We start from the raw sequence: 144179 nt of genomic DNA, 5'->3' as shown, positions 1-144179 counted from the left end.
TTGCTCCAACCATTATTGTAAGAAAGCCCTGATTCCTTGAGCATAAGAGGAATAAGACACATTTGAAGAGAGGGAAGGAGAGGGAGAGGGTGGGGGAAAGTGACGGCAATACGAAGTTGGCTGCTGATGCATGTTTCCATGAGGTATCTTAGGAATATCTTTCTCCAAACTCCAGATTCAGGGTCATATCACCATGTCATCTGTGGTCAAGAGTTTAGAACCCACAACCTGAACTTTGACTTTGCCAGCTTGCATGTCATGGGGCCATCCTCTGCTCAGCCCTCCCAGGGGCTCAGCCCACTCTGGGAATACCCCCGGCCCCAGCTGCTCTTTTGGCCATGATAACCCTGGACAGCGAGCCCTTCCTTCTTGCATAGGGTGCCAGGCACACTGGTTGGAATCCAGGCGGAAGGTGACTGTCCCCTTCTCCATCTCTCGACATAAATATGGACTGTACCTGATCACACCTGGCTGGAAGGTGTGTGCTTTGAGGTTGTCAGCTGCCCAGTATGGAACAACAGTTGTTGTAGGAGACAAGAGACCTGTCAGGTCCGGGCAAAATGTGCACTAACAGGGAGCCTGGTCAGACAATGGCCCCACTTTCAAAGTCTGTTTCTAACTCAAAGGGACAGTTACAATCAATAGAAAAGCTGTCACCATGGCCCCTTTCTTCGATGTCACATCCTCTACAGTCCTTTGTGAAGATGGTCAAGGAGGCTGGAGGCTGGAGCTGCCTGCATTCTGGCTGTGCTTTGCTTTGTCAGCCCAAACACTCGGAGAGGTTCTCGGACTAGCACCACTTGTTTGTATAAAATCCATAGCTGGGAAATGGAGGACTGTTCTGAACTGGAGTGTCCAAGCCAAGAGGGATGGAGAGCCCACTTCAGACACCAGTCATGGTAGACATTGGGAAGCCAGGAGAATGAAGTGTTGAGAACACTGCAGGCCGTGCAGACTGCATCTTGCCTGTCTAAGATCACATAGACTGGGCAGAGCTTGGACTTGAGCCCAGCTCTTCTGAAACCTGGTTGTTGAATTTCCACCTTAGAGCCTATTTTTCTGGTGCTTCATTGCTTTCCAAGTACATTCACCCAGTCATCCCACCTAACCATCAAAGTCACAAAAACCAGCCCAGGATATGCACGGGCATTCCTGTCCTAGTTGGCAGTGTTTTCCACTCCAAGTCGGTTTCTTCCTATTCCTTGTTTTCAGAGTGACTGAGGGTGTTATAAAATGTCTCCATCTCATACTGGGAGTGACAAAGAACATGGAACAGGTCCCTAGAATGTTTGGATGATTGATGTGTTCTGTTTCCTTACTTCTTGCTTCGTGGTGGCTCAATACTATGGCACCACTAACCCTGTTGGACACCATAATGCCTGAAGCAATGTGTGTATTGGGAATAGGAGTTTAAGAAACAGGCATTCTCTCTATCCCTGGGCATCAGAATCTACACACAGTTTCCTAGCCTCTGAATCAGCTTCTCATTTGAACTAGCAGTAAGGCATCCCCTGGATAAAACACCGTCAGTGAGCCAGACAACAATTCTCAATTGACTTACTTTAACTCAGGATGGAACCCTTATTCCTAAACCTTGGGTTGAGGCTTGTGGATAAAGCAGAATGCACACGTGAAACTAACTTTTTATCAGCCTAAAACTGAAACGACCTCGGGTTTTATATTTGGAGGAAGTCAAGTGCTCTGAAGAAAAGAAGAAATGGAAATTGAGCATACTTTGTCACAAAATAGGCAAAGACATAGAAGGATGCTTTCAGGCTCTTACGAAAGCAGCTGGGCTGGATTCAGAGGACAGAGGAGTATAACAGACAAAGCGATCAAGAACCTGCCCACTCCTGAGAAAGCACCCAGCAGCTCTCCTGTGTTCCTGGTTCATCTGTCAAAGAGGCTGCCCTCTCAGCCTAGTGCAAACAGCTCAGGCCATAAGGGAAAGAAGAGGTGGGCAACTCTGTCCATTCTGAGCTGACTTGCCTGCTTGGAGGAAGGCACACCACAAGAACTCACTGGGGCCCTTGAATAATCCAAATAGTGGGTATTGATTGAGAATGCTTCAGAAGACTGCAACCCGTGACAGATCTTCCAGAACTGTGGGAGCTTTGCTGGAAACTGCAGGTTGAGGGAAAAGGTCTCTCTTTTATTGATGAAAGGTTATCATTCTTAAGAATTAGTAAGGTTAGGGCCGGGTGCAGGTTCACACCTGTAATCCCAGCACTTTGGGAGGCCAAGGAGGGGGGATCACGAGCTCAAGAGATTGAGACCATCCTGGTCATCATGGTGAAACCCCATCTCTACTAAAAATAACAAAAATTAGCTGGCTGTGGGGTGGCATGTGCCTGTAGTCCCAGATACTCAGGAGGCTGAGGCAGGAGAATCACTTGAACTCGGGAGGTGGAGGTTGCAGTGAGCCAAGATCGCACCGCTGCCCTCCAGCTTGGCGACAGAGCAAGACTCCATCTCAGAAAAGGAAAAAAAAACCCTAGTAAGAGTAGTTAGGTCAATGTCACTGCCTTACATTTCCTCACTGGTTCTTCCTAAGGTCAAAGTGCCAAGGGTCCCACGTCTCTGAGATGGATCTTTGTGTGAAGCAGCTATAATCACAGAGCTCCTGGGTTCCTCTCACTCTTTGTTCTTACACAGAGGGGCAGTCATAGAGTGGTTTTTTCTCTTCAAGCACCTGAGTGAGCTTTAGAACTAGGTGAAAGGTGTTTGGCAGCCAGGCTTTGCTCTCTGTCAGTTCTCCGTGATAGACAGGTCAAGCGGACCTTGCTCCTACGATTTTTAAAATTGTGATCCTATGACCCTCTTGTACCAGTTCTTACCTAAATGGTTAGCACATTCCTGGTGCAAGGTGTGTGTTCACTGAATGCTTGTTTTGCTGGATAAAACAGACTTAACATCAAAACATTTTAAGACATTTAAAAGTACCGAATAATTTATCTGAAAGAAGAAGGAGCTTAATATTTGCACAAGAGAAGGACAAAAAATGGTCCAGAAGTATGTTAAAGCACCATGGCAGAATCATCACTCTTTTTTAAGGCACTATCTGGTTTATGAATCTTCTATGTCTGGTGGGGTGGAGGAGTTGGGCAGACACACAGGGGCTCTTAGCTTAGAGTGGCCTCTGCCTGGTCTCCCGACCAGGCCATTCACTCTCCCAAGCTCTTGTATTTTGCTTTACCCTCCCTATTTGCACCTTCTGCACACATGATTTTGGATTTTGAGATCTGATTTTCCACATACTTTGAATTTGTGTGGTTCAAAAGTTTATGACGTTTTGACCATATTTGGAAATTGAATAGATATTCTCGCCTATCCTACCACTTTGTAAACTTATTCATTACCTTGATCCTCCATGTTAGGCATATTTAATGTATTTTTAACCACTTAGTAAAATTGTCTAAATACAGAAAAATAAAAAGAAAAAAGCAACACAAGTGAGCTATGGTCTTACTGCCCAGACAAGGCTTATTAATTACAAAAGAAAAATTGCATTACACTGACTGTAAAAAAAAATGTGCTACTTTCTTATTTTTGCTATGCTTTCTGAAATAGTTTAAATGCACTAAAATATTCTGTTACTTCAAACATTAAAAAAATTCACCTGTGACACTGGATAGTCTTGGTGATTTTGGAAAGGGATAAACAATCCTTTGACACCATAAAAGGTACCTTTTCCTGGTGTTTTTCAGTGGCATTTTGAGGGGTTATTTTACTAGGTCCTTGGGCACCTCTGTGTAACTTTGTCTCTCTAATGTCATGAGGTCAGCAAGAATATAACTCAAATTCTAAATCCTTGCTTCCAGATTTTGAAATTTCTCTAGGACAAAAATTAGCTTCAAGTGCTTGACTCAATTTGCTAGATTCCAGAACTTTTCTGGATTTCAGTCAGCTAATTTCTCACCATCTGCTTAGCTGTTTACTGCCTTTAAGCCTTTATAGAGAGATAGATATTGGTAGAGATAAATACTTATGGATATAGAAGTAGACATATGTATTTACATATAGATATGGATGGATGAGACATAGATTGGCATTTTGGGGTTCTTTCCAACAGAAGCATTGGTCTAAATTACCTAGTCTTCTGTTACCCAAAAATGAAAGAGTAAATAAGAAGGTTAACAAAATTTTTTTTACTGTCAATATAACGTGATTTTCTTTTTTTACTTGTGTATATTATCCACTATTGCTCTTAATTAACTTATTAACTCTGTAAATGGTGGCTTAAGCCTCAATTTGGTTACTTATTTCCAAATTCTCACCTGTTTTAAAAAGAAATCCCTTATGGGAAACTTCTGTTAATAACTAAATTCACATTCCTTCATTTTTTACCCTGAAGTTCAGAACGCTTGAGGAAACTTCTGTTTTCAGTTTGTGGTTTTTTTCCAGATTAGATTGTTTTGGTTTTCACAGTATATTTTTCTCTTTCTTTGCCCTTTCTTACTTTCCTCTTTCCTTTCCTGCAGAAAGCTTGAATAAATGGTGTGTTGGAGCTGCTTCTCTCCACATTGGGGATGAAAATACTATTTTTCACGACGTTGTTGATTCACAAAGTAGAAAGTTGCCTTGAACTTCACAAACCAAGCCTGGGAAGGTCTTTGGAAACCCCTGTTCTTTTTGCTCCTTTGTCCCCTGTCTCTCTATGCCTCTTTCTTCCCTTTCTGAAGTCATTTGTTGTTCATAGCTTTAGGTTAGGAGGTCGGGTTAGATTTGCGTTTGGCTTCATTTTCTTAACTCACAAGAGCAAATTACTGCTGGGATCCATTTTAGAATGTGGGGGATGGGGTGCTTGAACCACAACCTTTATTATGATACACGGGACTTCTTCTGACACAGAAACTGCTGGGTCATGCTTCTAACACACCGAAGCAGCGTTTCTGTTTTGGTAACATTCCCACCTGGGATCTGGAAAGCAGTCCTCATAAAATCAATGAGACTTGTCCTTTACTTCTCTCTCCTTTTTCGGGCTATTTAAGTCCAGTCCTGTTCAAAAAGATGCAGTCAAGACTTCCCCTGCAACCAGAAGCTTTGGGAATGTCTCAGATGCTACAGTTTCTCTGGTTCTCCTGTGTCCAGACCATTTTGGCCCTTTGTTCTCAGAATCAATCAAGTCTGCACTCAGATATGCCCAGCTCTGCTCATCTCTAGCTTCCTTCAACCAACTCCTTGGTGGTCTGCACCCAGTCCCACGCTTCTGTAACCCTATGGCAGGCAGCCTCTGGGGTGGCCCAGTCATCCTCACCTCTGGATGCTCACACTTCTGGGGTTCCCTCCCCACGAGGGTGGGCAGGACCTGTGACTTAGCACTAATAGAATATGGCAAAGTGGAAGAGATGTCACATCTGATATTAGATTATAGAAAGACTGTGACTTTACTCTGTCTCTCCCTCTCTGCACCTACCCCTCCCCCAAAGTCTTCACAGCTCTCCTGTTCTACCGAATCACACTGCCATGTTGTGCGTTGCCCACGTGGAAAGGGGCTAATGTCTTTTGCCAACAGTCGTGAGAATCTGAGCACCTGCCAGCAGCCGTGTGCGTGACCTTGGGAGCAGATCTTCCTGAGGACAAGCCTTGAGATGACCGCAGCCTGGGCCCATACCTTGACTGTGGCCCTGTGAGCCCTGTGAGCGACCCAGGGTCAGAGACACCCAGCTAAGCCACGCCCAGACTCCTGACCCACAGAAATCAGGAGATAATAAGTGGTTGCTGCTTTAAATCACTAAGACCTGGAGGCATCTTCCACACAGCAATAGGTAACTAATACAACCTCATGTGAAATTTTTCCTCCATCTCCCCTGGGTAGCATGTTAGAATTGTCCTGGGTCAGGGGATTGATTAAAATACATACATTTGACAATACCCTGGGAGGTGCCAGCTGATGAGTCCAGAGTGTGGCCCGGAAATCCGGCTTTTTAAGCAGCATTTAGGACTTCTGATGGCAGTTCAGCAGCAAGCACAGAGAAAGCCTGTCCTAGAGTGGCTGGAACCACCACACTCTGTGACAATTCGTTTTTACCAAGTGGCTAGGGTAGATACAAGCTTCATTAAGGTCATTTAATATTTATAAAGTAATTACTAAGCTAAAGTACCATGCCACTTGTCATAGATTGTATTTTCCGAAGAAGTCTGCAACAATTTGTCTTGTTTCATGTGCTCTTCTGCAAGGTGACCTTGACATTCCTCATCAGGAGGTGAAGCCTCATTCTCATCCCCTTGAATCTGGACCGGCCTCGTGACTCACTTGTGACTAACAGAATGCAGTGGAATTGGTGCTGAATGACTTTCGTGGCTCAGTCAGGAAAGCCATGCTTCTGCCTGGTTCTCTGAAGACCAAGACAAGCCACTCTGCATGTAGGAAGTGTGATTACCTTAAGATCAGCATGCCATGGGTACACACTGTAGTTGACAACCCCAGTCCAGCTGCACGCAGCAGCCTGTGCACCTGCCAGCCACGTGAGCAAGACATCGTGCAAGGCCAGCCCACCAAGCCTTTGGATGACATCTGATGGTCACCCATGAGAGGCCCTAAGCTAGAGCTTTCCAGCCAGCTCCTTTCAAATTCCTGACACACAAATGAGCAAAATAGGCTGGGCAGGGTGGCTCACGCCTGTAATCCCAGCACTTTGGTAGGCCGAGGTGGGTGGATCTTTTGAGGTCAGGAGTTCAAGACCAGTCTGGCCAAAATAGTGAAACCCCATCTCTACTAAAAATATAAAAAATTAGCCGGACTGTAGTGGTGCACACCTGTAATCCCAGCTACTCAGGAGGCTGAGGCAGGAGAATCGCTTGAAGCTGGGAGGCAGAGGTTGCAGTGAGCTGAGGTCATGCCATGCACTCCTGTCTGGGTGACAGAGTGAGACCCTGTCTCAAAAAAGACAAAACAAAAACAAAACAAACAAAAAAACAAAAACAAAAAACTAAACAGCAACAACAACAAATGAGCAAATTAAAATGGTGGTTTTAAATAACTAGTGTTGGGGTACTTTCCCACGGTATATTCCACAGCTGTAAGCAGAACACTGTTCAAGCTGAAATTGCAGATTAAAAGGCGCGTTCTTTGCTCTCAGCATCATGGCTAAAACCATGGACAGAAATCATTACAACCAGGCCTGGAAGAGAAAAGGCTTAGCATCTGAGCTGAGGGTTGGAGGAAGAGTGCAGCTTGCCATGCTCCAGGGTCTTGGGAGGCAGTCCAGGTGTAGCAACCATCCCGAAGAGCTATAGCAATTCAGCTGTGGTATAGGTTCAAAGAGTGGTTAAGGGGCTGATAAAAGTGGGGAGACCTGTCATGGACAAAGAGCTATTGCGTGGGGAACCTACTATGCCAGGCTGAAAAATGCTGATTTTGTCCTGGCCCCAGTGGGTGAGTGCTGGAGATTTTGGAACACGCTTATCTGTGTGGCGTAAACACCCATTTGTTGGTGGAAAAAAAAGTAATAACTCTTTGCCAATCAACTGAGTGGAAAAAGGGCCACATTGCAACCCAAGCAGTTTCTATTTAAGTCCTTGTGCTCCCTGTGACTCACTGTATAATTTTGAAGAGATTACTTAAGGCCCATGCCCTCCCTGTAAACACCTGTCACTCTCCCGGTTTGCAGAGACGCTGGGAGGCTAATGAGATCACATGTATGGAATGTATGGGAGCTTCTAAAAGAAATAAACCAGATACATTCACGATAGTATTATCATCACCTCAGCCATCTGGAAGTCAACTTTCTAGCAGACGTAGGGGTTCCGAGCAGGGCAGAAGCCAGAAACTCAGAAATAAAGGAAAAACAAAGAAAGGTATTTGGCCCCAGAGAAAGCAGGAAGGAGATACGGAAAGGAATGGAGAGTGAAAGATAGCATGATACAGGACATGCTGGGCTGTGAAGGAGACTCCAGATTAGATGATTGAAAGACTGTGACTTTCCTCTACCTCTCCCTCTTTGCACCCACCTCTTCCCCCAAGTCTTCACAGCTCGCCTGCTCTACTGAATCATGCTGCCATGTTGTGAGTTGCCCATGTGGAAAGAGGCTGATGTCTTTTGTCAACAGTTGTAGGAACCTGAGCACCTGCCAGCAGCCACATGCGTGACCTCGGGAGCGGATCTCCCCCAAGGCAAATCTTGAGATGACTGCAGCCCAGGCCGACACAGAAATTCAGAAATCCAGAAAAGTTAGAGATGCTGTGAGAGAAAGATGAGGGAGGAAAGAAGGAAGGGGCCAGGCTCTGAGGCATAAGGTTGGAGTGTGGGAGCTGAGGAAGCACAGCAGGCCTGGCTGTGGATAGATGGAAGCTGAAGAGTAGGGTCTTGAATTATGGGGTGCGAACCAGCCTCCCCCAAGCTCAGCAACTGGACATTTTTGTGCAACGTCCTGCAGGTTAGGAGGAGAGCTATGTCTCTTTGACAATGTGTGTGCAGCAGCAGCTTCAGAGCAGCAGAGCAAAAAATCCAGATGTTCTAGGAGGAGCCCGTAGTGACGATAGATTTCAGTGGGCATGTGTGAGAAGGGATCCAGGGGTATGACAGGAGCGGTTAGAACAGGCCAGGTGAGAATAATGGGCCACTGAGTAAGACGGCGGCTGTCTGGAGAGCCCTGAAGATATTCCTGCTATACATGGTTTCCACCACCTGCTAGACTTAAAATAGCATTTCCACATGTCTGCAACCTAAAGACCTCCTGAGTCAGGTTACCTACTCTCCTTTGCAAAGCAAACACCCTGTAAGGAATCTCAACATTGTCTTGTGTACCCCTGCACCAACTCTAATGCACTGGACCTGGATTGAGAAAAAGAAAAGGAGCACAGACCCCTTGGGTGGGACCTGCCTTTGGGACTGTGCCTCTGAGCATTCATCCTGGCTGGAAATTCTTTGCGCCCGTGTTGGTTTGAGAGCATGACTCGCACGGTCTCCTGCTGTATCCTCACACCTGCAGTCAGGGCTCCAGATGACGCCTTCGATCTTGGGGACATGATTCTCTGATCTCATCCCCCACCCTGCCCTGCCTTTGGAGGGACCTTGCACCCCTTTCCCTCCCCAAGCATTGGAGTTATTGCGGCTACTTTTTTTCAGAAGGAATAACATGTATGACTTTCTTTATTGATTAGCTTTCAAGGGCATTTGCTAGAGAAAGCAGGCTATGGGGAGAAGCAGAGGTTCCAACAGCTCTCTTGGTGACTCGGTTTCCTTTCATCATCTGGTATCCTTGACCGTGTTTTCTGCTGGCTTGGGTTGGTCAGGTCTGTTCTCTGGGTCTCATCCTCCTCTGGAGTGTTTCAGATGATCTGTTAGGTGTTTGAAATTTACAGACTCAGCAAAGGGCTTTAAAACTTTTTATTTTATGACTCCTTACCTTTATTTAATATTTGACTTGTAACACAAACTGATACTCATGTGTTACAACTCTTTTGTCACCCGGGGTCTGTTTTCCAAGCATCTAAAGGTTGAAGTATTGTAAATGTATTTTATTTATGACATTAAAAAAATCCTTGTAGGACCAAATGTTTTTTTCTATGATTTCAGTTCCTTCTACTGAATAAATCAAGTCTGTTCAGAAAGAAATAGAATTAAAGCACAGGCATTTAATCAAATCAGACAAGTCACTCAAAGCTTACCAAGTATTGGGGTAAGTAACCTCTTTAGTGAGATCTGTTCGGAAAAGGCTATGTTCGGGCTGCTTTTCTGGTTCCTGAATAGAAGACCCATGCAGACCATTGCAAGTCCATGTGTCATCTCTTTCAAGTCTATGCACCCACCTTAGGTTCTTACATCCATGCACAGCCAACTACGGGCTCTTCCTTTGTGCCAGGTCCAAGGCCCATGCCATGCCAGGAGTGGGAATACAGAAGGCTCACACTCCAGACAGCAGAGAAGCCACTATTCTACCGTGAAGCTGCAGAGGACTATGGAGGCAGCAAAGGGAGGGGTGATACCTCATCCTAGGCAGGCTGAAGAGCACCTCCCAAGAATGACAACACAGGGGAGGGGAGGAGGAAGAACATGGACAAGTGTGCAGAGGTAGGGAGCAGGGACCCCTCTGCAAAGGCCCAGGCTTTGGAGGGAGAGGAAAGGTCCAGCTGAGGCATGGGTGCCAGGCATGCCAAGTATTGCTACCCTGGGACTTTGGATTTTATCCTTCAGGCCAGGTATTTTTTTTTTTTTTTTTTTTTTTTTTTTTTTTTTTTGAGACAGTCTCACTCTTGTTACCCAGACTGGAATGCAATGGCACGATCTTGGCTCACTGCAACATCTGCCTCCTGGGCTCAAGCAATTCTCCTGCCTCAGCCTACCGAGTAGCTGGGATTATAGGCGCCCACCACCACCATGACTAATTTTTGTATTCTAAGTAGAGACAGGGTTGCACCATATTGACCAGGTTGGTCTCAAACTCCAGACCTCAGGTGATCTGCTGCCTCAACCTCCCAAAGTACTGGGATTACAGGCGTGAGCCACTGCGTCCAGTGCTTTAGACTATTTTTTTTTTAAGTCAGTGGAACTTTGTTTTAGGTGAAACATGAACACAAGCCCAATGTGTGAACCCGAGGCCAAGGGGTTCAGTTGGAAAGAAGGGTCGGGGTCCTCAGCCTTCCTCTTCCCCACTCACCTTTTCAAAGGTTTGAGGGTCTCCTCTGCTCTGCAGAGCATGGTCTGGAAATGCACAAGACCCTGCTTCCCCCAGTGGTCGGTGGCATGTCTGACTGTGGTCAGAGCCTCAGCTTCCCATGCCTTGTTACCTAGTCACCATGCCTGGTCTTGCCTCTTCTCCCCAGGCCTCTTCCAGTTCTACTACTCATGGGAATGCAGACGCTGCTAACTCACTCCCATTCTCCCCTCATCTTCACCATCAGAAGTAGAGTGGGTGATGCCTGGCTTATGACGGACCTGTGTGAATAGAGGGAGAACAATCCCACAGTAGGCCTTCACCCAGAGGTGGCTACTGTGATTACCCAGATGTGCATGCCCTGAAAGCTCATGAGTGCAACGAAGTGGAGGGATAGCCCGACATCTTCCTGAAAAACCTACCCCTGAACACAAGGAAGATAACACAAGGCCACACCAGAGACCCCTGTGGTTCAGTTGTCTTCTTTCTCTTCCTAACAAGGTGGGGCCCAGCCGCCTCCTTAAAGACTCTTCTATCTGTATCCAGTTCCATCACTTGGACATGCCGCCCTAGGACCCAGGTCCCATTTTCTACTTTTGTTTGAAAACGTAGACCAGCTCTGGGAGGTATGACATGTAGATGACATCATCTCACAAATGGAAAACCAGACCCTCAAAAGTAAATATTGCACTCGCACCCCAGGAGAGAGCTGGGAGCAGAGGCCAGTGTGAGGACTTGACATCCCAAGATGCTAACTGCGTCCTTGTTTTCTGCAAAACAAATAGAACACTAAGAGAAGTGAGGTTGTCTGCCTCAGCTGCAAAGTTGAAATGGGTCTACTTGTACAATCTTCAGGTGGACTAAAATCATCCACACAGAGGGCAGTGCAAGATTGGACGCCATAGAAAAATGCACAAAAGGAATTGATTCTAAATTGCTGCAGAATGATTAGAGTTTGGTACCAGGAGAGAAAAACAAAAAGCAAACAAACAAAATAGGACATAGGCATTGGAGAACCTGCCGAGGGTTTTCTAAGGGAGGCTGTCAGGATGTCTTTCCTGCAGGCTCATGGACAAGAAGGCCACCTGTTAGGCAGGGGTGGGCTAACAGAGGGGAGATGGAACAAGTGACCCATTGCTGCTCTGGTCCCAACCTTGTGGCAGAAGTTCCTCCATGTGGATCTTCCATCATTTTTAGGTGAATGCAAACTTACCCCAACCATACTCAGATTTTGGTTTTATTACAAGTTCTGCTGCTCAGATCTCTTTTCCATCAGATCACTGGAGAGGTGCAGCTGCAAGCAGTGGTTGCAAAGTGACGCTTACATATCTACCAGTCTGGCTCTAAAAGTCTCACCACTGAACACCCAAGGCCCTGTTCTGCCTTCATAGCTCTCTGAACACCGAGTTTTACCCAACAGTGCTTCCAACACTTGAGTAGGAAAGAGAGAAGCGTGAAAATAATTAGCTTATGAGGGCTTTCAAGGGTGAACTTTGCTAACCTGAATCATTTGGCTGCTGTATCCAGACACCTACAGTCATGTTGTCAATATGCAAGAGCAAAGAGGAACTAGGTATGCCAGAACAGAGTCACTTGTGTTCTGTGCAATCTGTTCTCTGCACAATCACAAAGCATGTTTTAATGGTATTTCGAAGCACTTTTTCAAACAAAGTTTAATGCAAAGCAGATGTCTTTGTGTAACAAAGACAGGAAAGATACTACTTGACAGTAACTCTTAAATCCAAGACTACGGAGGCTATCAAAAACAATCGGCAGCAGGCCAGGAACTCAAATTTTGACAAGAGTTGTCAGATACTGTGATTCAAGGGGCAATACAAATTTGTCAAAGGTGTTATCCTTAGATCATCAAAAATGTTTGTTGTGCTTATCTAGATTTCCCTCCAAAGACCTTGCAAAGGTTCAGGGAACAAGTGATGATGTCTGGAGGGGCTTGTGATCCCAGGCAGAGGTTGAGGTTGTAAGGAGGGCAAGTGTGAACCATGGGGATTTGGGGATTTTCACTGATAAGATTTTACCTGAAAAATCAGGTGAATCTACCTCTGTATGCAACACTCTTTTTTTTCCTTTTCTTTTCTTTTTATTATATTTTATGTTTTAGGGTACATGTGCACAACATGCAGGTTTGTTACATATGTATACATGTGGCATGTTGGTGTGCTGCACCCATTAACTCGTCATTTACATTAGGTATATCTCCAAATGCTATCCCTCCCCCCTACCCCCACCCCACAACAGGCTCCAGTGTGTGATGTTCCCCTTTCTGCGCCCAAGTGATCTCATTGTTCAACTCCCACTATGAGTGAGAACATGCGGTGTTTGGTTTTCTGTCCTTGTGATAGTTTGCTGAGGAATGAGGTTTCCAGCTGCATCCATGTCCTACAAAGGACATGAACTCATCCTTTTTTTATGGCTACATATATTCTGGTGGTGTTATATGTGCCACATTTTCTTAATCCAGTCTGTCATGATGGACATTTGGGTTGGTTGCCCAAGTCTTTGCTATTGGCAATAGTGCCCACAATAAACATTCACATGCTGCATGTGTCTTGTATAGCAGGCCATGATTTATAATCCTTTGGGGTATATACCCACGTAAAGTGGGATGGCTGATGGCTGGATCAAATGGTATTTCTAGTCCTAGATCCTTGAGGAATCGCCACACTGTCTTCCACGATGGTTGAACTAGTTTACCGTCCCACCAACAGTGTAAAAGTGTTCCTATTTCTCCACATCCTCTCCAGCACCTGTTGTTTCCTGACTTTTTAATGATTGCCATTCTAACTGGTGTGAGATAGTATCTCACTGTGGTTTTGATTTGCATTTCTCTGATGGCGAGTGATGATGAGCATTTTTTCATGTGTCTGTTGGCTGTATAAATGTCTTCTTTTGAGAAGTGTCTGTTCATTTCCTGTGCCCACTTTTTGATGGGTTTGTTTGTTTTTTCTTGTAAATTTGTTTGAGTTCTTTGTAGGTTCTGAATATTAGCCCTTTGTCAGATGAGTAGATTGCAAAAATTTTCTCCCATTCTGTAGGTTGCCTGTGCACTCTTAGGGTGACACTTGTAGGCATAAAGACCCCATTCTTGCCTTCAAAGAGTTTACATCTAGATAGCACCGCTTTCTCTCTTAGAGTGCCTACGAAGCACTGAACAATCACGGACAAAATCAAACATGAGCTGTAATAACATTAACAGGGCCTGTGCAAATCATTTAACTCATTTTGAAGTGAATAAACTAGTAAAATGTCACAAAAGTTTCAAAGGAGAACCCAATAATGATTTATGGATTAAGAATATTGAAACAAATTTGTAAATGGAAGCAAAACTGGCTTGGAGTGAAAGTCATTGTTTCTCTTTGGGATAGAATTGATTTGCAGGTCTATGGACAATTATTTGCATTACTATCAGTTTTCCACATTTTAACCAAAACCTCTACAGCAATGTTAAACAGCTCGGAGAAAAGTCTCTGATCCCTAATGGTCCAGATCATCAGAGGGACACCCTCATCCATTGAGAGGATGCCCAGTAATATTTTTGCTTATCCCAAAGTCTTGTATTTTTACAAGATAATTAATATTATTTTACATTGATATTATATTACATTATTAATATTAATAATGTAATATCACATTATGCTATTAATTACAAGGTAATTAATATTATAATTACATTGATAATTAATACTGGATTCTGGAACACTTTAAACATGTGTGAGAAAATTGCTGTGGACGTGGAAAAGGATCTAATATATGAAGAAAAGAGGTTTAACTGACTCAGTTCTGCTGGTTGTACAGGAAGCATGGTTGGTGGCGGGGGCGGCTCAGGAAACTTATAATCATGGCAGAAAGGCAAAGGGGAAGCGAGCACCTTCTTCACATGGTGGGGCAGGAGAGAGAGAGAGAGAGTGAGAGAGAACATGCAAGTGAGTGAAGAGGGAGGTGCTACATACTTTCAAACAACCAAATCTTGTGAGAACTTTATCACAAGACAGCACTAGGGGATGGTGCTAAACCATTGGAAACTACCCCCATGATCCAATCGCCTCTCACCAGGCTCCATCTCCAACGCTGGAAATTACAATTCAACATGAGATTTGGGTGGGGAGAGAGAAGCAAACTGCATCAGTCACATAATGACTAATGGTGAGGCAGACAATAATCCATGCTTCAAGGTCTGGTCTAACAAATTCTGGCTCACATTATGTTCAAGAACTTTTTTCTTTTGTTGTTAGATTGGAAGATTTTTTCAAAAGTAAAAATTACACCTCAAAGAGAGTATTCTTGCAGAAATTTGGCCTTGAATAACATTGTCACTTGAAATCAATGAGTGAATGACAGCAGAGATTTGCTAACTTCTATAATACCCAAAAGGCAACCACAAGTGCAGGACAGTCTTCTGGACATCTTCAGCTGAATACAAAATTTCTTTAGGCAAGGTAGTGTCTGTGGCCTGGGGATTCCTTGTACTGTTTGCAGAAAAGTAAATGTAGTTGCAGAAGTTTTAGATAGGTCATTGCTTCTCACTTATAGTTGCAAGTATTTAGATCAGTGCTTTCTAACTTTAATACGCACATGAATCATCTGGGAATGCTTTCAAAATGTAGTCCCTAGGCCTGGGGCAAGTCCTGAGATTCTGCATGTCTAACAACGCCATGCCACCACTGCTGGTCTGTGAACCATACATAACTCAGGAGAGCTGACCCTTCACTCCCACTCAGCATCAACTAAGCAGAACAGGTTTGAGGGAGCTGGGACTGGTTGGCTTTCGTTTCCCCTCCCCTTCTCTGCTATCAGCAGCACCCAGTGGGTGGTTGAACTTACATTCTCACTCAGAGGCAACGTGACAGTGTGAATTGGTCCCTACTTCTCAGGAAGGCATTGGTGGGGTGTGGAAATAGCTGAGTTTCCTTTCCACCTATGAACAAAGAGATCACCCAGAGGGAAGCTGCATGTACATACCTGGCCCTTACTCTGCACGTTAGCAGGGGGCTACCTGCTAACAAAAGAAGACTCAGCAAAATCCAGAGTCTGAACCCAAAGGCAGAGGTTACAATTAATTGTCACTCACCATAACAAGAACAAGGAGAACTACAACTTGAATGAGAAATGACAACCAATAGATGAATTACCGAGATGAATCAGATGCTAGAAATATCTGAGCACCCACCATAAAAACTCTTCAACAAGCAACTGCAAATTATCTTGAAACAAATTAAAAAATTGAAAATGTTAGCAAGAAATAGATAACATAAATATAATCAAATGAAAGTTATGTAACTGAAGAAATACTATCACCAACCCCTCCCCACAAAAAAAAAAAAAACAAAAAAGCAAACAAGGCCGGGCGCGGTGGCTCAAGCCTATAATCCCAGCACTTTGGGAGGCCGAGACGGGTGGATCACGAGGTCAGGAGATCGAGACCATCCTGGCTAACATGGTGAAACCTCGTCTCTACTAAAAAATACAAAAAACGAGCCGGGCAAGGTGGCGGGCGCCTGTAGTCCCAGCTACTCGGGAGGCTGAGGCCGGAGAATGGCGTGAACTCTGGGGGCGCAGCTTGCAGTGAGCTGAGATCCGGCCACTGCACTCCAGCCCAGGCGACAGAGCGAGACTCCGTCTCAAAAAAAAAAAAAGAAAAAGCAAACAAAACAAAAAGCAACTTGCTGAATGGGCTCAATAGAAGAGGAGAGACGGCAGAGACAGGGTCAGTGAATCTGACAGCAGATTAATAGGACTTACTCCATCTCAACAATGAGAAGAACATAGACTATTGGGGGAAAAGACAAAAATTATCTCAGGAATCTGTGGGGCAATAACAAAAGAACTAACACTGATATAATCAGAGCTCTGAAAGAGGAGACAAGAGAGTGAGACTGAAACAGGAATTGAAGAAAGAATAGTTGAAAACTCCCCAAATCTGGCAAATAGGATAACTCCAAAGAAGTTCATGCCAAGGTACTTCATAATTAAACATACAGTGATTCGTGCAATGATACCACATCCAGAGTGTGGCGGAGGGGCTTGGCGATGGAGCATCCAGGAGAACCCTGTGACAAAGGCCACTGTGGAGACACAGCCTCCCCAGACACTCTTAGTGAGTTCTTCCTGCTTTTTCAGATTAGATCCTGGGGCTGCAAGATGGATGGAAATGGTCCCTGCTCTAACAAGATCCTAGGTGATTTGCGGGGTGGACATATAAACCACCTATGATGGTGAGAACACGAGGATTGTTCTGCCCCTGGCTGCTCTAATGAGGTCTGTCTTAATTTTGAGAAAATTCCTCTGCTTTGCGTATCTGTAAAGTGGATGTACAGATTCATGTGTTCTCTGAGTGTGGGACACAATTAATATGTAGATGATAGTTGTATAAAATGCCCTTTTTAAAGTCACGTTTTAGAGAGTTGGAGCCAGGGTCTCCCAACATTTGTGGAGCTCTGTCACTCTGACTGTTGGCTCCCAGGAATGATCTGTATAGATTTCTGGTCCTCTCTCTTCTGGTATCAGGACTCTTTGCTCTGAATGCAAGAGATGGTTTAAGAAAATGATTCTCCATTGCAATAGTTACGTGAGTACATGGGAGACTGGATTCCTCATATGTGTTCTAGGTTTCTCAGCATGTCATTGAGAATGTCTAGGGATCTTGTGAAATTATTTGCAGAAGGTAAGTTTCTTTTTCCTACAAGGACTCTGGCATAATTCCTTGGCAAACTCAGGATTCTATGACCTGTGTAAATCGCATCCATCTCTCTGTATACCAACTGGCAACTCATCATTCTTTTTAATGAGGTTAAAGCCAGGAGAAAATTCAACTTTGGTGTTTTCTATTCCTATAAGAGGCTCACCTGTGAGAAAACTGAGGATGCAGGACCAGGAAGGTGAGGACATCAAGCTGGATGGCGAATCAAACAAACCCCACACAGAGCCCTGTGAGTCACATCTCAGAGTTGTCCCCATCAGGAACCAAGGAAGCCTGGCAGGTAGGGCACTGACACAGGGAGAAAGACCAAATTCTTCAGGCACTTCCAGCTCCCAGGAGTGGAGAGGGTGGGCTCCAGCATCCTGTAGGCAGCTCCCCAGCAAACAGACTCAGATTCTGGTGCTGGGGCTACACCAGGAGCTTGGGCATGAACCGAGTACTAGATGAAAGGGAACACTGTACCTATTAGTCTGTTACGGCAACACTTTGTGAGCCTTGCTAAATTACCTAGTAGATTTCCTGGTCCCTCATTGAATTATTTTGTGTTTTTTCCCCTCAAACTACCTCTCTGCACCCTTAGCCAGTGTCCTTTCTGATGACCTCCTCGTCATCAGATGCTCAAAGCTGAATTTATCTGCATCATCTCTCTTTCTCTTCTGGCTGCAACTAACTTTCCCTGTCTCTTACCAAAATGCTATTTCTCGGCATGCACCCCGGGTCCCTTCTTTTTATGCTTTCCCAGGAACTACAGATCTTCTCTTGCTATGGGCTCATTTTCAACCCCTTAAGTGTGCTTTAGTGCCTCCTATCCCTAAAAGACAACAATAATCCCCATTCTTCAGCTTCTCCAGCTGCTCTATCCCAACCCAAGTTGCCTCTTGCCTGGGCCACATTCATGCTGGACTCACAGTAAATTATTCCATACCTGGGCTACCAGCTGGACTTTTGCAGTCATAAATCCAGTCATGTTTAAAACCTTCCCATGGTTCTTCCTTGTGCTTCAGAAAAACAATGCGAACTCCTACAAATGACCTCCAAGGCTCAGCACAACATATTCCCTGCCACCTCTACCTCTACCCTGCACCTCTTCCTTATATCTATCACATTTCAGCTCCTGGAATTTTCAGGATGGCTTGAAGACTCCAAACTCATTCCTACATTAAGGACCTTGCATATATTTGCTCTGCAGAAATGTGATTTCTCTTGTTTCTGTAGATATAGTAACTATGACATCCTTGCAAAGGGGAAGACCACTCCAAACCCATTTCTGTTATATCCATTTATATTTATATATAATTTATATGATATATTCATAGCGTTTTCCCAAAACCATGTCAATAGAAATTTATTTGGTCTTTTGCCAGAGACTGAGCAGTGGTGGGATTGAGGGTCAGAAGCACACATCTTTCCTTCTGTGAAGATTCAATTGCTTCCTTTATTATTAACCAGTGAGGTGATTTATAGTTCCCTCACATCCTGGCTGCTGTTAAGATCATATGTAAATAAACTTTGTCTAAGAAAAGCAAAATTTGGGCAGCACTATTCTGAAGTTGACATAATTTGTCTTATTGTAATAAACTCATTTCTAAGCATTCTATAGAAAAAATACAGGGAATAAAACATAGCAAGACTAGTGATTTTAGGAGTATTAGTCAGAGTGGACTAACTGCTACAACAGATGAGTCAAAATTGCATTGCAGGGGCTTAATGAAATAAAAACATAATTCTTACTCACAACACAGTCCTATGTGGATTGGAAGAGATTCTCTGCTCCACATGGTCATTCAGGAATTTAGGCTTCTTCTATCTGTGACTTGGCCTTCCTCTTGGTTCCTGGAATTCTCTCCATTTGCCTGGCAGATGGGAAAAGAGAGCAGGGATTACACGTGAGAGATTTCATGGGCAGGTTTTGGAGGTGAGGCACACTACTGCTTACACTCCTTTGGCCAGAACTCAGGGCACATGGCCTCACTCAGCCCCAAGTGAAGCTGGTTGGTATAGTTTGGATGTTTGGCCCTGTAAATCTCATGTTGAAATTTGATCCCCAATATGGGGGGTGGTGCCTGTTGAGAGGTGTTTGGGTCCTGGGGGTGGATCCCTCATGAATGGCTTGGTGCTGTCCTGATGATGAGTAAGTTCCTCCTCTATTAGTTCCCAGGGAACTGATTGTTAAAAAGAGCCTGGCACCTCCCTCTCCTCCCTTTCTCTCTTGCCGTGAGATGCCTGCTGCCCCCTCCCTTTCTATTATGAGTGGAAGCAGCCTGAGGTCCTCCCTCACCAGAAGCAGATGCTGATGCCATGCTTCTTATACAGCCTTCAGAACCCTGAGCCAAATACACCTCTTATCTTTAGAGACTTCCCAGCCTCAGGTATTCCACTGCAACAACAGAAACAGACTAAAACACTAGTAAACACCATGCAGGTATGTGCCAGGAGAAAAGGACAACACAGGCACTGGTGACAATTGGCTGTTTCTGATTCTTCAGCCCAAGCTCCCACACCTAGAAAGCACCCACAATTTGGATGTGTCAATAAGCCTGATAAGAAAACAAAAGCAAAAGAAGCCCAAACACATAAACAGTCTAAAGGAAAAACCTTTTGGAGAAAGAAAACATGGTTTCAGTAGTGATTGCCAAAACCATCTACACCAGGCAGGGTCTGCCATGATCTGAAGCAGAGGGTCAGCAGGGCAAGAAGCCTGCAGCTGCACAGCCCTGCCAACTGGGAGTGGTGCCCACAGCACACGCATTTAGTCACACGGTGCCATTGCTGGCCTGCCTTGAACTGTGTCCATCTGCTCAGTGACACTGCTGCTTAATCGGGCCCTTCGAGCAGGGCACAGGTGCCAAGCCAAAGGGGGGCTGACTGGGAAGCCCCAGATTGGACATCTGCTCCCTCTAGAAGTCCTCTGGGTCAGACCCATGGCACGGGCAGGCCCCCCTGCCTCCTTGTTTTTCTCTAAAATAGAAGAAAGGAGGCTCCCAGATGCTTCTGGCTGCCAGTGCCCTGGCTGTCTCTCTCAGGGCCCTGGGCACCCCAGAGGCCACACTGGGAGGCAAACGTGTGTCCTGCAAAAACGCTGCTGGGACCTTCTGGGTGGAAGCCATGTTCTCCAGGGGACAAAGGGACCTGAAAAGAGGAGCTCAGATGCTGCCCAGATAAGCCTGGGCCATGCCCAGGGAAGACCAGCTCAGAGAAAGCACAGCTTCACATAAGGACAGACGCCTGGGAATGAAATGGGAAGCCTGCTGGCTGCATGCCAAGTGAGCTGCAGCCGTAGTGAAATCGGCACGGTTGGACTGTCTATATTGGACCCCACTCCACCATCATACTCCCTGGTGATGGGAGAGTGGCCTAATCTCACTCAGTCTCTGTTTCCCGTCTCAGAAAATGGAGATGATAACTCATAGGACTGTTAGGAGAACCAGGTGAGTTATTGAAAATGCTTGGAACAGACCTCAGGGTCATAGTGGGTGCCACTCCAGATGTCATCAGCTTCTCTTAGTTGCTGGGGCAAAACTGCACACCCAGGAGCCTGCAACTGCATATCTCAGCACACGGTGTGAGCAATCTTTAAACACCTGTGCTAGGAGGAAGAGCGTGCGCTCGGCATCTAGGGGTTCAATACCATGGTCACTAGTCACAGGTGGCTATTTACATTTGACAAAGTGAAATGAACATACGCATTGATACCTCCATGCTCAATAGTCACATGCAGCAGCATGTACTATGCCGGGCATGATAGATAGAGAACAATTTCGTCCATGCAGGGAGCTCTACTGGGGAGTGCTGATCCAGACAGCAGCTAACGGATAGGGAGGAGCAGGCTTACCTGCCTGCAGACCTGAGTCAGGTGGGTGTGTTTCTGGAACTTGGGAGGCCGCTATAGTAGGAGCACTGTGCTCAGCTGTCTCTACCATAAGGACACAGAGGAAGAGGGGCCCTAAAAATCCAAGGCAAAATGTAGATAGATGTTTGACTGTCAGGGAATGTCTCCTTGCCAATGTCTGAGCTGAGTGGGAACCCAGCCAGTGCCCAATAGTATTTCTTAACGGATGAATGGACTGGGCTGAGAGCAAGACCTGCCCAAGGGTGTTTGTTTACAAGAAGCACTTAGCCCTGAACCTTCTTTCCTCATTCTTGCAGTGGAGATTACAGCAATGGGGGATCAAAATATGAAGCAATCATCGAAGAACCAGCCAACTTCTCCCATCTCACACTTAACCAATGTCATACCCAACAAGAGACATGGCTCAAACTTTTCAGAAGGGCATTTTACATCTCATTGAAGATCACATTTTTGGTGCAAGAATTTAAATTCTAAATATCTGAACACACTGCTTCATGTTGGAGTAGAGGGAAAGGACAGCATAGCATTTCTTGAAGAGAAATATAGGAGCTAGGCCTGTAGGAAGAAATAACAATAATAATATAACAAAATGCAATAACAATTATGGAGCATGTGGAATATTTCAGGCACATCTCCAAATAATAGAGCTGTATTAATGCATTCTAAACTGACTCTAACTCTATGGAGGTTGCTATGGGAATTATGTCCATTTTACAGAGGGGAAAAGTGAAGCACAAAGAGGCTAAGTAACTTGCTCAAGGTCACATAGCAAGTGAGAAGCAGAACTCAAGTTTGAATCCAGGCATTTAGACTCTGTTGCTTACATGCTTGTCCACTCTGCTCTCTTGCCTGAACCTTCTGCCTCTTAAATCTTTGGTAGATATTGACTTCTTAGAAATATATATTAATATGTGTGCCCCTGTCTCTGGAAGGGGAGAAGTTAGTGTGTTTTACATGCATTAATATTTATATTGGAAGTCACAAACAGGTGGCCTGCTGGCTTCTAATGTTTTATTTTATTTTATCTTTTCATTTTTTAGAACTACAGTGTTTTTTTTTTTTTCGGGGGGGGGGGAATTAGCAATAATTTAAAAGAGGCATACATAAATTTATTTTATCTTCTAGGTTTTCTTGGAAAATAGAGCACTAACAACATTACGCCCGTTGTCTTGTATGGTAACAATTAGCTGGGACTCAGTTGCAGGGCTCCCTTTGACTAGTGTACCCCACGTATTTTCCCTGCTGGCAGTTTTTCTTTCAGGTTTATAGAGCTATAATCACATACAGATAATCGCACATATTCAAAGTATACAATGTGATGAGTTTGATAGATGTATATGATTGTGAAATTGTCACACCAACCAAGGTAATGAACATATTCATATTCTTCACCCCCCCCCCAAAATGCCCCAGGCCCCTTCCTATACCCTCCTCCACTCCCAGCCACCTGCTGGTTTACTTTCCGACACTGCAGATAAATGTGACTTTTCTGTAATTTATATAAAGAAAAATCACACCTGCTATACTTTTGTTCCGACTTCTTTCACTCTGCATAATTACTTTGAGATGTATCCATTTTTTGTGTATATTTCCAGTTTATACCTTTTTAGTACTGATGAGTTTTCCATGATTTGGAGACACCACAGTGTGTTTATTAACTCCCTGTTGGTGGACATTTGGGTTGCTGCCAGTTTGGGCTGTTCCAATAAAGTCACCGAGAACATTCCTGCACAACTCTTTCATCCTTCCAGTTCTTTGGAGTAAATATTTAGGAGAGGAACTGTTGGGTTACATGATAGGTGTATGTTTAACTTGTTAAGAAACTGCCAAATTGTTTTCCAAAGCAGGTGGATTGCATGTCCAGGGCCAGGCACCTGTTGACTTCTGACTTTGCCACCCATGGTGTTCTGACAGCTGGTGTGAGAAGTTGTAAACAGAGGCTTGAGGGAGTGGGTGATGGGGCACCAGGGATGCCCTTTCATTCCTCCATATACCACTGTAATACCATACTTATTGGGAGTGCTGCAATGGCCAAAGGACTTTCACACAGATAAGTGGCTCTAGGTGGAGTCCAATTCCACATGTAGTGAGCTCCATCCTTACAACAGGGAAAAAGTTAGACAGGTAGAAAATTTACAGCTTTCCATGAACCCATCAGAGAACTGAGATCACAGGACAAACGGCCATTGTGAAGAGTGACAGGGTTCAGCAGGGGACACAAGAGCCAGACATTTGCATACCTGGGTAGAAGCCACCCTACAAGCCAGCAGAGACATTAAACTAGAAGTTTTCATGAGTTGCTAGAGCCCAAGGGTAGGCTAGCATGAAAGTGGAAGGTTCCTGGGGGCTGCAGGCAGAGAAGGGCTCCTGCTCTTTCTGAGTGGTGTCCCAGGTGATAAGACATAACAGCAGAGCATTAGTTTCCCAGGCCAGAGTGAGGACTTCTAGTGTGAAGTTGCCTGTAGCTCCAGGGATTTGTTAGGTTCTAGTGTACAGCTTCTCCTAAAAGCTGCTTCCATGGAGGAGAAGGTGGCATTTTGTAGACACTTGGGGATGATTTCAGCTCTCACACACTATAGACCATCAATTTATCTTAAATGTGCTGACAGATGGATACATATTCATGTTGCAGATGTTTGGAGCAGGAGGTTGAAAAAGGTTGGTACATGCATTTGAGAAATACACATTGAATCTGCTTGCTGCATTGGGCCCTTTGCTAGGATTTGGGGTACAATGATGACTTAGACAAGTCTGTCTTCAGGGAACACCCACCCACTGGAGGTGACAAATACATTAACAGGCCATTATCAACCATGAGGTAACGCCTTACAACAAACCCCACTTTGGAAGCCAAGCAGCCTTCCCAGAGGAGGTGGCATCTGGTTTAACTCTTACCATTGGTAGGAATTAGCTAGAGTCACGTGAACAGGGGCTCAGCTGAAAAGCATAGAGGGTGTACCAGGCAAGGGAGCCCTGGATCAAAGGGCCAGAGTCAGAGCGAGATGCATGTGTTACTGGAAGTTTGGGATACTGGAACATTGAGTGTGTGTGTGTATGTCAGGGAAAGGGGAGCGAGTTCTGCATTTATCCCAATTCCCAATGAACTCATAGCTCTGAGGAGGTGTGGTGATGCTCAGCCTGCATCCCTGGGGAGGGCTAGGAGAGAACAGTTGTTCAAAGACATAAACGAAGAGCCCCCGGGGTCAGGTGAAGCCCTTCTGCTCCCTTGGATGTGGAAGCCTGCAGCTATTCCCACATCTGGACTGCAGGTTCACAAACCTCTTCAAGTCCTGATGCCACCATCCCTTTAAAAGTTTATTATGAAAACAGAAAGAATAGAACCAATGTGCCTATGAATACCACCTGGCTTCCCATGAGTTCATATTTTGCCATATTTGTTTTCAAATGTTTTCCTTCCAAGAAATGAATCATGGCATGCAGAACTGAACTGAAGTTTTTTTTTTTTTTTGAGACAGGGTCTCGCTGTGTCATCCAGGCTGGAGTGCACTGGCATGATCTCGGCTCACTGCAACCTCTGCCTCTTGGGTTCCAGTGATTCTCCTGCCTCAGCCTCCCAGGTAGCTGGGATTACAGGCATGTGCCACCATACCCGGCTAATTTTTGTATTTCTAGTATAAATGGGGTTTCACCATGTTGACTAGGCTGGTCTCAAACTCCTGACCTCAGGTGATCTGCCCACCTCGGCCTCCCTAAGTGCTAGGATTACAGGTGAGAGCCACCGTCCCCGGCCCGAAGTTCTTTTTAATAAACTCCTGACAGACAACCTCATTTCTTCTCCACTGGCACAACGTCCTCTTCCAATGGTTTAATATGTTTCCTACTTATAATGGAGCTATAGCATGCTAGCATGCTATTAAAGTATCACAGAAACTATAGTCCATAATAACTTAATTGTACATTTTAAAAAGTTACAGAAATGGCATTAACTGTATGTATCATTCTTCCACTTGCTTTCTCCTCTGAGCACACTGTTTTAGAGACTTATCCATGTTGGTACACAATTATTTATTTTTACTGATGGAAATATTCTATCATACAAGTATAAAAGCTGTATTCATTGATTTCTCTATTAATAGATATTTAAATGTTTCAAAAATACTTATTAGTAACAAGAATGCTTGAATGACTCTCTCTAAAATGTGGGCATGCTGGGTGTGATGGCTTATGAATATAATTTCAGCACTTTGGTAGGTTGAGGTGGGGGGATCACTTGAACCCAGGAGGTTGAGGCTGCAGTGAGCCATGGTGACACCTCATCTCAAAAAAGAAAAAAGCCCGTAATCCCAGCACTTTGGGAGGCCGAGGCGGGCGAATCACGAGGTCAGGAGATCGAGACCATCCTGGCTAACACAGTGAAACCCCGTCTCTACTAAAAATGCAAAAAATTAGCCAGGTGTGGTGGCGGGCGCCTGCAGTCCCAGCTACTCAGGAGGATGAGGCAGGAGAATGGCGTGAACCTGGGAGGCAGAGCTTGCAGTGAGCCAAGATTGCGCAACTGCACTCCAGCCTGGGCGACTTCGCAAGACTCCGTCTCAAAAAAAAAAAAGAAAGAAAAAAAAATCCATAAACATAAATAAAAAATAAAAATAAAATGTGATATGGGCGAGTGGCGATGGGTCTCACACTCTGCCAGGGAGCTTGCAGAGCACTGGCCCAGGCCTACCCCACAGCACCGGGAGCATTCTCTATGGGGGCGTGGGCAGGGGCAGGCCAGCCTGTTAAACATCTTTTCAAATATTTTATTGAACATTAAAGTTTTTTCTTTGACAAATTTCATGTTCATGTCTGTTGCCCATTTTCCTATTCACTGTTCATATCTTCAGTATGGGCTTGTAGGAATTACTGATTAATTCTCTATATGACTGCTTTGTCGGTGATCAATGTTGCAAATCTCTCCGGCCCATGGTTTGTATTTTACAAATGTATTGCATTATTTCTATTTATTTGTGTTCTGAATGTATAACACAGCCATGTGATTAGGAAATTAAAATGCTTTGGGTTCACATCTGTCAGCCTCCAGCCTATCCCTTTATTTGTATGAACTGCAGAATAAGTGTCTGAAGTGACCTCTACTGTCATCTCCATTTTATGTTATGGATGGGGACACAGACCCATACAGATGTGTCCTAGCTGTCCAGTGTGCACAGCTGAGTCAGGTCCTCTGGGTGGCCCCTGTGGCTCACTGAGGTCACACTACACACAGCCCAAGGTTCTAGGATGTCCTGGGCTCCCATGAGCTGGGCTTCACCAACTGCGCCAGGTGACAATAGAAATTTCAGATGGTTTGCATTCCTACCTGGCCTGCCTGGATTGGAACGGCATATTTTTTTAATGTGGAAAGTGAACTAAAGGGTAAAGCAAAATTGATTTGTCTCCGATTTGGAACTGGGGTGAGGAGAGGCCCAAAGAAAACTGAAGAACAGAAACACCTTCCCATCAGTGCCCCTAGCTCTCCTTTAGCCTGTCTCCCTATGCGAACACCTAGATACACTGGACTAACGGTGGCCGCATAGTTCAAATACAACCAGTTACTGGTTCTTTCTCCGCAGCCAAACCTCAGAGCTAATTTAGGTTGCTGTGTGGGAATGTACAAATTTTTCACCCTGGCATTTATCTCAGGGTTTTTAGAAATTTCTCCAGAAGGTGTATTGGTTGAAGTGCATTCTTGAAATGTTTACTTATAGGAGGAAGGTGAGATGTGAAATTTTCTCCAGTCTTTGAGCACATGAGCTGCTCCCTCAAGTGTGTCCTGACCCATCTCTTCCCTCCCTGGACCACAGACGGCCTGCAGCTCCATTCTGTAGACACAGAACCTTTGGGAAGGCAGGTCCATTGCCCCCATGGGGCTTGCACACGGAGGTCAATAACCCATCTCCCTTCTTCAGGACCAAATTGCAGTTCTCCTGGTAACAGCCTTACTGTCCGGCTAAAAAAGTCCACTGGATGCCTAGGGATGGAGTGGAAACTGTATGGGGTTAATGTGGATGTCTAGAGTTGGGGTGGGGCCCACTCGGGATCACAGTGGATGCCTGGAGACAGGGATGGAAAGCGTGACAGGAGAGAGGAGAGACTGTTCAGGATCCAGTAAACTCCTGGAGTTGGAACATATGCTGTCTGGGGTCACGGTAGATGCCTGGAGACTAGGTGGGTATGGTGCAGGTCACACTGGTGCCACTGCGTGCCTCGCAGGGATCTCTGCATGGACAGGGCCAACATGAAGTAAACACTGGAAACCCTCTTCCCAGTGGGTGTAGATGTGAGGTTCCTTCTGTTTGGGTTGTCTGACATCCCTATGTTGCTGGCTGCTCTGAGGCTCTGAAAGATAATGGGGGATTTATTTTGTGTTTTCCCCAACCTTGAGGCCAAGGCCCATGGAACCAATCCAGGGCAGAGACAGAACAGATCTTGTGGACCCAGGCTCTGGACTCTTTCCCACCGAGGTGAAGAGAAGGAGAGGGGCAAGGGCCGTCTTCTAAGTGAGGACATTTCATTTGGCACATGTAGGTCAGCAGGGCCGTCCTCTGACTGAATCACAGCTTCCTGTGTCTTTGAAACAGGGTCTAGAAATGAGCTTGTCACGTTTGCTTCTCCCTTAAAATTCTCAAAGGTCCAGGGCTGCCCTGAAGGTCCAAAGGCTACTCCAAGGATGGCATGCGAGCCAGGCTGTGGGCTCTTAGGCCAGCGCATCTGGACTCAGGGCTGGACTGCAGCCATCCAGCGCAGGCATGTGTGGTGTGTTCAACTCCAGGATCCCATCACCCATTTGAACACCATGCTGTGGGCTTACTTTGTTCAGAGTGAAGTGACTAAACCACAGTGAAAGTGAAAGTACTTCTTGGATAACATTCTATATCTGACTTTTTCTCTTTCTTCAGAACAGGCAGTTTGACTGGAAATAGTGCAGAATAAGCCATAAGAAACACATGTACAGAGCCAAGCAGCTGACTGGAAATAGGATTCCAGTCTCATCAGTAAGCACTTAATTGTGTGTCCACCACTGCAGCTGTTGCTGGGAGTTAAGTGAAACTTGTCATCCACTTCTAACTTCTTGCTGAAAACATTTACAGCCTTAAGATGGGACATTCAGTGTTCCTGTTTGGATTTGGGGGTAGCGAGGAGAGGTCCCCAGATTTCAGGACCTCAGCTACGTCATATCAGTACCCATGGCCATGTCCACACCACTGGATGGATGTGACAGGCCAAGTCAAGGGGGACAAATGACACCAATTTGCAGTGTCACTACAGAGTTGATGGAGTGCTTCCAGGGAGGTTCTGCACTGACCTCAGCTTGTTGAAGACAAGGTAAAGGCCTGAGAGGCTCGGGGACTTGTCTGAGGTCTTTGGCCACATGTTACAAGGCTGTCCTGTCCTCCGGGGCTGCTAGCACTCACAAGATGTGGGTCTGCTATGCCCTAGCTGGGGCCACCTTAGAGGAGCCAGACTCAGGGTGGCTGCAGCATCTGTCGGAGCTCCAGTAGGGCCCGGGGCTGAGTTTCTCAATCAATGTGTTGCCCAACAGGCCCCGGTGCTGCAGCAGGCCACCCTCCGCCACTGTTCTCCTCCCTTTCACTGATGGTGAAATGGTCAATGTGCTCCTTAGGAGTCCTAGGTTGCCTCTCTATCCTTGGAGTTCAAAGGGGCTTGAGAAACCACCCGGTACAACTTCTCATTTAATAAAAGGGTTGAAAGCATCATGGAACTCTGACTGAATTGGCAGCTTGTCCATGACGGCCTCCTTTCTTTTGTTGCGTTTCTTTGCCTTGGTAGAGGGAAGAAGAGACACATGCGAGATAACTCCATTGTCTTTCGTGGCATGACTGTGCACCATCACGCCATGCTCCTGTACCATGGCCACCTACACTGTGAATCTGACATCCACACCAAGGGCCAATGATCATGTGGAGCTCATTTTCAGTGGTGAGCACAGAGGTGGCTGTGCCAGGGTCCCCAGACCCAGCCACAGGGTACATGTTCATTTCCAGGCTCCCTCCCTTTCCTCCCTAGTCACTCCCTCTGCCTGGGAGCCCCTTTCCCTGGACTGCTGGTAATCCTACTCTTCGCCCTGAAGCCCCGCAATCATGCTTATCTACAAACACAGTCACACACACACATACACACACACATTCCATTTACATACCACATGCACTTGCATGTGTACACACATGTGTAGACATATACCACACATACTACATGCACACACACAGGCACTTGCACATACTACACACATACCACACAGCACACCTCCACACACACACCCCACATGTATCCCCAAACATATGCATACAACACGCACATACACACACACGCATACACGTACAACATTCTTCTAGTCATAGATCAACACAACTAGAGAACAATGAACATGTGTGTGCATGTATGTGTATGTGCACACATGTGTGCCTTTTAATAATTTCAATTAATCACATTAAAAGGTCTTAATCCTGTCACAAACTTTTGCATGTTAAAAAGTCAACTAATTAGCCCAAAGGTATGATTATTTTGCATAAATTTGGAAAGTAGTCATTTTTAGCTAGTTTTCTGACTGTTTTACAGAGTTTTGTTTAATGTAAGTATCATAGGCATACATGGTAAAAATTCAGAGAGCACAGAAGGAAATGAAGTAACGTAGAAAAGTTTCTTTCATGAACTTCCCTCCACTCTCAGTTCTGGTCCCTCCGCTCAAAGGCAGACACTACTTAGCAGGCTCCTATGTAAACCTCCAGAGAAATGTTATACATATGCCCATGTGTGTCTATGCTGCAAAAATCCACACTCATTGAATGATTTTACACCATTATTCACAAAGTTTAGCCACTTGCTTTTTATACTTAATAATTTAGCTTCGAGTTTCATCTACATTCATAACATACATATCAACGAAAGCGTTCAATAAATATGTTAATAACTGAGCTGTCATCATATTTAAAATGTGCAATATTTTCTGCACATGTAAATTATATCTCAAACACATGGTTAAAAAAGAAAAACTCTGGCCGGGCGCGGTGGCTCACCCCTGTAATCCCAGCACTTTGGGAGGCGGAGGCAGGAGGATCACGAGGTCAGGAGATCAAGACCATCCTGGCCAATATGGTGAAACCCTGTCTTTACTAAAAATACAAAAATTAGCTGGGCATGGTGGCACGTGTCTGTAATCCCAGCTACTCGGGAGGTACAGTCAGGAGAACTGCTTGAACCAGGGAGTCGGAGGTTGTGGTGAGCCGAGATTGCGCCACTGCACTCCAGCCTGGCAACGGAGCGAGACTCTCTCAAAAAAAAAAAAAAACAAAACTCTTCTGTTAATTACCCTGCATCCTGAAAGCTGTGACTCTTATGCAGATGAACCACCCTGGGCAGAAATATTCTCTCTTCCCTCTTTCACACGGGTTGAGTCACATGAGAGACTTGTTTTCTCTACCCCAGATACAGTTAGAATGGATACAGCATAACATTTGAGAGTTCCTCATTGATGGGTACTTAGGTTTTCTCTCTAATTTGCTCTAGCTTGGCCATTACAAACAATACCGAAAACAGTATCCTTCCACACGTACCTTGGCATAGTTTTGTGAGCATACTTGTAGGATCACTTCGTAACAGAGAAATTGCTGAGTCAAAGGATTTTTTAAAAAATGTAATGTGTGTTTCCAAATCACTTTCCAAAGAGTTGCACCAATTTATATTCCCATAAACAGGTTATGAGTTGCTCATTCCTTACAGCATCGCCCACATAAAGGGCATTAGTCAATTTTTTAATCAAGGCCCATCTGATAGGTAAAACATGGCATTTTGTGGTTAAGATGTATATATATTGAACTATAATGAGGTTTAGAACCTCTTTATTTGTTTATTAGCCAATTTTACATGTCATTTGCAAACAGCCTCCACTCAATTTTCTTTGTGGTTGTTCATCTTTGTCTCAGGGATTTGTGTAATCACCTTGGGGAAAACAATAGCTACTTGTCAAATATGTCAAATTTTTTTTTACAGACCACTATTTTTTTTGCAACTTTGCTCCCCTATACAGAATTTAATTTTTTTTCACATGGTCTCGTGTTTTCATCTTTCCCATATTGGCTTTGCCTAAGGGTTCTTCTTTTAAGAATGGGGGAACTTGCTTTTAGGGTTCTTGTCTTATCCTATTTATACCCCTCCAATGCCAGAATAAGCATTTGGAAGCTAACGTCTTGATACTTTGCTCTTTAATGATTACTGGCTGCTCATATGAAGTAAAAGACTTACCAAAAAGCACTGAGACAAACAATGGCTTTAACTTCTAAATAGGAAAAAAGATGGTCTCTCTTGTTCCTACAGGCATTCTAGAAGACAGGGGCTGTTTCTTCTATTTTCTCTGATCCCACATGGGTTCATAAAGGTGTTTAAAAAATAGTTATTAGAAATTAAAGAAGACCTAAATAAATGGAAAGACGTTCCATGCCACAGCTAGAAATACTCAACAGTGTCCTAGTCACCTAAAGCGATCCGTAGACCCACAGATCCCTATCAACATTCCAATGGCCATTTTGCAGAAAGGGAAAAACTGATCCTTAAATTCATACGGAATTGGAAGAGGAAACCGAGTAGCCAAAACAATCTTCAAAAGGAAAAACAGAGTTGGTAAACTCACACTTCCTGATTTAAAAAGATATAATAACCAAAATAGACATCAAGATTAATGGAATATAATTGGGAGTTCAGAAATAAACTCATATTTATGGTAGGTGATTTTCAACAAGGATGTCAAATGTGTTCAATGGGGAAAGGATATTCTCTTTCAACGATGGTGGTGGGACAACAGAGTATCCACATGCAAAAGATGTACAAAAATCAACTCATAGTGAATTAGCAGCCAAAACAGAAGAGCTAAACCATAAAACAGAAGAAAACACAGGAGTACGTCTTCAAGATCTAAGATGTAGCAATGGCTTCTTAGATATGTCACCAAAAGCATGAATGACAGAAGAAAAAAATAGATTAATTAGACTTCATCAAAATTAAAAACTTTTGGGCATCAAAGGACATAATCAAGATAGTGAGAAGAAAACCTACAAAATGGGAGAAAATACCTGGACAAACAAAATGTGATATTTACATACAATAACTTTTGTTCAGAAACAAAGAAAATGCCTTTCTGACACATTCAGCAATGTGAAAGAACCTTGAACACATAACGTCAAGTGAAATAAGCCAGACACAAAAGAAAAAATAGGATTATATGATTTCATTTATATGGACTATTTAGAATAGGCAAATTCATAGAGACAGAAATTAGATTTGTGGTTACTAGGGGCTGAGAGGAGGAGGGAATGGGGAGTTATTGCTTCGTGGTTACAGAGTTTCTGTTTGGAGAGATGAAAAAGTTTTGGAAATAGACAGTGGTAAGGATTGCACAATGGTGGGCATATAATTAATGTCACTGAACTGTACACTTAAATTGGCTAAAATGGCAAATGTTACATTTTATTTTACCACAGTTTCGAAAATTTGTAATGTACTATACCAAAACCACTGACTGACACTTTACCTGGGTGAACTGTCTGGCATGTGAATGATATCTCAACAAAGCTGTTAAAAGATATTTTAGATCTGGCCTGGCCACTAACTCTCAATCATTTCAGATTTCATGACTTCCTTGCAGAGATGTTTAGCAAAAATAATCATCCTATGTTTATGTTTTCTTCTAAGAGTTTTATGGTTTTTAGCTGTTCTGTTTAGGCTGCTGATTCATTTTGAGTTAATTTTGTACATCTTTTGCATGTGGATATCTGTCGTCCCAGCACCATCTTTTGAAGAGAATATTCTTTACCCATTGAATAAGGGTGCACTTGGCATCCTTGTTGAAAATAATTAATCATAGGTAGAGGAGTTTATTTCTGAACCCTCTATCATATCCCATTAATCTGGAGAGAAAGATACAGACCTGTTATGTTCAAAGTTAAAAAGAACCCCTTGGGAACCTTACTGGTGCTTCAGGGCAGGCCTTTGACACCCTGTCTTTGGAATACAGAGCACATTGTGAGTGTTGGTTGTATTACCACCTGGGACCTCAGGTCAACTCTCAGGGCCTGGATTACTTCATTAGCAAAGTCAGTAGCTGAGAACAGGGGTGTCTTCATCTCCAGAATTTTGTGTTGCAGCAGTAAGCAGAGAACTGAGACGTCCCCAGCCAACACCTCCTTTCCGTCAGCTCCTCCCCTCGGCTTTCACTCCTGCACCTGGCAGGGACAGGGACTCGAGGGCCTGTGTTGTGGCAGTGAGGGTCCTAGTGGTCCATCCCCCTGGAGTTTCCTCCCACTTCCTTTGCCCCATCTCAGCCAGCCACCTACAGGCACACACAGGTACTCATATTCCACAGTGGGGAAGATTACAGCAGGCCCCCAGTATAGCTGGGCTGGCATAGCCCTGAGAGGGCTTTAGTCACAAATAGTTTTGTTCTCTCTAACTTGGCCTTGGCAATAGTCAATTTTTCTTACATGCAGGATAGATTGGGTTTATCTTCAAAGTCAGCCAGCAATGCTAAATGTTGGTTAAAAAGCAGTTCTCTGCTGGGTAGAGAAAGCAAGTTCCCTGTGTGACTCAACCCATGTGAAAGACTGAGGAGAGAATGTTTCCTCCCAGGGCAGTTCATTTACAGAAGGGTGACAGCATTCAGGATTTAAGGTACTTAACGGAGGGTATTTTTTTTTGACATGTGTTTATGATATAATTTACGCACCATACAATTCATTCATTTCAAGTGTGCGATTTAACGGCTTTGAATGTATTCATAGAGTTGCGTATCCATCATTACAGTTCACTTGAGAATATTTGCATTATGTCAAAACAAGGAACCCTCCCTCTGTTTCCCACCTCAGCCCGAGACAGTCACTCTTCCGCCTTTGGATTCTAGGAATTTGCCTCTTCTGGAGATTTTCCTGAAATGGTTTCATACGACATGTGGTCTTTGATGACCGGTTTCTTTTACTTAGCAGAACATTTTTAAGGGTCATCCATGCTATAGCATCTTCACCCCTTTTTTCCTGCCAAATAATATCCCGTTGTGTGGATCTATCACCTTTTATTTATTCATTCGTCTGTTGATGAACATGGGGTGCTTTCTACTTGTTCACAATTATGAACAATACCACTTTGAACCTCCGTGCATACATTTTTGTGGGGATAAGCATTTTAACTTCTCCTGGGTATATACATAGGTGTAACGTTGCATGGACATGTGTTAACTCTATGTCTAACCATTTGAGGAGTCGCTAGGCTGTTTTCTAAAGCAGCTGTATTACTTCACATTCATACCAGCAGTGCACGAGGGGAGCAATCTCAAACAATCTTAAAATACAAAGCCAGTACATATACACCATGAAATACTATGCAGCCATAAAAAGAAACGAGATCATGTCCTTTGCAAAGACAAGTTCTCTCTAACTTGGCCTTGGCAATAGTCAAGATGGAGCTAGAAGCCATTATTTTCAGCAAACTAACATAGGAACAGAAAACCAAACACCACAATTCTCACTTATAACTGAGAACTGAACAACGAGAACACACAGACACAGGGAGGGGAACAACACACACTGAGGTCTATGGTCAGGAGCAGGTGGAGGGAGAGCATCAGGATAAACAGCTAATGCGTGCTGGGCTTAATACCTAGGTGATGGGTTGACAGGTGCAGCAAAGCACCATGGCACACGTTTACCTGTGTAACAAAGCTGCACGTCCTGCACATGTATCCCAGAACTTAAAATAAAAATAAAATAAAATTAATTTTTAAAAAAAGCCACTTTGTTTAGAAAAGAGTTGGTTAGATCCTCACAATGTTAAACACAGTAACCAGATGACTCAGCAATTCCACTGCTAAGTATACATGCAAGAGAAATGAAAACACACACCCATGCAAAAACCTGTAAATGGATATTAATAGAAACATTGTTTATCATAGCCAAAAAGCAAGAGAAGCTAGTCACAAAAGCCACTTTTATGAGGTACGAGAGGAGTCAAATTCTCAGACAGTGGAGTAGGGGTTGCTGGGGCTGGAGGAGGCAAAGTGCAGGGGAAGGAGGGACTGCTGCTAATCGGTAGAGGTTTTCTCCTGGTACAAGGTAATGAAGTTGTTCTAAAATTAGAGAGCAGCGATAATTGCATAGCTTTGTAAATATACTCAAAACTGTTGAACCATACACTTTACAAAGGTGAACTTTATGGTGTGTCAACTGCAAATCAATAAAGCTAATGAGAGAGAGGGGGAGCTCAGCTTCATTACTCTGTTCTTCCAACATTAGGCTTTTCCCTGGACACTTAGGATTTAGTCTCTCTCTCTCTCACACACACACACACATACGCACACATCCTCACTCACGTGTTTTTTTTTTGTTGTTGTTGTTTTTTTTTTGTTGAGACGGAGTCTCGCTCTGTCGCCCAGGCTGGAGTGCAGTGGCCGGATCTCAGCTCACTGCAAGCTCCGCCTCCCGGGTTTACGCCATTCTCCTGCCTCAGCCTCCCAAGTAGCTGGGACTACAGGCGCCCGCCACCTCGCCCGGCTAGTTTTTTGTATTTTAGTAGAGACGGGGTTTCACCGTGTTAGCCAGGATGGTCTCGATCTCCTGACCTCGTGATCCGCCCGTCTCGGCCTCCCAAAGTGCTGGGATTACAGGCTTGAGCCACCGCGCCCGGCCCTCACTCACGTTTTATACTCTTCTCCTTTTCTCTTCGTGCTTCAAAAATATCAATCAAATGGAAAGTGATGTTCCCAGTGTAGAGACATTGCCAATCTTACTGAGATCTCAAATAGGTGGAGGCAGAGGAAGGTGGCTGTTAGGGCTTCGCTTTCCAGTAACCACAGGGCACTAGAAGCTCACATGAGCCCTCCTCCTGCTATGAGAAATTCATGAAGATGTGGATGAAATGTGATGCCCTCAAAAATACACCCAAGAGCCCAGCAGCAAAAGCAGAAAGAGCACTGAGCCCTGCAGTGGTGAACTCCAGCAGCTGCCCCCAATCTCTAGGTGCTGGTCAGGCGTGGAGTACAGTGGGGCGTGGAGTCCAGCTGGGCAGGCTTCAGAGAGGGACGTGGCCGCCTTGTTCACTGTGAGACACAGTAGCAGAGGTAAAAAGCCATGTTTGCTCGTTTCTTCTGGCCAGCATAATTCCCCAAAGCCCCTGACACTGTGACAACGAGCGGCTCTCTGGTGGGATGCTTTGAAGACAAAACAGGAGAGAGTACAGAGCCCCTCCATGTCTCTCACCTGAGTCCCTACATTCCTGTAGTCAAAACACACATGATCCTAGTCCTTGCCTTTTCCTACACATAAAATAATGTCTAGTGGGGCGTGGTGGCACATGCTTATAGTCCCAGCTACTCAGGAGGCTCAAGTGGGAGGATCACTTGAGACTAGGAGGTCGAGGCTGCAGTGAGTCATGATTCACCACTGCACTCCAGCCTGGGTGACAGAGGGAGACTGTGTCTCAGAAAAGAAGATAATGTCTTCTGACCGGTTGGTGATTGCGCCTCTGTAATGTATAATCTGAAAGTGTGCTCTTACACGTAAGCCTTGATTTGGCTCTGCTTTAATGTAACTCCTGAGCCAGTTTGATGGAATTTTGCTCGTACTGAACCCTCACCACCTGTGTCTGAGCTATGGGCTGAAACCCTGGCCAGAGCCGTTGATAGCTCCCCTCTAAAGAGCTGCCCCCAGGCTATTGGCCTCTGTCTGTAGCCTCAATGAGACTTCCGAATGAAACTCATTTTAATTCTCTAAAAGATTGATTATTTTACCTTTCGTCGGCACTAGGAAGGAACAGGACAGGTGGGAGCTTGTCCCATGAAGGCAGTGCTGTGGGCGCTGCCTCGTCGGTGATAGGACCGAGCACCCTGCCCAGTGGGCCAGCAACACCGCCAGGACACATGGCTCCGTCCAGCCATCTGTGTGAAAAACAATACCAGGCCCAAAGAGAAGACCAGGGCTCGGCGAAGGTGAAGAGCTGAGCGAAGAGGGAACAGCCATACACGTGCCTGTCTCACAGACACGAAGCCCTCATGTCGTAAAATCCTGACTTGTTGCGACAAAATTGAAAACGTTACATGACAGTTGGAGTGGGGCAAAGTACTTAGCATCGAATGACACTGAAAATACCCCTGCGTCAGGGCATGTGGGATGCAGCTAGGGTTGTATGGAGAGGAACATGGATCCAGAAAAGAAATACGGACATTCACAGGCCAAGATCCAACACAGAAGACCAGAAAATGAAGAACTCAGCAGACTTAGGAGAAGAGGAAGGAAGGGAATTTGGAAGGTGATAGCTGGAAGCATCAGCAGACCAGTCCTAGTAAAATGGAGTTTAAAAGGGGGTAAGTCACAAATAAACAACACTAGAAATGAAAGTCAAACATAACTACAGATAAAGATTTTTAAAATACAATCAATCTTGAAAATAGACAAAATGTAAATTTTGAGTAGTTGGGAAAATCTGGGAGTACAAAAGTTACCCCTGATAATTCCTAATTTTAGCCTAATTAGAGATTAAAAAACTGCTAACACAAAGTTTTAAGACTCCAAAGGGAGTTTTCTTCCTAAATTTTACAAATTCTTTTCTTTCTTTCTTTCTTTCTTTTTTTTTTTTTTGAGACGGAGTCTCGCTCTGTTGCCCAGGTTGGAGTGCAGTGGCGCGATCTTGGCTCACTGCAAGCTCCGCCTCCCAGATTCACGTCATTCTCCTGCTTCAGCCTCCCGAGTAGCTGGGACTACAGGCACCCACCACCACACCTGGCTAATTTTTTGTATTTTTAGTAGTGACGGGGTTTCACTGTGTTAGCCAGGATGGTCTCAATCTCCTGACCTTGTGATCCGCCCACCTTGGCCTCCCAAAGTGCAGGGATTACAGGCGTGAGCCACCGCGCCCGGCCACAAATTATTTTCTTTAAATTTTCAAAACAAGTGAAGCTTGCCCTGAATTTGTAGACGCCTGGGTCTAGATGCCTCATTTAATTTTCTTCCCTTTCCTACACATCTTGTGCTAAGCAGCACTTATTTTGTAAGATTTCTTAAAAGACCCTGATTATTATATGATTATCTCTCCAGTAGTACCCCCTTTTCCATCCTCTTTACCTCGTGCATGCTATTATTCCTTTCTCCCTCCCTCCCTTCTTTCCTAATCCAGGGGTTATCCCTGCTGCAAGACTCATTGCCGTCTCTACACAGGAGTTCTGCACAGGCAGATGGCCCATATATAAATCATGTTAAGGGGCTGGGCACGGTGGCTCACGCTTGTAATCCCAGCACTTTGGGAGGCCAAGGCAGGTGGATCGCCTGAGGACAGGAGTTCGAGACCAGACACACCAACATGATGAAACCTTGTCTCTACTAAAAATACAAAATTGAATAGGTATGGTGCACATGCCTGTAATCCCAGCTACTCGGGAGGCTGAGACAGGAGAATTTCTTGAAGGAGGCAGAAGTTGCAGTGAGTCGAGATTGTGCCATTGCACTCCAGCCTGGGCAACTAGAGAGAAACCCTGTCTCAAAAAACAAAAACAAAAACAAATAAATTATGTTAAGCAGTTTGGCAGGAAAATCCACTCATCCTGAAACTGCCTTTGAAACAGTAGGGTAGAATAGAATTTTCCTACTCCTGAATTAAAAAAATAAACTTACAAACTCCCCTTGGCAGGCTTCAAATACCTACTGCCCACTTGTTCTGGAGGCTCTGCATTGCAGGTAATATTCCTCTGGAGGAATGAGATTCATTCTTTCAGTGGGGTGGCGGGTTAGACCTCTATACATCTTACATGGGTGTTGGGCTTCAATCAGTACATGGGGCAAAAAATGACCTGCAGTTTCCTGAAGTTTCTCTTCAAGAATATTCTCCAACTTGGGGGTTGCCACTCAATGGGTCTAGTACACTTATTTATCTCTACAGGGGTGAGAAGTCCCTTTCTTCACTGAAAGGCCCAAATAATATGTGACCAAAATAGGCATTTTCTTAGGTCAAGATAACCTATCCAGTGTTGTGACATGGTCTGTTATGAAAAATTAGCTGTGAGTGTGTCTATTGGTAAGAGAGTAAAAGGAACGCATTTACAACCTGATTTCACTTGTGCCTCTGCCACTTTTTCATGGGATCTGTGTCTTTATTGAAGACATTTTTATAAGAACATTAACAAACAAATTGTAATCATCAAACAATATAGGCAGTATAAATAAAATGTTTAAGATTCCTTTCATCCTTCTTCAGTCTTCCTTCTCCAGGTCAGGAGACCTATATCTTTTTCTATATTCTTACAAACATGTAATATGTAGAATGTCTATTTTTATGTCATTCATCACTTTTTTAACATTTTTATTTATAATTGTAAAATGCACACGATGTAGAATTTGCCATCTTAACCACTTTTTAAATGTACAGTTGAGCAGTGTTAAGTATATACACACTGCTGTGCAACCAATCCCCAGAATGCTTTCACCTTGCAAGACTGAAATTCTATGTCTGCTAGATACTAACCACCTGCTTCCCCACTGCCCTCAGCCCCTGGAAACTACCCTTCTACTTTCTGTGTCTATGAATTTGACTTTTCTCATATGAGTGGCATCATACAGTTGTCATTTGGTGACTGGCTTATTTCACTGAGCATAATGCCCTCAAGGTTTATCCATGTTACATAGCATATGTCAGAATTCCCATCTTTTTAAGGGCTGAATAATATTCCATTGTATGAACAGACTGCATTTTGCTTCTCCACCCATCGGTCGATGGACACTCGGGTGGCTTCCATCTTTTGGCTAGTCATTCCAGAACCTTGAACAGTATTTCTGGAAGAACACTTTAACCAGTCCAGTCAACTCTGGAAGTGAGGAACATAGCCTACCATGTCTTCCCGCATGGATTGAACCATAAGTGCATTCTGTTAGACAGTGCCTAGTGCACGCCAGGCGATAGGGGGCTTTCATCACAGGAGGCGATAAAATGGACACGATCCTGACATCATGAAGCATGAATGGCGTAGACAGAATGTAAAGTTAAGGAATAGGAGTGTGGGACAGGTTCTGAAGAAAATAGGCCATGTCAATAACAGAGACAATGGGAGGGTCGAGGATGGTATACTGAGAAGCTGATAGTTAAGCTGAGACTGGTAGGGTATGGAGCAAGCCATGCACGTGAGTGCTTTTGGAGTGGGTGCAGGGCTTCTCGTTAGAGAAAATATGCTGAAGTGGAAAAGAGCATGTAGAAGGCACAGAACAGGCTGGCATGGCAGGTGCACAATGCAGGTGTTCCGCAGGGACAGTGGCATGAGATGGGAATAAATGGGGATGGGTGGACCAAGGTGTGAACTTAGAAGATGTTCCATATGCAAAGTATATTCTGACGGATTTAAGCAAGGGTGTGGCAAGACTGTAGATATGTTGCAAAATGGTAATGTGGGAGAATAATTTGAAGGGGAACAGGAATGGAAGCAGGAAGGCCATTAGGTGGCTACTGCAACAGTTCAGGCATGAGATAAAGAAGGATGGATCTGGGGTTGCAGCAGTGGTACTGGGAAAAAGTGGGTGAACCTGAGATATATTTTGCAATTAAAACCAATGAGACTCGGGGTTGAATTAGATGTAGGAAGTAAGGGAGGGAGGAGAAGAAGATGATGCCTTTCTTTCCTGTTTCTTTTAGTTTAGTCTAGAACACTTTGTTGTATTCCCCAGCACAGGGGCTTAGGCAGGCCCAGTGCACACAACACATTTTTGTGGGCTTGGGCCCCCGGTTCTGCTTCCAAGTCCAAGAGCTGCAGAATGCTGGCTGCCTTTAGCACCTTTGATTTTCTCTAAACTTATGGGTTAGAAGATCTCTTGTGTAAACAAATACCTGAGGTGGGGGTCCTCAGTGGCAACTCTGTTTGGCCATCCCAGGGATGTCTGGACAACAGCATGTGCAAAACAGCCCAGAGGTACGCGGACATTCTATTTGGTATTTCACCCTCCCTTTTGCTAAGTCACATCATGACTTCATTCGTGACCCATATGAACTATTTTTTCAAATGTTTGAAGTCATAAGACATGAAGAGACAGAAAAGAACTGGAAAGCTAGAGAAGCAGAAGAAACATTTGAGGCTTTATTATGCTTCAGTTTTCTGTCTTTTAGGCCCATCAGTTCTTACCTTAAAAATGAGAACATTTTATTAAATTTCCCCAAGTTTCCTTCCAGCCCTACCAATTTGTGACTCCTTAGAGTAATTGTCTATTTTTAGGGACAATAAGATCATGTGAGTTTTTCAAAACAAGAACAATAACCTTGTATCAACAACAAAAAAAATCAAACTGAAAATGAAATACCTTCGCATTTGTGGAACCTAAAACATGTAGAAGTACTATAGTAGGTAAGTCACTTCTTTTTTATTTTTGTTTTTCCAAATTGAAATATAGGAGTTGAACTGCTTCTGAATGCAATGAACTAGTTTGTAGCAGACCAAATTCTTGCCTAGAGCCACTGAAAAAGCCAGATAAAATGTAAGAAGCTGTTGAAATGCCCTGAAGAGCCATAGAGGCAGCTCACAGGAGCCACTTCCTCAGAGCCCACATCGGAGAGGAGTGCGTGGCATGAAGGGGAGCTTTAATGGGCTGCTTGTTACTTTGGAACATCTGCCAATTTTGATGTGGGGCAAGCGGCCGAGAACATCACCATCTTGGACAGAAGCAGGCTGTGGAGAGGCCCAGGAGCCAGCAGAACTTTTAGAAATCTCACGGACCTAAAAACAGACTTTGGACCTAAGGACTAGGGGGATGGGGACAGGATTTGCAGAGAGCAGGGTGGGAAGGAGGGAGGCAGTGAAGACAGACATTTGCTGAACTGTTCACCTGAATGGTAAGAAGAGTAAAAGAATTAACAGGAAGCTGCAGGAGATGCAAAAACAATTCCAGTACATAACGGAGGGAAGCGTAAGTTAGGAGTTCATTTGGGACTCTCTGGAGGAGAGTCCTATGTGACCTCTGCCCAGGAGCCATGCTGAATGAACGTAAATTGATTGCACAAGCAGTTGTAAGCCATGTATAGCTTGCTTGGTGTATTCCACAAATAAGTATTCTCCAGGCAAATATTATTAGTCTTTTTCCCCCAAAGCCCAGAAGTATGCCTTAATTTATATCCTCTAGGACCATCCCTTCACCCTCCCTTAATAGAAGGAAGAATGCAACACAGCCTAACTGCTTTAACTCCATTCTCCATGGTGTTTTGGGGGGGAGCTCAAACCAGACCGCTTGGGTTCTGAACCTGGCACCCCATGTGAATTTGGGAATGTTACTTTCAGATGTGCTACATCTGAAAAAAAAAGCAATAATAGCACGTACATAGTAGAATTGTTACGAGCATTAAGTGAATTTTGCTAGCCTTGCATGCAGTAAGCACTCATTTAGTATTTATTACCACTATTACTGGCTTATCTGAATTAATACAAATATCAAGTAGAAGCAGCATAAGTGGGTTTAGCAAAAGCACAACCAGCTCTTGGGAAGCTTAAATTGAGGGCTTCCTGGGTATTGATGTGGAAATATACCCAGACTGTGAACGCCGTTAGCATAGTCCTTCAAGTCCTTCATCCCTGTAAGCTGGATATGTTCAAATAAGTGTTTGCTATGCTCCAGCCAGATGTAGGAAGGGCAGCTGGCGAGTCCTGGGGAACATCATCCTGGCACTATCAGGGCTTCAGATGTGGCACGGGCTTTCTTACCAACTCATCTGGTGTCCTCAGCTGGCAGGAGGCTCTGGCTGTCTGAAGGGCCCTTCTGCCCGCTGCACACCTCTGTGCTAATATCCTTCACACTAAGCACCATTCAGCTGCTGAAGTCCATGCTTGTGAGTCCAGCAAAGTAGATGCATGTCAACATTCTGCAGCTCTACCAGGATAGGAAAACAGCACCCCTGCTGGTTGGAACACAGGTGTGCAAGCATCTCAACTGGGTCGGTTGAGTGGAAGACAATCCAGAACGTGGCTGCTGTAGCTGCTTTCTTTTTCTTTCTTTCCATTATAGAAGTAATAATACTTGCTGAAAAAGAAAATCGTACAATAATTAAAAGCATACAGAAGCAAATTAAAATTACCTTTAATTCTACCATCCAGTGGGTCTGTTTTCTGAAAACGTGATTCATTTTGGTTTCTAAACTGTTTTTCAGTACTAGAGTTTTGCTTTGTTTTGTTTTCAAAATCATGGCAAATGAACGCACGAAAATTTATCCCTAGATTCCAAACTTCCAGCAATTAAATGTATGTGTCTTGTCTGCAATACAATTCATCCAAGGTGAGTAAAAAATTGACAGTGATTTTGGTCACACATCAAACGGCAGGTCATTTGTAATACATTCAGTGGCACCCTTGCTCCTGTTCTCTCAAAGGAATTTCAGACTTGCCCCGGTCAGAATTAAAAGGTAGATAAGCTGTCAGCCTACAAGCTTCCTGGTCTAATTAATTTGGGGACAGCAGTGCTGTGAGACATTAATAAGCATCTGCTTTCTTTTTTCATTTTCTCATGAGGTTATCAATTCCTTTTTTCAGTACATGTCAACTGCAAACCTGAGAATAGATTTCAAGGGGAAATTTGGAACAATGCATGCTTTCTAAATAAAAAAAGAAATGAAATGAAAGATGAAGAAAGGAAGAAAAAGGAAGGAAGGAAGAAAGGAAGAAAGGAAGGAAGGAGAAAGAAAAAGAAGAAAGAAAGAAAGAAAGAAAGAAAAGAAAGAAAAGAAAGAAAGAAAGAAAGAAAGAAAGAAAGAAAGAAAGAAAGAAAGAAAGAAAGAGAAAGAAAGAAGGAAAGAAAGGGCGGGCAGATGCAATGCTATTCATTTCTTCTTTTAATATTTCATATTTAAAGTGAAATCTGCTGCTTTTTACAGTGCATATTTGTTCTTTGATCACACTAGTGTGGTCAAAAGCAGTTATTTTGTTCTTCTCTTTCACTTTGATCCTTTATTTCTATCTCTGTAATATATTGTTTTTGTCTCCACCATTCCACTACAAACTAGAAGTTTAGACTCCAGAAGTTCTTCAAGAGCTTTTTATGTTGATTTTATGTATTTTTTCTATTAATAAATCTAGACACACACACACTCTTTTTAGCCATCTGCATTCTTGATGTCTTATGTTGATTGCCAATGCTGATGCCTCTCAAGTCGAAAACTCCAAACCATACTTTTGTTTTAAGCCCTAGGCCAGTATCCAATTTCTTAGTAGACTTGAACATCTGGATCTAGACAAGTCTAAAACTTAATTCATGATTTCCTCTGTTTGAGCCCACTAGACTTGCTCCTAAAGCTGACCCTTTACACATGTAACTCGTATGTGGCGAGTAAAGCCACCATCCCACCTGCTATTCAACAACACAGTTGGGGGTGATTCTAGGTGCTGCTCCCCAGCCTCTTGATTCCATCAGTCACTCACCCAACCCTACAGATTCTTTTGCTAAAATATTTCACTTTATTACCTTATTACACGTTCCCACCCTTTCTTACCATTCACATTTAAAAAAACCATTTACAATAATCATGAAATAAAACACTCAAGAAAATAGCGCAAAATTCACATATATATTAGGTTGGTACAAATGTAATCATGTTTTTTTTGTTTTTTTTTTTCACCAACCTCATAGGATATCAGAAACAGCCAAGTAACCAGTCCTCAGGTCAAGCAAAAGAACATTCCTCGAATTCTGGAAGGTTCTGAGTTTTCTCTTCTGGGTAACATCCTCTTCCTCCTTCAAAAGGCAATCCCTAGCTCAGTTTAAGAGTGATCACTTCCTTACTTTTCTCCTAGTGTCTTCTCTGAGACATGTGCCCTGAAGTTCCCTCTCTGTGAGCAATATGTATTCTCTTCCTTGATTTTCATTTCATTTTATTTTTTCATTCACAGTTACGAGTTTGATTCATCTATGCAGCGAAGCACAGTTGTTGTTGTATAGGGTTCCATGGCATTAATACAGAGCATGCTTTTTTTCCCATTTGTCACTTGGGGGACACTAGGTGGTTCCTAGTTTGGAGTGGATCATAGTAACACCACTGCCTTCAGGATCCACTGCAGTTCCACTCCCTGGTATGTGTCTGAGAAACCCAGGGTGCATTCCTTGGAGTGGGATCCCAATCCCAATTGGGGCTGGTCCCAATTACCTACCCCGCCACTATCTGCAGTGGAAGTACAGAGTACAGCATGAATTCTTAAGTGATTTCTGCAATAGCAAATGGATCATTCTCTTTTTCCTTTCGCCTTCGATGTCAAGGATCTTCCCAAGGTGCAGATCTGGTGATGCCACCCTTCTGCATGGCATCTTTTCAGTGACTGCCCTCCACCCTTGGACAATACTTATATTTTCTAGCAATGGCATTTAGGGCTTATTGTGATTAGAGCTCTGTCCTCCAATCCAGACTCCCACCTTGCCATTTGCTTACCTTGATTGTATACGTCACCCATACAGAAGTGCTCCCAGCTACTGCAACATGAAAGCATATCTTCAAGAGTTGACTCTTTACACACAATTATTCATTTATATCAAATCCTTAGGGAAGACATTCCCTTATCTCCAGCCTGAGTCCAGTGCAAGTCCCCAGGATTCTGAAATCTCTCCAGGCATTCATTTATTATAGCAGCTATCAAGTTGTATTGGAAGTATCTGTTTACATTGAATTCATTCATATCCTGCCTTCTTATACAAAAGGGTTGGATAGATGAAATATAATAGAGATGGAAGCATATAAGCAGATAAGTGTGTAGCTAGACTACAGTTTAAAAAGGGGGACATTGGAAATTAGATAGACAAGCTATGGAATTCCATGTGGTCATTAAAATTGGGTCTCAGAAAGACACTAATGACAGGGACCACAAAGCAGGTGTGTGCCTTCACCAGAGGGTGGGAAATGGGGGCTGCGTATTCCATCTCTGAATTCCCAATGCCTGACACCTCCTCAGAGCAATAGGATCACATGGGTGTTGAAGTGGATACCCAGGTAACAGGCAATTTTAGAACTGCCATGACCTCATTCATGCGCTGCAGAATGATGTTGGTGTATATGGCTAGACAACTGAAGTATTTGGAAGGATGAGTGCCATCTACAATCTGCAGTTGCTAACTAAACTGTCTGTAGGGACAATCCATCAGCAGCTGTCACAAAGACTGAGCAGGCTTAGGAGGTGGGAGCAACTAACAGGGACATGATGGAGGGCTTTTTGAAACATCACACACTGGGGCCTGTCGTGGGGTTGGGGCAGCCGGGGGATAGCATTAAGAGAAATACCTAACGTAGATGATGAGTTGATGGGTGCAGCACACCAACATGGCACATGTATACACATGTAACAAACCTGCACGTTGTGCACATGTACCTTCAAACTTAAAGTATAATAAAACAATTAAATAAACATGAAGAAAAATTTAAAAAGTCAGCTAAAATAACTCTTGTTGTTCTTAAACAGCTTCCAGTTTTATGTAACTCTTTTCTCACAAGGTTAGAAGAAGAACACTCAGGATTTAGGAATCTGTCTAATAATGACTGTCTTCAATGACTTAGGGAGGACAGAGAGGTAGAAAGTGATGTGTTTTGAGACCAGCATCCTAAACTAGATTTGTTCACAACCATTGTCTGAGAGGCTGCCATTCACACAGGCCAGATGCCAGGGAGGAGCACCTCCTGGAAACTGCATCCCCTTCCTTCCGTCTGCTCACCAAGTCCTGACCACGTTATGAGACCAACAGAATTTACCCTGCCTTGTCCCCTTCAAATGTGATTTGGGAAATCAGGAAATTTTTATCTGGAGCCAGTAAGAGACAGTTTTCTTTATTCTGATTTCCTCTTGGGAGATGCACTAGATGGAAGACATCAATATTACTTTATTTCGTGCAGCCTGACATGCTAAAGTCTTGTGTGTGGTTTTTTGTTTTTTGTTTTTTGTTTTGTTTTGTTTTGTTTTTGAGGAGTCTCGCTCTGTCCCCGGGCTGGAGTGCAGTGGCGCGATCTCGGCTCACTGCAGGCTCCGCCTCCTGGGTTCACGCCATTCTCTTGCCTCAGCCTCCCAAGTAGCTGGGACTACAGGCGCCCGCCACCTCGCCAGGCTAATTTTTTGTATTTTTAGTAGAGACGGGGTTTCACCGTGTTAGCCAGGATGGTCTCGAACTCCTGACCTCGTGATCCACCTGCCTCGGCCTCCCAAAGTGCTGGGATCTGGCCGCTAAAGTCTTGTTAATGAGCACTTTCCCATCTTGCAGTTTCTCTGTAGCAGTTCCATGCCTGGTGGTGATGGAAAGTTTTCTCAGAACACTTAGGTTTATTCAGACTGCCAGACAATTGGCATCCTGTAGGCTTACTTAAAGTGTGTTTTTTGGTTACATTGCTGTAACAGCTGAGTCTTAAATCCCCAAATTCTAAGAAAATAAAGCCTGAGGGCAAGGAGGACGTGTTTGATACCACAGCTCACTTAAAGGGAAACCAAAATATGCCTGGAGAACAAAACAGAAACTGGGCATTACCTTAGAATAATAATAATTATTATGATTGAGGCAAGGTTTTGCCGTGTTGCCCAGGCTGGAGTACACTGGCGCTATCACTGCTCACGGCAGCCTCAACCTCCTGGACACAAGTGTTCCTACCTCCTCAGACCCTCAAGTAGCTTCCCATTAGAATTTAAAGAAAAGTGCTGAGTTAAGAGATGGCATGAAGAAGGCCAGGATTACTCTGGAACTCATCACCCTGAGCCTTCACAACAGCATGGGCTTTCCTGGTGGACACCACCTCGCTCCTCTTCAGTGCGATGGGAGCCACATGACTGAGCTCAGCATTAAGACTGATCAATCCTGTCTGTTGCCCACATGCCTCCTCCCCATCTACATCCATCACCAATAGACGTCCGAGGGTGCTCCTCCAAATGTCATGCCCCCAAGTGCTGTGCAAATTCTCATCTGATCCTATGGCGCATCCCTCCCCTCCACCTCCATCTTCTGGCCAGCCTGAATACAGTGCATGTCCCCAGGATTCTGCCCTGTGCCCCGTCAAGTTCTCCTCTGATTTTTGCTCTCACCTTTTGACACCTGGCTGTTCTCTGGGAACTCCCTGTCACTGCAGACACAGGATGTTTTTCTCACACACTGCCTACATCAGGATCAGGAAGTGGAGTTGGTTTTTCCTCTTTCTTATTGTTCCTTCCTAACCTTTCCTCTCCCTCTCTCCTAACCAGAAGTCCCTGATGCTCAAGGATGTGTCTCACTGGCCTCTGCCATCCCCTGCCCTGGTCATTGCCACTGTCTCCTTACCTGGTCCTTCTCAGACACTAGATCCAGCCACAGCTTTTGTGCACACTACATCCTGATCCTTGATCTGGTATTATCTGTTCATCATCTACCTGGTGTTTCCCAACCTCATGGATGCCTAGGGTGGCCATATGTCATGGTTTCTCTTGGAGTGTCCCAGCTTAGGCCTATTGTCCTGGAGTAATTATCGTCGGCACCACTTTCATTCTCATGCCTCCCCATTTGGAAGATAAATTATATTGGTGGTCTTGTGGTCGGCCAGATATCTACTCCTCTGTCACTCATTCCTCTTCATCTATGTTCTCCTCCTTCCCACTTCCACCAGTCACTCCTCCATTATATCTGGGATTTTAGGCTTACCAATATATAAGATCTCAACTCTGAGCATTCAAAACACGAGTGTTGCCTCCTATTCTTTCAATTCCAAAGCAATTTAAACTTCACTGAGATCTTCCATTTGACGATCCCTTCACTCCCTCTGTGGACCGTCATTACAATCAACTTCCTGATGCCCTCTACCCTCTACTCCACTAGAATTCCCTGCCAAACCCTCACCTGTTTTAGTGTAAGTACCTTTCTTCCTTCTGTCTGTGTCCAAGCAGAACTTGACTTTAAAACTATCAATCACTCAACCGGACTGACTGGTTTCATCTTAAATCATGACTATAAACCTCAAATGAGCAATGATTCTACAGACCAATCCTATTCAGGTTCCCCCAACTGCAGTCTGCCAGTGTGTCAGGCAGTGGCCTTGAAGACAGAGCAATAGGATTTACTTCATCTGAATGACAGAGAGAAAATAGATTAGAAAAAAGAAAACAGAGAGAGCCTCAGGAACCTGTGGGACTCTGACAGAAGATCTAACATTCATATTTTGGGAGTCTCAGGAGAGGAGACTTTGTTCAAAAAGCTGAACAAATCCCAAATAGAATATCCCCAAAGAAATCCATGCTAAGACATGTCATAATTACACTTCTGAAATCCAAAGACACAGAAGAAACTCTTAAAAGCAGAGAGAGAGAGAGAAATGACACATCACTTTTAGGAAAACACCTACTCAAATGACAGCAGATTTCTTATCAGAAACCACAGAGGTCAGAAGAAAGTGGTACAGCATTTTTCAAGGACTGAAAGAAAAGAATTGTCAACAATGAAGCCTAAACCCACTGAAATTATCCTTCAGGAAAATAAAGACCTTTTCTTATAAAGGACAAGTAAAAAAATTGTCTCTAAAAGACCTACCCTGAATGATTGTAAAGACAGCTCTTCAAGCAGAAAGGAAAAGTTGAAAGGAAGAATCTTGGAGTTACCAGAAAGGAGGAAGGAACCATGGAAAAGGCAGGTAGACAGAGACACAAATGAGACTAGGCTTTTGTCTATGAGTTTTAGAAACCATATTAGATGAGTGAAACCGATATAACACTATCTGATACTCAAGATGACATTTAAAAATGGGACCATAAAGAGGCCTAAATGGAAGTTAGGTTTCCACATGCACTTGAAGTCATAAAATACAAGGTCTAATATTACTCATTAGAAAGAAAAAAAAAAAAAAAAAACTCCTTTCTCAACCCTGCCTTCTCCTTCACTACTTTTTCATCTCTCTGACGTTCTGCAGCAATACTTCTTAGAAGAGCTTCACTCACCATCCCCCCCGATTTTGTTTCCCTTCATACCACTCCACCCAAAAGGATCTTTTCAAAGTCCTTTGCAATTCTGGCAAGAATAGACAGCTGATATTTTCCCAAATTGTCTTCGAGTAATCAAAGGCATTTTCCTGTCAGCTCCCTCTGATGTCAGGATTATTCAGAATATGTATTTTCTGAGTCATCCTCCCTCACTGCCTTTTGTTCCTTGACACTGGAACTATATACGTTAAAGCACAAATACTCCTAATATTTCATACGCTGGCTTCGATTTCATCATTCCTAACAATTTGCTACCTTGAAATTAAAACCTGCTTACATCTACTAAAGCCTCAGCTTTAAAACGGCACTTGAACCAGACAGTTAGTCCTGTGGGGATGACATAATTGCCCAAAGAACCAAGCCACAAGCTTTTTACTGTACAAAGAGTGAATATTTGCAAGAGTTAAGCCTTGTTCTATTTTCACTCTTAATTTTTTTGATGCTACGCAAAATTATGGCACTCCTAGATACGGGGCAAAATTAAAGTCTTATTTTTTCTTATGTTGACAGATCTTTGAACTGAACTATTTTGAGTTCAGTTTTTTGAATATTTCAAGATCAGTTTCAATTTGTAAAGATGCACATCTCAGTACAGAGCAACCTCCAGAGGAATGAGTCCCGTTTAAAGCTTGGGAATACTGTTTTGCCCAAACACAATGAAAAGGAAAGGAAATGAGAATATATGGGTATACATAAGAAGTGTGTGTGTGTGTGTGTGTGTGTGTGTGTGTGTGTGTGTGTGAGATAGAGAGAGAGAGAGACAGAGAGAGGGAGAGAGAAGCAAATTAGAATGAAAAGATACACTTTAAAAAATCCATTGGCCTGAGTTTAAATGTTCACTCAAGCAAGTCACGTAGCTCCTCTGAGCCTCATGTGTGAAATAAGAGGATAATGCCAATCTTGCAGGATGATGGAGACGTTGTCCATATTGATCACCAAACCTTGCTGACCGCTGTTCTTCATGAGGAAGACTCAAAGACTAGCTATTTCTGGCTTTGTTGGGGTGTTGGGGTGCCACATGACTCATTGTGGCCATGAGTTAGAAGCAGAGAGCACCTCAAGGATGTGCATTTGATTTTCAACGTGAGGTCACACAGAGCTCTTTGGCCTGCCACATGGCCAGCATTCAAACTGGTGCCTTTTGGCCTGGCCTCTGAGCAGCAGGGATGAGCAGGGAGCCTTGCCGATGTGCATCATCATGTTCCATGGGCTGGAATTAAATTTTGGTTGTTCCAAACCCTGAGATGTTCAGTCCTATGTTCCCAAGGCATCATCACACTTCTGCCATATCAGGTGCCTGTTACAGTGATGGAGGTCAGAGATGCTCATTAGGTGGGGATGTTACAAATGCTGCTGTTGCTTTTGCTGTGAAATCCATTCTTACTGATTCTTCTCTGGCTTTAGGAGAGTATTGTAAACTCTTTCCTCATACCACCCATCCTCACATAATCCCCTCCTCTTAAAGTCTTTGATGGACCCGCATTCATGTGAAGACAGAGAACCAAGTTGATTTTCCAACAGGCACTGGGAGTCAACCCAAGTTATTTGCTCACTGGGTGGAGGCAAGTAGCCTGAATCCTCATGGTAAGCCTGTGACAGTGCAAGTTTAGGTAAGATAAAATTGTGGTGTCTCCCTTCTCTGCCAGACTCCGTTCTCACTGCACTGACCTTGCAATAAGACAGCCCTGAATCCTGTGCTATTGAAGAGGTAAGGCCCTCCTAAATGGCCTGCTTTATGGAAGGATTTTTGGTACTCCCATCACCACATCCACAGAGAAGGCGATTGTAGGCTAAAGGATCAGGGACTGTGATGCTGCTGGTGCAGTGAGCTGCTCTGCATTGCCAAGGCCTTATGCTGACTATAAACACCATCACTGCCAGCTCTGCTCTTTGCCAGGGTGCTCACGGTCATGGTGGAGGACAATGAGCAGACAGGAACCACCCCGGTCATGTCTGGCGTTCACATCCTTCCACCTGCAGGGAGCCACGGATCCTTTTACCGCTGACGCTGGGAGACCAGCCAGACACCATTGCTGACTCCACCCATGCTCCCTCCACTCATTCACACCTGCCACACTAATCATCCCAGAAAATGACTTCCACATGTCACCTCTGTGTTCCTCTCATGGTTCTCCATGCTTTGAGAACACAGGCAAACTCCCTGTGTCAGTCAGCTAGGGCTGCTGTGACAGAACACCACAGCCTGGTGGTTTAAACCACAGAGATTTGTCATTTCACAGCTCTGGAGGCTGCAAGGCTAAGATCAAGGTGTGGGCAGGGTCGGTTCCTTCTGAGGCTGTGAGAGAGAACCTGAGCAGGTCTCTCTTCTGGGGGTTTGCTGGCAGCCTGTGGGTTCCTTGGCGTGTGAATGCATCACTCTGACCTCTGTCTCTATCTTTGAATGGTGTTCTCCATGTTTGTGTCTGTTCTTGTGTCTGAATTTCCCTTTTTTACAAAGACACTAGTAATATTGGATTAACCACCCACCCCCCGACACTCACCCCCCACCAACCCACTTGCCAAGGACCTCATTCTAAATTGACTGCATTGGCAAAACCCTATTTCCAATGAAGGTTACATTCTGAGGCACTGGCACTGGGGGTTAGGACTTCAACATATGTATCTTAGGAGGGGGCACAGTTCATCTCAAAACACTTCCACAGTTGAGCAACGCAGGCTCTCCACCACATTTTCCAACCTTCCTTTTCCATCTTATATTCTGAATTCCATTACACTTTCCCACCATGCCTGTGGTAGCCAGACTGCTAGAACACTTCCCTGCCTGGGGGTCTAAGCCTTCCTTCTCAGGTCTATCCATCCTTTAACACCTAGCCAAATCACTTTTGTGGAGGGTTTTGGGATTCCTCCAACCTTGGTGATATTTGTGAATGCACTGAATTCAATTTTTTGCATAAACCATAGATTGGGCAGCTACTCACAGGCTTTCTTGCAATTATCCTATCTTCCGGGACAGTATCACCCCTAGACTTGGGCAAGAGAGACCACTGGGTGAGGCATCTGTGGAACCCAAGGAAGAGGCGCCTATGAAGAGTCTGCAGTCACCTTCTAGACCATTCTCCCTCAGTAAACTGTGGCCCCTCCAGAGCTGAAGACTGGATCTTCCCATGCTGACACCTCCAGTGGAAAAGAAAATTCTAGATTCAGCTCTGGGTGTCCAAGTCATCATGGAGGTATATTTGTCAAGGTGGAAGAAAAGGACATGTTGTATTTTGCAGTTTGTAAGTTTGATCGATAACTTTAAAATATTTGGACCTATGTGTGGGTACCATTTGCCTCTTAATCGGGGTTGGGTAGGAGTAGAACTTGCTACATGCAATCTCTTTCCCTATTTGCTGTACTCCTGTATTACGACATGAGCTTTTTAAAAGATAAGTACAAACGTATCTGAAAGGAAGTTGGTCCTTCCTGACCCTTCAGCATAGATTTAGCTGCTCCTGTTTAGTTCTGATATCATTATTCTTCCACTCTCCTATTTTGTGCTGAAGTAATAAGATGTTTCCATGGGAGTATGCATTTGTCCCAATAAAAGGACTTTTAGTGAACCAATAGAACAAGTCCCCAGAACCCACCTCCAAGTCACAATGATAGTCTCACGATGCAAGGAGAAAGGTGGTTTTAGTTGTAGCAGACATGGGAATGAGGCTTCTGTGTTTCACGTGGTACCCACTCATGCCTGCTGTGCAAGTCAATTTCTATGTCTGGCCCCAGGCAATGTCCAACCACCTACTGATCTTATGTGATGGGGGGTGGGAAGGAGATACTTTGCATGGCCCCCAGTGACAAAGAAGAGGCCCTCAGCTATAGCTACTCTTGTGTGAGTACAGGGGAGGATTTCTCAAGGAGCAGAAATAGCTTCTCCTTGAAAGTATTTGAGAATATTCAAAGGTATATCAGATGCATATCAGATGCCAGAAAATTAATGCAAAGAGTTTATGCTGGCACAAAGGCATTTGGTTGAATACAAACTCACCTGGATTTTTCCTTTCTGTAAATGGGAAGAAATTGTGACTTTCTTTTCTAGGAGAACCAGGAAGGGTTTCCCAGGTGAGAGGGTGGCAGCCAAGCCTTCCCAGTGGCTCATACCACCTCCTGCTCCCTCCCACCACCAACTCTCCGGGGAGTGCTCTGCCTGGGGCTTCCCCAAACCCCTGCTCCCTTCCCCTCAAGGACATAATGACTGAGCACCTGTTACTCTGTCATAGTTAAACTAACTTCACTTCTAAATATTCACTTGGACAAAAACATTCTCTTTAATATTTTTCTTCTCACTTTTTTCTGTTTGAAATCTTATCTAACTACTTGAGTAAAACCTCTCTTCCTTTTCTCACTCAATTCTATTTTTGAATCAGAATATTACTCCTATCATGGTTTAAGTATAGGAGTGACACACCACTTCAAATCATGTCAGGGATAGAAAGCATCTTCTTTTTTATATTTGATACAAAATGCATCCTGATCTTGCTGTCTGCTGCTGACCCCATGCTAGTTTAGAGGACAACTTCTCTTCACTGAGGAGAACATAGAATCCTGGAGACATTTTTGATGAGTAGTGTAAGTCATTTCCACTATTAATAGCTAAGTAAATGTTTTGAATCTTTTCTGTAATATCACCATAATTCAAGTAGTTCTGAAACAAAAATAAAGTAATATAAGGAAGAAATATCCATCACTAAGTCAGGAGGTTTTCATCTGAGGCAAATTGACTTGTACATACACATATGAATCATTAATTTTACTTTTTGTGGGCAGAGTGTCATTTGTCCATCTAGTACCTATCTCTTTTTTCTTCCTTAGTCACAGAACCCTTGTTTTATCGAAATAACAATGCATCCAGCTATAAAATTCCAGTTTCTCAGTCCCCATTGCAGACACTTGTGGCTGTGCTAAATTCTGGCCACTGAGATTTAAGCAGCAGATGTTGGCTGAGGCTTCCAGGAAAATACCTTAAAAGAGGGAAGGGCAACTGGCACATTCCCCTTAGTCCTCTTGGCTTTATCTTTCTTCCTGCCTGGAATGCAGACATGGTGGCTTAGGCTTCAGCAGTCCATGAGGTAGCCTTGTGGTTGGAAGCAACTCACTGAGGATGGTGAAACAGAACTTTAGAAGGAACCTGGGACTTCCTTCTTTGGACTTGTTTCTTTCTTTCTTTTCTTTTTTTGGAGATGGAGTTTTGCTCTTGTTGCCCAGGCGGGAATGCAATGGTGCAATCTCGTTTCATTGCAACCTCTGCCTCCCAGATTCAAGCAATCCTCCTGCCTCAGCCTCCTGAGTAGTTGGTATTACAGGCACCCACCACCACACCTGGCTAATTTTTTTGTATTATTAGTAGAGACAGGGTTTCACCATGTTGGCCAGGCTGTCTCGAACTCCTGACCTCATGTGATCCACCTGCCTCAGCCTCCCAAAGTGCTGGGATTCCAGGCTTGAGCCACTGGGCCAGGCCTGGACTTATTTATATGAGACAAAAATAATCCCTTTCTTCTTTAAGCTGCTATCAGATAACTCTAGTTTTATGTAGTTGAATTTGATCCTAGTTAATACATTCCACTGCATTCAAATGCAAGAAATGTCATATTATTTTTCTAAATCACAAAAAAAACAAATTTCTAAGTCCCAGTAAGCTGGCTGGCAAGAGATTCAATCTCAACATGTGCAGCTGGTTCCCATGTGTACGCCTGACACAGTGCCCAGAAAACACAGTAAGGGCTTATGGTATTCGGCCCATCAGGATGGCTGCTGAGATGCCCATGCAGAAGGAGACAGAGCTTCCAGGTTTGATGTGGGCATGGAAGTCTTTGGCTGGGTCTGCAGCCTGGGCAGCCCAACCCAGCCCTCTGGGTATACAAGGCAGCCATGTCTCTCCCCTTGGGGTCCTATGAGTTCCAGCACTGACCTCTACCTCCCCAAGAGGCCTCCCACCCAGACTCACACTAGAATCAGATCAGGGATATCCCCGGCCTCCAGGCCAACCCCTCTGCCTCCATGTTTCCAAATTCTCCTTGTTCCCTGCCCTCCTTACTGTCACTCTTGGGGAAAGGGGCTCTTGAACCACAAAGGGCCTCTCCTGAAGGCAGGTGGGCATGAAAAAAGGGGATGCCCACCCTCAGAGGGGGGCCTCTCCTCGTCCTCCTGTTTACTTGTGTGTAAGTGTTTTCCTGTGGGAGATGAGGACCACTTTCCTGACTCACAAAGGTTTCTGTGAACCAAGAAGATAGAGTGTGGAAGAGGCTCAAAAGTCTGTTTCAGAATTTCCACATCAGCATCTCCTGCTTAGACCCGTTCTTGTTTCCATGGAATATAGAATGGTTATAAGGGATACAAACTTAGAAAGTCAAAAGACAAAACAAAGACAGAATGAAAGGCAAAGTAGAAAATGGAAAGATTTGGATCTGAATGTGGGAGAAGAAAGGAAGTGAGTCCTGAGTGAAGAGGCGCATAGCCAATGCTGTGGTATATTTGGCAACAACAGCATGACTGGTATGAGTCATGGTCAGAAGGAAATCACTAGTGATTATTTGCCCTTTATATCAATAAGTTAAAATTACTATAGATTTTGCCATATCACAATGCTATAGAAAAGTAGATGTATCACTTAAACAGATGTATCTCTTACAGTCTGAAATCAGGAACCAAGTGGAGTTAGATAGTGAGTAACACATGCATATAAGTACTCACAGAGTTCTAGCATTGGCCTTTAACTTGAGATTAAGATGTTTAACTCTTCAAATATTCAAATCACTGCAAAGTCTACTCATGAGGTGTATCAGCCTCAATCATTGTAATGCAATCAACAATTTGCTCTTCAGAAAATGCCTCCTCTCTGTTTTCTCATCTGCAACATGGGAGGCCTCGTTAGCATTAATAATTTAATGTGTGTCTGAGTTTGGTGGAGGGAGAGAGCCTATAGAGGCACGCTTTGTTGCCGCTGCTGCTGTTATAATAATGATGATTGTGTCTGAGGCGCCTGGGTGTGTGTGGACACAGGGAGGTCATGTTCTGACGGGCTGACTCCCTGAAACTTTCTGCCTGGCACTGGTGCCTGCCCAGGGAATGGGTTATGGAGTTCAGGCCTGTTTGGGTTTGTAGCATGTAATGATAGTTTCAGGGCAGCTGTTGTTGTTGAATCTGGAGCTGGGTCTTGGGCGTTCACCATCTGATTAATTTGCCCATCTGACTCACTCACCTGCCAAGAGAGTCAAGAACCACGTCTGTAACAGGGGAAATTGGAATCACTTGTTTCAGGCAAATTTATCCAAAGGATTTATTTTCTCCAAGTGCTACCTGCGGTTACATTGGAAGAAAGCCCAGCGTGGTTCCTCTGAGTCAAGTGCTGCATCTTTTTTGTTTTTGTTTTTTTTCTCTCTAGGCTACTGTACTTCTTTGCAAAAAGAAGAAAATTAGTTAGTGGAATGAGCTTGTTAACACATTACACTCGGGCTGCAAGAAAAGTCATGGTTGAATCAAATAATGATCTCAAGCTTGTGCTCTTAGATGAGGGAGAAATACACCGAAAGAGGACGTGCTTGACCTCTGCAGATGGAGCCTGGCCAGGTCCCTGCTTGTCCTGAGACAATGAGAGGAGGCATGATGTGGCCAGGGAGCGCTGGAGCTGCCAGGAGCGTCACCTTCGCCTGGCCCCTCATTAGCTGTCTGCTGTCTTCTTACAATGCTGGTGTGTCTGAAAGTGAAGTGTGGGAGTGTGCTCAGCTGGAGCCCATTTTGACACAAAAGCATAAGAAGTGGATGAAAAGTGCTGGCTTCTTTGTGCTCAGGTCTACTGTGATCTGTAACCCCCCAGAGAATTCTCAGCTCAATTCTTTCCATTCCACCTGCATCATCTGATGTCTGGCTTTCCTGTGACCATGGGGCACAGATTTCCCTTCGTGAAAAGCGCTCTGCAGGAGGCAGCCAGGAGGGAGCCGAGCCAATGGGCAGTTGGGTCACATGTGTGAAGTGGGGGTGAGTGAATGTGAACAGTCCTGTAAACGGATGGTACCTGCGGATGGTGTCAGGCCACAGCAGGAACACAGAAGGGATAAAAGGGGGAAAGCGCATGCAAAGGAGGAGGCTGAACTGGAGAAGGCCCTTTTAGCCGAACCTGCCCGCACCCTGCCCATAGCCTCTGACTCTTGACCTGAGGGGTTTCTCTGGATGCTGGAGCCCTCAGATCCTGCACAGAGAAGGCCTGAAGTGCAGGGGAGTTCGTGCCCCCATCCCACGTGAGAACAGGCTCCAGCCCGTGAGTGATGAGATGGGAGCTGGGAGTCCAAAGCCCAGATCCCGAGCAGGCCATGAGAATGACTGGGGCAGCTGTAGGTAACCCGCAATAATGTGCCTTCCAGCCAGGGGTGTGCTGATGGAGGAGTCTCACTGGTTCTCCAGAAGAGCACAGAAGTCCTAATTTGTAGCCTTTGCTGACTTCCGTGGTGCCAGTTCCCTCACTGACGGCAGAGTCGGGAGGAGGAGCAGTGATGCTGACATGCCACACCGGGTCAAGGTCAGCACCAGGTTGGAAGTTTTAATATAACGTGTTTAGTTGTAAGTTTGTATAATTTAATTTTCAACAACAGACAACTTTCACAACCGGCTTACAAAAATCCTGAAAATGTCCCAAGTGGGCTGGGCTCTCTGCTTCCTCCCTGCCCAGCAATTCCTCCCTGACTCAGGGCCCCCAGGGCCCCTCCTCCATTAAGTGCTGTCTCAGGCTGTTGTCTTCCCAGAGGGACTTTCAACAGTCTCTCAGTCGTGTGACCCACTTTGTCCCTGAAAGCCAGCAGGTGGTACAGATCCATCCTGCTCCACTCTCCGTTTCTCCTTTCCTGGAAACGAGTGGCACCTCTCGCTCAGCTCTAGCGGCTGCCGCACCGTCAGCTCCACGCAGCCCTCAGCCGCCAGCTTCCAGGCACAGAGCTCCACTGCAGCCTGCATCTGAGCTGTGCCCAGGGCTGGGGCACAGCAAGGGCTTGTGGAGGAGGGCATGAGCTGTGAGCGGTTGTGTAACAGTGTACATGTGGCAGGTGTGTGAGCGCGTGCTGTGGTCGTGTAGGTATCTGTGCACTGTGTATGAGCCAGGCCTATGTGCTGGGGAAGTTGTGAGGAAGTGTTATGTGTTTAAGTGTGTAAAGGGTCATACTATATATGGGCTGTGTGGCCATGTGGTGCGTGTGTGATTGTGTTATATGTGATTGGGTGTGTGAGGGTACAATACGGATGCCATGTATTAGTGTGGTATGAGCAGTGTGTATTATGGGGTGGTGTGCTGTCATGTGCGTAGCTATTATAGTGGAGTGGCTGTATGGGACGCTGTGGAGCCATGAGTGCTTAGGAGCGACATTGCATTCGCGTGTATCTATGTTGTATATATGTTTGTGTGCCGTGTGCGGATTGTGCTATGCGTATACCCATGGAGTGTGCTGTTTATGACTGATATGACTGTGTGCATGCATGTGTATGGAGTATTGAGGTGTGTTAGGTGTGTGTGTGTAAGGCGAGCTGTCGTGAATGTATGTTATAGGAGTATGTATGTGTGCAGTGCTGACCATGGCAATGCTGTGAGAGTATTATGCCTGAGTGTGCATGGGTTATGTGTGTATGAGTGAGTAATTGTGTGCATATGAGTATATGCATGAGTATGTGAGTGTGCCTGTGTTGGGGGTGTATAATTGTGTATATGTGTGTGCATGCATGTGTATGAGAGTGTGCAAATGTGTGTGTGTGTGTGTGGCCTCAGCACCTCTGCCTCCCTTCTTTAACAATAGCACCTCACTTTTCTTGGTGTACATACCCCACATGATCCCTGTAAGCTGCCAGCTCAGATTGCCTGACACCCTGGGAGGCAGAGCCCTAACTCCTGCAGGGAAGCAGGAAATTCAGGGGTAGCAGTGGCAGAGGCCAAAGGGGAGTGTCCCTTACTTGAGCCACCTCCGTCACCAGGGCCCAGAGCATCTTCATGTGATCCTTAAGCCCTCCTGAGATACAAGCTTTCTAATGTCATTTTATAAATTCCTTTCCTGCTTAAGTCAGCTAGGCAGGCAGGCTGTTTGCAAATACGAGCTCTATTACATAACTGTCTTGTGAAGGGGCCCCTGCTGTCCCACTGGAATTGTGAAATTATTTGGTGGCCTGACAGGGCAAAGGGCAGATTAGGTGCCATCACTGTGGGGGAGGGGCAGAGGGCCAGGCTTGTTGCTAAGAGACAGAAACTGCAAGGACACTGCCTCAACAGGATTTCTCCCAAAATCCACGTATGGGATCAATCCAATAATCAGGGTAAGGACAACAGTTGTAGACAGATAGAGGAAAGAATCCCTGGAATCCAAGCAGCACGTGACACCTTGTCTTGCTAACAAAAACAATGCACCCTGACCACATACTGTGCACCAGGCCTGAGATACTACATTACTGAACCATTGCAGCACCTGGAAAATAGATTTATAAAAGGCCCTTAGTATCTCCATGTCCAGACAGTGCCCCTCATTCAGATGACCTCAGGTGCACAGAGGTTACACAGAAACACGCGGGTCAGTGGTGGAGCCGGGAATGAATGAGGACAGTCCCACTCCAGAGTCACAAAATCTGAATCTCTGGGGGAGAGGCTGGGAATCTGCATTCTAGCAACCATTCCCATGGCCCTTTGTGCACCTGTCTGAAACCCACTGCCTTATGCAGAGAGCTGGATCAGTGTGCTGTGAAACACAGACGGATTTCTGTGTTCTCTGCATCTGACTTCTGAGGGATCCAGTTGGAATACTAAGAAACATACATGGTGGGCTCCATGGATCCATCCCGCCCTGTGTGCCTGGGAAAGGTCTCCCACAGCACCAACTGTGGCCTCCCACAGAGCCTTCTCATCTGAACATTAGCCTCACAGGCTGCTTGGGTATGGGGAGATCTTGCTAGAATCCTCCTGGAACGTGTGGCCTGTTGTCCAGGATCCGTAGCTACGGACCCTGCCTTGGCTGTGGGAGCTGCCCAGTGTGGGCCAGGCTCAAAGAACACTGCGTAGAGAGCTGCCCACAGTTTGTTTACACACGTTTGTTGTGTTTCTAGAGTGAAAGGAACAGGACATACAGGGTGGACAAAACCGGTAGGGGCAGCTATGTCATTTCAGACGAAAACAAGTCTTTTCGGAAACATTCAAATACTAGATGATTATGGCTTTCCAGGGACAACGTCTCTCTACTTCTGTCTGCAAACATCCCCAGGGACTGAAAGCATCTTGAAGCCTGCCTCCCCAGGTTAGGGAGTCACTGACAGGGCAGAAGTCACATTCTGAATGTGTGTTTTACTGGCACTTCCCAGAGGATGAGGCAAAGGAATAGACATCTGACACTGCAGCTGTGCCTCCATGCCCCCGCTGTCAGTGACCACCTCACCCTTCTGCAGGACGGCCCCATAGACTCACGTGCCACTGCTCCATTCTGCTTTGGTCTTGACGTTTTGTTCTGTGTTTCATTTCCAGTGTCTTTGACTGCTCTCGGGGTCTCCTTTCCCTCAGGCAGGAGCTGAAGGGCAGGCCGGGGTGTATCGGGCCCAAGGGAGCCAGCTGGTGAGGACAACCCCACCTGCCCTGGTGGTCTCGCCTCTCCTCAGGGGGCTCTTCACATTCACAGAGGTTCTTCGTGCCTCCCTCACTTTGTTGCCACAACAAGAAAGATTTCGCTCCGTCTCTGTTTTAAAGAGAGCCGGAGACGTCAAGTGTCTGGCTATGGTCACCCAGCCCCAACCCTGGGTCTTGTTGGTGTAGGACCCCGTGTTTATCTTCCTGTCATTTCCTCTTCCCCCTACTCCCACCAACACCTTCTATTTAATCTTTCCTCCAGCTCTTCCTCCTTCTTGCACAACTGAGGTGCCTATGAGGGGCTGGATGGATGTGGGAGGTGGGTGACACCTTAAACAGTAATTTCCAGAAGCATTTTAGATGCAACCTCAGACTCTTCAAAGGAGCACTGGGCAATTTTTCTTGGAGAGGAGGTGGAGGATCTCCGCCTTTTCATCCCCTGGAACTGGCTGGAACTGGCTGCCTGTTGGATGTTCCTGGAGGTGTGGCATCCTTTGCATGTCAACATCAGGATTTGGCTGTTGTCTGTGCCCCGGGCCTGCCTCCCTGCTGCCAATACCTGTGGTCTGGATGTACTTGCTGCCAATTGGCCAGGTGGCAGTGGTGGAGCTGAGTCTGCTGGGAGACACAGCAGGAAACATACAGCACCGTGGGGTCCCAGGTGTGATGGCTGGGCATGGTGTATTTGTGAGAAGAGGCTCTAGAGCTGGGGTCTGGGCTCTGGAGATGTGGGTGGGGAAGAGGATGAGTAAGCCCAGATCCACCTGGTCTGTGGAGGTCTTAACTTCCTAGACTTCTCCAAGCCTCTCTGTAGTGATGAATGCCATGGAAAGGTTCTGGGAACTGCCCAGCGGTGGGATGGGAGGATGGAGGTGTCTGTCTTCCACAGCCAAGAAGGAGGCATAGTGGAGACCGTTGGATTCAGGCTTAAAGAATAACTAGGGGCACTGGCCTTCTTAGAGAGGACACAGGACTTGTCTGACTTTGCACTTGTCTGGTGTCATTCCAAGTGGCAAGTCTCAATTCTCAGTTCTCCAGTTCTCCAGCGCCACCTGGGTGTCCAACAAGTTCATGCCATGAACACTGGAGGTGAAGGGCTCTGTCCCATGACTCTGCCCCACAGCAGACACCAGCCATAAGGCCCGAGGGTCATCTGGCTCTGAAATCAGGGGCTCCTATGACCTTCCCCCAGGCTTAATACCTTGCTAGAATGAGTCACAGAATGCAGGGCAGCACTCTACTTACAATTATGGTTTTGTTATGAAAGATACAACTCAGGAGTGGTCAAATGGAAGAGAAGCATAGGAGAAGGTATTAGGGGGACAAGTGTGGAGCTTCCCTGTCCTCTCAGTGCACAGCTCCCCACTTAATGTGGATGCTTCTACCACCCTGGAAGCTCCCCAAACCCCATTGTTTGGGGATTTTGTGGCAGTTCCATGACGTAGGTGTGATTGAAACATCATTAGCCATTAGTGACTGACTCAGTCTCCAGCCCCTCCTCCCAACTCTGGGTTGGAGATGAAGTGGCATCATGGTTGGTCTTTCTGGCAATCAGCTGTCATCCTGAAATTAGAGTTCAGCTACCAGCCATCTCATTAGCATACAGAAGACAGCAAACTCCCAGGGTTCCGGGAGCTGTGTGTGCCAGCCTGAGATGGAAAGAGATCAAGAGGTAGATGGATGAGCAGGGGCATTTTCCTGATCTATCCCCAGCACCAGGCAGAGACCGCTTGTTGTCCTCAAAAAAACAGGCTGTCGAGGCAGAGGCAAGGCTCATCATGGGGTCCCAGGAGTGGAGGCGCTGCAGACCATCTGCAATTCCAAGGGAGCAGATGCTTCCAGGGGCACAGATAGCCCAAGAAAACCTCGGGGTACTGTTGTCTGACTGAAGGACCCTGGGTGTGAGAAGGGCTCTGCTCAGAGGGCCCTGAGCCCTCTCAGGCCAGCCCCAGCCACATTGCAGCCTCCACTAGCCCTGCATCAGGTTTTGGGCCTGCCCAGAGTCACCTCCCTGTGGTGGGGAAGAGACATCCCCACTTCTCTCAGACTTAGGAGGCCACCCAAGGTCTCAGGTTGGGAAGGCCGCCTTAAAAGATGCTTGGTTTCCAGTTCTTCATCTTTGAGGATTTGGGGGAGGAACCCACAGTGTATTGTGTGTAGTGTGGTGTGTGTGTGCTGTGTGGTACATGCATATAAGTGTGGCATGTATATATATGTGTGCTTGGTACATGCATATGGATGGATGTATATTGTGTGTAAGTATGGGATACCTGGTTTGTAACATTTGTCATTGTCTGTGGTATAAATCCTCCCATGACAGCCAATGGGAAGCTAATGGCATGTCACCAAACACAGAGTTGGAAAGGGTTTGCAGAGCCACTACCTTAAGTATGGTGACATACATATATCACCAGACAAACAGGCACACAGTCTAGAGAACATGATAATAACACAACGTGGCAGTTATTACCTTGAATTTTAATATAAATTATTTATTGCAAGTCTATTCATTTTAATTTTTAATAATGGCTGTGTGTAACAACTGGTCCCGAAATTCACAAACATTTGGCAATTGACCCCATCAAGGGGGTACGGCTTGGCCTAGACCACCCTGGATTCCTTCACTGACTGCGCTCTGTGGCCAATGTACTGAGCCCTGCTGGTCTCTCTCCTCAAGAAGCTGGGAATCTGGTAGGAGCTGGAGATGGTTTCACTGGAGTCCCCGGGTTCGCCCCCCATGGGGCTGCAGAGGAAGAGGTGGAGATACACAAGGAGGCCTCCTGGCTCTGGGAGTAGCTTCACACTCACTCAGGGAATTGTTCTAAGGGCTCAGGTTTGAGGCCCCACATGTAGTTTTCTTTTTTTTAATGTATGGTATTAATTTATACTTGTCTGTTGTTTATCCAATAAATGGCATTCCAAATAGTGAGGCACAAGCCTGAAGGAGAGAGGAGTGTGGATTCTGCTCTAAACATGTTACAGCATCTGCTTACATACTCATGCATATGCACACATTCATATATGTATGTATATTCATGTCTACATCGGGCATGGGCACTTACTAACTTATAAGGCGTAGTCAAAGATAAAAGGTGACGCAATGCTCCACTGAGGATGAATCTCACTTGGGTAATAAAATGGCAAAGAGAACTAGAGAACTAATGGCCATGAGACCCAGCCCAGCTGTGCCCCAAGAGGGAGGAGAGATTTGGGAGTGGGGTTCTGTGGGGGGGCGGGAAGGCTCTGGAGTGGGCACTGGGGGTTACAAGCATGTTTGCCTCATAGGACTTCATTAAACTTTATGTTTGCTTTATGCAGCTTCCTGTACTTGTTAAATTCACTGTTAAATATATACTTTTATATATATATATGTGCAGATATATCTCAATATATGTATGTATATGTCTGTATGTATGTGTTGTATGTACACGCACATACACAGAGACATTACAGACATGTGCTCTCTCTCTTTCAACTGAGTTGGCAGAAGGTTTTGTTGCTGGGCCCTGCTGAGATAACCGGTTTGCCCAGTGGCTGGCTGGCCTTTCCAGGCTGTGCTGAGCTGTTCTGTGATGGCTGGCAGGTGCTGCCTGGGCTAGAACTGGTCCCAGTGCTCCAGGTTTTAAATGGACCCAGGGTGAGCAGCCCTTCTCCTCCCCTCTCCCTCAGAAGGGGGATCAGCCCAGGGTTCCATGCAGGTTTAGCAGGTCGGGTTTAGCAGGCTGTAGCTCTGAGAAGGCTCTGACCCAGAAAATGGTCGTGGACTTGTGGCCTGCCCTACCTGACGGTGGCTCTGATTTCCTGACTTGTGCACAGGAGCTGGCTGAGGGGCAGCCCCTGCAGGCTTAGAGTTTTCTGGTGAAAAGTGTGGCAAAAGGAGCTTGAGCTGGTCCCCAGCACCTCTGGGCCATGTGGCGCCTTCCCCCTCCCCAGGAGAGGGGCACGGTTGAGATGCCCCCTCTGCCCCAGGGAGGTGCATACCAGAGCAGGGGTAGGAGACACTCAGGCTCAGTAATCACTTTCCACTCAAGGGCCTGGGGTCCAGGAAACCTCGTGGCTCCTTCCTGTAGGTTGGAGTGGTTCTCAGCAGCAAGCTTTCGCTTTCTGTGCCTGGCTGAGACAGTTGGGTGTTGAGACTGAAGATGCAGCCCACCTGTCCTTCTGTCCAGAAAGTGAAAATGCCTGAGAAGGGGCTGGGAGTGACTGAGGACAGCCAGATGAAGGTCCAGGTCTGGTGTCAGGTCCCTGAGGAGGGAACGCTGTGGACTGGCTCCTTAGCACACGCTCCTGGGGCCTGCCTGGCACTGGTGGAGGGATCAAGGTCGGAGTCCACTGGCTGCTGGGAAGGCTGGCATTGGAGTTACACTAATGCGCTAGGCAGCGTTAGGCACTCAAAATCTATTTTAAGCCTCGTGTAAACATGGATGAGGCAAAGTCTCCCGCTCCCTGCTGCTCCTGCAAAAAGAGCTGTCCTGTGCATTGCCAGCTTCTCAGGGTTCTTGTGGAGGTTAAGCAAGTGCTGTTTTGATTTTTTTCTGGAGGTGAAGTGAATTATAGCCTTGTTGTTTTAATAAGTCACAATATTTACAAGTTCATTTCTTTGAACTGTGTGTGGGGGGGTTATTTTGTCTGCAAGTCTGAAGGTAAATAAATTTCTGCTGTTTCACCATCGTTTCAGCCAGATATTTTTGTTTGGTTTGGTTTTCAAAAGGAGGAGAAGGGAAATGGCTTTTACGGAATGTCTTTGCTCTGTCCTTACCAACATGGGAGCTGTGCTTCCATTCCCTTCTTTAATCATTTTTATAAGGATTTTTGTACAAATGATGAAGAATGACTGGTGGTTTTCAATTTATTTTTCGGAAAGAAGTAATACACGACTCTGATTTGCGGCTGCGGGATACAGCCGAACTATTTCAGTGAGATGTCATGGAGAGCTCATCTCTCAGCATCAAAGTTGCCTCTCCTGACTTTTGAACTTTAAGTGTTCTGTGTGGAAGAAAAATGGAGACAACAAATTTCTATGCATGGATTCAAAGAATCCTTGTAATATATAGACTGCATTCTCCCCAGCTTTTAATCTCTATATATTCTTTTTGTGGAGTTTCAACCACATAGGGTTGAAATTCACCTTTCCACATTACATTTTTCATCAATCGTTGAAGGCCTATTTATGTAAATATCAGGAACTATCAGAACTCCCTGCAACAGGAAACCTGACCCCCAACTCCCCTGAAATGCATCATGATAAAGAGTCACTTGCCAAAATAACAATCAGCTTCCTGGAACATGCTTGCTCAAAACCAGGAGAGGAGCTTAGAGACGTCAGCTTGACTTCGGCCTCGTACGCAGGAAGGCTGACCTTCAAAGATCAAACATCGTCCCAAATCTCCCTTCATCTCGTAATACTCCTGCTTGTCGTAGCTCCTGTTATCATCAGGCCCTGGGCCAACCATCCGTCATGTCAGAAAAGACTTGGGGACAATCCCTGGATTATTTCACCCTTGTCCTGCTGGTATAGACAATGTGTGTTATGGTTGGGTGACTTGCTGACTTTTACTCTGAGCAACAGCTTTGTCAGAGTAAACTAAAACAGAGACTTCAGAGCATAATAAAAGATGCCGTTTTTTCTATATAGAACTGAAGACACAGGGGAGAGAGAACAACTTTAATTACAAAGACAGTGCCCTTTTAGTGTCTTTTTTTTTTGACGAAGTCTTGCTCTGTCGCCAGGCTGGAGTCAGTGGCGCGATCTCAGCTCACTGCAACCTCCGCCTCCCAAGTTTAAGTGATTCTCCTGCCTCAGCCGCCTGAGTAGCTGAGACTGTAGGTGCATGCCACCACACCCAGCTAATTTTTTTGTATTTTTAGTAGAGACAGGGTTTTACCATGTTGGTCATGATGGTGTCGACCTCTTGAGCTCGTGATCCGCCCGTCTCTGCCTCCCAAAGTGCTGGGATTACAGGCGTGAGTGTTTATATTCATAAAATAAGAGGAACAATACCAATGAGAGTGCTTTGTAAGGATGTCAAGGCTGCCTGTTCCCTGCTCTACACAGCATGTCTCTGACAAAGCGGAGGCCACAGAAGGGGGCACCTGGTGGAGGGTCCAGGCAGCAGAGCAGAGGTCCTGCCATTCTGGATGCTGGGGTGTCATTTGGTGTTTTGAATTAGTCGTGAGCCTGGGGAGCTGCAGCCGGGATCATTTCCAGCAGGGCGGTACCATTTGGTTCTTTCTGACAAAAAGGCCACTGCCCAAGATTTTCCATGTCTGCATTGAAGTGGCAGATGAGACATGGATAATAATACATGCTCCAAATCTTTTCAGGGATTCATGGTCTCTGTTTGCAATGTTATCCTGAATTTGATCACGACATTCACAGAACTGGTTTGAAAATTATTTTCTAGGAGCAATTATTTAATAAAACTTTTTCATCTGAAAAGCAATCTAGCCAAAGTGTCAACAGTGGTAGATAGGATAAAAAATAATTACTCTGGATCCCAAGCCAAGATGAACATATGAGTATTACCATGGATCTGGGTGTGATATCGACACCTTGCCCCTCTCCAGCCCCCTCCATCCTGGGATCCCTGCCTGTCGCTGTGCTTGCAGGCTTCTCCCCGGGAAGGACAGAGAATGTGAAGTGCCTAAATGCTTAGTGATTACATTCCAGGGCACATTCCTATCATCCTGGTTACTGATGCCAGAGGAAAGCAGGAAGGGTGGGGGATTGGGTTTGCAGCATCTGATGGAGATTGTGGTTTGCAGATTGTGAATTGGTGTTTTGTTCTACAAAAATAATGAACATGGTAACCATAGAAACCCAGTAGAAAGGTGTCCAAGAGGCTAACCGACTCAGTCAAATGAGTGTTTCTCTGTGATGACTTGTAGTGATCCTGTTAAATTGTGCAGGGTTTCTTTCTGGGGGGCAGCAGGAGCTGTGACAAAATGCATTTATTAAGCCATCCTCACGTGTCAGACTGACAAGGATTGCTGTGTTGTTGCTACGAGCTGGCTGCATAACAGCACCTACAGCTGCAGGCCCATTGCAACTGCTTACTTGCAACAGGTGCTGTGTTTTAAGACCCAGACCCCAGAACCTGGATTGACAGAGGGGCCAGCTGCTTAATTTTTTTGCTGGCTGTTTTTTATCTGTGGAGTGGTGCCCCTCTGAAGAGACCAGAGCATGTGAAACTATCCTCACGCAAAGAACACTGTCCTAGTTTTTCTTTTGCTGGAGGGTGCAAATGCCAGAGAGAAGGATAAGAAAGGCTTTGGGCCACTTGCCCCAGCTTGAAGGCCACAATACCAAACCAACCCAGGGAGTGCGTGGAGTTTCAGGAATTTACAAGCAAAGAGTCCAGTGCATTTGACTAGTAAGGGTGTCTTTATACCCCAGTTGGCAGAGTTTGGGTAAACACACACACACACACACACACACACACACACACACACAATGGCAAACAGATCTTTGCTTTTTGGGCTCAACTTTGCATACCAGAGTGCATTAGCTTAAAATGTCAACAGTGACCATTGCCAGATAGATGTACTTCCCAAGAAAAATACTTGGGGCAGTTTCTATTCTGGGAGAAATTTTGGTGAACAAAAACCTCATTCCAGTGCTACTCATCACTACATTTAAGTCAGAATGGGGAATGTTTTAATAGCAAAAAGGCCCATTTAACATTTCAGCTGACTCGAAGTTCAGATTCTCCGGCAAGGTCTTTGGTGCTGGTGGTGGTCTGGACTCGTGGGAGGGCACTGGGGATTCTTCACAAGGGATTGTTCATGCCATTCAAGGATGATGCCAAAATATATATTTTCCATTTTCAAATGTAAAATGGACACAAACCTTTGGAAAACACACAAAAGTAACTAAGTAAAAATATGCATAATTGTTATATAATCTCCCCATCAAAAACTGATGATTTTACCTATTTTAGATGTAGTCTTTTCCCTGGTGAAAGACTTAGGGGTCCGGAAGAACTTTCTAGAAACTGAGTTTCCATCTGAGTTGTAGTGACAACCAGGGTCAGAAGGAGAGAGGACAGCTTAGCTGGACATTTCACAAGCAACAGAATAAGGCTGTGCATGTGCTGGAAGAGTGTACTTTGATCAAAGGAGCCTAGGAAAGCCACCAGGAGTTCCGCCTGGGAGGCACAGTTCATCACCAGGGGGCTGAAACCTCCATGCCTCCATCTCTCCCAGATCTCACCCTTCCCCTTTGGGGCTCAATAGCTTCCTGAGTTCCATCAGAAACATGCAGTCTACCCCAGCAAGGCAATCGAGTGCAAGTTGTGTGAGATGAGGACTGAGATGGCAGGCACTCTGTGAGAATAAACAGGGATGACTCTTCCCACCTCCCGGACAGCTGAGGGGCACGGCTGGAGGACTCTGTGCATTCAGGACCACCAGCTGCAGTGACCTCATGCCAAGTCATGAGGGAGAAAGCTCACATGGCCTCCCTGTCTCCCCTCGCCTGTCAGGGGCTTCTTCACACAGAGAGGAGGAGTGGCACACCTGGGCTACCAATGGGACAGGTGTATAAATCTTAGCTATACACGTGAGTGTACAAAAAATGTCCTATGGCTTTATTTACTTGTTAAGTAAAATTAGATCCCAGTTCTGAATTAAATCTTAATCAGTTCTGGAGTGTCTCTCTCTGCACATATTTCTCAGGGTTCTTGAACAGAACAATGTATTTGGGGGCTTCAGGTCCTAGGCTCACTCTGAAGTCCCTGAGTGATCCCTGACTCTGTGCCTGCAGGGGCCTTGAAGTCCTCCATCTATGCTGCTTTTTAGTTACAGGAAAGGTTTTTCTGGTGAGATTTCTGGGCCTAGGGGCTACGCTTCCCTAGATATTAGAGATGCAGTGTTGAACAAAATGTAGAATGAGCCTATGCTCCTGGAAGATATTCAGTGTCAGGGAGACAGGCTAAGCACACACACACGCAAACTGCAGACACTCAGCCATTGCCCACTAGGGACCAGAAGCTTCTGTGAGACATTGTGGTGGTGGAGGAGGTGATGCTTTGGCAGAACCCCTATCCTCCCTGCCTTCCCCAGCTGGAAGGAGTCTCTCCTAAGTCCCAGTTTCTCACTTCATTTCTCTTTTCTCCCTCCTTCCCATTTTTGTCTCCCTCCAGAGACAGAATGTGCTATAACCTTCTGGAAACTTCTACTATTTTCCTGCAACCTGACTACCCCTTAGGTGAGGGAGCCCAGAAGGCTAGCTTGAAATGGGGGAGAGAAAGAAGTACCACATAATTTGCAAGACCTTTTTTTAAAAAAAGAAAAGGTATTAAGAATTCCAGCACAGCATTAGGAATGTCTTAAACCAGTTGAGAGACACTGTAAGAAAGCACAGCTCATACATTCACGAACCTGATTCCAGGGAGGAAAACATGCAATGAGGAATAGTCAAAAAACACTAAAGATCAATAACTCAATAAGTTATCCTGATGTTTATGTACTTTTATATATACATACAGTTTTAACATAATTCTCATCATTTTTCATTCCCCAGATAAAAAGGAAGCTATGGTGTATGATGGTGGCCATGAAATCTGAGGCTAGACTGCCTGGTTCAGGTCACACCTCCATGGTCACCATCTGTGAGCCCTCAGGCAGTGCCTCTACCTCCTCTTCTGCAAAATGGAAACCCTGACCTCTCCTTCTCCTGTACTGAGTGGATTAGGACAGAGCAGTGCCTGGAACGAGTCGGGCTGTGGGCACTGTAGTGATGCCTCTCTGTGTTTCAGGCCTGCTCTAGTCCTGGAGTTACACCATTGAACAACCTACAGAGAAGCCTGGGCTAGTGGAGCACCCACCTACAGAGCTGAGACAGGCAATGGAGACCCTCATGCAAGCCCAGGCACCTCAGGGGCTCCATTCTCTGAAGAAAACTAAGACAGGGGAAGGGGCTGCACACTCACAGGGCTCTAGTAGGTGTTCAGTTATTTTGTACTTTTCTTTATGTAAGTATTATGACTTTTGTGTTAAAAGTAATTTTGGAATAGTTTATATTTTGATGCTATAGTTAATAGAATTTTTTCTCTCAATAAATATCTTGATTAGTTATACCTTAAACATATGTTTAGTATGCTTTCCTTAAGTTTGTCTATTGTATAGAATTCTCTGTGTTCTATTGATTCCAACAGACTTTTATTTACCTCTCTTGGGTTTTCTAAGTGGACACACTGACTGAAAACAGGAAGCCATTCTATCCTCCTGTGTAACAGTTAGAATCACCACTTAGCTTTACCTGCCACAGAGTTGCCCAGGGCATTTGGAGTCATACTAAACAGTAATGTCATGCAGAGGATAATCATTTTGTCCCCAGCTATTATTTGGAATACAAATATATTCTGTCCATGGGCCTCTTCTCTACTCTAGCTCAGGAGTTACTTTGATAATGAGCTACATAATTCAATCTCCCACCTCCATCCTTTTTGGGGAAAATGTTTACCTTTATGTTCTTTATTAAAAAGAGTTTATATTTCTCTTCCTGTTAAAAAAATTATTTTAGTTTCTGAGTATTACATGCTTCATAAAATAAAGTCAGTTGATTTTATGTATTTTATATTGTGGAAAAATACATACATAGAGCACTGGAATGATAATAATAATACAAAGAATAAGAAAAAGAGTAACAAAGCTAACTAAGTAACTTGCCCAAAGTCAGACTGTCAATAAGTGGCAGAGATGGGATTTAGATATTTCCCTGAATGAGCTCTTCTGAGAATGAGCTCTACCTTGAAGATGAGTTTTAAGAAATGACAAAAATATGCCAGCTGCCAGAAAATTACAGAATAGAGTCCATTTCATCCAAAGAATTATGCAGATACAACACAAATCAGAAGTTAAGAGTAATAGTTTACTTGACAAAGGTTTACAGTGTCGTTTTTTGGTTTTAGAATAAGGAACAGTGGAGCTTCTCCCCGAGACCCTAGTATGTTTCCACATCAGGAAACCTTCTCTCTTGCAATGTGGTGAGTTGGATTTATGGCAGTTATACCTGCTGCTTGGAAGCCAGACTGCCGGGAAATTAATCTTGACATTGACCAACTGCATAACTGTGGGGAAATTAACCTCCAAGGTTTTGCTTCCTTATCTATAAAATGGTAGTGATTATAGTGCTTGCTTCCAGGACTAAAGTGAGATAGTGCATGGGACACGCTTAGACCAGACGTTGATCCTTTGTAAATATCTAGTGCGATTAACAATATCACATCTAGTATCCCCTGATCATGGTTCCATCTTTCCATGGCTTTCTGGAAAGGTTAGTAGTGGTACTAGTGGTGCATGGGTTTTAGGTCCTGGAGTCCTCTGATATTTGATGAGCATTTAAATGATCTGAGTAGAAAATAAAACTGCATGTGAACACAGGCATCTCATTTCTTTTCAGAAGATTCAAATTGTGCATTAAGAACCCACAACTTAGTAAGTTCATGGTTCCTTGTTTCACGTGTTCAGTTGAATAATTCTCAGATAGTTAGGATGACTGGAATACTAGGGTCCCACTTCCCCAGGACACTGAATTTGTAACAAATATCTCATGTGCTTCCATACAGTTGCATCTGGCTGCTTCAGATGCTGACTTCATTCCTCACTTCATCTTACACCCCTGCCTGATTTTCCTTCTGCTTTGCTTATGTCGTCTATTTTTATTTTAGTCTCATTGCTAATGTTGTGGCCATGTTTGTAAGCCATCTTAAATCCCTTTTGGGAGGCAGAGAGCAACCACGTGGAGTATTAAACAAAATACTCACACATTCCACTGCTTCTGCAGGCAGGGCCAGGTGGAGTTGCAGTTGTTCTCTCTACTGTGAGGCTGCAAGGCCTGGAGCTGGGTTTTGGTGAATTCCTTAGCTAGTTCCCCTGCTTTCCTGGTACTGATGACTTCACTGGAGCTAACCAGAGAGCAGCCGCTGTGGAATCTTGCTGCTGCCTGTTTTCCTCTCATGTTTGATAGAGAATTTCTTCTATGATCCCTCCAGAGACTGGGGCCTGCTGGCTGTGTCCCCACACTGGTTTCTGGGTTTCTGGTCCCACCATTTGTCAGATGAAGTGTTTCTTGTTGTCAGCATTTACCAGTCAAGCTGGGCTGGGGATCCACACAAGCTGTGGTGTTTTCTGGTCATAGAGAAGCCCTGGAAGCCAATAATTCCTCATGTATTAGTCAGGGTTCTCCACAGAAACAGAAACAGAAGCAACTGTATCTCTCTCTCTCTCTCTCTCCCCTCTCTCTCTCTCTCTCTCTCACACACACACACACACACACACACAGACACATACACACCCATACATATTTTTGATGAACTCATTTTGTTTTGTAAACTAGGGTTAATGGTAAGTAACTAGCAAAGGTTTCATGAGGATGAGAGAGAGAGAGAGAGAGGAGAGAGTATGTGTGTGTATGTGTGTAAAAAGAGAGAGAGCGATTTATGATGAGGAATTGGCTTACACAATCATGGATTCTGAGAAGTCCCTGGGTCTGCAAGCTGGAGAGCCAGGAAAGCCCATGGTGTGATTAAATCTGTCTCTAAAGGCCTGAGAACCAGGGGAGCCGATGATACGAATCTTTGTCTGAGGGTCAGAGAAGGTGAGATTTGTCTGAGGGTCAGAGAAGGTGAGATGAGATGTCCCAGTTCAAGCAGGCAGAGAGGAAGCGCAAAGGATAAATTCCTCATTTCTCTGCTTTTTTGCTCTACTCAGCTTCTCAGTCGATTGGCTGAGGCCCCTCCACGTTGGGAAGGGCCATGTTCTTCAGTCATTCTGCCAATTCAAATGTTAAACTCTTCCAGAAACACCTTCACAGATACACCCAGAAATAATGTTTAAGCAAGTATCTGGGCACCCCATGATCCAGTCAAGTTGATGCAAAAAAGGAACCACCACACCTCACTTACAAACTCTTTCCCTCTAGATTCTAGAGTACCACTTTGATACTCTACGGTTCAAAATTATTTAGTGACTTTTTTTGGCCATAGAGTTAAGTATTAATTGAATACAAAGCTGGTTAGATATTCAAAACCATATGGGACACCAGCCTTATAGCCATAATTCTGTACACATTCCTGGTGAGCCTGATGTCTCCTCAGCTTTCTTGGCTATTTGTCACTGTACACCTAGCTGCTTTTAATCTGGGGGTGTGAGGGTGGGCATTTAAGATCTTTTGTTTCCCTTAACATAGACTTAGGCAGTTGCTGCCTATAGCTGTTTTTTGTGGAAATGCATTTGTTACTTTCGAGAATACAGTGACCTCTTGCAGTTCTAGGGGTTCCCTTGAACTCAGAGGAGCCCTTACAACACCGAACCTGTGATTTTAAGGATCACCAACGCTTCCATCGAAGGGCAGGGTCCCTGCATTCTCCCCTCCTGGGCCTTCCCCTCCTCATGCATCCCACCGTAAGTCTTCTATCTCTTTGTGCAGAAGGGAGTAACAGCAGGAATTGTTTAAGCAGCTCTCATAGCCCTTCTATATGCACATTTTTTCTAGCATACCAATATTAACCAAGGTGTAGATTGGGCACAATTTCCTTCCTAAGTAAATTCATCATGCAGGAGCCCGCCTTTCCTCTGGACGTGATGTTGACTCTGCTCTCCCTTCCAGTGGCAAACAGATGGAAACTGGATTGGGAATGCATCCCATGGAACAACAATCATTTTCTTCCCGTGGGACCTAGTGCATGATCCAGGTGGGGTCTGGAAGGATAGGCTCAGGGACAACGAGTTGTGGGGGTGTGAATGGCAGCCAGGCAAGCTGGGCTAGCTGAGCACAGCTCAGATCTCAGTCTGCAGAGGTCAGCCCTGGTAGAACATGTGTGTCAGCCTCCTACCCTACAGATGAGCTGGAACAGCCTGCAGGGCTCCAGCTGGGGCAGGTACAACACTTCCCCAAACAGCAGTTTGCACGAAGTCCTATAGTTCCCACAGAGACTTAAATAGCAGGTGCAGGTCCTCCTGGCTGGACAGGTGGCACCCACAGTACCACCTCCCTGGAACCTACAGCCCTGTCTGTGAGCATAGTGAGTGCTCTGTGTCAGTTGATAAAACAGTGTAGAATTATTATTACTTGAACTTTTGCCCAACCTTTCATTGTGAAAATTTTGAAATATATATAAAAAATTGAAATCATTATACAGCAAACACCATTTACCCACACCCTAAATCACCCCTTTGCTGCACAGTAGTTGCTTTATCACACATCTGTGCTGCTAGCCCCCATGCCTGTATCCACCCATGAATTCCTCTTATGTATTGTATTTTGGAGTAAGTTGCAGACATCAGTTACATTTGTTTTTCATTGTAGTATTTAATTAATTTAATTTAATTTAATTTTTTTTTTTTTTTTTCGACACAGCCTCACTCTGTCCACTAGGCTGGAGTGTAGTGGCGCCATCTGGGCTCACTGCAACCTCCAACTCCCGGGTTCAAGTGATTCTCCTGCCTCAGCCTCCTGATTAGCTGGGATTACAGACACGTGCCACCATATCCAGCTAATTTTTGTATTTTTAGTAGAGACGGGGTTTCACCACGTTGGCCAGGCTGGTCTTGAACTCCTGACCTCATGATCTGCCCACCTCAGCCTCCCAAAGTGCTGGGATTACAGGCGTGAACCACCGCGACTGGCATTTTTTTCCGCCGGTCAGAGGGACCGGCGGAAGATCCAGAGCCTCTGCGGTAGCCACCTCATCAGGGACACCCGGGCTCCCCGGGCACTCACGGGTCAGCGTCCGACCAGAAATCAGGGTGCAGCGTGTGTGGCTGCATGCACCCTTCATCTTGTAATGATGACCCTTGATTTGGGGGGGTTACATCCTCTAGGGGCACACTAGAACACTGCGCGTTTGCCTCTCTAGTCTACAAGGATTCTGTGTTCATTCCATTAACAGGGAGCGGGCATAGTATGAAAGAAGGTTCTGTCACGACAAAAGTTTGGGAAATTCTAGTTAAATCTAACAAGTTTCTTGACTACAGGACTTCTTAGATGTTTAGTGCATTGTGTGGAATATGAATATCTGAGAAAGTAATGTATTATGAGGTGTTTCCCAATAATTCCACCCTCCATGGTTTGCAGCTTCTTTGGGAACTCATTTTTAGCACACGGCCCTAAGCTATCTGGGGTATCATTTGATAATGGGGCTCACAGGACTCCATTAAGTTAAATTAAAGCTATATTCAGGGCAGAAAAAGAGAAAGCAGACAATGTTTCAGACAGACAACAAGGCGTAGGGCAATCACACCTTTTCTCACCTGCTTCTTCCTCAGAGCCATTCTGGGGGGAGCGACATGGACGTTTTTGCCCCTAAACATCGCTGACTGCCTCGGGTCAGTCCAGGCTGCTGCACGAAGCCTTTCCTATTACCTCTGGCCAGCTGTTTTCTTCTGCGTGGTTGTGTACTGAACCCTCTGCACATTTCAGCCTACATCTATGCTGTTTTATATGGCTTGGTTCTCTGAGTGTCAAGAGAAAGCCTAGGCACTCAAAAATTTTGGAATCAAAATAACTTTTCTCTTTTCTTTTTTTTTTTTTTTTTCTGAGAGGGAGTCTTGTTCTGTGGCTCCAGATGGAATGCAGAGGCATGATCTCAGCTCACTGCAAGCTCCGCCTCCCGGGTTCAGGCCATTCTCCTTCCTCACCCCCTGGAGTAGCTGGGACTACAGGCGCCCGCCGTCACCTCCGGCTAATTTTTTTGTATTTTTTAGTAGAGACGGGGTTTCACCACGTTCGCCAGGATGGTCTCGATCTCCTGACCTCGTGATCCGCCCGCCTCAGCCTACCAAAGTGCTGGGATTACAGGCGTGAGCCACTGCGACTGGCCCAAGGTAACTTTTCCGAGTTTCCCTGCTCTGTGATCATGAATACTTGTCATAAGCTCTCATTTTGTTTTATACACTAGGATTAATGATAAGTAACTAGCAAGGGTTTTATGAGGATGACAGTTACTATACATGCTGAACCCTCCCTGACGTGCCGTGCATATAGTAAGTGTTCAGTTAATGTACTGATGTGGTAATACAAGAATCATCATTGCTATCGTTATATCTGTTAAGATTTATTTCAAGTTTCATAATGAATACTCAATAAATATCCAGTGACTTGAGCTAGAAAAAAAGAAAAAAGGGCTACATTAGAACAATTTTTAAAGAATTGGTTATATTATGTGTTGATTAAAGTCATGTGATTTGAAATATTCTTCAGGATCAGAACAGAAAATGCTATGGTCTGCTTGTGTCCTCCAAAATTTATATATTGAAATCCTAATGCTTAAGGTGATGATGTTAGGAGGTGGAGCCTTTAGGAGGTGATAAAGTCATGAGGGTGGAGCCCCCATGAATGAGATTAGTGCCCTTATAAAAGAGGTTGGTGGCTTTAGCCTGCAATCCCAACATTTTGGGAGGCCAAGGCATGAGGATTGCTTGAGCCCAGGAATTTGAGACTGGCCTGGGCAAACAGTGAGACCCCCATCTCTACAAAAGTTTTAAAAATATTAGATAGGTATGGTGGCATGTGCCCGTATTCCCAGCTACTCAGGAAACTGAGGCAAGAGGATTGCTTGAACCCAAGAGGTCAAGGCTATAGTGACCTATGATCACAACACTGCACTCTAGCCTGGGCGACACAATGAGACCATGTTTCAGGGAAAAAAAAAAAAAAGAGGCCTGAGAGAACTCCTGAGACCCTTCTACCATGTGAGGACACGGAAAGAAGGCACTGTCTGTGAACCTGGAAGCAGGCTGTCATGAGACACTGAATTTGCTAGAGCCTAGATTGTGGACTTTCAACCTCCAGAACTGTGAAAAATGTTTGTTATTCCTTGCAGTGTACAGTATTTTGCCACAACAGCCTGAATGGCATAACTCAGGAAATAAGCAATATTTTCAGAGGAATAATGGCATTGCTTTGGTGTGTGATTAGTTAATAAATTGCAACCTGCTTCCATGGCCTACTGCTATAATACAAAAGGCACGAAGCCCCTGAAAACTGAAAGTATACATTTCCTCATGCCCAGCCTTTCTAACTTCTATCTCTTGGAACTCCTGGCAGAACTGTCAAAAGGACAAGTTGAGACTGTCACGGAGTGGGAGCAGGAAGGGGCTAAAATGCTATCTCTCCCATCCATTTCTGCTTGTGCTTCTCCAATCCCAGGACTCTGGAATTTCATATGCATGACCTCCAAGGGAAGGGGTGGGATGTATTAGTCAGACCTTTAACATTCCCAAATCCTCCTCAAGTCAAAGGAGCTAAGCTTTCATCTGTTGTCTGTCTGAAGATCCTTCGTGAAGTCTGGTCTGAGAATAAGAGCTCCATTACTTAAAACACATTAGAAGTTGAGTGACCTACTCTTCAAAGTTTCTGGTGATGGAGTGTTGAAATGATGCAGCCAAGCCTAGGTGGTTTTACACCTGGTGAGCCACACCATGACCCCGTCTCCTGGACTCAGCGACTCTCCGCTTTACCCCCTTTGAATTTGTAGCCTCTTCCCTTCTGCGAGGTGACAGGTGGTTGTAGGCGCACAAGGGGTAGGGAACATCAGGAAGGTGAAATTTCAGATCCTAAGCAATTCTGGAGAAAACCCTCTGTCCACTGATGGTGTTCACTTCCACAGTCTTGGCTATATGCCCCCGTGTTAGTGCGCCAGGCATAGAATTCAGTTGCTTGGCTGGCGGCATCTCCCTTGGAAGAAAACAGAACGTTAGTGTCATGAGCTGTCCCCATCCCGGGGCCCACAGCACTGCTTCCCCACTTCTCTCATGGTTCCAATTTGAATGAACCTTCAGCCTCAGACAGTGGCCTTCTGTGTAAGTACGGTAGCCCTCAAGGTCTCTGATATAGAAATGCCCCCTTGTTAAGTTAACAGGATTGTGGCATTGGGTCCACCTTTCTGCTACTCTGACCTTTAAGGTGACCATTCGAAGCTACTTAGAAGCCTTCTGGGGTCTACTGGGGCTGGCAACTGTGGGTATGCAGTGATTGAAAATGCTGAAGCGTTGCTTACACACGCCTACCCTATGTTTCTACTAAGCATGTGGCTTGAACCTTCATGGATGATCACATTTTGCTACTGCTTCTACCTGGGGTGTCCCCTCCTTCCTTCACTCTTTGGGATAGATGGGATCATGGCACACAGACACCCAGTCTCCCAATCCTCAGTGTGGAGTTCACATTCCTAATGCAGGGTCTTTCAGATTGGCCGTGTGTCTGCTTTGGCCAATGAAATGTGTGCCAAAATGACAGCCTGCCCATCCATCTACGCTGACACCTGAAGAGGCATTGCAGGTGCTGGCTTGCCCTTTGGCATATTATACCATGCCTTCACAGTGGAAGGGTGCCTCATTGAGTTACTGGTCCAAGGAGTGTGAGGCATACGGAACACACCTGGGCACATGCCATAGCCTTAAGGCATGGCCAGCAAACCACAGCCTACTTACCTGTGAGAGAGGAATATAAATGCTTGTTGTCGTAGGCCGCTGAGTTTTGGGGTGATTTATCCACAGCACTATTGTAGAACTAGCTCACTGATATGTTCCTTCTCCTTAATAACCCTTCACATCGGCTGGGCACGTGGCTCATGCCTGTAATCCCAGCACTTTGGGAGGCCGAGGTGGGTGGATCCCTTGAGGTCAGGGGTTTGAGACCAGCCTGGGCAACATGGTGAAGTGCCGTCTCTACTAAAACTACAAAAAACGTAGGCAGGCATGGTGGTGCATGCCTGTAGTCCCAGCTACTTGGGAGGCTGAGGCACAAAGAATTGCTTGAACCCAGGAGGCAGAGGTTGCAGTGAGCTGAGATTGCTCCACTGCACTCAACATGGGCAGCAGAGTGAGACTCCATCTCAAAATAAAAATAGAAATAAAAAATAAAATAACGCTTCGTGTCCTGAGGGGAAGGGTGCTCTGTCTGCTGTGGGTGCTCATCACACTGTGTTCCATTTACAGTTAAGGCATGCACCTATCTTCTAGGATGGAGCTCTAAGAGGAGAGAGACCCTACTATTCACTTTTCTATTACCAGGCCACGGCAGAGACTTAGATACATGGTGGGTCTTAGATACATGGTGTGTAATGCACAATAGTATAAATTAATCGGTGCTCCTCAATACTTTTGCCTTCCTTCCTTTGTTTGTTTTAGTCATTTAAGATTGAACAACGTGGTGTCTTTGCCAGAAGTTAACAGGAAACCCAAGAGGAGATGAGCCAAACTGGTTAGTTCAGAAGAGAATTGATGGGGAAGACAATGGGAGCTGCTGTTTGAATGTGGCCCTGAGATTATTTGTGCTTTTCAGTCCCATGTTACCAAAACACATTTCAAGCTGGCCTATAAATCACACCTTGTGCATAATTTTAAGTGGATAAATATTTGTTGCCCAAGTGAATGATGCTTCCAACTTTCAAAAAATTGTATTAAGTGTGGTTATTATTATAATGGTGCGAATGTTTACTCTCATTGCCTTGGCTGTGCAGATCCAATACAGCTTCTTTTTAAAATAGAAGATTTCATCTTCTTCATTGACTCCCATCTCACTAGGTAAAGAGGAGGCAGGAGTCCATCCTCTCAGTTCAGGTTCTTCAGAAAAAGGCTCAATAACAAGATTGTGAGTACAAGTAGTTTCTTTGCAAGGTCATCCTGGGAAGCTGCGATGGGAAGGCAGGCAGTATAAAATATGTGTTAGTGAGAACTTTAAGCACCGTGGGCAACTGGACTCCGACCCCACTGGGTAGCTCTGGAAGCCAGTGTAGAACATGCCTTAGAATGATCCTTCCTGAGGTGAGGAGCTGGGGTATGAATACACCCATCCCACTGTCCCAATGTCAGTAGCCGAGGGCTGCTCCTGCAGGGTATTGATTTTCTGGTACTTTCTGACCTGCTCCACACATGGCTGGAACGGGCTCCAGCTAGGAGTGGAAGAGGATCTAACATGATCTGAGCAGGCTGCTGCAGAGTCAGCTACACTCAGACATCATGTTGCATGTTTAACATGTTGCTGTCTCTTTAGATTTGAATCCTATTGTTTTGTTGGTATGGTCTTTTTTTTGGAAGTGCTCTGCCTTTTAGATTCCCTTCGTCCCCTTTCCCCTGCCCAATATGACAGCAAGCCACCAGAGGAGGTTTCTCAGCCTCCTAGTGGGAAGGGAATGGGCATCAGATCTTGTCTCTCTTCTTCTGTGTCTGATCCATGGCTTGTATCTGGTGAAGTGTGATGCATTCCAACTGGCTTCCTGGGGAGTGTGTTCACACTTCCCACTGGGGACCTTGAGTGTCAATCTCTGACCTCTGGTGTCTATACCCACAAGCTCCCTTGGCTCCTTGTGTCACTCATAGCTGACCGAGCAGCACCCTGGGGTTCCACATGGGAATGGGAGACAGTTCCTTTGTTTTGAGCTTTCTGTTTCAATGTCTGCTGTGCCTTCTCACATCCCTGACTTCACCACATGGAGGAATGGCAGGGCTCATATGGCTCTCTGCTTGATTTCCTTTCTCTCTCTTTCTCTTGCTCTCACTTCATGGAGACTTGAAAGGATAGATTCTATCATGTCCTTCTCTTTTCAGCCCTGGATAATGCTAAATTTAATGTCTTATTGTTCAGGCCTGGATCTTAACAGAAACAGATAAAAAAATAGAAAATCCATGACTTATAAAACAAACTTCTTGCTGCAGATTTAAAAATCATGTTCTAGATGTAAGAATATAATATTGAATCTTTCTTTGTATTCATAGAGTAGCAAACCTAAATATCCCTGAAGCAATTGAATGCCACCAACACAGTAAGAGGAAGGTCAATATAAACAAATGCAAAAGAGAAAAGGACATCAATATATTTCAACAATATTGTCCCCATTTCATTATAGCCTCTTAAAAAACAAAACAAAACAAAAAAAAAAACAAGACTAAGGTCAGAAAAAAATTCCATCAGTCTTGTTAATTCTCTTTCATTTTTTTCCATCCATTTCTTGAACTTTCCCTAAGTTCAGTTTTGAAATAACATGTATCAGTCACAATGCTATCATCTTTAAGGAAGACAAAACCAATTCGGACTGATTTGAATAAGGCCTTGTAGCCTCCACAGTGCCAACTTGGGATGATCCTGAGCAAGGCTGGGGCACCGTCCTCCAGGATGCAGTATACACCCTTCCTCCAGAATCATCTTATAGATCTGCTCCTCTACTCCCCAAGTAGTAGAACCTATTTTTGGGAACCAAGAAGTGGAAGTAGGCACAAATCTGCTTACATGCCTCCCGGGGTGGCCCTATCAACACTGGTGGGCAGAGATCCTCCCAGTTGTTGGAGTTTTGAGTAGCTCACTTGGAAATCTTTGTGTGAAGAAAAAAGGAGCTCAATGTAAGAATGTACTTGAATTTATGGGTAATATTCTGTGATTTGGCTTGGGAGTCTCAAGGGAGATGGGTTAGGAGACTGGGAAAAGGTGGTCTGGGGAGAAGGCATGGATGGGTCTATAGGGGTGGGCATGAAGTGTGAAAATCTCTGTATCTTGTGCTAATACCCACCAGAGAGCAATTGCCACATAGGAGGAAACAAATAACCAGCTAGACAGAAGGACGAGCCAGGTGGCATCAGCCAGCCTCTGATATTGGTGAACCCCAGTGCTGGCACGCAAGGTACATGCAAGGTAGTAGCCACGGTCTAGGGACAGGACTTATGCACGAGCCTTGTGGAATTGGCATCCACTCCCCAGCTCCTGTCTCTGTGAAACACCTGCCTGATGCTGGGACATGGCACCATCCCTCAAGTGGGCCAACCAATCATGGGGTGCCAAGTTGCTTACATTTGGATCCCTTTCCTAGAAGAAAAGAGATCTTTCTTGACTGAAACTGATTTATATTCTAGTTATGGGTTTGATGTTCCTGCCTGCGAAGCCTTTGCCAGAATGAAAACCTGATGACCGACAGGAAACACTATGCTGCAATCCTCTCAGACCAAGGGACCCCTTATAGCAAAAGTGGTACAGCAGCAGGCACACGCACATAGGTCCTCTGGTCCTCACCTCCCACGTTGCCCGGAAGCTGCTGACGTGAAGACCCAGTTATACAGACTAGAGGAGGCCCAGAGCAGTGCCAGCTTGGAGATGAGCCTGGGCAAGGCTAGGGCGCCATCCTTCAGAATGTAGAATACACCCCGCACCCAGCATCATTTTATGGAGCTGCGTCCCCCTAACCCTGAGTAGCAGGACGCAGGTCTAGATCCAAGAAGAGGAAGTAGGCATGGATCTGTTTACATCCCTCCCCAGACCTATTTGTGGAATAAGTTCTGTTTCCCCTCCCAGCAATTTAAGGTTCTGTGGATCTAGAGATGTTCTTCCCCAAGGGGAAGTGCCTCCATCAGGGGTCACAGCAAGAATCCATGAAGCTTCAACTTTGCTTAAACTTCTGAGGTTTTTATCCAACAAAGTAGGAGGTGACACAGGAGTCCACTCCCTGGAGGTGGCCACAGGTTCTGACTGCCAGAAGAGGGAGGGCTGCTTCACATGACAGGGGCAAGGAGGAAAACGTTTGGCACTCATGGGATCCCCAGGCACCACTTGGTGCTCCTGTGCCTCATTTTGATGGCAAATAAACCAGCACTGCAGCCAGAGTCTGAGAAGGGCTTGGTAAATAGAACCTCAGACTTCAGGAGAGAGGGTGTGGGTCACCACATGAGGAGGGTCACAGGGACCAGCTTTCAGCAGACCAAGAGCAAGGAGAACCTACAATGGCTAGTAGATGAGGGAGCTGAGAAGCATCAGTGGGGAGAGGAGTTGCGGTGGCTGCAGCTATGATTCCTTCCACTAAATCTCTTGGTTGTTTCCTCAGGAAGAAGATAGACAAAAACACCAGAGGAGTTGCTCCCAAATGGAGTGGACTTGCCATACAAAGCAAGGGAGTCCCAGTCAGGCAGGGATCTGAAGTGGATGGTGGTGAAGCACCCAGAAAACCTCATGAGGATGAAGCTACTCCTTCTCCCACTGCGGATGGTACCAGCTGCTGAAGGCTCACAGCTGAGACTCTCTAAGGAAAGGGGACACATAGCCCAGGTGATGCCCACTGTCCAAGGACAGCCTGCACCAGTGACTAGACGCCAGAGGAAAATGCCCACTGTCTGGCTTCCATCTGTGATGGCCTCTGAAGGGCTATCTCATATCCACTGCTGCCTTTGGGGGAAGGGAGGTCCTTGTGGAGACCACATTCCATCTGAACTGCCTCTGCCCAATCCTGCTTTGCCGACTTATGGTTGTTGTTCCCAACAAGACACCCAATAAATCATTTCCAGGGAACCCAACTGAAGCCATAAATCCCTCCAGAAAAAAATCTCCAAGGGGAGTCTCCCCGCAACTCATGGGATCAAATCGGGCCCTATGCCCGTTCCTTAATCAATGACCCACAAAGAGAGTGAATTTTCATGCCGCTATCTGCTGGAATGTTGGAAAATCCGTGACCAGCACATCGACCCCTCCAGCAATGCCCCCAGAGCTGCAGCATCATGGAAGTGGGATGGACCGTGTCTGCTCTTTTGGAGCTCTTGTGGCACTGAGCAAGGGAATGCATTGCATGCCATCCTGGGCACCCGACTCCCAGGGAACAGGGCAGCTGCTGCTGGTCAATGTCTACCGTGAGGTTTGCATCTCCCCAGCCCCCATGCATGTGAACCAAAGCATGTACATGTGTGCATATTTAAACTTCTCAAGGTTAGAGTCACCCTGTGTAAGAATAAACCTCAAATATTTAGTGCTTTACTTTAAAAAAATAAAAAGAAAAAAAAAAGAATTCAGGACTTGGGGCTTCTTAAAGAACTTTAACAAGATCAAGTTCTCCATGAGAACTTTAGTGTCATGATAGAATTTTAAAAGCACAAAGCTGGAGGAGTTGTTGTTTATAATGCAGCAAGCCCCACTCTATGTACTCTGAAACTCCAGTTCAGAGGAGGTAGCAGGAGTTTTAGAAAAATAAAAGGCGAGTATGAGTATGTGTGGTCAAATGCATTAGATCATGCTGAACAACAAGGATAAATAGGCTTCTTTAATGGGTTCTCAGAGAGCATTTTCCCTCCATATTTCACAAACAGCCTGGGAGAAGCTGCCCGCATGACCTCGGAGAACCTCTTAGAATGAAGGTTGTGTTTCCTTCTTATTTGCACGTGGACTGGTGCAGGCTGTTCCTGTGGTACTCACTGCAGCGCCCAGCGTGCCAGCTGTCATGTCCTCGTGCGATGAGAAGCACTCCAGTGTTACAGAAACACGCATGGAGTATTTCCTGTCACAGAACAAGTTTTCTGCTCTAGGGGTTTGTTTCTCTTTCTGAGTCAGGAATCAGAATTCAAAGACTGATCATTAAATTGTCTGCCCACTGGTATTTGCCATGAGGGAAAGGAGAAATGGGTCTGAGTCATGTGAGGCATCACGACTTCTGTCAACTTCATTTTATTAACCTTGAAAACTGAGCTTTCACAGGTCAGTAATAAACTTTTCCCTGAACGTTTACCAGAGCCTCTATTTTAGGCTTGTCCTGTTTTGTTTCTTGTCAGCATATTCTATCAGGAATATTCATAGTAATCTGGTCAGTACCTAAGAAAATCAACAGCAGATTATTTAGAAAACCCTCAAAGGTCTAGGGATATTGTGTTTATTCAACATGTAGATCCAAATGATAAAGAATGCCTGATTAACTGTGGACATTAACATTAAATGAAATAAAAACTGGATTATATTCTGCACAGTTTTCTGGAGGTCTTGATTCATTCGTTTATCTTCTGATATTTTCTGTTGCTTTTTGTGGTTTTGTGAGTTGTTGCAGGTTTTAATGGCTTAGGTAAGCAAGGGAATGGAGGTGCTACGCAGCAGTGAGATTGTATGGAGATCGTTGGGAGGACAGGAAAACAGCCTGCCATGGTAGGTGTGCACGATTAAAATTAGGTCCAGAGTAATCTGGAAATAAGACAGCCTTGGAGGAAGAAGATATCCAGTTTTCTGTTGAAGCTGCTCATTGAACCCCCGACGAGGTCATGGAAATAGCCCCTAAGAACTCACAAGGCTCCATGATCAGTGCTAACATCTCGTGGCTTGCAAATGCACTGTGCTCTTCTCAGATCTCATCTCAGGACACTATTTCAAGAAAAGTCTCGTTACTCTTCTATCCAGGACCCGCGGCGAGACTCCCAAGTGCTGCACGCTGCTGGGTCTCCATCCTGCTGGCAGCTAGTGCTGACCTAAGCCTGCATGCAGGGGTTCTGCTGGGGTGGAAATGGAATGAGCTGCTTCCTTCCTCATGGGCAGGGAATGCACAGTGCCTGGTAAGCAGAGTTAGTCGTTTCAAGTTTCAGTGTGCTGAAAGAGCTAGTAGCAGCACGAAAAACACAAAACACAAACCGGTTAAGTACAGAATGTCTCTTTCTGGGCATTCACTCTCAGAACAAAACAACATTGATGGAAATAGCCAAGAAGCAAGGGTGAAATATTTTCTAGCAGACAGGCATGAGGGCTTGAAGATATATTTAGGCTTCAGCGTTGCCTTGCCTGGGAAATTTCTCAGTTACAAGTAAACCAGTGGGGCACATAGCACCTGGATGACCAGGTTCTGAGAGTCAGCAACAGCTCAGTGCTGGGGCATGTGGGCAGACCCACTGCCTCTGTAAACTCGTCTTCCCACCATGAGCATTTGCAATCCAGCAAGACCTGGTGACCCTCATGCCCACACACCATGTTCTGTAACCTAGATTTCCAAAGGAGACCATGATTTCATTTAAATGTTTTTCCCTCACATTTTTTCCCTACAACCTTTTACAAATTTCCAAGATGGTTCTGGAATCAAAAGCCAATTGATAGGCTTAGTAGAATTCTATCCTAAGATTTTACTGAACCAGACAGACTTTTCTTTAATAATGCCTGCCTAGCTGGCCTGAGTCCAGGGGACAAATTGTGAATTCAGTGTTACCATATAGACAAAGATGCCCAGCATCAGATAACGTCAGAGTAGTGCTACTAGACTGTGCCTCCATGTCATAGACTGAATGTTGTATCCTCTCAAAATTCACAGGTGGAAGCTCGAACCCCAAGGGTGGCTGCATTTGGATGCAGGGCATTTACAGAATTAATTAAGATTAAATGAGGTTATAAGGGTGAGGCCCTGATCCAATAGGATTAGTGTCCTTGTAAGAGACACCAGAAGGCTTCCCCCACCTCTGCCTCCATACACAAAGAAGAGATCACATGAGCACACAGGGAGACTGTGGCCACCTACAAGCCAAGGGCAGGAACCTCAGAATGAGATCTACCTTGCTGGCACCTTGATCTTGGATGTCCAACCTCTAGAACTGTGGGAAATACACTGTGATGTCTACGCCACCCAGTGAATGGTATTTTGTGCTGGCAGCCTGAGCTTACTCACACACTGTGTGAGCAAGCACACCTCTCCACCGGGTGTCTGCAGTACTAGTGATAACTATAAGAACTTAGAGTAACCATCTAGTAATGACTTACTGTGTTTAGATTTGCCATCCAGTGATGACTTGCTGTGCACCTGGCCCTGTTAAACACTTCTAATCTGTATTTGTTTCTCCTTTTGCTGTGGGAGGTTTTCCTTCCATGTTCATGCTGAGCCCTGGTCCGCAGTCCATAGGGAATCTTGCACATTAACATGAAGACAGTGTGCTATGCTCAGACAGGCTGACGTGGCATTGCTTTGTTGAAGCCATAGCAAAAACCTGGGCTGCAGTCTCCATTTTACATGTTTCATTTCCTTTCGATTTGTATAAATTTGACAGACTGTATTTCTGTGTCATCCCAGTATTGGGGGGCATGTGACAATCCTTTGCGTAAAAGTTGATCATGTAGACCTCCTGGGTTCACAGCCCAACCACAATGTCTTTGGAACAAGGCTGTCCCAGCAGCAAGTTTATAAAATGGCCATTTATGCCATGGGAGTTGTGAGGACAGGGGGAAGAAAACCCCATCTAGAGACCTTGCTCCCAGTGATTTCTCTTCTCTCTTTAACCACTTCACTCCTTTGAGTCTAGAACGTTCTGGAAGATTCTGCCTTGAGTAAGTGATGCCTCGACTCACTATCTGCTTCCATTCAGTGGAGAACTGAGTGGTAGCTGGGAACAGGTTACTGCCACATGGGCCATGAGATAGGTTCCTTGAGAGGACCAGGGCTTCTAAGAGCAGGGTCAGAGGTGAGGGAAGGAAGGAGGCAGCCCTCTACCACCTATTTTGGTGGGATTCAGATCGGGACTGCCCCCTCCCTCCCACCTTCTTGGTGACAGCCCACCATGGGGCCAAGGGCCCTCATACAGGGCTGTGTTCCTGTCTGCTCAAATCCCCCCCTCGTTTTCTCTCTCCTTGTCCTCCTATTTCAGTTCATACCAGCAAATACACTGCTCAGACTGCTCACGTGGCTATGGTCTGAGGGCTGAGGGTAGAGCTAGAGATTGTTTTGACCCCAGGACCGTTTGATCCATCAGGGTGGCCAAACCAACTTTGCCAATTGGCGAGGTGAAAGCCAGCACACAGTCCCCATCCTGGCAGCCCAAAGGCAAGGCCTCCTTTGCAGTTCAAGCAAGAAAGCAGCTAATCCTTCAGTCCACACTGTGGGACCAGTACCCCCTTCTCCACGGCTGCGGAGGGAAGCAGTCTGCATTGTCAGGTAGCTGGCCCTACAATATCACTTTTTCAGGGTATCAGGCATAGCATCTCTCTATAGGAAATGTAAACCCATGGCCCATTAGGAGGGTGTTCTTCTCTGTAGACACAACACTGCCAAGAATTGTGCCAGGCGTGGCCTGATCTACAAAGTAGCGTCAATCTGCAGGAAGGGGCTCCTAATATTTGAGCAACAAGCAGCTAATTTCCCCCTTTCTTTTCTAAACACAGTTTGAGTGAAGGTGTGATGATTTGGAAGAAACCCAGGTAAGCATCACCTTATTTAAGAAGCCAAGTTTAATAGTCAAAGTCCCAACCTTAAGTGCTTCAAAAATAAGAGAAAGATCTGTGTTCCAGTCCAGATCTGTGAATAACTTACGTGTTAAGTTTGCTTGACAATTGAACTGGTACCTTTTCTCCTCTCGATTTGCACCTAGATAGGCCTTAAATGTGGAGTCTAGAAAATGAGAAACGAGAGTGATGCCAAAAGCCATTATTAAAAATACTAGAAATTTTCGGTAGGAAATAGGCATCTCCCCTTCATCCTCATACCATCCATCATTTTTCCTTGTAAAGCTATTCCCCTGTCCCTTCCTCCCACTCTCCCTGATTCCTTCTATCCTTCTTTCTTGTCTTTCTTTTTCACTTCCACCTTTTATTCAGCCAGTATTTCTCATGTGTCAGTGTTGTGTTAGGCTTCAGAGAAACAACCAGAAAGGCAAGTGTATTCTGTCCTTCCGGAGCTCTCTGTCCTCCCAGAGCTCTTTGTCTTCCCATAGGAGTCTTGATGGTGCTGGTAAGGTGTGCTAAAACTGCATGGAAGCTGGGCTGGGAGCTGGGCTGGGAGGTGGGAGCTGGGCTGGACGGGAGCAGGAGCCACCTAGCTCAGGGTCTGTGTGAGTGCGGGGCGAAGGCTCTCATGGGCTTCCTGGGGCGGGGCTGCCAGATCCAATTCTCAAAGGCTGAGAAGGAGAGAGATGGGCAAACAGTGTCAGATGCTCCAAGTCTAAGGATCAGCAAGCCCAGCCACCTTGCCCAGAGCACGGCAGGTGTGAAACACAGTGGCTCTCCGTGAGGAGCTCAGGGTGCAGCGTGGTGTGGGGGAAGTGGGGCTGCAGGTGCAGGCAGAAGCCGAGTCGGGAGGGACTTTACTCTTCCACTAGGAAGTCTGGCCTTGGCTGTGAAGGCACTGGGCATCGCGGAAGGACTGAGAGGAGAGGGCCATGTCTGGCACTGTATCCATGCACACATTTAGAGAAACCGGGCTTTTTCAGGGAAACTTGGGTGGAGGCTTTTGTGGCAACCCTGACCTGATGGAAGATGAAGATGTCAATATCCACATGGTTCTGGAGGGAGATATTTTGGAGATAGAATTGGTGGGCCTATTTACCAAGTAGCCCAAAGGGTGAGAGGAGGAGTCTGCCATTGTTTGGGTTCTTTTGTGATTTCTTGTTAAGGAGCTGATGGCTCACGCAGAATGGTTCTAAGGGCCTTGAACACAGGCCTCTCCCATACGTCTTCCTTAATAGACTCCCGACTCCAGACAGGAGTCCAACATTAATACTTCATATCTAGGTGACCAAACCCTGCTGGCTCACACCTAGGAAAGGAGCAAGCTGGAGGAAGCAGAGCCTTCTGGGAGGAGTGGGAGGAAGGCTTGCCAGGGGATGAAGCTTCTACACCAGGGGGAACCAAGCCTGGGGGCAGTGTGGTCTTGCCCCCTCCTCCCAGTGTTCCACAGGATGGGTGTCTATGCCCAGGAGAAATGCACAGGAAGGGAGACACCTAGAGACACCCCCCTGTTCCAGACATGGGGTGAACCCAAGCCTGGAAGAAGGTCCAGGCTGACAACGGTAAGGCAGGGGCTGAATAAAACCCATCAGGGAGTAAGCTAAGGTGGTTGGCGCCCGACAAACCTTCAGAAATGCTTCCTCTGCTCTTTTGAGCAACGAAACATCAGCCAACTTGCATAGGAGAGAAGCCTCCTCCTGCCTAGGCTCCTCTTGGGCTGTTCAGGAACGCTGCAGCCAAGTTCAGACTTAGATCTGTGAGTAAGCAAGAGGCAGCGATGCAGGCAGCTCTACCACTGGCAGGTCTGAGGCATCCCAGACGGCTCTGTGCAGCAAATCAGCTGCAGTGATTGTTTGATGTCCTCTGGATGGAAACAAAATAAAACAAGTGAACAAAGAAACAGGAGCTGTAGCTTGCCAGTTTATAGGTATTTTTAATTGCCTCCTAGCTTTCTTGGTACAGACATAGCATCCCTTTCTTAACGTTTTGGGGGCTCACTAACCTTACAAGATGACGGCATGAAAGTTCCAAGCACAGAGACAGGCCCACGCAGATACTAAATAAAATAACTCAATGAAAATTGCCCAAATCAGAGAAATGATTTGAAGCCATCTTGTCAGGCTCTGTATCTATATTATTTCAATATCTCAAGTTCATCTGTAGAGACAACTGTATTATTTTGATTTAGTAGATGAGGAAACAGAGGCTCTGAGCATGTAGGTAACTTGTCCCTACTGTGACAGGCTGGGGTTCAGACCCAGAGCTAACTCCAGAATTTACACTTTTAAAAGGGAAATGTGGGTGGGAAGAATAGGATCTGTGGTCTGTTGCTATTTCTTCTAGTGAGAACCTACCCGTGCCGTTTCCTCAAGGTATCAGGTAGGTCAACCTGGAACGTTCTATTTTGCTTCTTGTAACCTTCCAATGGCGTAGGGGAGTTGAGATGAGGAAGGGGTGGTGTGGTACAGGTAAGAGTCAATTTCAATCTTTTAGTCATAAAAGTCCATGGGTAGATTCCAATGCCTTCCTTGACCAGCCTGTTTCTGCAAATTTTCCAGTCTGTCCGTCCACCCTTAACTGTGTTCATCAATCATATCTCACAAACTTCATCATCCCTTAACTATGTTGTAGCACCTGGTCACAATTTTCTCCTTACTAAATGATATATCATGATTCAGCAACCGTGCAGAGGACAACTCAATTCAATGTCAACTTGCTGGCTTAAAAATAAAGCAAAAAAGACTTCAAGAAGGCCATGTGCAGGCATGTATACTGACCTCAGGCCTCTCTTGGCCCAATGTTTGTGAACAGAAGTCAGAAGGTGGCAGTTGGGGGATACAGAATTTCTTTGTAGTTTGCAAAAGAAACAAGCAAGCTTTGAGATCCAGGCCCTTCTATGTCCTGCAAATCACAGCTAATGTTTCATCTGCATTTGCGCAGAGGATTCCTTTGCCCCCAGGGGTGCCATATTTTCATCACATACTGCGGTAGTGCTGAAAATGCTGCTTTGGTTTGTGTGAAAGAAGGGATGGAAGACTTTAGTGAGCTTTTAAAGTATTCCTTTTAGAATTAAATGAATACTGTGGAACAAGGACATGTTACTGAATCATGCCGATCAAGTCTGTGGTCCAACCTTTGAGCCCTACGACGGGCAGCCAGGACACCAGCCTCATATGTAACCTAGTGGGGTAGCCATAGCAGAACACCATAGACTGGGTGGCTTAAACAATAAACATTTATTTCTCACAGTCCTGAAGGCTAGAAGTCAAGATCAGGGTACCAGTGTGGTCAAGGTCTTGGTAAGGGCCCTCTTTCTCATTCACAAATAGTCATCTTTTAGTCATCTCACAGTGGAGACCAGAGAGAGAGAAGACAAGCTCTCTCATGTCGGTTCTTATAAAGGCACTAATCCCACCATGAGGGTTTCACTCTGTGACCTATTTACCTCTCAAAGACCCCATCACCAAATGTTTTCACACTGGGGATTAGGGTTTCAACAGACGGATTTTGGAGGGATACAAATATGTCCTTGGCATATAGTAATTGACACAGTGCAGTATCAGTGAAAGAATAGACAAGCATCTCAACAGAACAGTATAGAGAGCCCAATAGATCCACATAAATATAGTCAAATGAACTTTGACTAAGACAAAGGCAATACAATGGAGAAATATCTTTTTAAAGAAAGGGGCTGAAACAACTGGACACCCTCATGCAAAAAAAAAAAAAAAAAAAAGTTCTAGCTACAGATCTTGTACTCTTCACAAAATCAACTAAAGTAGGCAATAGACCTGAGTCTAAAATGTAGAACAAAACTCCTAGAAGGTAACATAGGAGAATACCTAGATGACCTTGGGCATGGTGATGACTTCTTAGATACAACAGCAAAGGCTCAATCCATGAAAGAAACAATAGATAACTGGATTTCAGTAAAATAAAACATTTTTGCTCAACAGAAGACAACATCAAGAGAATGAGAAGTCAAACAACTGCATTAAAAAATGAGTGAAAGGGCCGGGCGCGGGGGCTCAAGCCTGTAATCCTAGCACTTTGGGAGGCCGAGACAGGTGCATCACAAGGTCAGGAGATCGAGACCATCCTGGCTAACACGGTGAAACCCCGTCTCTACTAAAAAATACAAAAAACTAGCAGGGCGAGGGTGGCGGGCGCCTGTAGTCCCAGCTACTCGGGAGGCTGAGGCAGGAGAACGGTGTAAACCCGGGAGGCGGAGGAGCTTGCAGTGAGCTGAGATCCGGCCACTGCACTCCAGCCTGGGCAACAGAGCGAGACTCCGTCTCAAAAAAAAAAAATGAGTGAAAGACTTTAATAGAAATCTTACTAAAGAGGAGGTACAGCTGAAAAGTAAGCATGTGAAAAGATGCCTCACGTCATTGTCATTAGGGAACTGCAAATTGACACGATGAGATACCACCACACACCAAAACCCAGGACTCTGACAACACTAAACCCCGGTGAGGACATGGAGCAACAAGAACTCTCATTCAATGCTGATGGGGATGCAAAATGTACAGCCACTTTGGAAGGCAGTTTATCAGTTTCTTAAAAAACTAAACATAAGATCTAGCAATCGTGCTCCTTGGTATTTACTCAAAGGAGTTGGAAACTATGTCCACACACACAAAAAACTGCACCTATATGATTACAGCAGCTGTATTCATCATTGCCAAAACTTTGAAGCAACCAAGATGTCCTTTGGTAGGTGAATAGATCAATAAAGTGTAGTACATACATAAAATGGAATGTTATTCCTCCCTGAAAAGAAAGGAACTATCAAGCCATGAAAAGACATGGGGGATCCTTAAACGCATATTACTAAGTGAAAGAGGTCAACCTGAAATGGCTACTTACTATGTGTTCTAATTATATGACATTCTGGAAAACAAAAACCATAGAGACAGTAAAAGGATCAGTGGTTGCCGGGAGTTAGAAGGGAGAGAGGGATAAATAGGTTGAGCACAGAAGATTTTTAGGGCATGAAAATAACTACCCTGTGTGATACTACACTGGTGGATACGTGCCATTATACATTTGTCAAAACCCATAGATGGTACTGCCCCAAAAGTGAATCCCATTGTCAACTATGGACTCTGGGTGATAATGATAAGTCAACATAGATTCATCCATTGTAAGATATGGACCTCTCTGGTGGGGAGATGTTGATAACAGGGGAGACTGGATGTGTGGGGACAGAGGGTAAATGGGAAATCTCTGTACTTTTCACTCAGTTTTGCTGTGAACCTAAAACTGCTCTAAAAATAAAGTTTATTAATTATTTTTAAAATAGTAATATTGCCAATGAGGACGAGCCTGCAGAAATGGAGCAACCAGTTAAAGGAAGGTACTTCTAATGCCCCTTTTGCAAGTACTGATATTCAGATAAGTCCACCTGCAGATGGAAAAGTATGTGGATTCATTGTCTTTAGCTATGCAAAAAATTACCCCAGACTTAGTGGCTTAAAACAATATACATTTATTATGTCACTGTTTCTATGGGTCAGGAATCCAGGCTGGATTCTCTGTGCAGGGTTTCCAACAGCTACAATTAGGGTGTTATGTGGCCTGTGTTCATTTCTGCAGCTCAGGGTCCTCTTTAGTTCATGAAAGTTGTAGGACTGAAGCTCTCATTCTCTGCTGGCTGCTTGCCAGGGGCTGCTGTCGGCTCCTGGAGGTTTCTGGGGTTCCTTGCTACTTGGCCCCATCCATAGCTTACAATCTTTCTTTCTTCAGAAAGGGTCTTTAAGAATCTTACCTGACTAGGTCAGGCCTCCCTGGATAGTCTCTTTTAATCAATTCAAAATCAGACAATTTTTGATCTAATTATGAAAGTGCCATTCCATCGTATTCATGGGTTTCTCCCTCACCTAAGGGAGGGGATTCCACAGGGCATAGATGTGAGAGGGTGGAAATCTTGGGAGTCACTGTAGAATTCTGCCTGCTATGGTGTTTCTTTTTTATAACCATACAAGATGAGAAATTAACCACAGCCAAATAAAGCATGCCATGTCCAGTAGCTTAAATTGTCACCCCTGGAATCAACTGGCTTCGGCAGGTCTTAGTGAGTTACAAAAGTGAGTGACACAACCTCCCTGGGTTCCCTGTCTGTATGATGTGGATCATGACCAGACCCATTTCACGGAGTGGCACTGAAGATTTACTGAGCTCATCCCAGAACAGCTTTTGGTTCAGTGCTTGGTACACGGTGACTCAGAGTGAGGGAGCATCTCTTGTGAGCGCTTTTCTACAAAGTTGCTATAAGGCCCTGGCAGGGTGTGTGAGGTTATCTTGCGCTTGCAAACACCACAATGCTGTTGTCAAAATTGAGAATTGGAAAGGAGCCCAAGACCACAGAGCTCTTGGGATGGGAGTTCTGCAAACCAGGTACAAGCCTGCCTGAGGATGTGAGGGATTAGGCTGTGAAAGCATGTAGGATCCAGCAGACCCTAGGATATGGGTAAATATTCGACCAAACACACACCCATCCTCGGTTGAGTAGAGTGGAGCCATCCAGCATGGGATGGAGCAATATAGCAGAGCTGACACAATACATGGGGCCGGTGACATCACCACTGACTGCCCTGCGCTTTAAAGAAGGACAACTAGGGCCCCTCCTGAGGTCCTAAGTACTGAAAAATTGTGTACACATCTCCGTGCCATAGTCCTACTTCTAATGCCAACTCTATTGTGGCCTGATTCAGGGAAATTAAACTGCTTTCCTCCTGGGAAACAAGTTGCATAAACCCAACTCCCTGGATGGCCCCATGCAAGTTACTTAACAGCTTTGCCTTAAGTCAATCAAAACATGGCCTGCCTTGGGAGACAGTCATTAGAGAATGCTGGCATGGCATCTTCTGATGGTAATTATTGTTATTGAGATGCGCTCATCAAGAATGTTGAGGATTGTTTTGCAAGAGGCTGTGTTTATTAAAATGCAAATCATCCTATGCCACCCTCTCCACTTCAAGCTTTGGAAATCAAAGAGAAGTATGCAGTACACGTTTATTTTCAGACAACTTTTCCCACCAACTCAGTCCTATAGCTTGCAGTTGAAATATTGGATGACTATATGTCTTTTGGCAGATAGACCTGTTTCATTTCTATGTACCTTTTGGAAAAGAAATATCGGCAAGTATAGTGTTCAGTCCAATTATGGCCTGAATGGAGAACATGTGCTCCTGACACTTCAGACTCTAGAGCTTGCTGGCCCACATGGCCACTATCAACCACGTGTGGCTATGGAGCCGTTGAAATGTGGCTGCTCTGAACTGAGAAGTGCTGTATGTGTAAAATACACTCTGAGTTTTGAAGACTTAAAATGGAAAATACGATGAAAAATAATGCATTAATACTTTTTGGGAAGTCATTACATGTTAAAATGATAATATTTTGGCTATAGTGGGCAAAATCATTTTATTATAAAATTAATTTTACCTGCTTCTTTAGACTTTTTGAAAATGTGGCTTCTAGAAAACATGCAATCGCAGATGTCTCTTGTGTTCTATTTCTGTCTTTCAAGGCTGCCCTGGATGGAATGGGGGCCCTGGTTTGAAGCTTGGCTGTGTTGCTTGGAATCACCGCCCTCTTGGGCATTCTGCTTCTGAGGCTGCAATCGCCAATCTCACCAACCCACTGGACCAGAGGACCCTGGCTTGCATGGCATTGGCATCCCCTGGTCAAGGTCTGTTGAGACTCCCCCATTGTTTAGCTTATTCCCACTTGCTTGATACACCTTCCCCATGTCCCAGTCACATTTTTGCCTCGTTGCCCAAACGTTACAGGTCTGTGGTTCCCATGAGACACTGCATGAGCTGTTCCACTGCATTGAATCCTTCCAGCATGAATGCTTCTGGGACCTCCCGTCCCCCACGAAGGCCACGTTTCCTCTCCCGTCCTCTGACCAGCCTTCCCCGAGGCACCTGCCCATGCAAAGTCTCAGGAGGTCCCTCCCTGCGTTCTCACTGAGCCTTGTCTGTGTTTATCATAGTGTATTGACATCGTGTTGAAATTGTCTGTTTATGCATCTATCTCCTCATGAGGCTGCTTGCTCCTCAAGGGTAGGGAATCACATCTTTCTATCTGTGTATCCACGATACTTAGTAAATATTTGTGAAATGCACGTAGATTGAAAGAGTCAGAGGGTAAATAGCGCTTGGTTGCTAGCATTGCGCCACTGCACAATGCTGCACCAATGGCTGTGGTGCTGCAAGCTTTATTTTTAATTTTATGTTTGTTATTATTATCATTATTTTTAATGACAATGAAAACCACTGCAGGGAGTAAACCCAGTGACTCTTCTCCGGAGTGATAAGGAGTCCGCGGTGTACTTTCTTTCCTTTCCAGGCAGCCAGCCTCCCCTGGGGTCACCCACAACCCTGGTTTGTTATGGTGTGTTGGACCATGGAGGAATGCCACAACATGCCAATTAACCACCTGCTGGGACGGTGATCTTGCTAACATGAAGCATGGAGGGTGATTGGCTGCTTGCCTGTTTTCATAAGAGATAGAAATCTCCTGCTTTGTGCCATGCAGGTCAGTGTTTGTGTAGTTTAGGCTGCGTGTCTGTTTGGGGTTGTTGAGGCCACACCACCCCCACATGAGTACGTGGCTCCCTGGCCTGAATTGCCCTCATTTTGCTGAACCACAGGGTAGAGCTTCTTGTGCAGGGCACTGCCCACCTTCCCACTAACAGGGTGCAAATTCAGACAGAATATTCAGTTACAGGGTCCCTGCTCCAGGATAATTCAATATACAGAAAGTTAACTTTCAGACACATGGATTGACTAGAAGCAGTTCTTTTCCTGAGAAAGGGACTTCCTGGGGACCTACTCCAAGTTCTCATAAGGAATCAACATGACTCAATCAGAAATAGTCTTTGATTTGCAATTTAATTGACTCGTAGCTTTACAGAAATATGCCTTTTGATAGATGAGAACCCAGTTTTCTTTTTTGTTGTTTTTTTTTTTGGTGAGAAGAGCAAAGAAAGTTTTGCCTGTCCAAATAACAACAACAGCAACAAAATAACTCCTAGAGGCATCCACTAACTCTTTTACCTACAGAGCTGCAAGGGGAGTCCATTGGAAGCTGCAGAGTAGGGAAGTGAGGCGGGAAGCATGAGGCACTCCCATGTGACGCTGTGGTGGTGGGTAACTGGGACCATGCCCGCAGCTTACCTCCTAGTGGTGGCAGGCCCAGCTCCTCTCTTGTGACAGTGACCTGCTGGTCACATCACACCACCGCTGGGCCCAATACCATATTGCAATTTTCCAACATGGACGCCTTCCCCTAGAGCCAACTGGAGGTTGCATTTTGCTCAGTGAGACCCAGATTTGAAATTCAAGATCTGTGTTGTTTTCCTCTGTGGGATACTGGTATTGTTAGCATGTCACTTGTTGACCCTTTAGGGATATGCTCCAAGTTGCCAATCCACCCAGCCCTGTGTGGCCCTAAGCCCAGATGCCAATACTCTCCCTGTGACTTTCCTGAGAGGTGGTGTGAGGAGCCTCACTGGCCCAACAGCCAGAAACCCAGCTTCTGCAGACACTGGGAGCATGCTGTGTCTGAGTGTCAACAACAGTCCTCTATTCTCAGTCCGTCTCTGGGAAGTCTTGGTATTAGAGCAAGCGTTGTACAGTGCAAGTAAAGCGTTGCACACTTTCCTACCATCCTCACCACTTCTGTCCTAAGTGTGTATGGCTCAAGTCTTCCAGGTTTTTCTTGTTTCTGTTTTCCTTTGTCTTTTTTTTTTTTTTTTTTTTTTTAACAGAGTCTCATTCTCTCGCCTAGGCTGGAGTGCAGTGGTGCAATCTCGACTCACTGCAATCTCCACCTCACGGGTACAAGTGATTCTCCTGTCTCAGCCTCCCAAGTAGCTGGGACTACAGGCACATGCCTCCACACCTGGCAAATTTTTGTATTTTTAGTAGAGACAGGGTTTCACCATGTTGGCCAGGCTGGTCTCAAACTCCTGACCTCAGGTGATCCACCCGCCTCGGCCTCCCAAAGTGCTGGGATTACAGGCTTGAGCCACCACGTCTGGCCTTTTGCCTCTTTTTTAAAAACTCAAGTACTGGCCTTGTATTGACTGTACATTCACCGCATCAAGGCAGAGACTCGGCACACAGGGCTGCAGACAGCGTACTGGGCTAAATGTTAGTGACTGGATTCTGGATCCTTATTGGCCCTCAGGTTCCATGGCCTCATTTTACTCCCCAGGCCTCAGTTGAATCATCTGGAATATGAACCCATGGCCCTACATACTCCAATAGCGTGCAAAGCCCGTGAACAAATGAAATCGCTGAGATGACTTAATTGTCAGTGCCCCGTGTCAACATGAATGAGCAGAGCAGAGAAGCCCCTCCCTCCTTTACATCACAGAAGTCAACAGCTACTGAGACCTGTGGATCTTCACAATTGGAAATATTATGCCCCCAGAAAAGCAGTTATGTCTCTAATGCTTTGATTCGATCCCAAACTGCATTTTAAACAAGAAGACATAACACTGAACAGTGTCTGATTCCCTGTCTGATTCTGATTCTGCCCCACTGAACAGTGTCTGATTCAGACAGGTAACCTGTTGTTTTGTCTTCAAAACAATCAAACATCAAACAATCAAAGCATCATGTCCAAAGGTTTTTCTCCTGCAAATCGACTGAACTGATTGTTATCAGCATGTTAATGCTTCAAAAGAAGGTGCTAACTTCAGAGCCAAAAGTAGGATTGGTTTTGTTGTTCCATACGTAGATACTTTAGTATGTTTACCATTGTGGTTGGCAGTTTGGAGCAGGAGTTAAATATATCATGTTTAAAATACAATGATTAATATTAACTCTGTCTAATGATATTCACAGCACATGATATTTTCACATTTCGTACCTCATTGGAACACCCGGAAAACTCAATGAGGCCAGTAGTTTTGTTTATTGAAAGGTATCCTCGTGCTCAGAGAAATAAAGTTGTTTGCTCAGTGTCACGAGCCTGTGGGCTCATGAGCCAAGTGTTCAGACTTATGTCCCTGCTCAGCCCATCATGTCCTATGCCTTTAAAATATGCATTTGTAACAGTTTTAAGTGACAAATGAAAAAAGCAGGTTGAAATAAATAATGCAGTTATCAAGAATATCTGAAGCTAAAGATTTTACACTACAGCTAGCAAAACATTTCTATTTTAAACTAGTATTTGAATGAACGTTGTTAGTGTTCTGTGATCTGTATCAGCTCTAGTCTTCATTCCTTTGGATTACTGAAGGTCTTTATGGTCATTTATTCATTTAAGAGCATTATTTGCATTTTAAGCAGTTTATTTGAAGGGCCAGTGACAGTTATTTAACATGCCTGTTATTGATGATAAAGGTAAAGCTTTTCCTGGGCTCACTCTTTTTAACTATACATTACAAAGAACAGCTTTCCTATGTCTTTTCTTTGCTGAAAAGTCCGTATCAGTTTCCTTAACATTCAACGAAACCTCCCTCCTCTTATGGGGTTTAATGGGGATGACATTCATCTAAAGGGTTTAACGTGGCTTCTGTGTTATAAAGTGGCCTCTGTTGGATAGGACTCAGTTAATTCCGTATATCTGGTTGAAATATGGAGCAACACATGATTCCTAAGTACGGAGTGCATTTCTCTCATGACAGTGCTGAAGTCTGTAACTAGAGTGCTGTCCCCAGGCTGTGCAAGTTTATTATTATAGAAGACCTCTTATCCACTGTCCTCCAGGCCAGTGCCTCCAGCTGGTTTTTAGCAAAACGAGGAGGGCCAGTGTGGAAGTTCTCACCAGCCAAGAACCCACTGTCAATAACTGACGCCGGAATGAAGTGGAGTGGACAGGACAAGGGGCTTCTGGCAGGCCCAGTGAGCTGGTGGCTTTGTGGACAGCCAGTCAAGTGCTGAAGCTTCCAGCACTCAGTATACAAGGTGTTTACTGTGTAACCTGCAGGATAGATAGGGGCCTTGGGAGAAAGTCTTCTGTTGAGGCTCTGGATTCCAGGCATTTTGCAGAGCTAAATCAGCATTATCAGTAACAAAGAGTACTCTTACATATGGCAAAATAAGTTGAATCTAAGGAATAGTCTTTTTAAAATAATAAGGGACATAGGAGACTTGTCCAGAAGGTAAATGAAATCTAAGATCATTTCTCACCTTAGATTATCTGGTCTGCAGCTGATGACATGGAGGGCAATGCTTGACTTAGTGCCAGTCAAGAAACTGACCAGAAATGATCGCTGCTGGAGAAAAAAAAAGCAGACACACACACACGTGTGCATGCATACATGAACACACAGATACACTCAAGTACAGAGATATAACTGCACGCAGAGGCACACACACGTGCATGTACTCAGACATCTGCCCAAATACGAACACACACATACACATGCACACACACAAACACAGTTTCTCTTATTTAACTCTCTAAATCCTTTTATCTTTTAATTCCTTAAATAAATGTTCCTTTAATTCCTTAAATAAATGTTCACCTAAAATGCTTGAGTAGGACTGATATTTTTCATCTCCTCAATTGTGTGGTAGCTCAGATGTGGGTAAGTCAGTCTACAAGCACTAGGCTGAAGACAGCTGAAGCACTAAGCAGTGTATTATTTTATTGTAGCCTTCTTCTGAAGAACTCTAAACACTTTATTGAGCATATCTTGGGTTGCTTTACCTGGGAGAAAACAGTTGTTATTAATCCCACTTTCCTAGAGGGAAGTGAATATTGTGTGTAAGTCAACCAATCCTCAGTAATGCTGGGAACAGGGAACCTGCCCTTCTCTCACTTATGCTAAATGGGACATTTTTAATTTTGTTTACTACTGTGGGTAGAGATTTTATCTGTATGGACTGCTACACCTTCTGGGGGAAGCAGATATATTCCTGAATGTGAAATAGTATAGAAACAGTTCTTTCATCTGATGATATTTTAAGTGCTCCAGGAGAAATTGCTATCGGAGATTTGCAGAGGTTTTTCATGGAGGCAATTAATGACTGACAATCAATATACTGTCAGTCAGTGATTGGATTTTCCCATAGAGCAATTGCCTCAGTCATCTTTTAGAAACGTGAGGGAATGAGAAATATATATTGTTAATTAACATTGTCCCCAATCTCCCAAAAACCTTCCTGGCGCTCTGGAAGTTCCACCTGGAACCTGCAGAAGAAGCTGTGTCCCAGTACCTTCTGGTTCCTGCACCACTGCCTGGCCCATCCCTGGGTTGGCCTGTGTAGGCAGCAGGAGGCCACCTCCACTGTGGGTGTGGATCTGCCGGCTTCGCCTCCTCCAACTTCTGTTGGGGCTGCCCATGCGGAGCAATGTGAGCAAAGCCTTAGATGACTTACATGGAACCCGAGTGCTGGTGCATTTTAATTAGTCACGGAGCAGTGGAGTCCTCAGGCCCTTTCACAGAAGCAGGCTCCCCGTGCACTGCTGATCCTCAGCGGACGTTAAGCATTCTGAGCTGCTTTGCCTCCACCAAAACGTGACGTGCTGAGAGCTGCCTGCCCCCTACTGTGGGTTTTGCAAGAGAGGAGTTTTGTATTCATCTGTTTGCCACTGTGATCCAGAAACCCTTTTCTCGCTCAGAAGGAGGACTGATTCCAAGGTACTGCATAGACTGGAATCTCAACTCATTTCTTCCTTGTCTGCTACCAGAACTGAATGGTGAGGGTCACTCAGGCATTCCTCAGTCTACACAGTGCATGCGCTGTCCTTCCCTGTGTCAGGCTGGCCCAGCCCTTCCCTTCTTCATACATAGGACAGCACCCGGGGAGGTTCAGTCCTGCCTCATTCTTCCTGCTGCTGCTGGCTTTACCAGAATTCCCACTGGCATCAGGATTTGCACAGTCAACCTTCTGCTGTGTTGCAGTCATGTGTTCTTATGAGAGTGATGCTGGCGGTGGCATCTGAGATGCAGGAAGAAAACATCACTGATGGGCAACATAAAAGACCAAAAGCATTCGATGCTCAAGAGGATGTTGTAGATCCCAGAACATTTATCCCACATCAAACTGATAGCAGAGACAGGGTTCAAGTCCAGGTGTTGGGACGGCTGAGAAAGGGGTTCAGACAGAGCTGGGAGTGAGCCGAGGGGTGCAAGGGCATGGCAGCATCTCCACACTCCACTTCCTCATCTGTAGAAGGGAGGCCTGGATGCCTCTGCCAGAGGAAGGCAGGGAACAGCAGCTATTCTGGAACCATTCACCAATTCTGTCTCCCTGTTGGTTTGCTCTCTTTTGGGGATGCTTGATATGTGCAAATGAAACCTGAGCATGTTCCCCACAGCGAAACGCTTCGAGCTGTGCAATCTGGCCACATGATTATACAGTCCTATATCATCACAGGAATATATAAAGTGTTACTATATTTTGTAATATCTATTTTGTGGGGTAATTAAAACTGAAGAAGTGACATCCTGGTGGGGATGAGTGAACCAGGCCTTTTTATGCCAGCTTCTATCAGAAAAGAAGTGGAGTTTGCTTTGTGTCAGTAAGCGGTGCAAAACTCAGACATAGATAGATAAACAGATAGGCAGATAAGCATACATATAAACACACATATACATATGTGTACATAGCTGCGAGTGAGAATTTTGGAATTATTTTTTATGTGACTTGCTTTATTGCAATATTCACTTTATCATGGTGGTCTAGAACTGAACCTGCAATATCTCCCAGGAATGCCTGCACAAAATTCTTTATTTTTTATTTTAAATTCTATTAATTTTATTTTATTTTTAAATTTACATGTAATTACATTGTATGTATTTATGGGGTATGTAGTGAGGTTCTGATGCATTTTAGTAGCTTACTAGGGCCGCCGAGCACCGGTGTGCTCACTTCTCGTGGCCGTTCGGAGTCTGCGGTAGAAATGGTTGATGGCCTGTGATTCCAAGTGTTAGTAAAGTAACAGCCTCAAGCAGACAATTGATGTATTCATTGGATGGCGCCAGAGCTCGAATGCTCCAGCTAAATGATATTTATCATGCCCCATTTAACAAGCCTCCTTAATTCACTCTCCTTGGCCTCCTGTGTTTATGAGGAACCGGCATGGTTGGTTTGTGGAGCGCAGTGCGCATCACCCCCAGAGAGCATCACCCACAGAACACTGGACCTGAAATGCCAAGGGGAGGGGCATGGCTCTGAGCTGAGCTGTGGATCCAGCAGTCAAAGGTTCCAGAGCAGGCTGAGCTAGGCAGGCCTGCCATGCCCTGCCTGTCCATCTCCTTGTTTTGGTCCAGCTGCCTCCTCTGAGGCAGGCAGGGACTTCATCTTTTATGTCCTCATAACTAGTGCTTTCCAGGATGACTTGATGGGTTCTCGAATTCGAGAATTATTCTGAAGGAACTACAGCATGATTTATGGATTAAATAATGACTTTCTGGAAAAGGGTAACACGATTCCCACGAGCCTAGTTATTTCTTGCCTGGGTTATTTTTATTTGTTTTATTATTTTATTATTATTATTTTTTGAGATAGAGTCTCGCTGTGTCACCCAGGCTGGAGTGCAATGGCGCAATCTCGGCCCACTGCAACCTCTGCCTCCCAGGTTCAGGTGATTCTTGTGCCTCAGCCTCTTGAGTAGCTGGGACTACGTACAGGCAAGCACCACTATGCCTGGCTAATTTTTTGTATTTTTTAGTAGAGATGGGGTTTCACTGTGTTGGTTATGCTGGTCTCAAACTCCTGACTTCAAATGATGAGCCCGCCTCGACCTCCCAAAGTGCTGGGATTACAGGCATGAGCCCAAGCTTCCAGCCTCTTGCCTGGGTTATTGCAATAGCCTCCTCACTGCTCTCCTGCTGGGGCTCCCTGCCCAGAAGGTGCCCTCACACCCACACCATGAGGCCTGCTTGTGCAAGAGGAGAGAGATCTGGAACATCTATTCAAGAAAAAGTTATTCATTCTCTTGTTAAAGCATGATAAGGCAGACTTTATTTAGGACCATTGTGATAGGTACAGGAACCACTGTAATGGGGTCTTGCTGTGGGGGAGAGATACTGGGCTCAACTCTGAATGCAACAAGGAAAAGTGGGAATTTATCAACAAGGAGTAGGATAGGGGTCAGTGAATGGAAAATTACTCTGAAGAAATATCAGGACTGGGGGGATTCTGGCTTAACTGACCAAAGAGGATCATTGCTGAAGAGCAAGCAGGGTGACCAGACATCAGCTGGGGGTGGCGGGAGATAAGAAACCTGATCGAATATCAAGGGTGGGGTTCCTGGCTAAACTGACTTAGCAAGATTCTTGCTAAAACATGGGGTCGCAAAGTCAGACATAGTCGGAAAAGAGCTCAGGAAAGCCTGAGTAGAGTTGGGTTGAGGAGACATTCTTTGTCACATCCCTACTGGGCCTCCCAGAAACCCCCTCTGACTTGATTCTCAAAATCTCATTTTTTTAGCCATAAAGGATGGAATAGCCTGTGCAGCAGGCAGTCCCAGGGGCTCTTCTTATTTCAAGCTGCATCCAAGAACAAAGGGTTACACATCCTACCAGAGTGAGCAGCTTTCCCGGCAAGACTTGTGAAGGGTGGCCCCAAATTTGTTCTGCCTCCTGGGCCCTAAAGGAGGACTATGAGGAGGGCGCAAGGAGGTCTCTTGGAAGAAGCTGCAGTTACTTCACCTGTCACCTTTCCCTGTGGGGATAGGCATGTTTTCCTTAGGTCATGCCAAATGAGGATGATTGGAGAGAACCCCCTGAAAAGCTGACCCTGGCTTGGCAAAATGTACAGTGTCAGAAGCTGCCTAGAGCTTTCTGGGAGGACAGAGTGAGAGAGACAGAGCGACTTGTGTCCTGAGAGCAGATGGGCATCTCAGGCATGGACCACAGAGGACCCTGGGGACCTTGCCACCAGCAGGGCCTGGGACAGCTCCAGGTTGTGTCTGACTCTGCTAGGGTTAGAGGATGCAGGGCCACAGGGACTGCCTTCTGAGAACCTGCAGGAGCTCCAAATAGGAAAAGAGAGTCAGATAAGATCACGGAGACAGAAAGTAGAATGGTGGTCACCAGGGGCTAGGGGGAGGAAGGGGAACAGGGAGGTGTTTGATGGGTATAGAGCTTCTGTTTGGGAAGATGAAGAACTTCTGGGGATGGATGGTGGTATCAGTTTTACAAAAATGTGAATGCACTTAATGCCATTCAACTGTAACTTTAATGTGGCTAAGATGTTCAATTTTATGTTATGTATATTTTATCATAATTTTAAAAAGAAAGAGAATCTAAGTGTTGGCATCTACTGTCCAGCAGGCACCAATGTCCAACTGAAATATCACCAATGAGATAAGGCCCTCTCCACTGGCCTGCCATCTTGGCCATCCATGGAGACCAACACAGGGAATGCGCATGAGGCAGAAGAAAGTCAGGACTTACCCCCTCCTCAGGTTCTGAGGGTCTGGCCAGGAGCCGCCATTGTGTCTGGAGTCGGTTCCTGCTGGTGGGTTCGTGGTCTCGCTGACTTCAAGAACAAAGTAATGGACCCTCCTTGTGAGTGTTACAGCTCTTAAAGATGGCATAGACACAAACAATGAGCGGTAGCAAGGTTTACTGTGAAGACCGCAAGGACAAAGCTTCCACAATGTGGAAGGGGACCCCAATAGGTTGCCAGCTGCTGGCTGAGGGTGGCCAGCTTTTATTCCCTTATTGTCCCCTCCCACGTTCTGTTTCTGTCCTATCAGAGTGCCCTTTTTTCAATCCTCCCCAGGATTGGCTACTTTTAGAATCCTGTTGATTGGTGCATTTTATAGAGCACTGATTGGTGCATTTTACAATCCTCTTATAAGACAGAAAATTTCCCCAAGTCCCCACTTGACCCAGGAAGTCCAGCTGGCTTCACTTCTCGCCATGGCTGGGGGACCCCTGCCTCAGATGAGAGTGGAAGACTTAGGTTTAGATTAGGCTGGACATGCAATATCTGATCATCAGACTGGGGAATGATAACTGGAGATGACTGACTGTAATGGTTGATTCTGATAGTGCCTGAGATGCCTTCTGGAACCTGAGAAGGAAGAAACATTTGACATGTGCTGTGTAAGGGAAAAAGTCTATTTCATAATTCTGCCCTCCAAGTCCCATTTATTCAATAAGTTATACATGCTTGACTATAGGATTGTTTTTTTAATTACAACAAAGGATACCCCAAACAAAACAAAGTCAAAGATACTGGGAAAAACATGATTCGAGCTATAACAAGAGTTAATATGGACAACGTATCAAGAACTTTTACAAACTTATGATAAAAGTGAAATAACACAGAAAAAAAGTGAGTGAATCCTATTCATAGGCAATTCACAGAGAGGTGAATGCAAATGATTGATAAGCATGTTTTTAAAAATAGCAACTCTTAGATGGAAGCATGGAAAAGTAATGAAAATAAATAATTACATCAATTTTGGTTTATCACATTGGAAAACCATCATATTAATGTTATCCACGTTGGTGAGGAGGTAAAGGAGAGAGCATTTTATATGTTGTTTATTATATTTTCCCATCCACACACACACACACACATGCACACACATCCATCTGTTCCATTGGTGCTCATCTAGTCTGCAGAAATGAAGTCATTTGCGCATGTCATAGGTATAGTGAGACATATTCCAGCACAAAATTGCAAGTCCACCAACAGGAAAATGTTTAAATAAGTTGACTACACACCTAATATAGAGTGTCATTCAGATATTAAACATGTTGAGTTAGATCCACATTCATCGAATTATAGGGATGCCCACACCATGAAGTAAGGAAATAAGTTGGACAGATATATAAATATAATAATGAGGTGGACGTGGTGGCTCATGTCTGTAATTCCAGCACTTTGGGAGGCCAAGGTGAGCAGATCACTTGAGGTCAGGAGTACGAGACCAGCCTGGCCAATATGGTGAAATCCCATCTCTACTAAAAATACAAAAATTAGCTGGGTGTGGTAGCAGGTACCTGTAATCCCAGTTACATAGGAGGCTGAGGCAGGAGAATTGCTTGTACCCAGGAGGCGGAGCTTGCCGTGAACCGAGATCATGCCACCGCACTCTAGCTTGGGTAACAAGAACGAAACTCTGTCTCAAAAAACATAAACATAAAAATAAATAAGTGACACGATGAAGAAGGGGAGACATTTGTGATCCCCGGGTATGTGTGTGCATGTTTGTATCTGAGGGCCTGGCCATGCAGAAGTTGTGTAACATACACCAGGCCCTCAGTACTGGTTCCATGATTGTGCTAGAAGGACGGGGGGAGAAGGAGGCAATACATAAAATATTAATAAATGTTAAGTAAAACAGTCAATTACAATGTCTATTTAGTATCTTTCTTCACATACATAAAAATGAATATGCACCGTATTTATAGGCAAGCACAGGAAGAGGAAAAACATTGATTTGATTAAAGGATATCATTGTAGACTTTTAGAGCTTCAATATTTTAAAATAAATTTCATTTTGGAATAATTTTAGACTTAATAGACAAGTTACAAAGATATTACAGAGACTTCTCACATACCCTTTACTGAATTTCCCTTATTGTTAATATCTGGTACTATCACCATGCTTTTGTGAAAACTAAGACATTGACATTGGTACATTACTACTAACTAAACTGGATTTTATTGGATTTCATCAGTTTTTTTAAATTACGCCCTGTTTTAGTTCCAGGATCCAGTCCAGGGCACCCCTATCTGCCCTGTTATGGTGTCATGATACTGACAAGTCATGTTAGGATGGCTTTTTAACACTTCATTGGGCTATACTATTGTAGTTGCCTCTTTGCCTTCAAGACTTTCATTTTCACTTTGACGTAAGTTTGCAATAAAGTAAAAAATGTTTTTAATGACTTTATTGTCATCTACGTGAGATATTTTTGCAAGACACTTAGAGTCCTTCTTGATGTGCTCAATTCTCCCTGTCTAACTAGGCATGTCTTCCTCCTTTTCTCTACCCACCATCTTAATGCTTCAGCCACTTAGGATGCAATGCATCGTGTGGATGCCATATTACCCTTTTCTGCCTCGCCCACGTTGATTCCAGATCCGTCAGTCTCGGCCTTATTTCCTATCAAGGTCATAGGCCATACTTTCCCACATCTTTTGGTTAGTGATCAGTCTCTTCATGCCCCCAGCTGGCCCATTCCTCGTCCATAGAGCTCAACCCAGCAACCATGTAACTGTAAGTCCTAACACCATTTGTGTGTGTGTGTGTGTGTGTGTGTGTGTGTGTGTAGGGGTGATCTCCTCCTGACCCAGGAGCACATGACACAGATGCTGTGTGTTCATCTCCATGCCCCTTGGTTCCCAGCTAAGTGTCTTGGACCTGCATGATGGAAAAAAGAAGAAAGACAAGGAAGAGAAGGAGGAAGAGAATACTCAGCCCGAAAATAATGAAGGAAATCATGTCACATGCTGCAACATAAATAAGCATCAAGGACATTATGCTAAGTGGAACAAACGAGGCACAAAAGGACAAATGCTGTCTGATCCCACTCATGGGAGGCCCCTGGAGAAGTTCAAGTCATGGAGACAGAAAGTGGAATGACGGTTTCCAGGGCCTGGGGGGAGGAGGAATGGGGAGTGAGTGTTTAATGAATAGTGAGTTTTTGTTTGGAATGATAAAAAAGTTCTGGAAATGGTTAACGATGATGGTTGTACAACTGTGAATGTACCTAATGCTGCTGAACTGTACACTTGAAAATGGTTAAGAAAGTAAATTTTATGTTATGTGTCTTCATCACAATTTAAAAGAAAAGAAGTAAAATGTCTATGAAAACAATATTTTGAAACTGGTTTACAAGGAGGTGACTAAGCGCTCTCTTCCTGTCCTCTTTTGCGATTGTAAACAGAAAATTAGTCATTTAAAGCCTGTTAGCTGTGCACTCCAGGAGGCAGGGGACATGAAGTGACAGCAGGTGACTGGTGCGTTTCCATTTGTGCTGCAACAACTAGGAGGAAGTGACAGAAATGACAGCAAACAATGGAATGAAAAACTCATGAAAAGGTAAATTGAAGCTCCAAAGTTAGGGGAATACAGTGAAAGAAAAACCGTAACTGCTCCCGGTGTGCCAGGCCAGTGGAGACAAGGGCCTCTCTCTGCCCTGTGTGCCTGGATGATGATCAATTCAACTCAGGCAGGAACAGTTGTCCTGGAAGCTTCAGAGGAAGGCAACAGAGTGACTCACTACAGGCTGCAGCATCCTAGGGGCACACATGCATCCATTCATCAGCACTGGAACAATTTATGGATAGCTGGCAATTTGTAGAAGGGGCCACTCAATATATTTTTTTTTAGAGCCTAGCTCCATTTAAAAAATAAATCAGAAGTAGAAAAGTAGATTAAGGAAGCAATAGGGTGTCTCATGGGCCGTGTATGAAATGCATACAGTAATATACATTACTTAAGATTACTGCATAGGCATTAGGAATTTCATGTCAATTTCTCATCATCCCTTTATTTGTGTTAATGGGAGTATTTCAGTGGAAATAAAGGATTGACCTAAGAAACTTTTTAGGATGGTTTAAGACTTAACACAATGATATTAGTTATGTATTGCCACGTAACAAATCTTAGTGGTTTGAAACAACAAACTCTTATAATCTGTCAGTTTCTGAGTGTCAGGAATCCAGGTGTGGCTTCGCAGGGTGGTTTGGCTCAGGGTCTCAGAGTTGCAATCTGCATGTTTGTGGGTCTGCATCCATCTTGAGATTTGAGGAACGGGTCAGATCTGCTGCCAAGCTCACTCACGTGGATACGAGCAGGATGCCATTCTTTGCAGATGTTGGGTGGAGGGTCTCAGATCTTCATGGACTGTTGGCTGGAACTGTGTGTCCCTTGGCGAGGGGTGTCTGTAACTGTGAGGGCAGCTCACACTGTGGCAGCGGACTTTCTGCATTTATGAGCATAAGACAAGGGAGGATGAGCAAGCCAGAATACAGTCTTTCTGTAACCTCATCATAGATGTGACATCCCATCACTTTTGCCATATTGTCTCTGTTAGAAGCAAGTCACTGGGTTCCACCCTCACTCAAGAAGAGGGTATTACAAGGGGTGTGAACACCAAAGGTACCGGGGCCCTTTTAGAAGCTTTCTACTACAATTATGAGAAGAAATACACTAGCCCCAAATCATTGGAAACAGGCTCACAGGGAGATAAAGCAAGTTGGAATGTGCTTTGGGACTTGGCTTCCCTCTTTTCAGACAAGGACCCTCTCCATGAATGTGACATCACCTCTTTGATAGGTGGAAGGAGGCAGGGAGCAGGGGCAGATCAACACTCCTGTCAACACAGTCCTACTGAGGGAGCCCTGTCCTTTCTGCAGGGAGCAGCAACCAGATGCTGGTCTTCATCTCCATCAGGAGCTGGTATCCTGGTTTCTGATGGTGGCCCAGAGCACTTCTGGGGAAATGTGTGAGGGAGACAAGTGGAGAAGAGATGTCCACAGCCCACCATCCTTATGGTGGTGTACCTGAGAGGGGTGCCCATGCTGTCATGTTCTGTAACCTGGTGGGCACAGCCAGGGGCAGTGACTGCCTGCACATGATGCTTTATGAAGAGGCAGCAGCTGTGGAATGCTCTCTGCAGGCCATGCATGCCGCAGGGGCTCTGTGTGCATCACTTCACCTCACCCCCACAAGAGCACGACAAAGAGGTTACTGTTCTGCCTCCGCTTTTAAATCTGAGGAAATTGAGGTTGTGAGATCGAGCCATCTGCTGCAGCACATGGGGCCGGTGGGTGGCCAAACCCAGATTTCCATACTGGTCTTGATGACTAATTACTCCTAAATTATTCTTTTGCAAATTTCTTTTAGCTGTACTTTTTTTTTTTTTTTTTGGCTTTTCCACACATTTTAGAATAATGTCTAAATCTACAAAAGTCTTACTGATAGTATGAAAGAAATTGTTTAAACCTATAGATCAATTTGAGAAGAATTGACATCCTCACTCTCTTATGTCTTTGGATCTATGATTACATCTATTATTTAAATCTATGATGGCATTTCTATTCACTTATATCGATCTTTGAATTCTATTGTCAGCATTCTGTAGTACAACTTCTGTTTACACTTTGTTAGATTTATAACTTAGCATTTCGTTTCTTTTAGCTATTGTAAATGGTATTGTATTTTAATTTCTGTGTCCACATGTTCTCTTCTAGGGTACAGAAACACAGCTGAGTTTTGTATGTTTCTCTTTTATCTCAAAATATTGCTGAGCCCACTTACTAGTTCTAGGTCTGCTTTTTATTTTTTTGAGGCAGAGTCTCGCTCTGTTGCCCAGGCTGGAGTGCAAATATGCCATTTCAGCTCAAGCGATTTTCCTGCTTCAACCTCCTGGGTAGCTGGGATTACAGGTGTGCACCACCATGCCTGGCTAATTTTTTGTATTTTTAGTAGAGATGGGGTTTTACCACGTTAGCCATGATGGTCTCAATCTGCTGACCTTGTGATCTGCCCACCTCAGCCTCCCAAAGTGCTGGGATTACAGGTGTGAGCCACCAAACCCAGACTTCCAGGTGTGCTTTGGTAGATTCTCTAGGATTGTGTGAGTAGACAATCAAGCCATCTACAAGTAGGGACAGTTTTATTTCTTTCATTGCATTCTGTTTTTTATTTACTTTTTTTTTTTTTTTTTTTTTTTTTCTTTTTTTTTTTTTCTTTTTTTTTTTTTTTTTTTTTTTTTTTGCCTTAGTGAACTGGTTAAAACTTCTAGCACTATATTTACTAGGAATGATGAGAACAGACGTCCCTGCCTGGCTCCAAATCTTAGGGGGAAAGCATTCACACCATGCAGTATAAAGTGAGCTGTGGTTTTACAGATGCTTTTTGTGAAGTTGAGAAAGTTTCTCCCTTATTATTATTATTACTATTTTCTAAAAGTTTTCTTTTTCATTTCTCCCTCTCTCTTTTTTTAAATGAATCAGTGTTGCATTTTGCCAAATGCTTTTTTCTACATCAGTTGATGTCATCAGGTGATTTTTCTTCTTTAGTTTGTAAATGTGGTCAGTTATAACACAGACAGTTCCTGACTTGCAATAGTGTGACTTAAAATTTTTCAATGTTTTGACTCTACAATAGTATAAAACCATATAACCATTCTATTTTTCATTTTCAGTATGGTATTCAGTAAATTATGTGAGACATTTTAGACTTTATTATAAAATAAGCTTTGTGTTAGATGATTTTTTCCCAACTGTAGGCTAATGGAAATATTCTGAGCACAATTAAGGTAGGCAGGCTAAGCTATGAGGTTTGGTAGGTTAGGCATATTACCTGCTTTGTTGACTTAACAATATTTTCAACTTATGAATGAGTTTATTGGGCCATAACTTCATGGTAAGCTGAAAAGTATCTGTAATTGATCTTTGAATATTGAACTCACTTTGAATTTCAGGAACAAAATCCACTTGGTTGTGATGTGCAATTATTTTTATGTATTGCTAAATTATATTTGTTATTTTGTTTAAAAGGTTTGTATCTATAATTATGACAAATACTAGTCTGTAGTTTTCCTTTTGGTATACTTTTGGTCTAGTTTTGTATCAATATGATGCTGGATTCATAAAATTCATTGGGAAGTGTTTCCATTCTTTCTATTTTAGGGAAGAGACTATGTGTAATTGGTGTTCATTCTTGAAATATTTGGCAGAATTCTTCAGTAAAACCATCTGGACTCAAAGATTTCTTTTAGGAGGGAGTTTTAACATTACTAATTCAATTTCCTAAAGAGTGTTCAAATTCTCTATTTCATATTTTGTGAACTCCAGTGGTTTGTGTTTTTCAAAGAATTGGTCCATTTCATCTAAGCTGTCAAATTTCTGTGTGTAGTTATTCACAGTATCCTCTTATCCTTTGGACATCTGTAGGGTCTGTAGTGATAGCCTTGGCTTCATTATTTGTATTTATAAGTTGTATTATCTTTTTTTCTTTGTCCGTCTTACTAGAAGTTTGTCAATTTTATTGATCTTTTCAATAATCCAGTTCTTTGTTTCAATCATTGTCTCTATTGCTTTCCTGCTTTTTATTTGTCTGATTCCTGCTTTTATCTTTATTATTTTCTTCCTTCTGTGTTCTTTGGGTTTATTTTTCTCTTGTTTGTCTAGGATCTTGGAGTGAAAGCTTAGATTAGTGATTTCAGACTTTTCATTTTTTCTTATCTATTCATGTAGTGCTACAATTTTCCCTCTCACCGTTGCTTTTGTGATGTTTAATAAAGTTTGTCATGTTGTATTTTCATTTTCTTTCAAGCCTGTGCATCTTATTTCCCTTGAGACTTCCTCTTTGACCCATAGATTATTAAGAAGTGTGTTATTTAGTTTGTAAGTATATCATGATTTTCTCTTATTGTTCTGTTATTGATTTCTTATTTGATTCCATTATGGGAATCACACTTTATCTGATTTTAATTCTTTTAAGAGAACATACTTTACCTGATTTTAATTCTTTTAAATTTTCTAAGGTTTGTTTTATGGCCCGGGATATCTTCTGTCTTGATACACATCGTGTGAGCACTTGAAAAGAATTTGTATTCTATTGTTGTTGGACGGAGTATTCTATAAATATGGATTAGCACTTGTTGATTGATGGTTTCTATGGTTTGAATGTTTATCCCTCCAAACCTCATGTTTAAATTTGGTTGCCAGTGTGGTGGTGTCGGAATTTGAGACTTTGGGGAGGTGATAGGGCCCTAAGGGCTCCACCTTTATGGGCTCTACCTTAATGCCACTATAAAAGGGCAAGTCCAGCCTTCTTTTGTCTCTGCCCTTCCACCATGGGATGGTTCAGGAAGTAGGCCCTTGCAAAACGTTGGTGCCTTGATCTTGGACTTCCCAGGCTGCAGAACTGTGACAAAATAATTTCTGAAATGAAATATCCAGTCTGTGGAATTTTATTGTAAAAGCACAAATTGAACTGAGGTGATGGTGCTATCGAGGTTTTCCATGTTCACACTGATTTTCTCTTTAGTTCTCTCGGTTGTTGAGAGAAGAGTGTTGAAATCGCTGATTGTAATGGCAGGCTTCTCTTTGCGATTCAGTTAGGGTTTGCTTCACATATATTGCCATGCTGTTGTTGGGTGCACATAAATTTCAGATTGCTGTATTTTATGTCAGATTGATTTTTTATCTCTTTTTTTTTTTTTTCTCAGATGGAGTTTTGCTCTTGTTGCCCAAGCTGTAGTGCAATGGCAAGATCTTAGCTCTCTGCAACCTCTGCCTCCTGGGTTCAAGGGATTCTCCTGTCTCAACCTCCTAGTAGCTAAAATTACAGGCTCCTGCCACTATGTCCTAATTTTTGTGTTTTTAGTAGAGATGGGGTTTTACCATGTTGGCCAGGTTGGTTTTGAACTCCTGAAGTGATCTGCCCACCTCGGTCTCCCAAAGTGCTGGGATTACAGGAGTAAGCCATGATGCCCGGCTGATTTTTTTAATCATATAATGACCCTCTCTATGTCTAATAATGTTTTCTTCTCAGAAGTCTGTGTTATATGATATTAATGTAACCACTACTGATTTCTTTAATATTTGCATAATATAAGCTATTCTATCATTTTATTTTCAATATGTCTGTATTATCTATTTGAAGTGCACACAACTTCTTGTATATAGCATAAATTGGTAATGCCGTTAATCCATCTCATCATTCTTTGCCTTTTAATTGATGTATTTAGACCATTGATAATTAAAGTAATTATTGTCATGTTAAGGATTTAAGTCTATCATTTTATTTTTTCTCTGTGTATTCTCTCAGCTTCTTTTGTTTTTCCCTGCCTTTCTGCAGATCACTCAAACATTTTAAAAAATATATTGTTTTCACTTAATTATTGTGCTTTTTAGTTTATCTCTTGATATACTTCTTTTAGTAATTGCTCTAGGTTTACATTATATGCACATGCCTTATCAGAGTCTACTGGTGTTGCCTTTTTATCAGTTCAAATGAAGTTTAGCAATCTTACAAACTCCTCTCACCACTTTCTTATGATTGTCTTAAATATTTCCTCTATATTTACTTAGAACCATATCAAACAGGGTTATAAGTTCTGCTTGAATTGTCAAACATAATTTAGAAAACTTAAGAACCGGAAGGCAGCCTATTTTATTTAGCTATATTTTTGCTCATTGTTTTATTCCTTCTTTCCTGATGTTCCAAAGTTCGTTTATTGTTTGCTTCCTGTATGGAGAACTTCCCTTAGTCATTCTTTTGGGGTATGTCTGATTGCAACAAATTAACTTAGTTTCCTTCTTCTAAGGATGTCTTGACTTTCTCTCCAATCATGTATAGAATCCATTCATTTATATAATTTACATAGAAAACAGTATTCTGGGTTTACAATTTTCTTTCTTTCAGCACTTGAAAAACACAGTCTTACTTCCTTCTGGCTTCTATGGTTTCTAATGAAAAGTCCATCGTCATACGAATTTTTTAGAAGCTGCTGTATTTTCATCTATATTTTCATATCTCTGTCATTTCTTTCAAGATATATTCTTTTTCTTCAGTTTTCAGATGTTGACTATGATGTGTCTTGGCGTAGATTTATTTGAGTTTATTTTGTTTGGGATTTAATCAGCCACTCAAATCTGTAAGTTTATCATTTGTCCCTGAATCTCTGTTCATTTTTTTTAAGTCTTTTTTCTTTGTTTCTCAGATTGCTTAATTTCCATCATTCTTTCTTCTGCTTCACTCACTCTTTCCTGTGCTCCCTCCACCTGCTGTTGAGTTCTTCCATTTATTTTTTTTTTATGGTTACTGTGTTTTTCACTTCTAAAATTTCCATTGAATTCTTTTTTACATCTCTTAGTTCTTTGCTGAGACTTTCTATTGTTTCCTGGTTTTTAAGCATGTTCATAATCATTCATTGAAGCGTTTTTATGATGGCTGCTTTTAAATATGTGTCGGAGAATTCTCGCATTTCTGTCATCTTGACGCTGGAATCTTTTGTTTGTCCTTTTGATTTAGTTTGAAATCTTCCTGGTGCTTGGTATGATGAGTGATTTTTTATTGGAAACTGGAAATGTGGGCTTTGTGGTATGAGAAGTTGAATCTTATTTAAGCTTTCTGTGTTAGTTGTCTCTATTGCACCACTCCAGCAGGAAAAGGGCGAAGTAGGGAATTTTGGGGTGCCTCTTTTCTTCCCAGAGGGGCTGGAAGTCTACACTTCTTATTTATTTTTTGCTGGCATGGGTGGGGTTTGTGCCACAGCTTTTTGGTAGAATTTGGCTAAGAGTTGAGCATTTATTGTCTAAAATATTCTTCTTGGCTAGGCTGTGTCTCTCCTTGTCCTTTGGCTAGAGACGGTAGGTTTCTGCTACGATACTGTTTTTATCGATGCCTTCTTCCGCTCCAACTCAGAGTTTTATGAGGCAAAAAGAAGACCTAAGAATGCCAACATGTTGATCTTCCTGTCCCAAGGTCCATAGCTGGCCTGCCTTCTCCTCTTCACTTTTCATATTCTTGTTAGGTTTTTGTTTTTGACATAATATGCAAGGTTTTTAGTTGTACTTAGTGAGAGGAATAGGGAAATGTACATCTATCTATTCCATCTCCACAGAAGCAGAAGTCAAATAAGCTTACTCTGAAGCCAAGCAATAGCTATACAATGCTGGGACTGTACAGTTTTTCAAAGGAGAAGTTTCAGAAGATGGCACAGAGCAGATGAAGCTGGGAGATGGCAAAAATTTCCCAGCATAGCAAAACTCAATACAATAATATATTGCATTAGGGCATTTGCATCCATTTCCGGACATCACTATAGGGAAAAGGAAAAGGAATGAGCAAACCTGAGGACTGGGCTATCTCCTTATGAGAGTTAAGTGTGATTAGTAGAACCAACAGGATAAATTAAATTGTTTTGGAGAAGAGAGTAATGTCCCCAAATGAGTGAATTATTTCCAGCTTCTATTTCTTCTTTTACCCGCAAGGAGAGTTTCATTATTTCCTTTATCTGGACAATATGTTCTGGGAGTTTTATATTTATTTACTTTTATTTAATCAATAATAGTTTGTTTAAGTAACATAGGATTAAACAACTATTTGTTTTATTAATCAGATAAAGAGCTGATATTCTAGGCTAAAATAAAATCTTAAAATGTACTTTTGTGAACCCAGTGTGGTGTCATGGGAACCCTGGCCCTTGGCTGTTTGGAAGGAGCCTGTGTTCCTCAGCTCAGGCTGCCATAACAAGCTCGACAGATGGGGGCGCTCAAGCAGCAGATGTTCATTGCCTCACAGTCTTTGAGGCTGGAAGTCCAAAATCAAGGTGTCAGCAGGGTTGGTTTCTCCTGTGGCCCCCTCTTTAGCTTGCAGATGACGTCTTCTCCCTGTGTCTTCACGTGGTTATCCTTCTCTGTGTGTCTGTGTCCTTGTTTCCTCTTCTTATAGGACACCAGTCAGATTGGATTAGGGCCCACCCATATGGCCTTATTTAACTTTATAATTACCTCTGTAAAAGCCCTGTCCTCAAATAAGGTCACATTCTGAAGCATTGGGAATTAGGACTTCAGCAGATGAACTTCGGGGGCTGCAATTAGCCTATAACAGAAGGTTAACACATATGGGGCCACTGTCAGCACCTGACATCACCTTCTTGCTCACCTTGGGCACTGGTGGCCATGCCTGCCCCTGGCCTTCCCACCGTCTCTGTACGTTTCCTCATCGAAGTGCTTGGGCCCTTCACCCTTTCCAAGTCCTCATCTTTGCCAGATGACAGATGTCTGTATCATTTTGTAAAGATTCATACATTGTTACAACCATGGTCAGGGTCTCTCTAAAGACTGCCAGTGTGGCATTTGGCTTCACTCTTTGGTGGGGGCTGTGCCCATCTCAGGGTGCAAAGCCTGCTTGACCCATCTCTGCACCTTCCCACCTCCTCTCCAACCAGGTCTGCTGTGCACTTTGAGCTGCTGAGCCCTGAAGAAGATGGACTAATGGAAGCCTGCACTCCATCTCCAGTCTCCCAACTTTGTGCTTTTGGTTCAGGTGTATTGCTCGCTTCACACTAGTTTTACCTTTTCTTCCCAGGATTAATTGCATCAGCTTCCTGCAGCCAGGTCCACATCTTGGTCACAGGTAAATGGGCAACCACCCTGCCTGCCTCAAATTCCTTATGATTTCTAAGATAGTCTTTCTTCTGATGAGTTTAGTAATGTGTCTCCCCCATTACACTGTGAGCAGCATGAGGGAGTGCCTGTGTCTTCTATGGTCTTTTTATCCCTAGATGCTTTAGGGCAAAGTGCTGGCACAGAATATGTTATAGTAAGTATTTGTATCTTTGGTGCAGCTTCGAGTTTTGCCTCTGGAAAATGCAACAGGACACAAGCCATGGACAATTGTTCTGGCTGTCTTCCCTTCCTCCACACGTAGCTGAACAATAGCATTCCCCAAGGAAGAAAGTACACTTTGGAGGCAGGGTCTGGGTGGTGTTTGGGTAAGAGAGTGGTCAGCTCATGCCCACACACACACCCCCTGTTGTGGTCATGGGGAGGCAAGGAAGGTGAGCGTTTCATCTCTGCTTGCAACATCATGGACTGAATAGCCAGGATCCAGAACTCAGCCTCTTCACTTTCCTTCATACTTCTGTGATTCTTGTTTTTTAATTGAGGGGCTAAGGTTTCACATATTCAACATCTCTTTTCTCCAGTGTCCTGCTTTCTTCTCCCTGCATGGCAGTTCTCATCTCCCCTTCCTCCAAGACCCAACCTCCCATTATCCTGTTCTCCACTCCAGTCTTCTCCTGAAGGATGTACATTCCACTCCATTTGATGACCAGGACAAGGTAGAAGTGTTGGAGCCCGTGTTCTACTCTCTTTCACCCTCATGCAAGGCTCAGGGTAGAGCCAGCCCCCAGTTCAAACCAGAGTTAATGTCTGATGGGTGCAGACCACAGGGCCAGGACAGTGCTAAAGACTACACTTGGTTTATTGCCCTCAGTCCTCAAAACAGCCCTGTGCAGTAGGCACTGAAGTTGACCTTGTCTTACAGGTGGGGAAAATGAGCCACAGAGAAAATAAATAATTTCTGGGAAATCATCCAACAAGCAAATGATATTGCTGGGATTTTGAGTCCATCCTGCCACCAGCTTCCAGGCAATGACAGCTCTTTCCAAAAGCACCCATATGGCCCATGGTCCTATCTGTCCTCCTTAGAAAGACTGCTCTGCCAGGAATCACGTTGAACCAGCTGGGGATTCTCTTTACTTTTCTCTTCTTCTCTGTACTTTTCTCTTCTTCTCTGTTCTGAAAAATATTGAGAGATATTCTGTGGGTCTTAGATATACTTTCCAGAAGGAGGGAGGGTCAATCAGACATTAGGCCTAGGCGCAAGGTAGGAATACGTCTCAGAACCTGTGGGAGACAGTGACCCAGCATGGGGGCCGAAGCCTGCTCACTGGGGCAGGACAGGTTTCAGAGATGGGCCCCGGAGACTCTGTCAGAGGCCAGCCCAGGACCCTCAGCCAGGAGATCAAGGCACATAGGAAGTCACAGCTGGGAGACTCTGGCAGATGGCCCTGGAGGAAGACATGGGAAGTTGGGAAACTGATGTGGTTTGGCTGTGTTCCCACCCAAATCTCATCTTGAATTGTAGCTCCCATAATTCCCACATGTTGTGGGAAGGACCCGGTGGGAGATGACTTTATCATGGGAACAGTTTCCGCCATACTGTTCTCATGGTAGTGAATACATCTTGCGAGATCTGATGGTTTTATAAGGGGTCTCCCCTTTGGCTTGGTTCTCATTTCTCTCTTTGCCTGCCACCATGTAAAATGTGATTTTGTTCTTCCCTTACCTTCTGCTATGACTGTGAGGCCTCCCCAGTCATGTGGAACTGTGAGTCTATCAAATCTCTTTTTCTTTATAAATTACCCAGTCTTGGGTATGTCTTTATCAGCAGCATAAAACCAGACTAATACAGAAGCTCTGCAAATGCAGCCAATCCAGGCAGCCTGCCTCAGCGCTAGAGGGCAACTATAAGCTTTCCAGGCTCTATTCTACTAGGAATAAAATCCAGAATCAGGAACCTCAACCCTGAGGCTCTAACTCATCCCTGGCCACTTGGTCCTCCCTCCTTGTCTTAGCCACCTTGGCCTTGCTCTTGGAAAATGCCGTGGTTCCCCCACCCCCATCAAGCCTTTGCACCTGCTGCTCCTTATATCTCAGGCTTCCCATGCCCCTTCCCTCAGGTGTTGACCCAAGTAACTCCTAGTCAATTTTGAGGCTCAGCATAAACATCAGATCTTCAGAAAATCTTTCCATCATGCTTTCCTACACCACTGTTAGTTACTTGTCCTGTTCCCATCCAGTAATTCTGTATATTCCCATTAAAGCACCCTTTCAACATATACTGCTTCTCCCCTCGCTGAAGACAGAGACTCTCTCCACTCTGTGTATGCTTGGGATGCTGGTCAGCAATGGATGACGGACAGGTGACAGCAGGAGCTGGGAGCTCAGCTAGCCTTCAACCTGGGCCACTTGGAGAGTGGGAAAATTGTGCTGGCAACTCAAGGAGAAATGTGGTAGACAAATGAGGTTGGTCATGGAGTAAAGCAATTGAGGTGAGACAACCTGAGCCCCTTCCTCACCTGTATTGCTTACTAATGATGTGAGCTTTGACAAATAATCCCCTCCTACCACAGAGGTTTCATTTCCCCACCTCTGCTTATGGTTCTTCCAAGGAAGGACTTCATGAGATGCTGGGTGTCTCACTTAGTGAGCTGCCTGGTACTGGACAGGGTTTGTTTTCTCTCCCTCTTTTGTTCTCCCCCTGTTAATACCAAATGTATTGAAGCTCTGGGTGTCTGGACAGTCTAATGGAATTGGTTCTCCGTGGTTACTAGAGTGGGAGGAGGAGAATGGGCTGTGCCCACCCACAGGCTGTCTTTGACATGTCCTGGGGGGCCTTACAGGTAGGGTGGGCAGATATGTGAATTCCAGATAGATAAGGCATAATGTCTTCGTATAGGTATGCTCCACACAAAATTCCAATATGCACTGCTTGACTTACAGTGGTGTCACTTCCTGATAAACTCATCATAAGTTGAAAATATCATAAGTGGAAAGTGCATTCAATACACCTACTTTACCAGCCATCCTAGCTTAGCCTGGCCCACCTTAAATGTTATCAGAACACTTACATTAGCCTACCATGGGCAGTCACCTAACACAAAGGCTATGTTATAATAAAGTGTTGATATCTCATGTAATTTATTGAATACTAAGTTGAAAGTGAAAAACAGAATGTTTGTATGAGTACTCAAAGTATGGTTTCTATGGAATGCCATGCCGTTTTCGCACCATCTAAAGTCCAGAAATCTTAAGTGGAAGCTTCACAAGGCAGGGACATCTGTGTTCGATGAGGCAACCCTCCCTCCCCAGAGGCACACAGACTGACTTTCTCCACTCCTAGGAGATCAGCATTTACTCTTCTGTGCAAGGAAGGCCAACACCGTGTCTCCAGTCCCAGTCCTCCAGCAGACTGCTGATGGGACAGTCTCTACTGCACACAGACCCTGCGGCTCTCTTCTCTGCTCCAGAGGTTCCTATATTACCATTAACCTCTTGGGCACAGGAGCTCAGCTCTCCGTGTCAGTCCATTTCTCCTTCCACACCAGGGCCTTGGGGGTCTCCAAATTCCCCCAAATGGGATTTATCACAGTACTTTATTTTACAACAGGACAAGTAACCTGGAGATAAACCACCCTTTCCCCAGCAGCTGGGTGACCATGGTCGTCTTACTTTTGTTTCAGTCTTCATCTCCTCTTGTCTCGTGTCAGACAGGATCATTAATGAAACACCTGTGAGTGCATGCACACACACACTCTTGAATGCACACACATGCACACATATACATGCACACACACGTGCACACACACACACATGTGCAGACACACACTCCAGACTCCCCCTTTAACTCTGAGCTTAATAGTCATTAGAAGCTGTAGGCCCACTCACAAAATCAAAGCCTTATTGGGCACCAGGACAGGCCCTGGGCAGCAGGAATGGTCTGTTGGAGTGGGTGCTACTGTTGCTATGACTAAACTCCAATCTAGGCACAGAGTTTGGCTGGGTGACACTGAACAAAAGCCCAGGCCTTAGGACAGTGTATTAGGCCATTCTTGCATTGCTACAAAGAAATATCTGAGACTGGGTAATTCATAAGAAAAGAGGTTTAATTGGCTCACGGTTCTGCAGGCTGTACAGGAAGCATAGCACACACAGGTATCGCTTCTGGGGAGACCTCAGGGAGCTTTTACTCATGGCAGGAGGCAAAATGAGAGCTTGCGCATCACATCAGGAAGGCAGGAACAAGAGGGAGTGGGGAGATGCCACACACTTTTAAATGATCAGATCTTTCGAGAACTCACTATTGGGAACTCAGTATCAAGCCATAAGAGATCCAACCCCATGACTCACCCACCTCCCACCAGGCCCCACTTCCAGCACCGAGGATTACAATTCAACATCAGATCTGGGTGGGACATCCAAACGGTATCAGATGGTGTGAGGCTCCTCTAAGAGTGGCTTCCAACGTCATGGATGTGGAGGATCATGAGAAGAAATGTCAACATAAACAGCACCCAGCTCCTTCTGGGAGGTTATGCGTCATGACATCCTGTTCTTTTTGTTTGCTTGTTTGTTTCTTTGAGTCCCACAGTGAATTTTTATTATCTGAAAGTTTGGGAGAAACTACTCCAGGGCTGAGGGTCTAGACAGACCATGATGGTGGTCATGACGAGGGCCAGCTCCCATCCTGGAATCTGCACTTTGTCCCTAGAGTGAAGGTGGCAGACAGCAGCTGCGGGGACCACGGCTATGATCTACCCAGGGGTGGGGTTCAGGCCCATGACCAGCCTGGATTTCCAGTCGCAGCTATCTGGGGTTCCACATTGGGTTCCGGGAGCCGAGTGACATGAGGGCAGCGTGGGTTAGTCCAGAGAGGTCATCCCGCCCTCCACCTCCTCCCATTCCTCCCTCTAAAATAATAAAAACAGTCAGTGGAATGAAATAAACAACAACAACAAAATGCAGTGACAAAATCTGTCCCATCCACATGGCTCCTTCTGATTCGTTGGCGGAGAGGGCTGCATGGATCTCTGATACTCTAGCAGATGGCTTTACGTAGCAAACAGTGGTTCCAGCTCCCTAGGCCATGACAGGGGCATGTGGCCTGCAGTTGCCTGAACTGAGTTCCTCAAAAAGGCAGGTTCAAGTCCTAACTCCTAGTACTAACTCCTAACTCTGTGAATGTGACTTGACTTAGAAACGGGCTTTTCACAGATGTGACCAAGTTAAGATAAAGTCATACTGGATTACAGCAGGCTCTGCCTCCAGTGATGGGTGTCTTTACCAGGAGATACTTGAAGACTCAGACACACAGGAGAAGATGGTCATGTGAAGATAGGAAGAGAGGGGAGTGATGCTGACACAGCAAGTACGGAGGGGCTTGGAGAGGGAGGGAAGGGTCCTCCCCCGAGCCTTCAGGGGAGCATGGTCCTGCTGACACCTTCACTGCAGATGTCTGGCCTCCAGAGTATGACAGAGTGCATTTCGGTGAAGTCACCCAGTTTGTGGTAAGGTGCTACAGCAGTCACAGGAAACAAATACATGGCCCGTTGAAGCCAAGCGGTAATAACCAACCAGTAAATGAGGTCCATCATCCGGCTGACCCAGAAAACGTAGGGCTAAAATGGGCAAATCTGATAGCAGGCACCTGGGAGCTAAGCTTTGATTTAGACACATTATATCAGGCAGGATCTGACCCACTAGCCAGGTAGGAGGCTGCAACGACCATCTGGGTCTTATGGCAGAACACTCCTCTGGGTTCAGGAAAACAGAGTGCTCTATGGGACTGGTCCCGTGTGGCTTTGCTGGAGCCAGGTATCAGGCAACGTCTTGGGTTGCTTAAGGCTGGAGCCACTGGGGGATCATAGGAGCCCACTAGGAGAGGGTCTTGGGTGGGGAGGGGGATGTTCTTTCCGTCAAGTGCTGTGGAAGCCTTCAAGCAATGCGCTGGAGTGGGGAGGAGCAGAGGTTCCCTGGGGCAGCTCTGGGAATGAGGACCTTGCACAATTAGAAACAAGGCAGAGTGAGGCTAGCCACCTTGAAAAGCTGCTTGGAGGATGCTATTTTAAAAATCAATATTCAGAGCTGTCTGTTTTATATTCTGAAGGGCATACACTGATTTAACATGGTTAATCTAGAAAAGGGCCTTTGAATCATCTTTCCTTGTAAAAAGGTGTTCTGTCTTTTATTCACTCAGGGTTTCGTGCCCTGTATTTCAGTGGGTAGATATTGGTGGTCAGTGGCCCATGCTCGAAGAATGTGGATCACAGGACTCCATTGGATGCCTTCTCCTTGGTGTTTTACCAGGATCCATACCTGAGCAAGGATCATATATGATGCACAGTGAAGATAGAGTCCTTTCCTGCCCAGGCGGGAGATCCCTCGCACCACCAGCAAGGAGCAAAGAGGATGAGCTGGTCTTGCCCAGCGTGACATGGTGCTTACCTTGAACAGAGCTTCAGGAGGTGGCCGATCTAGATGAAGTGAGTGACAGTCCCTGATCCCATCCAGGCATGGATCCACAGGGAGAAAACCCTCAGTGCTATGTGCCATGGGTGGGGTCAGGGCTGTTTGTCAGTGTCACTAATCTGACCCCTGTGTGAGTTGGGTTCACATTCCACTCTGGGAGTCTTAAGGCGAGCAACAGCCAATAAATCCACATCCCATACCTGCCTGTCGACATCCATATTGCCACCATTTTTGCAAACTGCTCTTTTCCAACTCTTCTCTGAAATGTAGTATCCTAAATTCACGAGAACTTTTGATCCAGCTCCTGCAGTAAAGATTAAAAAAACAAAAAATGAATCCCTGTGTTTATAGAGATTATCTGTTCTGTTCTATTTTCCAAACTGGTAAAAATTGCCAGATCTATTTATAAATACTGGAGTAAAATTAGTTGCTGGCTAATTCAGGAGGAGCTTTTAAGATTATTTAAACAGTAGGTGAAGATTTTGAGGCCAGATTAAGGAAATAAAAAGACTTTTAGGTTAAAACATCACCCCACTGCTTGTTTGTCTTTATAGTAAACATGTGTTTGTAGCTACCAGCTCTATCGCTTCCAGTTGTGTGAACACAAGCAAATTGTACTTGAACTTTTTAAGCCTTCATTTCTTCATAATTAAGTTGTGAATAATAATAATAATCAAATATGGTTATGGTAAGAAAAAATATCAGATGGTATTATCACAGCTCTGGAAACCCAAGTTCCTTACCTCAAAAATATATTTATCCTCAAATCTCGAAAATAGTCTCTTCTTTTTTTTTTTCCATGAGTAAAAAATTTGTTTCATCTGTTATGGCATGTAATATTCAGACTTCTGTCTGTGAGCAGCCGCTTGTCAGCTTGCACAAAGACCTGAGTCACAGGCTGCACGTGCTTGCCAGGGTCTGGATGACTCTGCCATGCTTGTTTTATTGACAACTCTCGCTGTAAGTCACCATTACTGTCCTGGTCATGGGAGTTCCAAGTAGTTTACCTTCTCAGTGCTGCATCCAATGTTGCCAAGTGCAGTGGACATTCTATTAAAACATTCTTAGACTTCTCTTTTCTTCTTTATTTTCACAATCTGGATGCTCATCCACTCATGAGTTTATTTACTTTCTATTTGATATTTTTCTTGATTCTATTTCCTCTAGAGTCCATTTTATGCATTGTTACATATGCAATATATTATTATATATTTTATAAGAATTATTAAATATATGCATATTTTAAATATTATGCAATATCTTACATCATCTCTTTAAAATGTTATGATCATGGCTCTTCCTACTGCTCTTCAGCTTGGTATTCTGGTAGACATGGCCAGTCTGGCCAGCCCTCTGCCTTCATTACACCAGCCTTGCATCAGTCTGCAATGCTTTTGGCTCAAGTGTCAGAGAAGGGTGGAACTAACTGCCTTCAGTAAGAGGGCAGTTTGCTATGTCATAGAACTTGGAATCTGGAATGAGAAGGTACACATTTATTTTGGGAATTCAACAATGGATTGAAGGTGCTTGGCTCCACCTTCTATCATTGTCTGCCTTAGCTGGCCACCACAAGAGTGGCTATACAGCTCTTAGCGAGCAGCTGACAGTTCCTGCCACCCACCTCTTCCCTATCCTGCACTCACTGTCATCTTTCTCAAAGACAGGCTTTTGTGCTTTTACTTGACACAGAATCATCTCTCTACCTTTCTAGGCCACATACTCCTCCTTCAAGGCCAAATCATTGTCTCTACTAAGCCTTCCTGTATTCATTATAGTCTCTTATTTTCTGTAGTCTTAATGCTCTGGATTCAGGGGTCCTGCTGACTGGGGAGAGAATTTCTAGAGTCAGCTAATTCCTAGAGGTAGCAAACACTTCCCAAGAGTGTGCCTTTAGTATGCAAAAGAACCAATCCAGAGCCCAATCTTGCTCATTACCCTCTAGCCAACCTTCTTCTGCCTTAGTTACCTGAAGATCAGGGACCAGACAACTCAAAACAAAGCCTATACCTGAAACCCGTTGAAATTATTCAAGCCAGGGGATCCTAAATCTACTTAGCCTGCTTACCCTGCCTTGTCCATTTCTTTCCACAACAACCACAGTAAAAGCTCTTACTCACCTTTTCTTCTCACTCTCTCTGCCTCCTGACAGACCCCATGCTTCGCCATGTGGTCCTGGTGGCATGGCATGCCCCACTTGGGATCTGTAAGTACAAAATACTATCTTTTTAATGGAAGTCATCTCTACATCTGTTGGCCTTGCCTTACCTGAATCATAATAAAACCTGTGTTTTAAAACCCTCCCCAAGCTAGCTTTAGGATTTCTCTTTACCAGGGAAAGTGTCTTGTCTTTATGTCTTGTGCAACCCTCCACCTAAAATAGGAAAGGAAGCTGATGGGCACAGTGGCTGAGGAAGACAGAGAGCTGCGGAGGAAGGCCAGATGGTCAACAAGATGGCAGCATTATCCTGTCATGAGGAGGCCTGAAGAGAGAGAAAGGTGATGAAGAAGCCCACAGTTTGTTGCTAGGTAGAAACTAAATTTAATAAGATGAGAAAAATTAATTCAACTTACACTCAAGAAATAAAATGAGAAACTCCCCAGAAAGTCCATTCATCAGGCTTGAGAGGGAAGAGAGAAATGAGCAAATAACTTATTCTAATCTGATAATGTCAGAATGTGGTACCAGAAAGAGTGGCTCGGCCTTGGGAGTTGGATTTCCAAGATCCAGGCTCCTAGAGCAGTGGCTTGTTGACTAACAGGGAATTAGATATTAAATCTGTTACCCAGATGCCATGTGGGCCAGACTAATGGGGAGACCAGTATAACTTTGTATTTCAGGATTTTTACAAAAGCCAGTCACTCCTCTTTTTCCCCACCAAGAACTTTACCTCTGCTGACACACTGGCTCCAGGTTCCTGCCTCTGATAAGTTGTCTTTACCATGCCATGTCTTGTTCCTTCTCATCCTGAGAACTCCGGTGTCCGCCACCCCTTCTATTGGTTGCTATGCACAGATTTGATCCTACCAAGGCTAAAGCAGTTAGGATAGAGCTCAGCTGAGAATTAGAATGGCCGACATTATGGCAGCTTAAACCAGGGCTTCTCAGACTTTAATGTGCACAGGAAACACTCCATAATTGTGTTAAATGCAGATTTTATTACTGTGCACCTCAGCAGACTTGAGGAAGAGTGAGATTCTAAAACCTGAAAGGATCTGCTGATTCAAGGAACACACTATAAGGATAGCAACAGCACAGACACTCAGTTCTCTTTCCCAGGAAAGGCCTGGTGTGGAGACCCTGCTCAGTGGAGTCCTTGGGGAGCCAGGTGACTTCCATATTGTTGCTCCATCGTGGGGCCTGCGTTCCCAAAGTCACCTCAGAGTACAAAATGGCTGCTGGGGATCCCACCATTGTGTCCACATCCAGCCTGCAGAGAGGAAAAGGGATGAAGAGGCAGAGGCAAGGCTGCCACTCAGATGTCTTTTAAGAAAGGCTATAGTCAACTGTTCCTCGACACATAGAGTTTCAAAACTTTGCTCAGATCTGTCAAAGGAAGCAGGGAAGACTGCCCTCGTGATGGGGGCTGCGTTCTCAGGTAATAGCTGGGGATTCTGTACTATGTAGACTCAGTGGATGGATACCGGGAAAGCCAGGCTTTTGTGTGTGTTTGTGAGGGTTTAGGAAGGTGTCAGGCATTTGTAAGAGGTGTATGACTATTATGATGTAAATAAATCTAACAAAAACAGCATCAATAACAGGTAACAATTACATATTGGGAACTCTGTGCCAGGTAATGTTCTAAGTGCTTTACAATTTTTGATTGATGTAGTCCTCAAAATAACTATTTGGGAAAAGTGAGGCAGAAGAAGATGAAATGACTTGCTCAGGTCACACAGCCAGCAACTGACTGAGCTAGACCTTCAAGTGGCTGCTTCCAGACACTGTGCCCTTGACCCACTGGCTCACTGGTAGAAGTTTAATGACCTGCTCTCCAAACAAAAACGCCCTGGTTTGAAGCATTTGCCAAATCCTGTGATATAAATCCTTCAAGCTACCAATACGACATCACTGAGCGGAGTCTGGGAGAAATTCAGGTACATTATGTTACTATCCTGTTGTGCAGTGTTTCCCCCAGACATACGCTACAGAGTTCAGTAACCTCAGAAGCGTAGGTTTACAGTGTAGTGAAATTATTAGAAACTGATAAGTTTTGAGTATTTATCTTCTTAAAAATGTTGTTTATTTCATTTAAAACTTCCATTATTTAATCTTGAATAATTGCTAGGTTTAACGACTCACCTGTAACATTCCTGACAACTTAAAGTTGGCTCTTGTGACCCCGTACACGCCGACTCCAGGCCTCACTGCCGCAACCAGGATGCTTTACAGAAAACTTAAAACTAAATCTTACACGTGTGTGCCCCTTAAGAACTGATGACCTGTTGCCTCTTCAGCCAGCTGGAGCTTTGGTTTCCAGAACAATGTCCTATCTTTCTGCTCCATTTCTGACTTCTGAGTTCCCAACATCTAAGAAGTAATAAATAATATTGAACATACTTTTTAAAAAAAATCTCATGTTCCTAAGGAGAATAATTCCTCTCTTTGCTTTCCCATTTCTTGTTGACTCGCTCCCTCTCTGACTCACTGGCTGTGCATGTGAGTCAGAGTCACTAGCTGTGGAAATGGAGTCCCTTCCAAAAAGGCATTTTGATCCAGCTCTTAATGTTCCTCCTACAGTGTTTTGGAGTGGTCCTTTTCAGGATAACTGGTGATAGGAGTAATTTTCTTTAATTTATGGAGCCGTATCTAAGTCATGTAGACTCACGGTGAAGTGCGTGCATGTCTCATAGCACAAAGGGATGCCCTTGCACTGAGGCTGCCTTGGACAACAGAGGATGTGTTGTTGCCAGAGTTAGGAGAAAACTTTGAACTGAGACTGTGAGTTTGACAAGGAGATTATTCCAAAGGGAAGGATGGCATTCTTCAGCTCCACTCCTCAAATTCCCAGAGCCTCTCCATCGTACCTACTGGGCCTTCCAAGAAACTTGCGTTTGAAGCAATTGTTTTGTTTCCTTATTTTACGTACTTATTTATTTTGACACAGGGTCTCACTCCCCTTGCTCAGGCTGGAGTGCAATGGCTTGATCATGGCTCACTACAGCCTCGACTTCCCTGGACTCGGGTGATTCTCCCACCTAGGCCTCACAAGTAACTGGGACTACAGGTGCACGCCACCATGCCAGGCTGTTTTTTGTATTTTTTAGTAGAGATGGGTTTTTGTGAAGTTGTCCGGGCTGGTCTTGAACTCTTGGGCTCAAGTGATCCACCCACTAGGCCTCCCAAAGTGCTGGGATTACAGATGTGAGCCACCAGGCCTGGTCTGTTCTGTTTCTTTAAAAAAAAATTATGTGAAAATCACTGATCTAGCAGATGAAAGGGTGTGTTTCACAAATGCTGCTTTCTCTTCTCAAGACACCTTGTCCTTCTGATGAGCAAAGCTCTATTCTTCACCCTTCAGTTCACTTCATCCTGGGAAGCTTCTTTGCTGCTGAAGTCAGGGACCCGCATCCCTCCTGGGCTGTCGCAGTGCTGAACATTCTTCTCTCATGGCCCTTATCTCATGCATCATAATTATCGTTTGTGTGTCTTTCTCACTAGACTATAAACTTTGTGATGGGCTGTGATTATGGACTTTATATCTCCTAAAAGGCCTGGCACCAAATAGGTGATCAGTCACTCATTATTTAACTAACTTGATGAATAGATACAATGCAGTGCATTATTTTATTAGCTATTACACTGGTGCAAAAGTAATTGCAGGTTTTGCCATTTGCCCTTAATGGCAAAATCCTCAATTACTTTTGCACCAGCCTGATAATTATTAAAGCACAGGAGGGAAATCTTTCATAAAAACCAGAGTTGTCCAGAAGCCAAAAGTAAGTGGACCCTATTAGATTATAGAATTATGTTTCTTCTAGTCTGCTGTGGAAGGCAAGGTCAGGGTTAGCACGTGAAAGATTCCAGAAAGATAGTGCAATGCAGTCTATGCAAAAGCCTTCCTCATTTTACGGTGTCATAAAATGCACAGCAGTGATTCTGGCAGCTTTGAAGTTTATATACACTATTTTTCTGTAAAAATACAAAGTGACATGTAATATATTTACAACCCTTAGTTGGTGAATTGAGGAAAGGAAATCTCTGGATTCTGAGGGCAAGTGTTGAATTCAGGAGAATATGGTTGTGTTCCTCCAGAACCAGACCTGACAGCAGATTCAATGCATGTAGTTTATTTGGGTCATGATCCTGGGATTGAAATACATAAACAGAATAAATTTAGAGGAACTCTAAGAATAGAATTGGGGTCATGGTAGGCTTTTCCATCTTTTGTTCCTAGAGCCAGTATTTACTCCCAGACTAAAGGCAGAATGCCTGCTTAAAGAGACTAGGGCTCCTAAAACAACAGAGGCCCTGAGATAGGACCCAGTTTGGTATCTGATGCTTGAGTAGGCCTGCCCATTCCCCTTATCATTGTTTAGACCCTCAAAGAAGCCACCAGGTGATGTATCTTACCTGTACTCAGGCCTTGCAAGAAGCCCTCAGATCCCTGGGAAAGACTGAAAAATTAGAGTAATGGTAGAAGAAAACCTTGTGAACTCTCTGAATAAATCATCCATATGATTTATTTATAAACTCATACTGCAAGAAAAAAAGTCAAAGGAAAAAGAAAGAAAAAAACAGGGTCTAGGAGGGAGTGAATAGAATTGACCCCAGAAGAAACAAGGATAATCGGACGGGCATGGTGGCTCCTGCCTGTAATCCTGGCACTTTGGGAGGCCAAGGCTGAGGTCAGGAGTTCGAGACTATCCTGGCCAACATGGTGAAATCCCGTCTCTACTAAAAATAAAAAATAAGCCGAGCGTGGTGGTGCATGCCTGTAATCCCGGCTACTCTGGAGGCTGAGACAGGAGAATCACTTCAACCCAGGAGGCAGAGGTTGCAATAAGCCAAGATCGTGCCATTGCACTCCAGACTAGGCAGCAAGAGTGAAGCTTCATCTCTTAAAAAAAAAAAAAGAAGAAGAAAAAAGGAAAAAAAAAGAAACAAAGACAATCCAGAGAACTAAGGTATTTTTTAAACCTCTATTCAGAGTTAGAAGAGAAGAAATTCCATCCACAATTTAAGAACAGACTACTCTTCAGAAGGTATGAAATCAGAACCTAGAATCAGTTCATGGGATTTAAAATATTGTACCTAAAGAAAACAATTCAATAGAACTAATTTAAAAAGTAAGAGATGTCTCAATACAAAGAGATGAGAAACATGAGAGAGAAAACTAAGACATAGAACACAGATTGCTCATTCAGAAATGCTATCTTCTACTAGGAGTCTACAAAAGTAAAAGAGAGAGAAAAAAAGGGGCGTATATTATATTTTTTAAACACTGATAGAAAAAAGGAATATATACATATTCAACTAGATTTTCATTTAGGCACATCCTAAAGCAATTTCAGAAAACTAAGAATAAAACAAAGACACTAAAAGATTCTAAAAGCAACATGCATGTTACCTGCAATGGAAGAAGAAAAAGACTGGTAGAAAAGTTTCCATCAGTAACACTAGTTTTTAAAAGATGGTGGAACGGTGTTTCAATGTTCTTAGGAACATGACTGGGAACTTAAAATTCTATTCCCCGTCAAACATTGATCAAATGTAATTGAAAAATTAAAAGAAAACACACTTTTAGACATTCAAGGAGGGATTAGAAAGTTAACTTTTCATCTGTGTACTTTTCTGAAGGTGCATAAAAATATTTTCTAAGATCTCTTGAAAATATACTGTTGGAAAAACAAACAAAAGGAGTGCAACCAAGAGAATACAAGGCATCTAATAAACAGGGGTCATAACCTAACGGCTCCTGAAAGGCAACCTCAGGAGGTTAGCTGGCACTCAGATCTGGAAAGAAGACAGCAAAAGGAGAAATGGGTTGTTTTTCCTCTTAATGGTCACAAACAAGATAATTTCCCCAATATGATAATACTTATGCCAAGATTCTGCACTCACAAAAGAAAACAAATAAACTTAATGGATATATACACACAGAATATGTAAAAAATTGTGCATGGGAAGTATGCTCCCATCTTGATAGGGGTTACTTTGGGGAAATGGCATAGAGGGTGAGAGAATAAGGGAAGGTGAGGAGGTTAGGAGAGTTGTTTTCGCAATATTTTCATTTCTTTTACAAAAAGATACTATGAGAATGTCCAGCGGCATAATCTTGGCTGTGGTATAGACTGTTTTATAGCTTTGTGGAGATATAATTTGCAAACAATAACCTGCATGTTTTTAAAGTGTACACCTCGAAAAGTTCTGACATTTGTGTACAGCTGTGAAACTGTCACCACAATCAAGGTGAAGAACATGCCAATCTTCCCTAAAGTCTCCTTATGCTTACTCTTAATCCTCCACCCAGCCCTCCTCCCCACCCCAGGCAGACACTAAGATACTTTCTGTCACTATACATTAGTTTGCATTTCCTAGAATTTTACATAAATGGAATTACACCAGATGCATGCTTGTTGTTCCAGTGTAATTATGAATAGCATCCCTTTCCTGTTTGGACAGTAAACTGTACTATAATCAACCTACTACCAGCAAGTAGCTAGTTGAAGCCTGTTCTTGAGTCCTGGTTGTCTTTTTCCAAGGAGAGACCACGCTGACGCTTGCTTTTCCTGTCTTTCCACTTGATGCTTTTACTCCCTTGTAGGTACTCTGGTTCCTGTCTGGTGAGAGTAGTGACTTGGGCTGGTCTAACCTGAACAAAAGGACCAGCATGGAGTGCTTTGAACATTTTGACAGATTCAACTTTCAATGTCGTGATGAGTAAACATAGCCTTAAGTATAACCCAAGTTAGAAGCTCAGAGACACTTGTAGTTAAAGTAAGCAATTTGGAACCTTTTTACCATGAAGAATAAAGTTAGAGGGCTGGGCATAGTAGTTCGTGCCTGTAAACAGCTACTTGGGAGGTCCAGGTAGGAAAATTACTTGAGGCCAGGAGTTCAATACAGGGCTGGGCAACTTAGTGAGAACTTGTAAGCAAACAAATAGAGAGATAAATAAATTTGAAAATAATTTTTAAAAATTAGCCCGTATGGTGGCTTACACCTGTAGTCCCAGCTACTTGGAAGGGTGGGGCAGAAGGATCACTTGAGCCCAGGAATTTGAGGCTGCAGTGAGCTATGATTGCACTGCTGCACTCCAGCCCCAGCAACAGAGCAAGTACCCATCTCATAATAAAAATAATAAAATGGGAGAAAGAACATAAATAAGAAACACTGTGAACTCTGTTCTACAAACTTTCATTAGCTCACCCCTGGGAGGTTTTCTCTCCCATGTTCATCTCTGCTCTCCCTGCATCTCACAAGTCAGACAGGGTGGAATTGATAGGGTTGGCCAGGTAACAACCACTGAGGAAATTTTCCTGAAAGAAATGTACGTTTCAGTTACCATGGACACACACATGAAATGCCCCTACTTGATGGCATAAATTACCATTTGACTCTACTTGCAGATTCTGTGGTTGGGAGTTCAGACACGTACTGAAGAGACAGCTCGTCTCTGTTCCACAATGTCTAGGGCTTCAGCTGGGACAATCTGAAACTTTGTGGTTTACTTGGCCAGCTAGAGGCTGGAACCATCTGGATGCTTTCTCACTCACATTTCTGGTGCCCAGAACGCAATGATTCAAAGGCTGGAATCAGCTAGGGCTCTGTGCCTGCACATGGCATCTCCATGTGGCTTGAGCTTCTCATAACCAGGAGGCTGAGCTCTGAAAAGGAAGGTTTCAAACAGGATCATCCAGACAGCAAGTGTCCCAAGAGAACCAGGCTAAGGTCTATGCTTTCTGACCAAGTTCCTGAGGCCAGCCCAGCTTCAGCAGGGGTACTTTAGTGGGGACTAGGATGGTCACATTGAAGAAGAGCATGGAGGATGGGATGTGTATGAATCTACTTGGGCTGCCATAACAAAACACTGTTGAGTTGGTAGCTTAAACAACAGAAATTTATTTTTCACAGTTCTGGAAGTCAGAGGTCCAAGATCAAAGTTCTGGCCAATTTGATTTCTAGTAAGGGCTCTCTTGTTGGTTTGCAGGTGACTGTTTTTTCACCATATCCTTACATGGGGTGGCAGGGGGGAGGAGAGAGATCTTCCTCTTCTTATAAGGACACCAATTCTGTCACATCAGGCCTCCATTATTACGATCTCATTTCCTCATTTAGCCTTAATTGCTTGAGGCCCCATCTCCAAATAAAACCACATTGGAAATTAGGACTCCAGCATATTAATTTCAGGGGACCCAAATGTTCCATCATAACAGGATATTGTTGGGTCTGTCATTGATAAATACAGTCTTCCCAAGCCAGTGACATTAAAAGTAAAAAGGAGAAGAAGAAGGAGAAGAAAGGGCCAATTTTTTTTTTTTTTTTTTTTTTTTTTTTTTTTTTTGAGACGGAGTCTCACTCTGTCTTCCAGGCTGGAGTGTAGTGGAGTGATCTTATATCACTGCAAGCCTGCCTCCTGGGTTCAAGCAATGCTCTGCCTCAGCTTCCCGAGTAGCTGGGTCTACAGGCACCTACCACAACCCCTAGCTAATTGTTTGTATTTTTACTAGAGCCGGGGTTTCACCACCTTGGCCAGGCTGGTCTTGAACTCTTGACCTCGTGATCTGCCCACTTCGTCCTCCCAAAGCCAAAATCTTATAGAATAATGTATTCGTCCATTTTCTCTTGCTTATAACTGAATACCTGAAACTGGTAGTTGATACAGAAAAGGCATTTGCTTCTTATGGAGGCTGGGAAGTCAAGATCAAGAGGGAGCATCTGGTGAGTGCCTTCTTGCCGGTGGGGTCTCTCTGCAGAGTCCTGAGGCAGTACAGGGCATCACATGGTGAGGGGGCAGAGTGTGCCAGCTGAGGCCTCTCTTCCTCATGTTATAAATCTGCCAGTTCCCCTCCCACGGTAACCCATTGACCTATTAACCCATGAGTGGAATAATTATTTCATGAGGGACGAGCTCTCCTGACTCAGTCATCTCTTAAATGTCCCACCTCTCAGTACTGCCACATTGGGGATAAAGTTTCAACATGACTTTTGGAGGAGACATTCAAACCACAGCAAATAGACAGTGTTGAGTTACCTTTGAATTACAAAAAGAAAAATGCAATCAATGAAGAACAGTTCCCTGGGGAAAAGTTAGAGCATGCTTTGGTGGGGGAAGAAAATCTCTGAATTAAGTCTCATTGGATTCCACCAGCTTCACTACTAATTGTGAGACATTCTTCAATCATTTGACAGAATTTTCTCATCTACAAAATAAAAGGTGCCTGGGCAATCACCATGAGCCCTCCTGTCTCCAAAATTATAGCTTCCTGCCTCCAACAGCCCGACTTCTTCTCTCACAGCTCATGCTGTATTTCCCTGTAATTCTCTGCTTCCTTCATCCTCCTGCCACAAAAATTAATCTTTATGCTTTCTTTTGACACCATTCAAATATAATGCTTTCAAGGAAAATGTTGATTTCCTTTATAAAATGTAATACAGCTTGTGCTTATATGTGCAGCACCCTTTATTTTAGGTAGCTGGTATCATTTTTCTCCGGACTCATGGTGATGGCATTTGGGTTAAAGGAAAGAAGCATCCTTTCTATTTATTTTTATGTTTTGGTTAATAGTAAAACAAAACTTGCTTTTACCCAAAATTCGAGTCTCTTCCAGTTTAACTATTCTCTCACCAGTAAATAGAAAAACACAATTTTAACTTACTTGTCAAAGCTATTGATTGCTTCTCTCCAAGTTTCCCATCTCTTTCCACCTTCCGAAGTGGCAAGAGAACATTCCACAGCCCAGAAAGTGAGCGCTGAATGACAGGAGCTTCTGGATGACACTAGGGCTCTGGCCTGATAGAGCTGATGGTCTGGTCCCTGGGCAGCATGGAGTAGACCACTGAGGTGTGATAAGGCCATCTGCCCCTCTGGGTGCTGTGCTGGTCCCACTGATCAAGGGAATGGCCCTGGGGAAGCACCCCTCACTGTGAAGCATGAGCCCACATCTCACCTGATTCTCACGTGCTCTTAGCTCTTTCTGGTCCCCTACCTACCACCCCAAGAGGTGAAACAAAAAGCCCCTCAGGTAACCAGTTTATTGAATGAAGAGGACTCAGTCAGGAAAATACCAGAGAAGCTTTATTGCATCTAATCCCTGCATGCAAAATTCCCTCTGTGAACCTGTTTCTTTTCTGCTTACCTCTCAGTTAACATCTTGGACAGGTACTGTGGCTTTCCGGTACTTTTGGTTATAGGAACAGTCTCATCTCAGTAATTGCATTGGTCAGTCCAATGTAATGATCAAACTCCAATTATTATCACATTGAAATTGTTTTCTGGCTGGGCATGGGGTGGCTCTCTCCTGTAATCCCAGAACTTTGGGAGGCTGAGGTGGGCGGATCATGAGGTCAGCAGATCAAGACCATCCTGGACAACATGGCAAAAGCCTGTCTCTACTAAAAATACAAAAATTAGCTGGGCATGGTGGTGTGCACCTGTAGTCCCAGCTACTCGGGAGGCTGAGGCAGGAGAATTTCTTGAATCTGGGAGGTGGAGGCTGCAGTGAGCTGAGATCGTGCCACTGCACTCCAGCCTGGGCGACAGAGCGAGACTCCGTCTCAAAAAAAAAATGTTTTCTTTGCCAGCTTGGGCTTGTTTCAGGACTAGAAAGTTGCAAGGGAATTGAGACAAGTGTAGGGGGGCCTTTTTCTCGATGCAATGTCTCCTGCAGACTAGTGAGGCCCGAAATCAGAAAAGGAGCAGTTTGCTCCAAAGATTGCTGTCTTTACTCTTGTGAGTTGAGCATCATCAGCCACAGTCTCTGACCTCTGTGTTTTTTCCAGACAAGTCTCCGAAATCGGGTTTCACGGCTCTCAAGTTCCAAGAGGGACAGCCAGTGTCTCTCAGTGGTGTCTGGAAGCCACCTTGCTTGCTGGAAAGGGTGAATGTGAGCGCCCTCCTCATCCTTATGGAGAGTGCACAGTGGCACAGTGACAGCTTCTGAAGAATTATGCTTTAGCCAGTCTTTTCCATCCTTTAGACCCTGCAAGTGGGTGCAAGTCAGGCCGATCCTGACTATCTTAGTTTCAAATTCACAAATCTTAGGGGCTGTCCACAGTTAATGTAACTCCTTGCTTTAGTGTTTGGCATTGATTTCAATGTTCTAGACTGGTGACGACTGTGGTACCACTAGCCACATGTGGCTTTTCAAGAGTTAACATGTGGTTAGTCCTAACTGAGCTGTACCGTCATTTAGAAAATACCTACCAATTGTGATAATTTGGTAAGATAAAAATGTAAAAAATGTCACCGCCAATACATTTTAGATTGGTTTTGTGTTAAAATAACACTTTGCATATATTAGATTAAATAAAATATAGCATTAAAATTACTTTCACTAGTTTCTGTCTATATTTTTAAAATATGACCACTAGGAAATTTGAAACTACCTATGTGGTGTGTTTATACTTCCATCGTGTGGGCAACTGGTTTATCAGATCCAGCCAGAGTCCCACCTAAACAGGAAGTTTTATCACCCAACCACCTTGAGGATGAGGGGACTAGTTCACCCTATCTGATTAAAATATCCATCAGTAGGCTGGGCGTGGTAGTCATGCCTGTAATCCCAGCACTTTGGGAAGCCGAGGCGGGCGGGTCACGAGGTCAGGAGTTTGAGACCAGCTTGACCGACATGGTGAAACCCTGTCTCTACTAAAAAAAATACAAAAAATAGCCGGGTGTGGAGGCAGGCGCCTATCATCCCAGCTACTCAGGAAGCCAAGGGAGGAGAATCGCTTGAATCTGGGAGGCTGAGGTTGCAGTGAGCCGAGACTGCACCATTGCACTCCAGCCTGGCTGACAGAGCGATACAATGTCTCAAAAAAAAAAAAAAAAAAAAAAAAAAAAAAAAAAAAAAACAACAGTAGTTTCTAAACTACTCCCTGAGCTGACATCATGATGATGTAGCACCAAGTTGAACTTCTATAGATGCTTACAAGTTTCAGGAACTTGCAACAAGGAAGGACCTTGGTAAACACCCTAGGTTTCGTTGGAACTCAGAAGTGTCCGCCTTAGGAGTGAGAATGCCCTCAAAACAGCCCTCTCCAAAGGTTCAGGTTCCTCAATTCCTGGTTCTCTAATTGGATGAAGGCGAGGCAGGAGTGCTGATGCTTCTTTTTCTAGCTTCCTGACAGAACCAACATCTTCCTGCAGGAAGATTTTATCCTCTAGAGACCACAATGAGCACTACAATTTTCTACCACCAAGTTTCTCACTCAATTAAAAATAATTGGGCATTCAAGGAGAGAAAACCTGACCTGAAAGAAAAGTAAATAAACAATGAAAAGAGATCCACAGAACATTCAGATGATGAAGTTATCAAGCAGGGACATTAAAACAAATATAATTAATATGTTGGAGGCATTAAAAGACAGGATTGAATGCTTTAGCAGAGGACAAAAATATAAAAATATAGAATACACATACTGGAAATAAAAAATATAGCAGTTGAAACTAAGAGAAACTGGTGGGTGAGTTTAACAGCCATTAGAGAGAGTGAAAGTGTGAGCTACTGAAGTAGAAGGGATATACATATATATTTTTTTCTCTGCCATTTTGTCAGAAAACGAAGTCATTACCAGAGACTTTTTTTTTAAACTGGAAGCTTTATACTAAAATATGCTTTATACCAAAATATACCGGAAGGATATACTTTCTCCCCTCTGTTGTGTCACAAAAATTCTGTTTTTTCTCATAATAGGTCCTTGTACATGTACTATTGTGTTCTTACTAAGTATTTTTTGCTATTTGCTATCATGAATGGGACATTCTTAGTAAATTATTCTAAGTAAATTATTCTAAGATAATCCAATTGATTCTCTTGAACTGTTAAAGTATAATCTTGGCTGCAAATCAGGGTATGTATGTTCTTTCCAACACACATAACTGTTTCTTAATTTACAGACGTGATCCCATTTCTAGATTAAACACTTGTGGTAACTATTTTTAAAAATAATTATTAAATTAGAAATCTCCTGCAGATTTTGGTATATGTATATTTTATGGGGTTCAGGGGTTTTATTTTATCCTGGACTTCCTTGTTTGATTGTATAACAATGAGAATCGATGTCAAATTTTACCCATTGCTCTCTTTTCGGGAGATTTATTCAGATGTTCTAATCTCTTAATATAGTGGATTTTATCAATACAATTTCTAATGATGAACCACTTTCTGTTCCCAAGATAGCCCTTTAGGTCATGAGATATGGTTGTTTCACTACACTGCCTTTTTTTCTTGTAGTTGCATCTATGGTAGTATTATTGCATCTATTTTAAGAAGTAGAGTTTGTCTACAGGTTTTGTTTTGTGTGGTATTCTCATCTACTTTTGATATTCCAGTTATGATAGCCTCATAGAATAATGAACTTGAAATCTTTCCTCTCTCTGGAGAAAATCTGGAGGAAACAGAAGCCAACATTAAAATTATGTGTACTGGATCTCTTTTAAAAAGCAGACCTTCCACACGACTCTCTTCTTCTTTTCATTTTCTATTTTAAAATCCTCTCTAGCTTTCTATAACTTCTTAATGCTAATGTTACCAATTTAACCATCTTTAGGAAATAACTCATTTCATTTGAGTTTTCAAATATGTTGGCAAACACTTCAATATCCTACCCCAGATTTGCAAGCATTATATATCTGTAATATAATGTATGTGTGTGTTGAGAGATTAGATTTACTGAAATCTAAGTTGCTCTTAATTAAAAGATATATCATTATTTTATGAATTACAAAGAAACAATAAAAGCTGCTGGCTGCCAGTTTACCTATAGCCAATGCATTTTTGATCATTTAGAATATTTACTTTAAAATAGTTGATAGAGATCTTTTACTTAGGCGTCTTTAGATGTGCAGAGTTCTGGTGCAATGGCATGGTCATACACACATAAAAGGGACAAGATGCTGGTTAAAATGTCCCTAAAGCACCCTTACAGCAGGAGCTTCTGCTCTGAATTACTTCTGGAGCTGCCTACTCCATTATCTCCCCAGCTCTTCTCTTGGCTCCATCCCTCCCTCCTCTGGAACTTCTCTCCGCCACTGGGCTTTTCTCAGAAGGACATCTGGTGCTGGGGTCCAGAGTCCCACAGGCACTGTGTCCCAGGGCAGATGTGCCGAGTACCAGGAGGAAAATGTCAAAGCTCCCTTTTTTATGTTTCCCTTCTATGAGGGCCTGGTTGCCAAAGTCACCAGCCCTACGCAAGCAGGGTGAAGACAGAACCTGTCACCTCAAGGGATTCTCACAGTGTCCTTTCAGGTTTGGTGTTTTCCCTGATAGGGAGGGAACCAGGAGTCAGGCTCCTTCAGAGGCTTTCACAAAGCCTCTCCTATGATAACGTTTGGTTTTATAGAAGCAACTTTGAATTTTAAAATGGTGGAGTTAAAATAACAAGCAACTTTAAAAGGCAATAAAATACCAAGATTATACTCTTAATGGAAGTGGCAGACCTAATTTTGAAGACGACTTTAAAAGAAGGGTTATTTCGTTCTTAACAAAAAACAAAGAAAACAGTGTAATATTTTCTTAATGTGCAATGACTCAAATTTATTGCTGGAGAAAAAGCACCATCTTAAACATTGATCTGAAGCATCTTATCTCACATGCTGGAGGTCTTGGAGTTGTGTGACTTCTGTTGTTCTGTGTAATTACTGACATGGCTTGAGGGGAAAGTGGGACTGCTCTAGTGGGGAGAGCAGATGCAGCGGCTCTGGAACATTTGAAGAACCTCACATACACTGAAGGTGCCGCTTTAAGAAAGTCCTGGCCAGGCGCGGTGCCTCACGCCTGTAATTCCAACACTTTGGGAGGCTGAGGCGGGTGGATCATTTGAGGTCAGAGTTTGAGACCAGCCTGACTAACATGGTGAAACCTCGTCTCTACTAAAAATATAACAAATTAGCCAGGTGTGGTGGCGGGCACCTGCAATCCCAGCTACTCATGAGGCTGAGGCAGGAGAATTGGTTGAACTCGGGAGGCAGAGGCTGCAGTGAGCTCAGACAGCACTATAGTACTCCAGCCTGAGTGAGAAGAGTGAAACTCCATCTCAAAAATTAAAAAAGAAAAGAAAAGAAAAGAAAAGAAAAGAAAAGAAAAGAAAAGAAAAGAAAAGAAAAGAAAAGTCCTGTGCTGAATGCCAGAAACAGGAGCCAGCACTGAGAAGTGCTAACATGAGCCATAGGAGGGAGTCAATGCCTAATGTTTGACTGCCAGTGAGGATAACAGCAGTACTGATTTTAGAGGATAATTTGGAGCATTAAATAGGCTCATGTAAAAGTGTCAGCTTGTCTGTTTCAATATTTTCATGCTCTTCTCATGTTTTGTTTTATCTTGGCTTATGCACTGATCATCCCCACGACGGGGGTGGGAATACACTACTGCCAGGTTATAAAGATGAAGAAAAGCCAAATACCATCTATGTCAATCTTACTAAGCTGAAAGTTTGCAGGATGGGGTGGTTGTGCATATAGAGGAGAGCCTTAGGCATCATAAAACCATAGCCAATCACTTCTCCCTACACTATGAAGTGCTTAGCTATGGGAGAGGCCCTGGGTAACAGTCCAATACATGTTAGCTGCATTGCTGTGTTGTTATTGTCATGAATGTTTGCTAATGTATAACAGCTACATCTCTTTGATATCAGCTTATAGTAAACCCACAATTACCCTAACAAGTTCTCACCTGTAGTTTTGGGAAGAGTATTAAACATCTGGTTCCAGGGACCTAAATAATATGATTATCTCCTCATCTTTATAAATGGAGACCAACAGTTTCTAAAGATTTTGTATCCCTCAAAGCAAATTCCTTCAGTTTTCTTAATACAGATGAGTAAAGAAAACAATCTCTTAGGAGTTTAGAAACAGGGAGCTTATGTTTATTTATGTATTTATTTACT

Source organism: Rhinopithecus bieti, unplaced genomic scaffold (genome assembly GCF_001698545.2).
Source record: "Rhinopithecus bieti isolate Rb0 unplaced genomic scaffold, ASM169854v2 scaffold_16180, whole genome shotgun sequence".
NCBI lineage: Eukaryota > Metazoa > Chordata > Mammalia > Primates > Cercopithecidae > Rhinopithecus > Rhinopithecus bieti.
The sequence above is the reverse complement of the archived record's forward strand: the minus strand, read 5'-3'. Positions refer to the sequence as shown.